The 118,891-nt window shown below is 44.7% G+C and overlaps 4 protein-coding genes across 6 annotated transcripts in view; all 4 read right to left on the bottom strand.

Moving 5' to 3' along the window:
* Positions 1 to 15,569: 15,569 nt before the first annotated feature.
* On the bottom strand, positions 15,570 to 59,946 carry LOC311102361 (LIM and SH3 domain protein 1-like). 2 transcript variants are annotated; one of them, XM_084143677.1, is made up of 8 exons: positions 59,684 to 59,931; positions 48,567 to 48,661; positions 39,576 to 39,660; positions 26,484 to 26,591; positions 23,061 to 23,139; positions 21,769 to 21,887; positions 21,284 to 21,370; positions 15,570 to 16,661 (listed from the first exon to the last, which is right to left on the bottom strand). In XM_084143677.1, the coding sequence occupies exons 1-8, from the start codon at positions 59,750 to 59,752 to the stop codon at positions 16,569 to 16,571; spliced, it is 735 nt and encodes a 244-aa protein (XP_083999803.1). In that variant the 5' UTR covers positions 59,753 to 59,931; the 3' UTR covers positions 15,570 to 16,568. The 2 variants fall into 2 exon arrangements, with proteins under 2 accessions (XP_083999803.1, XP_083999804.1); XM_084143678.1 differs by lacking the exon at positions 15,570 to 16,661 and having other exon boundaries at positions 17,633 to 21,370; positions 59,684 to 59,946.
* Positions 59,947 to 61,513: 1,567 nt separating this feature from the next.
* On the bottom strand, positions 61,514 to 85,028 carry LOC311146725 (plexin domain-containing protein 1-like; the record flags this gene model as incomplete). The annotated part of the gene is made up of 13 exons (XM_084183285.1): positions 84,949 to 85,028; positions 71,115 to 71,266; positions 65,651 to 65,794; positions 65,491 to 65,560; positions 65,185 to 65,307; positions 64,975 to 65,093; positions 64,750 to 64,849; positions 64,549 to 64,641; positions 64,302 to 64,383; positions 64,168 to 64,228; positions 63,923 to 64,049; positions 61,760 to 61,917; positions 61,514 to 61,633 (listed from the first exon to the last, which is right to left on the bottom strand). The coding sequence occupies exons 1-13, from the start codon at positions 85,022 to 85,024 to the stop codon at positions 61,514 to 61,516; spliced, it is 1,425 nt and encodes a 474-aa protein (XP_084039411.1). The 5' UTR covers positions 85,025 to 85,028.
* Positions 85,029 to 93,797: 8,769 nt separating this feature from the next.
* Positions 93,798 to 98,243, bottom strand: arl5c (ADP-ribosylation factor-like 5C). 2 transcript variants are annotated; one of them, XM_084184022.1, is made up of 6 exons: positions 97,832 to 98,243; positions 96,954 to 97,014; positions 96,709 to 96,856; positions 96,109 to 96,192; positions 94,918 to 95,069; positions 93,798 to 94,769 (listed from the first exon to the last, which is right to left on the bottom strand). In XM_084184022.1, exons 1-6 carry the CDS (start codon positions 97,875 to 97,877, stop codon positions 94,721 to 94,723), a joined length of 540 nt encoding a protein of 179 aa, XP_084040148.1. In that variant the 5' UTR covers positions 97,878 to 98,243; the 3' UTR covers positions 93,798 to 94,720. The 2 variants fall into 2 exon arrangements, with proteins under 2 accessions (XP_084040148.1, XP_084040149.1); XM_084184023.1 differs by having other exon boundaries at positions 98,112 to 98,170.
* Positions 98,244 to 101,969: 3,726 nt separating this feature from the next.
* The window catches only part of LOC311138200 (voltage-dependent L-type calcium channel subunit beta-1-like), a gene marked incomplete at both ends in the record, with an annotated part of 34,909 nt that continues 17,987 nt past the window's right edge, over positions 101,970 to 118,891 (bottom strand). Inside the window, 12 exons of the mRNA XM_084172876.1 lie at positions 101,970 to 102,533; positions 104,724 to 104,909; positions 105,116 to 105,211; positions 105,319 to 105,470; positions 109,382 to 109,491; positions 109,638 to 109,696; positions 109,805 to 109,885; positions 113,155 to 113,315; positions 114,860 to 114,927; positions 115,321 to 115,457; positions 115,793 to 115,915; positions 116,274 to 116,393. Coding sequence (XP_084029002.1) covers positions 101,970 to 102,533; positions 104,724 to 104,909; positions 105,116 to 105,211; positions 105,319 to 105,470; positions 109,382 to 109,491; positions 109,638 to 109,696; positions 109,805 to 109,885; positions 113,155 to 113,315; positions 114,860 to 114,927; positions 115,321 to 115,457; positions 115,793 to 115,915; positions 116,274 to 116,393 — 1,857 coding nt within the window. The remainder of the gene's footprint in view (positions 102,534 to 104,723; positions 104,910 to 105,115; positions 105,212 to 105,318; positions 105,471 to 109,381; positions 109,492 to 109,637; positions 109,697 to 109,804; positions 109,886 to 113,154; positions 113,316 to 114,859; positions 114,928 to 115,320; positions 115,458 to 115,792; positions 115,916 to 116,273; positions 116,394 to 118,891) is intronic.

A 118,891-nucleotide genomic window follows, 5' to 3' on the forward strand; every position in this document is an offset into this window, starting at 1 on the left:
TCCCTGCCGCTGAAAAACATCCCCACAACATGATAATCCCACCACCTGGCACAATCACTGTAGTGATCCTAATGAACAATCACTGTAGTGATTGTGCCAGGTTTCCTCCAGATGTGACGCTTGGCATTCAGGCCAAAGAGTTCAATCTTGGTTTCATCAGACCAGAAAATCTTGTTTCTCCTTTAGGTGCCTTTTGGCAAACTCCAAGGGGGCTGTCAAGTGCCTTTTACTGAGGAGTGGCTTCCGTCTGGCCACTCTACCACAAAGGCCTGCAGAGATGGTTGTCCTTCTGGAAGGTTCTCCCATCTCCACAGAGGAACTCTGGAGCTCTGTCAGAGTGACCATCAGGTTCTTGGTCACCTCCCTGACCATGGCACTTCTCCCCGATTGTTCAGTTTGGCCGGGTGGCCAGCTCTCGGAAGAGTCTTGGTGGTTACAAACTTCTTCCATTTAGGAATGATGGAGGCCACTGTGTTCTTGGGGACCTTCAATGCTGTAGAAATGTTTTGGTACCCTTCCCCAGATCTGTGGCTCGACAAAATCCTGTCTCGGCCCTCTACTGACAATTTCTTCGACCTCATGGCTTGGTTTTTGCTCTGACATGCACTGTCAACTGTGGGACCTTATATAGACAGGTGGGTGCCTTTCCAAATCATGTCCAATCAATTGAATTTACCACAGGTGGACTCCAATCAAGTTGTAGAAACATCTCAAGGATGATATCCTCTGTAGCTCAATTGGTAGAGCATGGCGCTTGTAACGCCAGGGTAGTGGGTTCGATCCCAGGGACCACCCATACGTAAAAATGTATGCACACATGATTGTAAGTCGCTTTGGATAAAGAAAAAGCGTCTGCTAAATGGCATATTATATTATATAAATGGAAACAGGATGCACCTGAGCTCAATTTCGAGTCTCATAGCGAAGGGTCTGAATACTTATGTAAATAAATTTACAAAAACCTGTTTTTTCGCTTTGTCATTATGGGGTATTGTGTGTAGAGTTATTAGGAAAAACATTTATTTAATCAATTTTAGAATAAGGCTGTAACGTAACAAAATGTGGAAAAAGTCAAGGGATCTGAATACTTTCCGAATGCACTGAACAAAAATATAAAACGCAACATGCAACAATTTCAACGATTTTACTGAGTTACAATTCATATAAGGAAATCAGTCAATTGAAATAAATTCATTAGGCCCTAATCTATGGATTTCACATGACTGTGAATACAGATTTGGTCACATATACCTTAAACAAAAGATAGAGGCGTTGATCCGAAAACCAGTCAATATCTGGTGTGACCACAATTTGCCTAATGCAGCGCAACACATCTCCTTCTCATAGAGTTGATCAGGCTGGTGATTGTGGCCTGTGGAATGTTGTCCCACTCCTCTTCAATGGCTGTGCGAAGTTGCTGGATATTGGCGGGAACTGGAACACGCTGTCGTACACGTCGATCCAGAGCATCCCAAACCTGCAAAATGGGTGACATGTCTGGTGAATATGCAGGCCATGGAAGAACTGGGACATTTTCAACTTCCAGGAATTGTGTACAGATCCTTGCGACATGGGGCTGTGCATTATCATGCTGAAACATGAGGTGATGGCGGCGGATGAATGGCACAACAATGGGCCTCAGGATCTTGTCACGGTATCTCTGTGCATTCAAATTGCCATCAATAAAATGCAATTGTGTTCGTTGTCCGTAGTTTATGCCTGCTCATACCATAACCCACTGCCACCATGGGGCACTCTGTTCACAACTTTGACATCAGCCAACCGCTCGCCCACATGACGCTATACACATAGTCTACGGTTGTGAGGCCGGTTGGACTTACTGCCAAATTCTCTAAATGACATGGAGGCGGCTTATGTACATTCAATTCTCTGGCAACAGCTCTGGTGGACATTCCTGCAGTCAGCATGCCAATTGCATGCTCCATCAAAACTTCGAGAAGTCTATGGCATTGTGTTTAGAGTGGCCTTTTATTGTCCCAAGCACAAGGTGCACCTGTGTAATGATCATGATGTTTAATAAGCTTCTTGATATGCCACAACTGTCAGGTGGATGGATTATCTTGGCAAAGGAGAAATGCTCACTAACAGGGATGTAAACAAATTTGTACACAACATCTGAGCGAAATACGCTTTTGTGCATATTAAAAATGTCTGGGATCTTTTATTTCAGCTCATGAAACATGGGACTAACACTTTACATTTTGCGTTTATATATTGCGGTTGCGATTGGATTTACATGAGCCAACCACAAGATGTCGCCAGCACCATAACTAACAGTTGCACTGCTTACGTGGCACGACCTGTCATCATTAACTGTGCAGCATCTCAGTAAACCCACAATGCCTGTTTGAAATACCAGGATAGGTGAGAACAAATTCCCATCCACTATGTTGATGCTACATATCCTGTGTTTTCAGATCAGTGCAAATGAAGGAGAAAAAACAAAGAGAGGAGGCCACTATTAGACTATTGGGATGTTGCCCACTCATTGAGCGATGATCCCTCATTCCCAGACCCTGGCCTATGGGGTCCGGAATACTGCTGGTTTTCTCTTCTACCTGATAATGAATTGCACCCATCTGGTGTCCCAGATCTAAACCAGTCCCTAACTGGAGGGGAAGAATGAAAAAAAAAGTAGTGGAACTGGCTTCAAGGTCCAAATTTGTCAAATTTGAATTTGAGGGCCGTATATCATCTATAGTATACTGCTATTATTTTTTACTTTTTTTATTTACTGTCTGTCTGTCTGTGAGAACCAGTTCTGATAAGCCTGGTGTGCCGATGCCATTATCACAGACAGTTGAGGGAGTGGGGGATGAGAGGGGGATAGGAGGGAGGGGAGAGGGGTATGATAAATGTGCTTATTGTTTGTTTAAAACGTTTAAACATTATGTTCTCCAAGAAAACTGGATAGCCTAAATAACATTAAAGGGATAGTTCACCCATATTACAAGCAGTCTTTGGACAAGGTATGACAGCAATCCATGCTTTGTCACCTATAAGTGACTTTGTTGAGTTACAGAATACATGTTTAGATACTGAGGCAAACAGCGGGGCAGGGGAGTGAACCCGGGTCGCTGGCAAACACCCTATGCATCACGCACTTTGTGGGAATTGTAACGTGGTTCATATAGCGAGGAGCACTACACTGCCCCTTCCGAACAGGAAGGCAAGTCCCCGTGCTTCAGCTCCTCAGACCCCTCACACGCCCGCCATCCCACTTCTGATGCCAACGTAGCAAACTGCACTTCTGACGCCAATGTAGCAAACTGCGGGGTAGGGAAGCAAACCTGGGTTGCTGGCGTGAAAGGCAAACATCATACGCATCGGACCAATAGGGTTAACCCACTTGGTCGGAATTGTAACGTCGCTCATATAGCGCGGATTGCTATAATACTTAAATACTTTAGGATGATTTGGACATGAAGCGCAAAATAAGCACTGAATCCTGGCTTAGGAAGGCCACCAAAAATTCTGAAATGTCCATCCCCAACTATAACATTTTCCGTCTAGATAGAACTGGCAGAGGGGGTGGAGTTGCAATCTACTGTAGAGATAGCCTGCAGAGCTCTATCATACTATCCAGGTCTGTGCCCAAACAGTTTGAGCTTCTACTTCTAAAAATCCACCTTTCCAGAAATAAGTCTCTCACTGTTGCCGCTTGCTACAGACCCCCCTCAGCCCCCAGCTGTGCCCTGAACACCATATGTGAATTGATTGCCCCCCATTTATCCTCAGAGTTCGTACTGCTTGGTGACCTAAATTGGGATACGCTTAACACCCCGGCCATCCTACAATCCAAACTAGATGCCCTCAATCTCACACAAATTATCAACGAACCTACCAGGTACAACCCTAAATCCGTAAACATGGGTACCCTCATAGAGATCATCCTGACTAACTTACCCTCTAAATACACCCTCCGCTGTCTTCAACCAGGATCTCAGCGATCACTGTAACGGGTCCGCGGTCAAACGACCATCCCTCATCACTGTCAAACGCTCCCTAAAACACTTTAGCGAGCAGGCCTTCCTAATTGACCTGGCCCAGGTATCCTGGATGGATATAGATCTTATTCCGTCAGTAGAGGATGCCTGGTTGTTCTTTAAAAGTAATTTCCTCTCAATCTTAAATAAACATGCCCCATTCAAAAAATACAGAACTAAGAACAGATATAGCCCCTGGTTCTCCTCAGACTTGACTGCCCTTGACCAGCACAAAAACATCCTGTGGCGTACTGCATTAGCATCAAATAGCCCCCGCGATATGCAACTTTTCAGGGAAGTTAGGAACCAATATACACAAGCAGTCAGGAAAGCAAAGGCTAACTTTTTCAAACAGAAATTTGCATCCTGTAGCACTAACTCCAAAAAGTTTTGGGACACTGTAAAGTCCATGGAGAATAAGAGCACTTCCTCCCATCTGCCCACTGCACTGAGGCTAGGAAACACTATCACCACCGATAAAATAATCGAGAATTTCAACAAGCATTTTGCTACGGCTGGCCATGCTTTCCACCTGGCTACCACTACCCCGGCCACCAACTCTGCACCCTCCGCTGCAACTTGCCCATGCCCCCCCCCCGCTTATCCTTCACACAAATTCAGACAGCTGATGTTCTGAAAGAGCTGCAAAATCTGGACCCCTACAAATCAGCTGGGCTAGACAATCTGGACCCTTTCTTTCTAAAACTAGCCGCCGAAATTGTCGCAACCCCTATTACTAACCTGTTCAACCTCTCTTTCGTAACGTCTGAGATCCCCAGAGATTGGAAAGCTGCCGCGGTCATCCCCCTCTTCAAAGGGGGTGACACTCTAGATCCAAACTGTTACAGACCTATATCCATCCTGCCCTGCCTTTCGAAAGTATTTGAAAGCCAAGTTAACAAACAGATCACTGACCATTTCGAATCCCACCGTACCTTCTCCGCTATGCAATCCGGTTTCCGAGCTGGTCATGGGTGCACTTCAGCCACGCTCAAGGTCCTAAACGATATTATAACCACGATCGATAATAGACAGTACTGTGCAGCCGTCTTCATCGACCTGGCCAAGGCTTTCGACTCTGTCAACCACCGCATTCTTATTGGCAGACTAAATAGCCTTGGTTTCTCAAATGACTGCCTCGCCTGGTTCACCAACTACTTCTCAGATAGAGTTCAATGTGTCAAATCGGAGGGCCTGTTGTCTGGACCTATGGCAGTCTCTATGGGGGTGCCACAGGGTTCAATTCTTGGGCCGACTCTTTTCTCCATGTATATCAATGATGTCGCTCTTGCTGCTGGTGACTCTCAGATCCACCTCTACGCAGACGACACCATTTTGTATACATCTGGCCCTTCATTGGACACTGTGTTAACAAACCTCCAAACGAGCTTCAATGCCATACAACACTCCTTCAATAGCCTCCAACTGCTCTTAAACACTAGTAAAACTAAATGCATGCTCTTCAATCGAACGCTGCTGGCACCCGCCCACCCGACTAGAATCACTACTCTCGACGGGTCTGACCTAGAGTATGTGAACAACTACAAATACCTAGGTGTCTGGTTAGACTGTAAACTCTCCTTCCAGACTCACATTAAGAATCTCCAATCCAAAGTTAAATTGAGAATCGGCTTCCTATTTCGCAACAAAGCCTCCTTCACTCATGCTGCCAAACATGCCCTCGTAAAACTGACTATCCTACCGATCCTTGACTTCGGCGATGTCATTTACAAAATAGCCTCCAACACTCTACTCAGCAAATTGGATGTAGTCTATCACAGTGCCATCCGTTTGTCTCCAAAGCCCCATACACTACCCACAACTGTGACCTGTACGCTCTTGTTGGCTGGTCCTCACTACATGTTCGTCGTCAAACCCACTGGCTCCAGGCCATCTATAAATCACTGCTAGGCAAATCCCCGCCTTATCTTAGCTCATTGGTCACCATAGCAGCACCCACCTGTAGTCTGCGCTCCAGCAGGTATATCTCACTGGTCATCCCCAAAGCCAACACCTCCTTTGGCCGCCATTCCTTCCAGTTCTCTGCTGCCAATGACTGGAACGAATTGCAAAAATCTCTGAAGCTGGAGACTCTTATCTCCCTCACTAACTTTAAGCATCAGTTGTCAGAGCACCTTACCGATCACTGCACCTGTACACAGCCCATCTGAAATTAGCCCACCCAACTACCTCATCCCTATATTGTTATTTATTTTGCTCTTTTGCACCCCAGTATCTCTATTTGCACATAATCTCTTGCACATCTACCATTCCAGTGTTAATACTAATTGTAATTATTTTGCACTATAGCCTATTTATTGCCTTACCTCCATAACTTGCTACATTTGCACACACTGTATATATATTTTCTGTTGTATTTTTTTATTTTTACTTTATGTTTTTTTACCCCATATGTAACTCTGTGTTGTTGTTTTTATCGCACTGCTTTGCTTTATCTTGGCCAGGTCGCAGTTGTAAATGAGAACTTGTTCTCAACTGGCTTACCTGGTTAAATAAAGGTTAAATAAATAAAATAAAAAATAAAAACTTGCATTGGATTTGTGCCACAAACGCTGAAAAGTTGTGATGGCTCAGGTCTACTACAGTGGACAGGTAAACAATATACCCAGATCTATATTGAGGGCCAGGCTGTTGAAATGCTCAGTTGATTATCTAGATAGTCTTGCAAAACTCTGGGTATTGATGGTCCTTTTGAAGGTGGGTCATTGATATGGATGCCCAGAGTGAAAGAGCTGTGAACTCACCTGTGATGGCTCAGGTCTACTACAACCTTTCCTATTGGGCGCGTTCCTCTGCCCAGGCGTTGCTGACGCCTACCAGATCTTATGAAGCCTGGATAGGTATTTTACGTATCAGATAACCACATCATATGTTATAGCAATCTGTCAGTCCAATAAACAGTCGATGACGTACCACGCAACCATTGGTTGATTCATGCAACTTCAGAGCAGGGGAATGCAACCATTGTGTTAGTAAGCGCCACAGCAAGCAGGTACCACAGCATTTTTGGCAGCACTTGTTAAAAATGTGATGATGCATACAGTACAATGGGATGGGGTGCAGCACGCCCAGGGGAAGACCAAGAGGTTGAACTCAAACGTCTATTCAGGGATGCATTAAGTACGAAAAAACGGTGTGCAACGTTCAATTAAACGGAAACGGTGCTCTTCTGAATGACCAGTTGAAAAGCGGGGGGTTGGGTTGTGCGTTGAACGTTTTGGGGAAACGTGTCGTTCAGTACAAACCGTCACTCAACGCAGCAAACGTTTAAACAAATTGAACGCACCCCTTGACTGGGATACTTGCCAGATTGACAGTGAGAGCAAACACCAGTGGATGCTGTTTAGGGGAGGACGACTAATAATGGCCGGAACGGCGCAAATGGAATGGCATAAAACTGTATTTGCTACCATTCAATTTATTCCGCTCCAGCCATTACCACGAGCCTCCTGTGGCAAACACTGTTATGCATAATCTCTCGTGAGCAGATTCTGCGTGTAATTTCGCGATAATGTACTTCTGGGTAACTGAGATTACTGTTTGCAGGAGAAGGGTGTATTCATTAGTCGGATTCCGTAGCAAAACATTTCGTCTGTTGCAAAACGTTTTACAACTGAACCCGTTTATCCAAACGGAAAACGTTTTGCAACGAAAACAAGAGTCTCTATTGGACAAATTCAGGTAGGTCCCTCCCGTTTCGTTCCGTTTGCTTCCTCGCGTAAACGGTTTCAGTTGCAAATCATTTTGCTACAGACCAAACGTTTTGCAACGGAATCCGATTAATGAATACACCCCTGGATCCAGAGATGGCATCAGTGAAGCTGGAAGACTGCAGTCCAACGCTCAGACTGAATGTCAACATTAAAGATGAAGAAGAGGAAGAGAAGACTGGGAAATCTGTTTATCGTGGTAAGAGCAGGTGGTTCTAACTAGATGGTTTATCATCATAAGTTATACATCCATAAGTGATGATGACCCAGTCTAGTACAGACCAAATCAGAATGTTTATAAACAAAGCCTTTCTGGTAGCTCGTGTTGTGAGAGTCGGAAATCCGAACTGGAGAACACATAGGAAACAAAGCAGACCACCGCCGTACTAGTTTATCTAATGAATATACTCCGTTCTTATAAAATCACGAACACCACTTTCTTGCTATAAATACTATTTTTCTAGGTTGGTAGCTAGCTAGATAGTTTGCTTCGTTCATGGAGGAAATGGAACGCTAGCTAGCATTGCAGCTGACCAGCTACCATATGCTAACGTTAGCTTCTTCTTCGGTGAGGTTTAACGCCGGTTGGCGTCCAATATGTGTTGCATTACCGCCACGTACTAGACTGGGGTATAAATCCCTTATACTTTACGGAATAAAACAATAATATATATTAAAACGACCCTGCCATCTAACCCTACACTCATTAATAACCCAATTCCACTATTTAACCCTATCTGGTCCTAGCCCAGGCCAACGGCCTGGGAGGACGAGACACCACCACTCAACACACCCTGTAACTCTTCTGAAGTCAAATCTCGTTCACCCAAATACTTCTCTGCAGCTGCCACCAAAACCTCTATTTTCTGCGATTTACATTCCATCCCTGCTGTACAGTTGATAATCATTGCTATAAACGCTAAGAAGCCAATCTTATATCACTTGTTGGCCCATCCCTCTGTGCTGGCACAGATCTTCCTCTACTTTCTTCACTGCCTCAGCATATGACACCCTCTGCACTACTCTAACCCTGGTAACCTCAACCTGCCTCTCTCGCACCGGACACTTCTGATCCCCACCACCATGGGCATCCCTAAAATTAACACACAGCGTTTCTTTCCACAATACTACGCATTCCTTTGTCTCATGCCCTTCTGCACACTTCTCACACCTAGGAACTTCCTACACACTGCTGCCACATGCCCATAAGATTGACACCTGTAACAACATAATGTATTTGGCACAATGTAAATGTAAATGTAAAAGCTCGTACGGGATAACTGAAATATCCTATCATCACTTTGTCGGGCAAAGACTCAACATCAAAACTCACGCCACCCTGTCTGCATCGCACCAAACGATGAGCATCACAAACACCGGGAATCTTCCCCTTCATCTGGTCCACCTTCACATTTACCGCTACCCCAGTAATCACTCCTTTCAATGGCGCCATGTTCTTGAGAGAAAAACAAGTCACCGCTCTTGTACCCATTCGTGTGGCACGGAGCGCCCGCTCCCTCTGACCGACAGAAACACAAACAATTATCACAAGCCCACCTCCGGTTACCTTCACCGACTCCACAGCAGCCTCCTCTATAAGACAGAGGAGGCTGCATGCATATACAACAAGTCACCATAATCAATTACAGAGAGAAAAGTGGCCTGAACAAGCTTCTTTCTAGCCATAAGCGGGAAGCAAGCTTTATTACGAAAATAAAAACCCAATTTCGCTTTAAGCTTCCTCACAAGATTATCCATATGAACTTTAAAGGACACCTTGTCATCCAACCATATACCTAGGTATTTGTCAGATTACACTTTTTCAATGGATAAGGCACCAGATGTGACAATGCTAACCTGTGGGAGCTCTGGTAAAGGTCATGGATTTAGTTTTTTGTACATTCAAGCCAAGTTTGAGACCATAAAGGGAGGCCGGCAGTGACTAAAAAGCTGTCTGGACCTCTTCAACAGCCTGAAACAGAGAAGGAGCACATTATTATATGACTGTAACATCTGCAAATAGATGCAACTTTGCTGGTTGCATCCCATTTCCTAAATCATTAATAAAAATTGAGAACAACACAGTAGCTAAAATGGAACCCTGGGGTACACCTCTATTAATCTCAAGAAAGCTAGACTTGTGATTGTCAGCATATACACATTGTGTTCTGTCAGATAGATAGTTCCTGAACCAACTTACTGCCCCTTCACTGAGACCAATGTTACTGAGTCTAGCTAGCAACAATTCATGGTCAACTGAATCAAATGCCTTTGATAAATCAACAAACAGAGCAGCACAATGTTGCTTTTTATCATTCACTTCCATTTCGCCTCCAGAACTGGATCCGGCGTACGGCTCACTCTGTTTGCACTTGCCACCAGCCTTCTTCGACCTACCATCTCCCTTTTTTCCAACATCTTCAACAGATGCACCCTCTGCCACCCTCACTCTCTTTCCCTCCATTCTTCCTCTGTATTCCAAGTATACGTCTCCTTGTGATAATATTTCACTTCTCCTAACATACATCTCGTTCTTTCCCACTGAAGGGACACCATTTCCTCCTCCTTTAATCAATGTCACTATGACCGGAACTCGCCGCTAATGTTAGCTAGCCAGGCCAGCTAGCTTTATTTGCAGTGTTGGATACAGGGGTGGATGGGACAAAAATTCAGTCCTGGCATTTTAGCCACATCAGCCCACATCACTGCACACGCAGACAGTAATATTCAAACCTGTCCAGTATTGCCAGCATTTCATTTGTTTTATTAACTGTGCTATCTAGAGTGCTCAAAGAATAGATTAAAGAAGTGAAGTAGACAAACTGCCAGTGTTTTGAAGTTCTATGAAATTAGTCTGTGTAGTTGCTAACCCTTGTGATAGTGAGTGGAGGATTATATGGCTGGTCATTTTCTTTGACTGTCACCCACTTTTAGAATAGTTTTATTCCACCTTTGTATTGTACAGCCTATGTATAAATCATATGTACACCGAGTGTACAAAACATTAGGAACACCTTCCTAATATTGAGTTGCACCCCCTTTTGCCCTCAGAACAGCCTCAATTCCTCGGGGCATGGACTTTACAAGGTGTCGAAAGGGTTCAACAGGGATGCTGGCCCATGTTTACTCCAATGCTTCTCACAGTTGTGTCAAGTTGGCTGGATGTCCTTTGGGTGGTGGACCATTCTTGATACACACGGGAAACTGTTGCGCGTCAAAAACCCAGCAGCGTTGCAGTTTTTGACACACTCAAACCGGTGCGCCTGGCACCTACTCCCATACCCCGTTCAAAGGCACTTCAATATTTTGTCATGCCCATTCACCCTCTGAATGGCACACATACACAATCCGTTTCAAGGCTTAAAAATCATTATTTAACCTGTCTCCTCCCCTTCATCTACACTGATTGAAGTGGATTTAACAGGTGTTATCAATAAGGGATCATAGCTTTCACCTGGATTCACCTGGTTAGTCTGTCATAACGTTCCTAATGTTTTGTACACTCAGTGTATATCACATCAACTGACTTGTTCTTTTGATGTTGTTCACACAGGAGACCGTGTTGAGACATTCTCTACATCCAGAGAGCAACAGCAGAAAGATCACAGAGCAACGAGGTCTCACAACTGCCCACATTGCAAGGAGATTTTCCCATTTCTATCAAAGCTAAAAATACACCTAAAAATACACACAGGAGAGAATCCGTATTATTGCACTGACTGTGGGAAGTGCTTCACAAAATCACAAGCTCTAACAGTTCATCAGAGAGTGCACACTGGAGAAAAGCCTTTCTCCTGTTCTGACTGTGGGGAGAGTTTCTCTCAACTGGGCAGCTTAAAAAACCACCAACGTATACACACAGGTGAGAAGCCCTACTCCTGCTCTGACTGTGGGATGAGTTTCTCCCGATTGGATACCTTAAAATATCACCAGCGAATACACACAGGAGAGAAGCCTTACACCTGCTCTGACTGTGGGAAATGCTTCATTAAATCATCTGCCTTAACCATTCATCAGAGAGTGCACACAGGAGAGAAGCCTTACTCCTGCTCTGACTGTGGGAAGAGTTTTTCCCAATTGAGCACCTTAAAAGCACACAAACGTATACATAAAGGAGAGAAGCCTCTTCAGTTCTTTCAGATGAGCTAAGATTAAAGTCACTCCATCACTTATTGTCATCTGATAAAATAAGTGGTAATAGTGAATTGAATCAAATGAAAAAAGCATAGCACACTGTCTTGTAATCCTATTGTTTCTCACTGTGCGAGAACTGTGCAGCCTGTCTTTACTTTACTGATCAGTATGTAGACCAGAGCCAGCTGTTATTGGACAGTTTCCCATTGAAGAAAATTGTCATGGTTCCGGTCTCTCACGTGACCATCTTTGAGCATGTATCACAGCTCATGCGAGAGAGGGAACGCCTACTTACACAGACAGGTACCTTGACCATTTTCTTTCAATGGGAAAAAAAAACATTTATGGGACATCTTCATTTATCCACCATCTTTGCTATACAGTGCATTCAGAAAGTATTCAGACCCCTTGACTTTTTCCACATTTTGTTATGTTACAACCTTATTCTAAAATGGATTACATTGTTTTTTCCCTTCATCAATCTACACACAATACCCCATAATGACAAACCAAAAACTGGTTTTTAGACATTTGTGCAAAAAATAAAATAAATAATGATATCACTTTTACATAAGTATTCAGACCCTTTACTCAGTACTTTGTTGAAGCACCTTTGGCAGCGATTACAGCATCGAGTCTTCTTGGGTATGACGCTACAAGCTTGGCACACCTGTATTTGGGGAGTTTCTCCCATTCTTCTCTGCATATCCTCTCAAGCTCTGTCAGGTTGGATGGGGAGCGTCTCTGCACAGCTATTTTCAGCTCTCTCCAGAGATGTTAGATCGGGTTCAAGTCCGGGCTCTGGCTGGGCCACTCAACGACATTCAGAGACTTGTCCCGAAGCCACTCCTGCGTTGTCTTGGCTGTGTGCTTAGGGTCGTTGTCCTGTTGGAAGGTGTACCTTCTCAGACTGGGGCGGTCTTGAGCACTTTGGAGCAGGTTTTCATCAAGGATCTCTGTACTTTGCTCCGTTCATCTTTCCCTCGATCCTGACTAGTCTCCCAATCCCTGCTGCTGAAAAACATCCCCACAGCATGGTGCTGCCACCAACATGCTTCACCGTAGGGATGGTGCCAGGTTTCCTCCAGACGTGACGCTTGGCATTCAGGCCAAAGAGTTCAATCTTGGTTTCATCAGACCAGATAATCTTGTTTCTCATGGTCTGAGAGTCCTTTAGGTGCCTTTTGGCAAACTCCAAGTGGGCTGTCATGTGCCTTTTACTGAGGAGTGGCTTCCGTCTGGCCACTCTACCATAAAGGCCTGATTGGTTGAGGGCTGCAGAGATGGTTGTCCTTCTGGAAGGTTTTCCCATCTCCACAGAGGAACTCTGGAGCTCTGTCAGAGTGACCATCGGGTTCTTGGTCACCTCCCTGTCCAAGGCCCTTCTCCCCCGGTTGCTCAGTTTGGCTGGGCGGCCAGCTCTAGAAGAGTTTGAGGCCACTGTGTTCTTGGGGACCTTCAATGCTGCAGAGATGTTTTGGTGCCCTTCCCCAGATCTGTGGCTCAACACAATCCTGTCTCAAAGTTCTATGGAGAATTCATTCAACCTCATGGCTTGGTTTTTTCTCTGTCATGCACTGTCAACTGTGGGACCTTATATAGAAAGGTGTGTGCCTTTCCAAATCATGTCCAATCAATTGAATTTACCACAGGTGGACTCCAATCAAGTTGTAGAAACATCTCAAGGATGATCAATGGAAACAGGATGCACCTGAGCTCAATTTCGAGTCTCATAGCAAAGGGTCTGAATACGTGTGTAAATAAGGTATTTATGTTTTTTTATTTTGAATACATTTGCAAAAAATTCAAAAAAACAATTTTCGCTTTGTCATTATGGAGTATTGTGTGTAGATTGATGAGGACAAATGTTAATTTAATCAATTTTAGAATAAGGCTGTAACGGAACAAAATAGGTAGGTAGGGCGGCAGGTAGCTTAGTGGGTAAGAGCGTTGTGCCAGTAACCGAAAGGTCGCTGGTTCTAATCCCCGAGCTGACTAGGTGAAAAATCTGCCGATGTGCCCTTAAGCAAGGCACTTAACCCTAATTGCTCCTGTAAGTCGCTCTGGATAAGAGCGTCTGCTAAATGACTAAAATGTAAATGTAAATATGTCAAGGGATCTGAATACTTTCCAAATGCACTGTAGCTTAAAGCTATTTACAAACCAAAGGCAACCCAATTTTAAGAAGAAGACAATGCTCTGATCATTGGCTGATTGCTCCCAAGTCCCAACCCACCCAGTTGACTACTTTAAAATGTTGGAATCCCCCAATGCCAATGTCCATGCTAAAGCGGGTTATATCCATCTAGATATCTCTATCTATCTCTATGGAATAAGCTAGTAGACACATCAGATAGAGATGGTGTGATGATTTGTTTTCAGCATTAGTTTGGATGGATAATTTTTTATACTAAACAACTATTTCTTTAACGATACACAGGCTTTAAAATTACTACATGTGTTTATTAAATCTTTTAAAACTCGATTTGTTATTTTAGTAATTGATAATGTGTTTGGATATGTGCATTCAACTTAATTGATTAGCCAATCAAAAATAAAGTTTGTACATTCATTTGTGCTGGTCAAACACTCCTTCTCTTTTGTATAATTAAATACAAAAACGATGTTTTAAGTGAAATCATTTGCATTTGTCTGAAGCAGAAAGAGACAGGGAATTCAAATGAGCATCACAAAGCTACATTTGACCTATGCACTAGCAAGGTTTTTCAGCATAGGCAGCTTTCACACCTGCTAGAGCAGGGTTTCCCAAACTCGGTCCTGGGGCCCCCCCTGGGTGCACGTTTCGTTTTTTGCCCTAGCGCTACACAGCTGAATCAAATAATCAAAGCTTAATTTCCTATAAATATCCTATTTTTTTTACTTATTTCCAAAAACATTATTTCCAATAACCCTAGAACCAAACAGACCTGGTTCAAATGCATGGGATTTAAGTGCCTTTGAACAGGGTATAGTAGTAGTTGCCAGGCACACCGGTTTGAGTGTGTCAAGAACTGCAACGCTGCTGGGTTTTTCACGCTCAACAGTTTCCCATGTGTGTCAAGAATTGTCCACCACCCAATGGAGATCCAGCCAACTCGACACAACTGTGGGAAGCATTGGAGTCAATAAGGGCCAGCATCCCTGTGGAACGCTTTCGACACCTTGTAGAGTCCATGCCCTGACGAATTGAGGCTGTTTGAGGGCAAATTGGGGCGCAACTCAATATTAGGTGTTCCTAATGTTTTTCCCACTGTATGTGCGCACACCTTACATTTACATTTTAGTCATTTAGCAGACGCTCTTATCCAGAGCGACTTACAGTTAGTTAGTGAGTGCATACATTATTTAATTTTTTCCATACTGGCCCCCCGTGGGAATCGAACCTACAACCCTGGCGTTGCAAACGCCATGCTCTACCAACTGAGCTACATCCCTGCCGGCCATTCCCTCCCCTACCCTGGACGACGCTGGGCCGATTGTGCGCCGCCCCATGGGTCTCCCGGTCACGGCCAGCCTCGACGACCTTCCCTCTCATGTCAACATGAAGCAATTGGCATGAGGTCCACCTGGCTTGCGATCTTGTTTCTTCTGTACTCAAACCTTCCAATGTAGGCACAAAAAAAATCCTAAAATGATTCACTACCTCTCGAATACCTATGCACAGTCATGCATTTTGAAGTGAAATAAAGTTAGCCAGTTTTCGTGCACAAATCTTTATTTCAATGACTTAACACAAAAATATCGCCATTTGCCTTGGTGCTGATAAATATAACACTAAAACTCCAGTGATGAATCTGAGTGATAAAAACATGCATTGTGTGTGGACGACTCGACTGTTATCAATACTGTTCAGATAAATCAGTCATTCATGTGTTCAATGATTAGTGACAACAGTGATGATATGTTACCTCCGGATCCTATCAATTTAATGCAATGATTATAGATGGAATACCTCTCTTCCAGGACAACAAACAGCTTCTGACAAACAGTTTAGCTCAGACCCAATACAATAATCTCTCTCCCCTAACATGATTGTTGTTAGTACTTTTAATGTCTTAATTTGTTAGTACCGACATGTCAATATAATCTCTGTCTGTGTGACTGTGGCTAATATCTATTGTATTAACACAACCCCCTGGTCTATAGGTTCACTGATTGTAAAGGGCAGAGAAGACATATTCCTGCTTCAACACTTATATAAAGTAGAGGTCAATCAAGAGCATCTCAGCCTGTTCATAGAAAACCCCTTTGACTAAGAAGATAATAGCTGTCCAAGGTCATTGATAGGATGGAGTCACTCCATCCTTTGACTTACTTATTTATAAAGCCTAACACAGTTTAGGATAGTAGCAAGTGTAGTGACTTCACAAAACCATGCACTTAACATGGAGATATTGCACATTGCACACTCAGAGTGTAATCAAATAGGCACTAACAAAACCACTGCAATACAACCTTACTCCTTATAGCTTTACATCCTTGCTAATTTTACTAACTCATATGCGTTTTACACACAGATAAATAATCATTTTAGTAGAGGAGTCAGAAGGGATGGAGCGTAGGGTACAGGGGTTGCCTATTGGAGCCTACTAGGGTACAAGAGACCCGATCTCCTGAAGGTCGTCATAGTAGGTTGGCTGAATCTACAGAGACCAACAGAGAGGGGAAGTGTCCACCAGCTGCCAGTCTATCTGTCCTACAAGGTCTTCCCCCTCTGATGGGCAATCTTCATTTCCCCCAGAGTGGCAGTAAAGCCCCCCTTCTCCTCCACGTAGAAGAGCACTCCTCCCTGGAACAGAGATGCAGCAGGATGAGCAGGATGCACAGATGTGTCACATTTATAAAGCTCCCCGTCTGTGTTATTATTTCCTTTTATTTATATCCTGAGGGACACAGGGTAAAGGGAGTGCACAGCACCTTAATCACCATTAATAAATGAAGGAAAATAAATACCGGTAGAAAGATTTATAATAGTATGAAAAAATATTCCCGTATCATAACGCTGCAGAAAAACTGGTTTCATATTATTCTGAAAAATATTCTTATATAGCCCATCAATGTTTTAGCACTCTGTTATATATACAAAAATGAAATAATTTTATCTTCGCAATTTTACACCGATAATTCAATAACTACAGAGCATAAGGGGCTGATTTATTGCAATACAGCTTTACAGAATTGTTAGTAAAAAACGTTTTAATCTGTGTGCGCTGTTTACCATTGTCAGCGATGGGTACCGCGGATGCAGCAGAGGCTTACCACGCATCTTTTTATTTCCCGGCCCGTCCACCCGCTGGGTCCAAAATCCGGACACACATCATAGCATGTAAATGATGTAGGATAGGAAAACGAGTCCCATGATGGCGAAAAACATCAAAACTAAAATGTCCAACATGATGAGAATGCCAGAAATGGAGGATGCAGATGTATCGCCAGAATACACGACGAAGAAATTGGTAGCCTCAACACCGGTACAGATCGGGGGAGATCGGAAATAGACCGAGCTATTAATGAAACCCCTCCCCGCCAGATGCGTTCTACAATATTTTACGCGTGGAGGCATGCCGGTAGACATTAAAACCAGGGTGGGAAGTAGCGTAAAAAAAAGGGACATATTTTTGCCAAGGGCCCAATCCCATATACATTCAATACATTCAATCTGCGTTGTCAGTGTATAGCAAACTCGTCGTTATATAGCCAAGGAATCACACCGAATGAAGACCCATTTACACTGAAGGAAGCAAATAATACTTGACGCTCCTGAGTAAAAATGACATTTTATTGAATCTGTAGAATCATTAAGTACAATTCGAAGTGCTGTAACAGGGCAACATGAGATGCTTTTATCAGGTCCTTAAATTCAACTGGAGTCTGATTTCTTTTTTTTAAAGAATGTCAATATATGCATGTTAAAAAATAGGAATAACAAAAATATCAAAACAAAATCATTTTTTGATGGAATGCACAACATTGGTCAGAATGCTAGGTCAGTGTTTGGTTGATGTGATTTATATCTGCACTTTCTATACCAGTATCATACAAGAGCAGGGAATCATTGATTAATCAGAAGCATATGACACAGGAGTCTTTAATTGGGGTTGAGGGTTGGAGGACTCTTGGCCATAGGACTGATAGGATCATATACATTGGGGGAGAACAAGGTGATGATATGATACAGCAGAGGTGTAAAAGGAGTGACACCAAAGCAGAGGAGCATATTGGTCTCCTGGCGAATTCCAAGTATTTGTCCTTGCCCCCCCCCTCCCAGGTTGGGGGTAGTATGTGTTAACAGCACCTCTCTCCTAGCCCCATCCAGCCCAATAGACTATAACATGGTACAGTAATAATGTCTATCCCTTGCCACTGTGGTCCATCACCACTCGTCACACAAAAACACCATTGGCTTGTCTTTGGCCACTTTGGATTTGTTTCCTTCCAATCAACTATAACCATCATTCACCTCCCTCCTAAATCCACCTAGCAACTAAAACAAATCCATCTCACTTCACTGCAAAGGAAAAACAGCTGTGGCAGTCAACGTGGGCTTGTTTTCCCCCCTATCTGTAAAACACACCAAAGCCAAGGCCTCCAAGTAGCCAAGGCATTGACTGCAGATATTGTACAAGGCAATCCAAATTCATAAAAACTCCAAGAACAACACTCCACTAACTTCAAGCCAAACCACCTCTTCTTCCTCTTCACTTTCTTCAGTTACTGCAGCAAAGCAATTAGACTTGAAATAGCTCGGCCCCAAAACGTCCCTTCATACAGTGTAGGAGTTAAAATGTCCAGTTGTCAAGTAAAGAGGTCATAGATGCTAAATGCAGGCCTAGACGTACCTTTTTATCTGCATGGCAATCTGATTATCTAGTCAGGTTGAGGTGTGTTCATTCCAATTCATTTAAACATAATTGCCATAACTCATCACATTACAAAGTTGAAGCCAAAATGATATGAACAGTCAACACCTACTTATTGTCCGACGTGTTCCACCACACTGGTATTAAAATGGGTACTGTTCACCCCTTACACTGCCCCTCACCTCATTACATCAAATTATTCCACACTACAGCTTTAGTCTGCAGGCAAAGCCCCTTCCCCCAGCACCATGACCTATAACCCCAAACTACTGTACAATATCGTCAACAAGCTACATGGTGAGAGTATTGTTGTTTTCTTTTTATAAAGCTGAACTTCCCCTCATCTGTGACAGTCACAGTGCATCACAGAGAAGAGAAAGAAACAGTAGGGTGGGAAAGATAAGGAAAGGGAGACGTAAGAGGTCAAGGAGGATGTAGAGTTCACCCTCTACTGAACCATGTCCCTCTCCAAGCCTTACTCTGTCCCTTAGAACATGGAATGTACCACGATCATCATCGCTGGAAGAATCTGCACATGATAGGACAGCCAGACAGATCTTGTAGCTACTACTTTGAAAGTTAAGTCATTGTTGTGTAACAATATCTCAGTTTTCTGTGCAACAACAATGTAACACAGGTTCCCCTATACTGGTAGGGAATGTCCTATGGAAATGTGTGACTATAGAATGTCAGAAATATCATAATGCAGGTGAGAGGGCGGGCCTAATGTTACTATGCGCCATGACGACTGCTCATTAATAAGCATGTGAATTCATGACCCAGTGGCACTCCAGAACATTGCTCTCCACTCCTGAGTTTCAAGGACAAGAGACAACTGGGCGAGATAGTCCAGTCATGAGTTGGCACAATAAAAACAGGCAAACTGGGTTGACGATTATCAGGCAAATACATGATAACCCAGGAGGTTGATGGTTGACTAACCCCATGGATCTAAATCTGTGGGATTGCTAACCCAGCATATGCACACGTCTAGACAAACTAGCGTGCCTTATTGGTTCATAAATCAAGTTGCCGTTTTATTTCTTAAATGTATTTGATACATTGACAGTTTTAAAATAAGCCTCTTACAATACCAACAAAATCAAAGGAAAAAACAACAATAACATTTACCACAGCCAGGATTTTTGACCTCAGTTCAACACACTTCTCATAACTAAGGATTGGAATGTTCAATCACAAAACCAATGGAATGACATAAAAAAAATTAAATAAATCACAATACAGAATTGTGTTTGGCCTTCGTGCTTACAATTGGTCAACTCGGATGTTGGTTCTCTTGGAATAGGGGCGGGGCTGGCCTGATCCCACCCCCTCTCCACCCCAACCATTTACATTACCACCATCACGTCACTCTTCTTTCTGTAAGACTGTCGGAAGGAATTTGAGGCTGCGAGCGGGAGACAGCCAAGAATGAGGAATATATTCACACCCACTGACTAAGGTGATGACATGGCGAGTGTGATTGTAACCACGTCTCCTAACTAACTCGTCCCTGATCCCTCCTGTACTTAAAATGCCTGAACTGGAGGTACAAGGCAAGGGCAGGAGGTGCTCTTCAGTTAAGATAGGATTCCAGTTTAGTTTCAGAACAATACCCACAATGCAGTGCAGGACAGGGTAAGACCGGTGAGGACACATAAGTGTAATATTGATAAATGCGTAGTTATAGAAATATATAAGACCTCTCCGGTAAGACTGGTACTGTAGAATGCTCACTGACTGGCTGATGCGACAACAATGGGGTATTGAGGGTTAATGGAATGTACACAAGTCAAATATTCAAGCTTTGTTCTAACTGCCCAGATACAGTAAGATTCTACACTGAGCTTCCAGTCAGGCCAATTTCAGCCTGTTGCAAAAATGGAAAAGAAAAAGGAAACAAAAAAACCTTCTGAAGATGCCACACCCACATTCCAAACTCATTTTCTCACGCACACATTGGCCGCAGTTCTCTGCTGTCATGGCAACTTGATTGACGAGGTGGGGGAAGGGTTCATATCGTTTTGCATCATAGTTTGCTGGAATATGAAGTGCTGTAGCTAGGATCGAGTTGTGATACATTGTATGACCCCTGACGTATATATATATAGCCTGTAAGATGGAGGTATGTTACTTCTGTAAGACTTAAATTCCACTTGTGACAGCACTTATAGTGGACCGACGAATTGGGACAGAGACAGGAAGACAAACAGACATTCAGACAGACGGCAGCACAGACAGAGAGACAGACAGAGGGAGTCTGTCGTTGGAGGAGAGCAGACCAGGGGGGGTTGGGAGGGGAGGGAGATTGGGGAGGAAGGGGGGTCTTACAGGTCAGATCAGAGAACAAGAGTGAAAGAAAGAGAAAGCGGCATTAAGAGGAGACGGCACTGGGCTTTTCATTCTCTTCTCGCCCTCCCTCCTTCTCTCTCTTCCCCCCTCCTCCCCACTTCTCTTTCTCAGATCAGATGGCCTCTACGTAGTTAGCAGGCAGCATGCCCTGCTGGCCAGTGCGCTCCACACGGCCGTACATCCAGCCCTCGTCGATCACCTGCACGTCTACGATCACGTCTCCCTCCAGGAAGCCCACCTCGTCCTCGTCGGCTGCAGCATAGTCATACACCGCCTGGTACCGCTTCTACACAGAAAGAGAAGGGGGGGTGGGGGGAGTGAGGGAGAGATGGAGGGAGAAGGGATGTAAAGGGAATCGGAGGAGAGGGAAGGGAGAAGGTATGGAGAAAGGGAATAAGATGAAGTTCCTATAACACCACCTTCAACAACAGAGACAGTCAGTCTCTGCTAACAAGACAAAGCTACAAGGGGGGGTCATGTGGATACTGCCAGACACAGTGGGTTCCACCTGGACCATGCAGAGAGAACAGTGTCTGTGTCCCAAATGGCATCCTATTCCCTATATAGTGCACTACTTTTGACCAGACCCCAATGGGCCCTGGTCAAAAGCAGTGCTTTAAATAGGGAATAGGGTGCAGTTTGGGACGGATCCTAACACAGTAGAGAGGAGGGTCTCTGTCTCACCCCGGAGCTGGGAGGGGGGGCGGCGGCCGCCTGGCGGACTGGTCCAGGAGCCGCTGCTGGCTCATAGTTGTAGTTCTTAGACGCAGCAGGGGGCTGGTAGGGCTGCTGCTGCTGGAACACTGGTGAGAGAGGGAAGGAGAGAGAGACGGAGGGGGGAAAAGGAGAGATTTTTAATATTTTTTATTTAACCTTTATTTAACCAGGTAAGCCAGTTGAGAACAGGTTCTCATTTACAACTGCGACCTGGCCAAGATAAAGCAAAGCAGTGCAATAAAAACAACAGAGTTACATATGGGGTAAAAAACATAAAGTCAAAAATACAACAGAAAATATATATACAGTGTGTGCAAATGTAGCAAGTTATGGAGGTAAGGCAATAAATAGGCTATAGTGCAAAATAATTACAATTAGTATTAACACTGGAATGGTAGATGTGCAAGAGATTATGTGCAAATAGAGATACTGGGGTGCAAAAGAGCAAAATAAATAACAATATAGGGATGAGGTAGTTGGGTGGGCTAATTTCAGATGGGCTGTGTACAGGTGCAGTGATCGGTAAGGTGCTCTGACAACTGATGCTTAAAGTTATTGAGGGAGATAAGAGTCTCCAGCTTCAGAGATTTTTGCAATTCGTTCCAGTCATTGGCAGCAGAGAACTGGAAGGATGGGGGGGGAGAGAGAGCGAGAGAGAGTTGGGGAGAGAGTAATGTTAGCGGGAGAGATTGAGTGATTGAATCAGAATGAAGGATAGACATTTCTGGCTACTTAGTCTGACAAACGGCTCCCCCAGTCCCCGGCACTCTGAACCCCCCCGTACCCGGCACTCTGAAACCCCCCCCCCCCCCCCCCCCCCTCTGTCTCTCCTCCTGCTGTATTCCCCCTCTATCCCTCCATCTAACTGGCATCGCATTCGTCAGCCCCAGGGCTCTGATACAGAGAACTCCACAACACGGCAAGTCAAAACATGCAGCCATCATTTAGCGCTTTTCAGTCAACTATTATAACAATGACTCTGTGATATTGAGAGGTGATAATATGTACATAGTGAATGCACAGGTTAACCACTAGCTCACAACCATTGTATTCATGTGTGCTAAAAACAGGAACTGTCCACAGAGAAGAAAGATCAAACACATTTAATGCCCAGGGATAATGTAACCATTTGTCTACTCTCACTGATGTTAACGCTGCAATATGTAACCAAATTTTAGCAACCAGGAAATGGCATAGTGCATCTTTAATAAATGTATTTTCATAGTGCGTATGTTTCGTGTATGTGACAGCATGTGTACCTGGATTGGGGCTGTTGGGCTGGGGAGATGGGATTTCTCCTCCCATCCTGTTCTTCTCAAACTCCTCGTGGTACTTAATCTGTACAGACAAAACACATACACACGTTACATTGTGACATTTGTCATTTAGCTCTTATACAGTGTGACTAGATATAACACCCAGACGTCATGTATGGTGCTGCTTAGTTTGATAAGAAAACCCTGATTGCATCCTGTTGACTTTCCCAGTCCAGCATATGGCTTTTTGGAGAAGGGAAATAAAGTGCAGTTCCTGTCGTGTCCAGCAGGTGTCTCCAGATCCCTCCCCCAGGCAGGCAGGCTGTGTGTATGTGTAATAGGTGGGGGCCTACACTGCTAGGCTACGTGCTGCTCTGTTTCTACAATAGGCCTGCTGACACAGAGGAAATTACATCGCAGCCGGAAGTTGGGTGACCTCAGCGCTGCCTAGCAACCCTTGCTGACACATGAGGAACAGTGAGAAAAAGTAGAGAGAGAGAGAGAGCGAGAGAGAGACAGGCCTAAAGCGAGGGTAAGACATTGAAAGAGAAACAGAGACCCAAAGGAGGAACACAGACAGATAGAAAGAGAATGGTGCAAAATATATCATGCCTAAACATCTAATATAAACAGTGGGTGAGAACATCTCCTTGTTTATTCAGGTAAATCAAAGCTGCATCACCACCAGCAGCACCAGTCCTAACATAATAACCCAGCCAACATCACAGAGAGAGACAGAGACAGCATTCATCTCAAAATGACCACCAGACCAATACACCTGAGAGGGACAGATCCTTTACTGCAGTAGAACAGCCCTACCCATATTCCCAGCCTGACTGACAACAGACAGACTTACACAGCCTAGATTCTGCCCTCTCCCTCCCTCCCTCCCTCCCTCCCTCCCCGGCTGGGTGAAAGAGGCCAGTGTGTTCAGGGTGTCCGAGACAAGTGTATTCACAGACTGACTGGATGAGATGAGTGTTAAGTGTCAGTGTGTGTGAGGACATTGCGTTCAGTGACTGTGAGAAGAAAATCGTTTTTTTAATGCGAGACAGAGCGAGCAATTTGTTCAATATGTGAGAGAGCGTGTGTCTGATATTACTTCTGTTTGTTTTTGAAGGCGAAGGTTGCACACAGATGGTGTGTGTGTGTGTGTGTGTGTGTGTGACTGTGAACAGGAAAAGCCCAGCCCTTGTCAGTCCCACTCCCGGACACAAAAGAGACCCCCCCCTCCTCTTAACCTTCACAACATGAATCAGGAGAAAGTGAAAGGTGAGAGGAAGGGAGAGAGAAATTGAGAAAACAACTGAATGTTCAGACAAGAAGGAGCGAGAGAGACAGACAGGGACTAGGTAGACAAGTCCAGACAGACAGCAGGGAATGAGAGGGGGCTGGAGTTGGACATCTGACATTTCAGAGAAGAGAGCTGAACAAGCTGACATGTCTGTCTCTCACTGGCCTAATGAGGGTGTGGAGGGAGAGAGTGGGGAAAGGAGGAAGGAGAGCAAGAAGGAGATCATCAGCTGCGCCCCTTGGCTTGGTCTGTCCACACACACACTGTTCACAGCTGGGACGTTGTTACGCACTTCTCAAAACACTTCATGATGAACGTGTGTTTCTCTTCTCTCCGTATTTGCCTGGGGTTGTTGAAGTGTTGATGTGTGGGGAGAGGGAGGGGGGGGGGGTTGTATAATCATCCTGTGTCTGTTTCCACCGTCTCAGACACACAGGATCTGTTCCTGTATGAAAGCAGTAATTAACCATCCCCCTCCATACTCATTAAGTTATTAGCAGGGACACTATGTGCTGCCATGTCAGGGTGTGTGTCCTTGGTCTGCCAGAGGAAGCAAGGCCCTAGGCAGCTGCCTTCTGCAACAGAGGATCACAGAGGGACATAGTAACATAACCCTGTGCCCAAGCTTCAGTCAGCCTAGATAGACACACATCACTTCTGGACTAACAGACAATCTGCACATCCATAGAGTGGTGAGGAGGTGCATGCATACATACACTACATGGCTAAAAGTATGTGGACACCCCTTGAAATGAGTGGATTTGGCTATTTCAGCCACACCCGTTGCTGACAGGTGTAAAAAAATAAATAAAAAGAGCACACAGTCATGCAATCTACATAGACAAACCTAGGCAGTAGAATGGCCCGTACCGAAGCGCTCAGTTACTTTCAACGTGGCCCCGGTCAACTGTAAGTGCTGTTATTGTGAAGTGGAAACGTCTAGGAGCAACAACAGCTCAGCCGTGAAGTGGTAGGCCACACAAGCTCACAGAACGAGACCGCCGAGTGCTGAAGCGCGTAGCGAGTAAAAATAGTCTGTCCTCGATTGCAACACTCACTACCGAGTTCCAAACTGCTATTGGAAGCAACGTCAGCACAATAACTGTTCATCAGGAGCTTCATGAAATGGGTTTCCATGGCCGAACAGCCGCACACACGCCTCAGATCACCATGCGCAATGCCAAGCGTCGGCTGGAGTGGTGTAAAGCTCACCGCCATTGGACACTGGAGCAGTGGAAACGTGTTCTCTGGAGTGATGAATCACGCTTCACCATCTGGCAGTCCGACGGGCGAATCTGGGTTTGGCGGATGCCAGGAGAACGCTACCTGCCCGAATGCATAGTGCCAACTGTAAAGTTTGGTGGAGAAGGAATAATGGTCTGGGGCTGTTTTTCATGGTTTGGGCTAGGCCCCTTAGTTCCAGTGAAGGGAAATGTTAACGCTACAGCATACAATAACATTCTAGATGATTCTGTGCTTCCAACTTTGTGGCAACAGTTTGGGGAAGGCCCTTTCCTGTTTCAGCATGACAATACCCCTGTACACAAAGCGAGGTCCATACTGAAATCGGTTTGGAAGAACTTGACTGAATTGGAACGCTGACTGCGAGCCAGGCCTAATCGCCCAACATCAGTGCCCGACCTCACTAATGCTCATGGCTGAATGGAAGCAAGTCCCTGCAGCAATGTTCCAACATCTAGAGGAAAGCCTTCACAGAAGAGTGGAGGCTGTTATAGCAGCAGAGGGGGGACCAACTCCATATTAATGCTCGTGATTTTTGAATGATGTTCGACAAGCAGGTGTCCACATACCTTTGGCCAGTGTATATATAAGAGCGAGAGTAGAGCGAGAGAGAGAGATGTCTTCAAGGAGCCAGTACTGCAGATAAGGGATAGAAAGACAGGCAGGCTGGGCACCTGGGATGATTGGCACCCACTCAGAATATGAAGTGGGTGGACAGTGTAGGGCTGAGGCCGCGTCCCAAAATGGCACCCGATTTCCTATAGTACACTACTTTTGACCAGGGTACCATTTGAGACAACCTGAGAGAGAGGAGAAGGGCGAGCGGTGGACTGGTTGTTGAGTCTGTCCTGTGATAGGTACTGTGTGTGAGTGTTGACAGATAGACGTACGTTGCTGATATGGTCCTGTGTTTTCTTGATTCTCTGCATCTCTGGCGTGTCGGCCACAGCACTGAAACCTTTCCCTTTGTTCTTCTCAAACTCCTCCTTGTACTGCACCTGGAACACACAATCCCACCTGGTCAGACCACACTGCATAGTCATAGTAAATCACAACACACGTCAAGAGTCAAACGTTTCATAGAGTCAAAAATAACACATTTTATTCAGCACATGCTTCGTAAACAACAAATCAAATGTATTTATAAAGCAATTTTTTCATCAGCAACAACAGGTGTAGACTAACAGTGAAATGCTTACGGGCCCTTCCCAACAATGCAGAGAAAATACAGAAATAATAGAAAAGTAATAACACGTATTAATAAAAGTAGTAATAATACACATTGAGTAACGATAACGTTGCTATATACACGGGGTACCAGTACAGAGTCGATGTGCAGGGGTACGAGGTAATTTAGGTAGCTATGTACATATAACTAGACACTAATTAAATGTAAATAAACATAGGCTATAGTTTTAATGATTTTTAGAGTGTGTGTGTGTGTGTGTGTGGCCCGCCCACAATCCCTCCTCTCTCAGTAGTGGTGGTGACAGTCACTTCCTGTTGCCAGGGCAGTGAGACCAAACACACAGGATGTGCTGACATAGCCTTATAAGGTCACACCAAGAGGTGTATGTGTATCCAACAGAGAGGGCACGTGTGTTTTAATGCGCATGGATGTACGGTGTATGCATAGCAGGGTTACTGTCAGGAAAATGTGGCGTCGGACATTTGACTGGCAGCATTTTAAATTTACCTGACATTTGAGAAATGTACTGGACCCATATGCATTGGTAGCGTAACCTGATTAGGGCGTCCACCCACAGTTCTCAGAATGCCAGAAATCACATTTAGATGACGGTAATTCATATTAACAGAAAATGCAAGTTGAGGATGCAACAATGTGCACTTTGAAGATGCTAGAATAACTGTCCACATTTAGTTTTCCTCAGCCAACAAGACGAGTAGGCCTAACGAACAGCAAAATCACTAGCCCATGTCGATCTACTATCCCCCATAGTAGAAATGTTTACCTATTCTATTGGTCAGTTTGTTGAGAAAGAAATAAGCTATTCCAAACAGACTCTAGGACAGTAGCTTAAAATGTTGATAAACTATTATTTCTTCACATTATAAATCACAGCAATGTGCACAAGGCAGCAGGTTACGCGCGAACATTCGTTTCATAATGCAATTAGCGGGAAAACACGTACCGCACATGGGCGCGGTTTCATGAGACGGATGAAAATATCCGTTAGACATTTAGAAAGAGGGGAGATCTAATATGCAACAACTAGCATAGGTTGATAATACGACTACAATTGTGCCTTTGGATACTGGAAAATGAAAGAAAGTTTATATGAAATAATTGCATGATTTTGGCTAGGCTACTTTGAAACAAGGTAAGACATGCCTCATATGTAGTAAAACGTTCAGGTTTCAAACAATTAAGTATATTTTTTCGAAATGCATACTGCCTCCAGGTCATTGCAAAGTGGTGTGTGATGCGCTGATGAAGCCTGACTTCCGTTGCCTAAATCCGATTTCAGTGTGTTCACGTCAACTAGGAACTCTGGGGGGGAAAAAACTAGCTCCGACTGGGAAAAATAGTTTTGAACGGTCATCTAACTCGGAATTCCAAGTCTGGAACTCGGGCCTCTTTCTAGAGCTCCGACTTTCCGACCTGAAGTCTTGAAAGCACCATATGGATTTGCTGTTTGAGATGCTTCAGCAGCAGCTCTCGTGCTGTCTGACATATTTTCCGCTCAAAGGCTCTGTATGTGGCAAATTAATTGGACTAAATTAAACAAATTAACCTATAGACCGATAAGCATGCCTAGTCAAATGTATTTACATTGACTGGTATTTCCACCAATTAATAGGCTAAAAAGCATTACTTCTCAATAGGATTATTTAGTCTCTCTGACAATTGGACGGCGCCTATTTTATTTATCGTCTTTATTTTTTTATTTTTTAAAATCGGCCAAAAGCTGGCTATTACCGGCTAACAGAAACCCTGATGCATAGGCCTTTGTGCTTGTGTGTGCTTACCCCTCCCTTCCCAGTGTGACCCTCAGTATGAGAGGAAGTGGCCCATGTAGAGTCATGTGGGTATCACTCTAATAACAATGAACAACATAGCAGCTCTCCCTCACACACTGCTGCCCTACTGTACCGCTGACATAACGCTTGTGGATTCATACACACACTACAGGAAACAAACACACTAATTAAGTACCAAGTCATACGCACATGGAAGTACATACATATTTAGGTTCCCTATGAAACACAACAGGCCCAGTGACATTTCAACAATGACAAATCACTTCTCTCTCTCTCTCTGGGCTAGACTGCACCAATAACTAATATCCACCTGCCTGCCCACCCAAGGAAGAGCCTGCTGCCGTAATCCATTACCAAGAAGCACTCCGAACAGTCTCACACTCATAGAAATACAATCTCTATTCTAATCTATATATTCTACTTCTATGACCACGCTCCTTTCCTCTTACAGCCAGCCAGACTGACTGTGTTGTTTTAAGGATTGGGGCAGTCCCACTCCCTGCGTATTTGATTGGTTTATTGGTAGACAGGCAAGTGGAGAGAAGACAGGGAAGTAGGTAGAGGTGTACTCTGGGCCAGATTGGAACCCATGCTGACTCATGCGGTTTGACTGACACAGCTCTACAGAGTGCTGACCTGTCCTCTCCCCCACACACCTTGTGAGGATAGGCAGGAGATGACTGGGCCAAAACAGAAATACCTTATTTACATAAGTATTCAGACCCTTTGCTATGAGTCCACCTGTAGCAAATTCAATTGATTGGACATGATTTGGAAAGGCACACACCTGTCCATATAAAGTCCCACAGTTGACATTGCATGTCAGAGCAAAAACCAAGCCATGAGGTCGAAGGAATTGTGTTGAGCCACAGATCTGGGGAAGGGACCAAAACATTTCTGCAGCATTGAAGGTCCCCAAGAACACACAGTGGCCTCCATCATTCTTAAATGGAAGAAGTTTGGAACAACCAAGACTCTTCCTAGAGCTGGCCGCCCGGACAAACTGAGCAATTGGGGGAGAAGGGCCTTGGCAGGGAGGTGACCAAGAACCCGATGGTCACTCTGACAGAGCTCCAGAGTTCCTCTGTGGAGATGGGAGAACCTTCCAGAGGGACAACCATCTCTGCAGCACTCCACCAATCAGGCCTTTATGGTAGAGTGGCCAGACGGAAGCCACTCCTCAGTAAAAGGCACATGACAGCCCACTTGGAGTTTACCTAAAGGACTCTCAGACCATGAGAAACAAGATTCTCTGGTCTGATGAAACCAAGATTGAACTCTTTGGCCTGAATGCCAAGCGTCACGTCTGGAGGAAACCAGGCACCATCCCTACGGTGAAGCATGGAGGTGGCAGCATCATGCTGTGGGGATGTTTTTCAGCGGCAGGGACTGGGAGACTAGTCAGGATCGAGGGAAAGATGAACAGATTAAGTACAGAGAGATCCTTAAGGAAAACCTGCTCCAGAACGCTCAGGACCTCAGACTGGGGCGAAGGTTCACCTTCCAACAGGACAACGACCCTAAGCACACAGCCAAGACAACGCAGGAGTCTCTAAATGTCCTTGAGTGGCCCAGCCAGAGCCCCGACTTGAACCCGATCAAACATCTCTGGAGAGACCTGAAAATAGCTGTGCAGCAACACTCCCCATCCAATCTGACAGAGCTTGAGAGGATCTGCAGAGAAGAATGGGAGAAACTCAAAGTACTGAGTAAAGGGTCTGAATACTTAAGTAAATGTAATATATACATATTTGTTTATATACATACACATTTGTAAACATTTCTAAAAACCTGTTTTTACTTTGTCATTATGGGGTATCGTGTGTAGATTGATGAGGGGAAAAAACAATGTAATCCATTTTAGAATAAGGCTCCAACATAACAAAATGTGGAATAAGTCAAGGGGTCTGAATACTTTCCGAATGCACTGTATGTGATCATAAGTCGGGAAACCAAATAGGGCACTGCTGACTGCCTTTCAGTAATTCACGTCAATCCCTGTACTGTAGTCTACTCCCTACATCCCCACTCTCCTGTTCTAGCAGTAGAACAAACCAATGCATTTTCCCCAGACAGTTTTCTTAGGGCCAACTGTCTCTCATATCCTTTCTCACCCCCAGTCTTCTCAACGCCCCCAAACACTCTCAAATACACCCCCCTCTCTCCAAACCACGTCCAGATCTCCCAGCAGCCCCCAGGCCTCAGACCCTGGCCAATAAAAATCAGCCTTCTACCACAGGAAGTACCAGAAAAACAGTCTATTTGGAGAGGGGGGAAAAAACTGACCAGAATACCCAAACTGGGTCACCTGTTATTGCTATAATAAAGATGAGATCGGAGATTTGCTGGTGTGTGTCCATTTTAGAGCTACTGCATGTTGTCATATGATGTAGGCTGTGTGTTGTTTACACGTAGCAGAGATGTGGAGCTGGTTGATCTTCTCTGTAGGTTGGTGCTGTAGATACCAGCTCCAGCATCTGTCAGTGGTCTCATTAGCCTCCTCTGTGTATGTGTGTGTGTGTGTGTGTGTGTGTGTGTGGCTGGTCTCTTATCTCTGTGTGGCCTCGGTCTGTTTGTTTACTGGTCTTCTGGGATCCTCCCAGTCCTCCTGGACCCCTGGGAGATGGTTGGCACTCTACATACACTGGGACTGTCAGTCAGTATGGCCGCTAATCCACAGCTAACCCCGACACACACTTACAAAGAGAGACACACAAACACACACCCCTCCCCTCTGCATGTAATCCGGATTGGCGGCTGCGCTATTAATCAGCATGAGTCTGGACTGTGACTGCAGTGGCCATTTCTCCAGATCTAGTCATCCTCTCACTTTATACAGAGAAAGAGCTGGAAGGAGAGAGATAGAGCGACAGTAGTGAGGGGGCATCAGGGCTGAGGCTGACTATAGTTACCAATCCACATGACTCTCGTGGCAAAGAGAGCGTGTGTGTGTGACACAGGGGGAGGAATCAGAGAGGAAGAGAGAGACAGGCACAGATGGTGTTTTTCTGCATGGGGTGTGTTAGTCTGTTCAACCCACAACAACTAATAACCAGTCATCCTAAATACAGTGCATTTGGAAAGTATTCAGACCCCTTGACTTTTTCCACATTTTGTTACGTTATAAAAAAAACTACAGAAATACCTTATTTACATAAGTATTCAGACCCTTTGCTATGATTATAAAATTGAGCTCAGGTGCATCCTGTTGCCATTGATCATCCTTTAGATGTTTCTACAACTTGATTAGAGTCCACATGTGGTAAATTCAATTGATTGGACATGATTTGGAAAGGCACACACCTGTCTATATAAGGTCCCACAGTTGACAGTGCATTTCAGAGCAAAAATGAGGTCAAAGGAATTGTCCGTAGAGGTTCGAGACAGGATTGTGTTGAGACACAGATCTGGGGAAGGGTACCAAAACATTTCTGCAGTATTGAAGGTCACCAGGAACACAGTGGCCTCCATCATTCCTAAATGGAAGAAGTTTGTAACCACCAAGACTCTCCCTAGAGCAAGCCGCCCGGCCAAACTGAGCAATCGGGGGAGAAGGACCTTGGCCTTGGTCAGACAACAATTCCTAAAAACCTGTCTTTGCTTTGTCATTATGGGGTATTGTGTGTAGTTTGATGAGGAAAAAAAACAATTGAATCCATTTTAGAATAAGGCTGTAACAAAATGTGAAAAAAGTCATGGGGTCTGAATACTTTCCGAATGCACTGCATGTATCATAATCACACATAGGAGAACATGCTTATTAATATAAACTAAAGGATTTATAAATGTAGCAATGTGCGACTGTGTGTGTGGCCATAGCACAGAGGCCCTGTCAGAGTATTAGAAGAGTAGACAGGAAATAGGCTCTGACTCAAAGTCCCTGTGTGTCTCGGAAACTGTGAACATGCAAGTGTGTGTGTCTGTGTGTAGCTAGCTACTGTACGTCCGTGTGTGTGTGTCCATGCTAGCTCATCGTGTGTGTGTGTGTGTTAGAGTGGCGAATGGAAGTTGAGGGTGGATGTGGGGAACTGGGGCCGTTTCTCCTCTATCCCCTCACCACTGCCTGCAGTGTTGCCACGGGAACCCTATTGCTATGGTAGCAGGTAGGGAGGTCTGTCACACCCCATTACAATACTTTACGAGAGGGGAGAGACGAGAGAAGGAGAGAAAGGAACAGACAGAAAGGCACTGATACAGGAGGAGGGAGGAGCTGTGGTCGAAGGAGGAAGAGATAAAAGTGAAATCTGAAGAAGGAAGGAAACAAGAGGAATGCAAATAGACAGAAGTGGGGAAAGAGAGAGCGAGAGAGAGGATCTTCGTCATAAAGAGGGGGCGCCGGGGGGAATTTCTGTCTCTTTTGGAGGAGGTAAAATATGAATGAACGAGAGGAGAAAAGAGAAGAGTGGGAGGAGAAAGCGGGGGAGGGGAGGAAAAGGAGAACCATGACTGGAGGAGAATCAGCGATGACACAGGCAGAGAACAGAGCAGGAAGACGGAGAGAAATGGAGGATGACTACACACTAACATGTGGGAGGAGAGAGAAAGAGCGATAGACAACATAAATCCTAGCAGTTTAAAGGAGTCTCCACAAATAGGCCTGAGCATCATAGATCATTACAGCATCATAGATCATTAGAGCCAGAGCATCATACAGTGAAGGAAAAAAGTATTTGATCCCCTGCTGATTTTGTATGTTTGCCCACTGACAAAGAAATGATCAGTCTATAATTTTAATGGTAGGTTTATTTGAACAGTGAGAGACAGAATAACAACAAGAAAATCCAGAAAAACGCATGTCAAAAATGTTATAAATTGATTTGCATTTTAATGAGGGAAGTAAGTATTTAACCCCCTCTCAATCAGAAAGATTTCTGGCTCCCCAGTGTCTTTTATACAGGTAACGAGCTGAGATTAGGAGCACACTCTTAAAGGGAGTGCTCCTAATCTCAGCTTGTTACCTGTATAAAAGTCACCTGTCCACAGAAGCAATCAATCAGATTCCAAACTCTCCACCATGGCCAAGACCAAAGAGCTCTCCAAGGATGTCAGGGACAAGATTGTAGACCTACACAAGGCTGGAATGGGCTACAAGACCATCGCCAAGCAGCTTGGTGAGAAGGTGACAACAGTTGGTGCGATTATTCGCAAATGGAAGAAACACAAAATAACTGCCAATCTCCCTCGGCCTGGGGCTCCATGCAAGATCTCACCTTGTGGAGTTGCAATGATCATGAGAACGGTGAGGAATCAGCCCAGAACTACACGGGAGGATCTTGTCAATGATCTCAAGGCAGCTGGGACCATAGTCACCAAGAAAACAATTGGTAACACACTACGCCGTGAAGGACTGAAATCCTGCAGCGCCCGCAAGGTCCCCCTGCTCAAGAAAGCACATATACAGGCCCGTCTGAAGTTTGCCAATGAACATCTGAATGATTCAGAGGAGAACTGGGTGAAAGTGTTGTGGTCAGATGAGACCAAAATGGAGCGCTTTGGCATCAACTCAACTCGCCGTGTTTGGAGGAGGAGGAATGCTGCCTATGACCCCAAGAACACCATCCCCACCGTCAAACATGGAGGTGGTTGCTGTTCCTGGTCGGGAGAGGTTGTGTTTTCTCTAGCAGGAGGTAAGCTTGGCTTCTTATATGGTGTTGAGTAAATCTTAAACCATGTATTTAGATTGTAGGTAGGTATTGTAGTTAGGTATTGTAGGTAGTTTACTTAGGTAGTTATTGTAGGTTATTGTAGGTAAGTATTGTATTCGGCGGAGCCCGGCGAAGCACGAGGCTAGCTAACCCACTACCTGGACCAACAAAGCTAGCTAGCTAGCGGGTAGCTACTGGTAACTTTTAGCAACTGTGGATAGTTGTTTCCAATGTTATTTCACGCTTAAGAGTACCTGTAATTAAGCCAGCTAGCTACCTACCATTCAGCTGTTTTTCTAACCTCATTATCCGAGGCATTAACGTTAGGTGGTTGGTAGCTGCTGTACTTAATTACAGCTACTGATTGCAGTCTGCCACCCAGACAGCTGGCGTCGGGTAAGTTTGGCTTTATACATAGCTTGGGCTTTGTCGAGTAAGGCTTAAACTATGTATTTAGATTGTAGTTAGGTATTATAGGTAGGCATCGTGGGCTGTATATTATTATGTATTATAGGTAGGCATCGTGGGCTGTTGTGGGTAGTTATTGTAGGTTAGCATTGTATTCGGCGGTGCCGGGTGTAGCACGAAGCTAGCTAGCTAGCTAACTCACCTCCTGGACTAGCTGGCGAGTAGCTATTAGCAACGGTAGCAACTAAATACAATATCCTTTTAGCCAGCTACATTTGTTCGCAGCGCCGCCGTTATTCAAACAAAGTCAACACAGCAGCCATCGCTAGCTAGCCAACACGACCAGCTAGCTGTACTGTAGCAGCTAAATACAATATAGTTGTGCTAGCTAGCCAACGTTTAATTATTGCTGCGTTATGAAAGGAACTAGACACAGACACGAATTATCTGTTTAGTGTGTTAACACACTATTGGTAGTTTGTTGTAACCAAGTATTGGTGCTAAACTGTGTGTTATTGGATGCTAGCATGCTAGTTAGCTATAGCGTCATAGTTAGCTAGCTGAATAAAGTAAGTTGAGTCTATTCCTTGAAACATTTAACCGCTGTAGTTCACAACAATTCTAATTTCTAAAGTGGAAGTTGGGAGAGTTTTATTCGGGTAGTTCAGTGAAACAATTATAGTTTCTGAGGTGAAGTTGGGAGAGTTATATTTGGGAGTTTTGGTTTTTACTCTCTCCTTTCCCAGATGTTTAGTTAATTTCATTCCGATCTCCTCTGCATTATTGTAGCCATTTGCTACAGCCTGTCAACTATGCCTCTGCCTATCCTTGTTCTCTCATCTCCGCACAGGCTACACAAACGCCTCACACCGCGTGGCTGCTGCCTCTCTAACCTGGTGGTCCCTGCTCGCACCCCACACCTGGAGTTCCAGGTCTCAGGCAGCCTCTGGAACTGCCGTTCTGCTGCCAACAAGGCTGACTTCATCCCAGCCTATGCTACCCTCCAGTCCCTCGACTTCCTGGCGCTGACGGAAACATGGATTACCACTGAAAACACTGCTACTCCTACTGCTCTCTCCTCGTCTGACCATGTGTTCTCGCATACCCCGAGAGCATCTGGTCAGAGGGGTGGTGGCACAGGAATCCTCATCTCTCCCAAGTGGACATTCTCAATTTTTCCCCTAACCCATCTGTCTATCTCCTCATTTGAATTCCATGCTGTCACAGTCACTAGCCCATTTAAGCTTAATATCCTAGTCATCTATCGCCCTCCAGGTTCCCTTGGAGAGTTCATCAATGAGCTTGACGCCTTGATAAGTTCCTTTCCTGAGGATGGCTCACCCCTCACAGTTTTGGGGGATTTCAACCTCCCTACGTCTACATTTGACTCATTTCTCTCTGCCTCCTTCTTTCCACTCCTCTCCTCTTTTGACCTCACCCTCTCACCGTCCCCCCCTACTCACAAGGCAGGCAATACGCTTGACCTCATCTTTACTAGATGCTGCTCTTCTACTAATCTCACTGCAACTCCCCTCCATGTCTCCGACCACTACTTTGTATCCTTTTCTCTCTCGCTCTCCTCCAACACTACTCACTCTGCCCCTACACAGATGGTAATGCGCCGCCGCAACCTTCGCTCTCTCTCTCCCACTACTCTCTCCTCTTCCATCCTATCATCTCTTCCCTCTGCTCAATCCTTCTCCCTCCAATCTCCTGATTCTGCCTCCTCAACCCTCCTCTCCTCCCTTTCTGCATCCTTTGACTCTCTGTGTCCCCTATCCTCCCGGCCGGCTCGGTCCTCCCCTCCAGCTCCGTGGCTTTATGACTCATTGCGAGCTCACAGAACAGAGCTCCGGGCAGCGGAGCGGAAATGGAAGAAAACTAAACTCCCTGCCGACCTGGCATCTTTTCACTCCCTCCTCTCTACATTTTCTTCATCTGTTTCTGCTGCTAAGGCCACTTTCTACCACTCTAAATTCCAAGCATCTGCCTCTAACCCTAGGAAGCTCTTTGCCACATTCTCCTCCCTGCTGAATCCTCCCCCCCCCTCCTCTCTCTCTGTGGATGACTTCGTCAACCACTTTGAAAAGAAGGTTGACGACATCCGATCCTCGTTTGTTAAGTCTAATGACACTGCTGGTCCTGCTCACACTGCCCTACCATATGCTTTGACTTCTTTCTCCCCTCTCTCTCCAGATAAAATCTTGCGACTTGTGACTGCAGGCCGCCCAACAACCTGCCCGCTTGACCCCATCCCCTCCTCTCTTCTCCAGACCATCTCCGGTGACCTTCTCCCCTACCTCACCTCGCTGATCAACTCATCCTTGACCGCTGGCTATGTCCCTTCCGTCTTCAAGAGAGCGAGAGTTGCACCCCTTCTCAAAAAACCAACACTCGATCCCACTGATGTCAACAACTACAGACCAGTATCCCTTCTTTCTTTTCTTTCCAAAACTATTGAGCGTGCCGTCTTTAGCCAACTCTCTTGCTATCTCTCTCAGAATGACCTTCTTGATCCAAACCAGTCAGGTTTCAGGACTGGTCATTCAACTGAGACTGCTCTTCTCTGTGTCACGGAGGCTCTCCGCACTGCTAAAGCTAACTCTCTCTCCTCTGCTCTTGTCCTTCTAGACCTGTCTGCTGCCTTTGATACTGTGAACCATCAGATCCTCCTCTCCACCCTCTCCGAGCTGGGCATCTCCGGCGCGGCTCACTCCTGGATCTCGTCCTACCTGACCGGTCGCTCCTACAAAGTGGCGTGGCGAGAAGCTGTCTCCGCACCACGTGCTCTCACCACTGGTGTCCCCCAGGGCTCAGTTCTAGGCCCTCTCCTATTCTCCCTATACACCAAGTCACTTGGCTCTGTCATATCCTCACATATCCTCACATCCTCACTCCTCTCCTATCATTGCTACGCTGACGATACACAACTAATCTTCTCCTTTCCCCCTTCTGATAACCAGGTGGCGAATCGCATCTCTGCATGTCTGGCAGACATATCAGTATGGATGACGGATCACCACCTCAAGCTGAACCTTGGCAAGACGGAGCTGCTCTTCCTCCCGGGGAAGGACTGCCCGTTCCATGATCTCGCCATCACGGTTGACAACTCCATTGTGTCCTCCTCCCAGAGTGCGAAGAGCCTTGGCGTGACCCTGGACAACACCCTGTCGTTCTCCGCTAACATCAAGGCGGTGACCCGATCCTGCAGGTTCATGCTCTACAACATTCGGAGAGTACGACCCTGCCTTACACAGGAAGCGGCACAGGTCCTAATCCAGGCACTTGTCATCTCCCGTCTGGATTACAGCAACTCGCTGTTGGCTGGGCTCCCTGCCTGTGCCATTAAACCCCTACAACTCATCCAGAATGCCGCAGCCCGTCTGGTGTTCAACCTTCCCAAGTTATCTCACGTCACCCCGCTCCTCCGCACACTCCACTGGCTTCCAGTTGAAGCTCACATCTGTTACAAGACCATGGTGCTTGCCTATGGAGCTGTGAGGGGATCGGCACCTCTGTACCTTCAGGCTCTGATCAGTCCCTACATCCAAACGAGGGCATTGCGTTCATCCACCTCTGGCCTGCTGGCTCCCCTTCCTCTGCGGAAGCATAGTTCCCGCTCAGCCCAGTCAAAACTGTTCGCTGCTCTGGCACCCCAATGGTGGAACAAGCTCCCTCACGACGCCAGGACAGCGGAGTCACTCACCACCTTCCGGAGACATTTGAAACCCCACCTCTTTAAGGAATACCTGGGATAGGATAAAGTAATCCTTCTACCCCCCCCCCCCCCCCCCCACTAAAAAAAAAAAAAAAAAAAAAAAAAAAAAAAAAAAAAGATTGTAAAGTGGTTATCCCACTGGCTATAGGGTGAATGCACCTATTTGTAAGTCGCTCTGGATAAGAGCGTCTGCTAAATGACGTAAATGTAAATGTAAAATGAAACATTATGCTTTGGGGGTGTTTTTCTGCTAAGGGGACAGGACAACTTCACCGCATCAAAGGGACGATGGACAGGGCCATGTACCGTCAAATCTTGGGTGAGAACCTCCTTCCCTCAGTCAGGGCATTGAAAATGGGTCGTGGATGGGTATTCCAGCATGACAATGACCCAAAACACACAGCCAAGGCAACAAAGGAGTGGCTCAAGAAGAAGCACATTAAGGTCCTGGAGTGGCCTAGCCAGTCTCCAGACCTTAATCCCATAGAAAATCTGTGGAGGGAGCTGAAGGTTCGAGTTGCCAAACGTCAGCCTCGAAACCTTATTGACTTGGAGAAGATCTGCAAAGAGGAGTGGGACAAAATCCCTCCTGAGATGTGTGCAAACCTGGTGGCCAACTACAAGAAACGTCTGACCTCTATGATTGCCAACAAGGGTTTTGCCACCAAGTACTAAGTCATGTTTTGCAGAGGGGTCAAATACTTATTTCCCTCATTAAAATGCAAATCAATTTATAACATTTTTGACATGCATTTTTCTGGATTTCTTTTTTGTTATTCTGTCTCTCACTGTTCAAATAAACCTACCATTAAAATTATAGACTGATCATGTCTTTGTCAGTGGGCAAACATACAAAATCAGCAGGGGATCAAAAACTTTTTTCCCCTCACTGTAGATCATTAGAGCCTGAGCATCAGAGACCATTAGAGCCTGAGCATCAGAGACCATTAGAGCCTGAGCATCAGAGACCATTAGAGCCTGAGCATCAGAGACCATTAGAGCCTGAGCATCAGAGACCATTAGAGTCTGAGCATCAGAGACCATTAGAGCCTGAGCATCAGAGATCATTTCAGTATGAGGATCAGTGATGAGGCCATATGAGCATCTTTAATTACTTCCACATTGACGGCCTTATAAGGCCTGTGGACCGGGATTATCAGAGTGTAAAATGGAATAGGAAGGGTGTGTTCTGGTGTGTAGGTAGATACCTGGCTCTGCATCTTGCTCTGCTGTTTGAGGCGGAGGTTCTCGGGAGTGTCGGCCACGCAGGTGAAGTTTGTCTTGGGGTAGTGTCTGTAAAACACAGGACAGGGAGGAGGAGGAAAACATTATGCACAATCGCAGAGCATTGCGCAAATGTAACCTGTAGTTACAGCCATAAAATGGTGAGGCATTTTCAAAACAAGATCAATCAAATGACATTTTATTTATTACATGCGCCGAATACAAAAGGTGTAGACTTTACGTAAGATACAGAAATAAACTGAGTTTTACGCCTGCATTGTGAACTGAAAGTCATTCATGTTAGCAGCCAATATCAACGAGGGATATCATGTCACTTCTCTGGAGTCCAGAGCAAGCAGGATCATATGGCCTTCCTGTATGCAGCGGGGGTAACAGGATTGGATGGAAAGCATGATCTGTCTGTAGCCTTTTTCCTCCTTACAAATATCGTAATTAATTTGCATCTTACATCTTCTTCCCATAAGTATTGAATGTAGTTCGATGTTACAGCTATCTTTAGACATATAACCAGTACCACCACTGAGGTACAGTATATAATTATTACCTACCCAAACTAGGCCTATCTGAAATATGAAAATGATCAATGGCAAAGATTCGACCGTAGCAGATTGCTAAACTGCATTTTATGTGGATAATATAAAACCTACTCTGTGCTATAAAAAGTGCTTTCTAGTCCCTAATCTGGAGATGCGCACCCACCTTTGCGTGCCAATGCTGATGACTGGTCAACAATCAAGAAGCACAACTTTTTGGTTCTGAAGCACAGATTAGATGTTTTTGAGAATCATTTGGTGCAATACCGTCGGCCTATGTTAGTAACCAGATCGAATAGGCAAAGGTATCAATATAAAATACAAAAGTAAGTCCCGTGTAGCTCAGTTGGTAGAGCATGGCGTTTGCAACGCCAGGGTTGTGGGTTCGATTCCCACGGGAGGCCAGTATGAAAAATGTTTTATGCACTCACTAACTGTAAGTCGCTCTGGATAAGAGCGTCTGCTAAATGACAAATGTAAATGCAGCCTATTAAAATATGATGAAAAATGTGTTAACAAGCACTTTTAAACCCGCACACAGCTCGGCTCAAACAGCAGAGAGGGAGTCTGAGGCCAGAGTATAGTGAGTGGGGTGTGCATCATTTGTTCCATTGAGATTCATACTCATGACTCCTCAAAACCTTTTCAGGACCCCTAGTTTGAGAACCACTGGTCTAGAACAAGGGTATTCAAATCTTACCCTGCCGGGTGTGGACTGCTGATTTTCTGTTATACCTGATAATTAATTGCACCCACTTGGTGTCCCAGGTCTAAAAATCAGTCCCTGATAAGAAGGGAATCATTTTTTTTTTTTTTTTTTAAAGCAATGGAACTGGCTTCGAGGTCCAGATTTGAATTTTAGGGGTCTAGAATGTCAAGAAAAGCAAGGCAGCTCAAATAAACCTCAGTCATTGTTAGAGGTTGTCTCCAGGTTGAATTAGGAGCCCCTGTAGACAGATGAACTCTAACAGAACACACACCGTCTGTTTCTATGGGTCTCCTGTCACCGTCAACAGGGGCCAACAAAGGTGACTGGCAGGAGGGTATGGGTCTCCTGTCACCGTCAACAGGGGCCAACAAAGGTGACTGGCAGGAGGGTATGGGTCTCCTGTCACCGTCAACAGGGGCCAACAAAGGTGACTGGCAGGAGGGTATGGGTCTCCTGTCACCGTCAACAGGGGCCAACAAAGGTGACTGGCAGGAGGGTATGGGTCTCCTGTCACCGTCAACAGGGGCCAACAAAGGTGACTGGCAGGAGGGTATGGGTCTCCTGTCACCGTCAACAGGGGCCAACAAAGGTGACTGGCAGGAGGGTTGGGTCTCCTGTCACCGTCAACAGGGGCCAACAAAGGTGACTGGCAGGAGGGTATGGGTCTCCTGTCACCGTCAACAGGGGCCAACAAAGGTGACTGGCAGGAGGGTATGGGTCTCCTGTCACCGTCAACAGGGGCCAACAAAGGTGACTGGCAGGAGGGTATGGGTCTCCTGTCACCGTCAACAGGGGCCAACAAAGGTGACTGGCAGGAGGGTATGGGTCTCCTGTCACCGTCAACAGGGGCCAACAAAGGTGACTGGCAGGAGGGTATGGGTCTCCTGTCACCGTCAACAGGGGCCAACAAAGGTGACTGGCAGGAGGGTATGGGTCTCCTGTCACCGTCAACAGGGGCCAACAAAGGTGACTGGCAGGAGGGTATGGGTCTCCTGTCACCGTCAACAGGGGCCAACAAAGATGACTGGCAGGAGGGTATGGGTCTCCTGTCACCGTCAACAGGGGCCAACAAAGGTGACTGGCAGGAGGGTATGGGTCTCCTGTCACCGTCAACAGGGGCCAACAAAGGTGACTGGCAGGAGGGTATGGGCTGTTTCTTTCAAGGTTACTAAATGCCTGGTTGAGTCATAGCAGTCATAGCAGGTGTGGGAAAACAGACTGCCTGTCCTGCAAAACGTGCACGTCGCACACAAGCACCCCCCCCCCCCCCCCCCCCCCCCCCATGGAGGACAACAGGAAGAGCAACAGCATGCAACACAGAAAGAGGAAGAGGGAAAGAGAGAGGATCAGCGAGAGACACAGAGTCACTGTGAACATTGTCATGGTGTTCTCCTCCACCAGAACAAAGCTCTTCTTGAATGGGTTTTGGGGGATTTCTGGTCTGGACAACCACACACACGGAACCAAGCCAGTCAGTCCCACCTCCCACTGCCCTTGAAAATGCTGCCCAATGGGCCCAATTCTAAACACCCTGCACTGCAGACTTGCTTATTGGTTCCTGATCTGTGATTTTATACACCAGAGCTTTTCCTGCTAAACTCAGCTGCACTCCTCCTTATCCTGCCTGCCAGTTCCCCCTTGTCCTGAAGGCAGCAAGGAGAAAAACAAGGTTCAGGTCTACATGGAGAGAAAAAAACTCAACTCAATCTAGCTGCTCATATGGACTCCACTACCCAGCATGCCCCAGGGGGTGGGACGACCTCAATCTCCACCCTCTCCCTGCCTCGGGGTATCCCAGTTAGGAAATATGTTTACTGTTTCCTTGACTACTTGGTAAACACATTGAATTTTCACTTAAACTGATGTAGAGAGATGGATGAGCTCAAAGCCTCAAATAATAATATAATAAATAATATGCCATTTAGCAGACGCTTTTATCCAAAGCGACTTACAGTCATGCGTGCATACATTTTTTGTTTTTTTTTGTGTATGGGTGGTCCCGGGGTTCGAACCCACTACCTTGGCGTTACAAGCGCCGTGCTCTACCAGCTGAGCTACAGAGGACCAAATAAATGAGGCCTTGATCTACTACCAGGAATGAGAAACTAATTAACAAGCACTTTTAAACCCGCACACAGCTCGGCTCAAACAGCAGAGAGGGAGTCTGAAGCCAGAGTATAGTGAGTGGGGTGTGCATCTTCTTGGCTGGCTGAACAGAGCACTTTACAGGCTCTGTGTGATATTAACATAAAGATGACTTAATTGTCAATTTGACTTAACCGAAATTTGACTTCTGCTTTTACCACAACCCCTCCGAAACACACACACATACAGGTTTTTGGAAAGGTGTGGGGGGTTGCCACACTGAGCGCCCAGGGAGCTGCTGTTGTGGGGGGGGTAAGTGCCTTGCTCAAGGGCACAACGGCAGGCAAAGGCATCTAGGATTTCATACCAGCAACCTTCTGGTTGCCAGCTCATTTCCTGGCTGATTTTTCCTGTCGGACCTGGGATTCAAACTGGAAACCCTCTGGTTGCTGGCTTGCCTCTCTAACCGCTACGCTACCTGCAACCCTCCTTGCACCCAAGCATGCAAGCACACACAGGCCCGTGCATGCTCAGACACACACGTTCCTGAAAAGTGCTGCTATCAGATCCCATTCAAATGTAGTGGTTGGCTGTGCTAGTGGCAGCTGAGGTCAGGGTGAGAGAGCTGAAGCCTCAGTTTGCCACATCATGTGTTACGCTTGGTAACAGTAACAGCATCCTGTTGTAACCCACTGTACTGTTCTATAGAGCTCTAGGAGTGTGACTGGCTGGCTTGGACAAACTGAGGTGCACTCCACTCACTGCATTCTAAAAGTCATAATATTTGTATGTTTTATTTGGGGATATGGGTGTGTGTGGTTGGTTTGTGGCGGTGGCCAGTGTGTGCTCTACAGAGCATCTTTGTGTTGCAGGCTGCTGCAGCACGGAACAGAGAGGAGTGTGCAGCTGGCACACAGATACTCGATACTCATTGTGCGTTTGAGTTTGTTTTGGTGTGTGTGTGTGTGTGTGTGTTTTGGTGTGTGTGTGTGTGTGTGTGTGTACGTGTTTAACTATTCTTGTCCCCACAAGACTAGTAAACAAACATTTGACCAACTGGGGACATTTTGTTAGTCCTCACAAGGTCAAATGCTATTTCTAGGGGGTTTAGGGTTAAGGTTAGAATTAGATTTAGGAGCTATGATTAGTTTTAGGGTTAGGAGCTAGGTTTAGAATTAAGGTTAGAGAAAATAGGATTTTGAATGGGACTGAATTGTGTGTCCCCACAATGTTAGTTATACAAGATTGTGTGTGTGTGTGTGAGACAGCTATGTAATGCCTGTACATGCATGAGTCTTGAGTCAGTAACCAAGAACACTCATCTGTCAGGCTGCAGTGTAACAAGGTTAGGAGTCACACACTGCCTCCCTCTGCTATCAATGACAGCCACAAACACACATTATTGCTCTGTAACAGTCAACATGATAGAACAGGAACTAACCCACTACTGTGGAGAGAGAGAGAGGGTTATTGGCATAGTAGAACTAGGAGCGGGTGGAAAACAACTTTCTGGAAGGCCACACCCATTCCTGTCTATAGGGGCACTCAAGGTCGAAGTAGCTGATCTAGGATCAGTTTACCCCCAACGCTAAATTAATTAGCCTACCCCTTAATGGGATGAGAATACCTGATGTGACCTTGGATCAGTGGTTAGGGAAAACGTCAATGGCAGCTACTCTGAGGTAGGCTGGGCCAGAGTACTATAGAGTAGATATGTGTAGTAGGCCTTTCTAGCTATGGCTATGAGACTGAGCAGGTGTAGATCACAGAATATAGAGAGCCAGAGCTAAGACCGAGCCGCTGTAAATTCTAGTCTGAATGACATCCACACAGGGAGACTGACAGAAGCCATTACACACAGAACATTTTTAAACATGTCTGGCTGAGATATTTGTCCAATCAGTTTCTATCAGGACCTAGCACTGAGCACCTGGGCAAACTGTGGAAAGTACCAGTTCTGCGACAACACTGGGGTTATGTAATTCTCTCAGTTATTCATTAACCGTACAGTTACACACAATTTGAAAGTAAAACTTGCCTACTGTGTTACTAAAGAACAGGGCTATTCAAATCTGAGCCCGGAGGTCCGGAGTACTGCTGGCTTTCTGTTCTACCTGTCCTGATAATTCATTGCACCCACCTGGTGTCCCAGTCACTGATAAGAGGGGAATATTGAGTCAAAGTACTACTGCTTATTGTCAATGTAACGATTTGTTAAAAAAATTATATAAACTAGGTAGGGTTAGCTAGTGCTACTCGGCTGTACCTGAGCCAAAACGCCGGCCATTTTCATCCAATAGCTTGTTCTCCATCTTCTTTTTAAATAGTCAGCACTTTTATTTCCATGACTGATCAAAACAAATGTTCTCATGCTCTCTGCAGCAGACAAAGTAATATTTTTGGAACATCAAATCGCAGTATTGAATCGCAATACATATAGAATTGTGAGAATCATGCATCGCAATACATATCGTATGGGCACCTAAGTATAGTGATAATATCGTATCGTGAGGTCCCTGGCAGTTCCCAACCCTAATCAGCAGTGGAACTGACTTGGAGATCCAGATTTGAATTAGCCTGCTATGGAACATGGTGGGACTGCCTCTATAAAACACTATTGATTAAATGAAAAGGTTGTTTGCAGCGTTTATGAATCCAGGGGTCATGAAAACAACAACATTATGACAGTAGCTTGCCCAAGGCTCTCGCTCTCTCAAACTCCTGTAAACAAATCATCAAGAAAAATGTCCAATCTGTCCGTCCTCCTAAATCTCCCACAATCCCCGTGAGCTGGCCGACTAATCAGGGAACAGGGATTCTCAGCCCAGCTGTGGGTGGGCAGCGTTCAGTGAAAAAAAACAGGCTTCTATCAGCTGCTGAGAGATATAAAACTGTGATTATAGCATAGTTTACCACAGTAAAACGACAACACAGTTATAGTAGAGTTAGAGCCAGCATTCCTTCCCTGGAGAGGGAGTCTCTTCCGCTGATGGGTTTTACTCTAACGGAAATGGAAACAATAGCAATAAACAGTCTGGATGGGCCTGCTTCCTGTGGCAGGCAGAAGGAGGGATAGTGAGAGTAGAGATTATCCTGCTAAAGGCAAAGCCACATGATCTGTCTGAAAGATCTGGATCTAAGAGCGACTGGAGAAGTAGGAAGTTCATGGGAAAATCCCTACTCTCCAGTATTCAAAATGAACGTGTGTGTGTGTTCCTGGGTGGATCCTGGGCAGAGAGACAGATGGACGAACATATTGAGAAGTGGAGGAGAAGGTTGCGAGGGTGTATCATTAGTAAAATAGGGTGCGTGTTTTCCTAGCCAGACATGTATAAATTAAGTGCATGCATGTACCAAGTGGTATGGTTGGTGATGTAAAACATACAGTTGAAGTCGGAAGTTTACATACACCTTAGCCAAACACATTTAAACTCAGTTTTTCACAATTCCTGACATTTAACCTAGTATAAATTCCCTGTTTTAGGTCAGTTAGGATCACCACTTTATTTTAAGAATGTGAAATGTCAGAATAATAGTAGAGAGAATGATTTATTTCAGCTTTTATTTATTTCTTTCATCACATTCCCAGTGGGTCAGAAGTTTACATACACTCAATTAGTATTTGGTAGCATTGCCTTTAAATGGTTTAACTTGGGTCAAGTAACTTGGGTCATAAGTTCAGTGAATTTTGGCCCATTCCTCCTGAGCTGGTGTAACTGAGTCAGGTTTGCAGGCCTCCTTGCTCGCACACGCTTTTTCAGTTCTGCCCACACATTTTCTATAGGATTGAGGTCAAGGCTTTGTGATGGCCACTCCAATACCTTGACTTTGTTGTCCTTAAACCATTTCGCGAAAACTTTGGAAGTATGCTTGGGGTCATTGTCCATTTGGAAGACCCATTTGCGACCAAGCTTTAACTTCCTGACGGATGTCTTGAGATGTTGCTTCAATATATCCACATAATTTTCGTTCCTCATGATGCCATCTATTTTGTGAAGTGCACCAGTCCCTCCTGCAGCAAAGCGGTTGCATCACGGTTGGGATGGTGTTCTTCGGCTTGCAAGGCACACTCTTTTTCCTCCAAACATAACGATGGTCATTATGGCCAAACAGTTCTATTTTTGTTTCATCAAACCAGAGGACATTTCTCCAAAAAGTATGATCTTTGTCCCCATGTGCAGTTGCAAACCGTAGTCTGGCTTTTTTATGGTGGTTTTGGAGCAGTGGCTTATTCCTTGCTGAGCGGCCTTTCAGGTTATGTCGATATAGGACTCGTTTTAATGTGGATATTGATACTTTTGTACCCGTTTCCTCCAGCATCTTCACAAGGTCCTTTGCTGTTGTTCTGGGATTGATTTGCACTTTTCGCACCAAAGTAAGTTCATCTCTAGGAGACAGAACGCATCTCCTTCCTGAGCGGTATGACGGCTGCGTGGTCCCATGGTGTTTATACTTGCGTACTATTGTTTGTACAGATGAACGTGGTACCTTCAGGCGTTTGGAAATTGCTCCCAAGAGATGAACCAGACTTGGAGGTCTACAATTTTTTTTCTGAGGTCTTGTCTTATTTCTTCTGATTTTCCCATGATGTCAAGCAAAGAGGCACTGAGTTTGAAGGTAGGCCTTGAAATACATCCACAGGTACACCTCCAATTGACTCAAATGATGTCAAGTAGCCTATCAGAAGCTTCTAAAGCCATGACATCATTTTCTGGAATTTTCCAAGCTGTTTAAAGGCACAGTCAACTTTGTGTATGTAAACTTCTGACCCACTGGCATTGTGATACAGTGAATTATAAGATAAATAATCTGTTTGTAAACAATTGTTGGAAAATGTACTTGTGTCATGCACAAAGTAGATGTAATAATAATAATAATAATAATAAGCCATTTAGCAGACGCTTTTATCCAAAGCGACTTACAGTCATGCGTGCATACATTTTTGTGAATGGGTGGTCCCGGGGATCGAACCCACTACCTTGGCGTTACAAGCGCCGTGCTCTACCAGCTGAGCTACAGAGGATGTCCTAACCGACTTGCCAAAACTATAGTTTTAACAAGAAATTTGTGGAGTGGTTGAAACACGAGTTTTAATGACTCCAACCAAAATGTATGTAAACTTCCGACTTCAACTGTAACCGTGTGTACATGAGGGAAGTGGGAAAGTGAACGCAGAAGCTCGTCAGAACACAAAGCCACGCCGCCTTTTCCCCAAACACACAGTGGGATGAGCTTGGGCTTGAGTGGAAGTGTGTGAAGCGTGAGTGGGCTGGTGTGTGTGTGTGTGTCACCACTGAGGAATTTATGGAATTTCCCTTGTTGACCCCCTGAGAAGGAGGGGGTGTGTTGGCATGCTCTTTCCCACACCACACACAGCTCTTGTCTTTGGTGAGCCAGAGACACGGAAATGGAGGAGAGGAAGGGACTGAGGAGCCACTACACTGCTCTGAAGTACACTCAGCTGGGTCTGGAACACTCCACCTTGGGTCAGTCTCTGGACCCGTCTTCTGCAATAGGCTAATCAGCCACTTCTGTCAGGGTAATGTGTTTGGTATGTGGGATGAACTCCTGAGCCTGTTGTGAATGCCTATTACATACACTCATACACACGTTTGGGGACTACTTACGCATTGCAGTATGGTCTCTTTTCAAAGCCTTTGTAATTCTTCATGTTTAGAGTCATTTTGCAGATCTCACAGCTGAAGCATCCTTTGTGCCAGTACTGTGTGAGAGAGAGAGAGAGAGAGAGAGCGAGAGAGAGATTAGACATTTGTTTCACTGTTCTCAATGCTCGCATGGAGGACCTAAACCACACAGCATAGTCACACTAGGAAGTGACAGATATTTGGATAAATAAGACCATCATCATCATCTTTTTAGCTGGAGGAAAGAGGGGGAATGGAGAAAGAGAGGTTTGTTTGTCCAGGCGCATAGGGGTTAAGGGTCACCAGACAACTTCCTCTTTCTCTGGACATCTCTAAACAGTGGTTATATAGAAGCCATGTCAGGGGATGGGCGGCTGTGTGAGAGAGAGGAGAGAGATCAATGCATGAAGCCCAGTGGCTGACTAGACACCATTTAGAACACAGAGCCACATCCACTTTTAGAGAGAACTGCAAACGTTCACCATGACACCCCACCCACCCATCTTCTGTAAAAGTAAACTCCCTCATAGAACAGAGCAGCATTGAGGATCCCTGAACAGTTTAACATGTTTTAGAGAGGAAACCTGCTGCTTTGAGCATCCTGTAGGAAAGTCCTTCTGTCATGGTGGATGGAGAGGTAGTTGTGTTTGTTTGGCAAGTCATTCCTACTGTCCCAGGCATCCAGCACACCTTCTTGGAATTCCATTAACACCACTGATAATGGTCAGCCACTCTCTAAAGAGGTTGCACAATGATGCGAACAGCTAAGGATAAACATGGTGTTTAAGAGCTAAATGTTCTGAAAGGTTGTTAACCTAGTTGGCTGCATAATCAGTGCTTCAAAGTCACGCCCCCTTGATATTCCAGGCCTGTGTGGACATCTAACGTTACTCTGAACAACACACACACCTAGTGACTGAAGCAGTTTCCCTGCCCTGACCCTATTCACCCAGACATACACAACACTGACAACAGTACACATTGACCTCTCCTGATGGGATGACTGACTGCTGGAAAAGACTCCAGTTCAGTTTGATTTGACCCTCTCTTTCTCTTCCTTTCTGTCCGTCTGTTCATCTCTGCAAGCCTGGGTCTGCTTCTCTCCCTCTATCCATATTCACAACAGCCCTATCCTTCTCAGTCTCCCCCCCCCCCCCCCTCTCTCGACAGCAGGCTGATCTGTGGCCTGAGGGTTCCGAGGGGGACCGAGGGAGGGAGCCTGGAGGGAAAGAGGAAGGAACATGAAAGGAGGGAGAGAGCGAGGGGAGGGAGGGAGTGGTGGATGAGCGCAACGCCAGGGAGTGAGGCAATGATCTGGCCGTTCCTGCTGTCAAGGGAAGGCAAGAGAGAGAGAGGGAGGGAGAAACAGTCCTTATTAACGTGGCTCTGGGGTATTCTCTATTCGGCCATTCCTTTCTCTCTCCCTCTCTTTCTATCACTAAACATTCTCCACTACTCGCCTACACACACAAAGCACATAAATAAGACAGCCTACTGAAGTAGATAAACAGCAAACATACAACCATCCAAAGACACACAGTGATACAGGCTGGGGGTATCTATCATGTCCCTGTGTGTTCTACAGTGATACAGGCTGGGGTATCTATCATGTCCCTGTGTGTTCTACAGTGATACAGGCTGGGGGTATCCATCATGTCCCTGTGTGTTCTACAGTGATACAGGCTGGGGGTATCCATCATGTCCCTGTGTGTTCTACAGTGATACAGGCTGGGGTATCCATCATGTCCCTGTGTGTTCTACAGTGATACAGGCTGGGGTATCCATCATGTCCCTGTGTGTTCTACAGTGATACAGGCTGGGGGTATCTATCATGTCCCTGTGTGTTCTACAGTGATACAGGCTGGGGTATCCATCATGTCCCTGTGTGTTCTACAGTGATACAGGCTGGGGTATCCATCATGTCCCTGTGTGTTCTACAGTGATACAGGCTGGGGTATCCATCATGTCCCTGTGTGTTCTACAGTGATACAGGCTGGGGGTATCTATCATGTCCCTGTGTGTTCTACAGTGATACAGGCTGGGGTATCTATCATGTCCCTGTGTGTTCTACAGTGATACAGGCTGGGGTATCCATCATGTCCCTGTGTGTTCTACAGTGATACAGGCTGGGGGTATCCATCATGTCCCTGTGTGTTCTACAGTGATACAGGCTGGGGGTATCCATCATGTCCCTGTGTGTTCTACAGTGATACAGGCTGGGGGTATCCATCATGTCCCTGTGTGTTCTACAGTGATACAGGCTGGGGTATCCATCATGTCCCTGTGTGTTCTACAGTGATACAGGCTGGGGTATCCATCATGTCCCTGTGTGTTCTACAGTGATACAGGCTGGGAGATAATAAAGCATGCAGCACACTCCTACTAATTATTATTATTATAATAATACTGATACAGCACGATATAAATCATCTCTTCTCTCCTCACTGTCCGGAGAGGGTCAGGCTAGCCACCATGACCGCCGCAGATACACATTAAAACACTATGGAATAGATGAGACAACTACAGTGACTAGGGGAGGATTGTAGAACAGGTAGTGTTTATGTTATGTAGAGGTTTCCAGAACATATAGCAGGGATTCCTGGAGGCAGTTTATCCACTACAGGACAAAAGCATTTTACTTAAATCCATGACCCCATTCGCTCTGACACCTTTTCAGAATTCTAGTCTGGTCTGGTGTGTTCTCACACTGGCCTTTACCGACGGACCACCCAGGGCTGTGTGTGTGTGTGTGTGTGTGTGTGTGTGTGTGTGTGTGTATGTATGTGTGAAGTTGCTGACCAGCAGAGCCGGGCTTAGGCAGACAAAGGAGTGGGCTCATTCTGGACCCAGGCCCTGGTCAATGGATCTCTGATCCAGAGCCAGCCAGCAACACTGGGCCAAACCTACACCCCAACCACACTACACAGGCCCAGTCAGAGAGACAGGACCCACTGATGGATGCATCGTCTTTGCCTCTCCCTCTCTGCGGCTCTGGCATGTCAAATCCCTGACAGTTCAAACGCCACCACTGTGTGGGCAGTTTCCATTGCTACTAAATCTAGGCCTCAGCTTTTTCCAGATGCGGTGGCCATTTTAAAAAGGCGTCTGTCCACCTGTCTAACTATTCATCCCAATCTGATGTCTTAACTCCGATGTTTCTCTCTGTTGCCGTACTCTCTACATACCCTCTGGGCATCTCCCCTAATCTGTAATCCTAATCTGTGTTATGCAGAAGCGATGGATAAACAAACAGAACAAAGGGAGAGCCAATAGAGGAGTGTGTGACCGTGGGTGCTAATGCCGCAAGCGGATGGGGTAAAGGTGAGCTGATCGGCAGCAGTGGACTTTGATCCTGTGTTTTTAGGGGTAAACTCAATATTGACCTTGGGTGAATTCCAGTTCCATAGAGAACAGGCTTAGACTGCAGCCGTGTCAAAAAATTATAACCGGCCTTCACCCAACCTGCTAACCCACATTCCACCAGGTCAGGACGACCCCCTCCCCCAGATCCCATGACCGTCTCTGGGGCCAACACACTACTGAGAGAGAGAAGGAGATATTCATTTAGAAGGAGAGAATGAGACTGTCAGTGATCAGACTCCAGAAAAACCCGGCTGGGGCCTGAGTGGGTGCAGAGGCTGAGAGGCTGGAGCAGGCAGTCAATAAGAGAACCAGGACACTGCAGAAACGGAGGCTGAGAGAAAAAAAAAACCTGTAAAAAGCGGGACTGTCTCCCTGCATCAGCGCAGCTCCGGGGCATGTGTGTCAGCAGGGGTCCAGGACAACATTTTGTGAACGTGCTCGGTCAGCCTAATGATCACTCAGACTGTGGCCGAGACCCCGGCCTGTATGGACAGAACCCAGGATATAGGAGGCACTCCAGACACGTTGTCTGTCTGTCTGCACACCCGATAGGGTCACTACTAGACTCACAAGGTTTTCAGTCACACACGGTGTGTGTTGCCCGAGTGAGCCCACATCTGGCTGCCACTAACTCAGGGTTCCCCAAACTCGGTCCTCGGGACCCCAAGGGATGCACGTTTTGGTTTTTGCCCTAGCACTACACAGCTGACTCAAATAATCAACCAAAACGTGCACCCCTTGGGGTCCCGAGGACCGAGTTTGGGAAACGCTGCACTAACTCATTAAAGCCCACTGTTAATTATTGACCTACCTGATGCATTTGTTTTTACCACACTCAACCTCTTATGTTGGCCAGTGGGAGAAGCACAGCGCTTGCTAAAGTATGCACTTAACACTCATCCACAGACCACCTGTGGTGTGTGTGTGTGTGTGTGTGTGTGTGTGTGTGTGTGTATCTGCTTACACAGACAGAGACGCCGCCTGCCCAGCACCAAACCATTCTGAAATACCTGACCGTGGAGAGCTGAGACAGACTCAGAACATTTTGGTAGAATGTTGACTCACTTGTTTCTGGACAGGAAACACACACCCAGTTTGAACTGTTAATTTACAGTTAGTCTGAACAGTCCCTTTTCCACGATCTTATCCTAAATCCTCCATCTCAAACACAGAACAGGAGAATCAAATATCTCTGTATTCCTATTAATAGACCCATAGTATTGAGAGCAATGGGTGTCCCAGTTCCAGAAACACATACAGAGCACAGAACTAACCACCATACCCAGTCACCTGAGCAGGGAAGCAGCACATTGAGTCACTACCTCAGGTGACTGACTCCACCATGGACTCTGCCTCTGATCTGAGTCACAAATGGAGGCGACTGGCTGGAAAAACCGCTCAGCCCACGGACAACATGAATCAGCTGTTAAATACACTGCTCAAAAAAATAAAGGGAACACTTAAACAACACAATGTAACTCCAAGTCAATCACACTTCTGTGAAATCAAACTGTCCACTTAGGAAGCAACACTGAATGACAATACATTTCACATGCTGTTGTGCAAATGGAATAGACAACAGGTGGAAATTATAGGCAATTAGCAAGACACCCCCAATAAAGGACTGGTTTTGCAGGTGGTGACCACAGACCACTTCTCAGTTCCTATGCTTCCTGGCTGATGTTTTGGTCACTTTTGAATGCTGGCGGTGCTTTCACTCTAGTGGTAGCATGAGACGGAGTCTACAACCCACACAAGTGGCTCAGATAGTGCAGCTCATCCAGGATGGCACATCAATGCGAGCTGTGGCAAGAAGGTTTGCTGTGTCTGTCAGCGTAGTGTCCAGAGCATGGAGGCGCTACCAGGAGACAGGCCAGTACATCAGGAGACGTGGAGGAGGCCGTAGGAGGGCAACAACCCAGCAGCAGGACTGCTACCTCCGCCTTTGTGCAAGGAGGAGCACTGCCAGAGCCCTGCAAAATGACCTCCAGCAGGCCACAAATGTGCATGTGTCTACTCAAACGGTCAGAAACAGACTCCATGAGGGTGGTATGAGGGCCCGACGTCCACAGGTGGGGGTTGTGCTTACAGCCCAACACCGTGCAGGACGTTTGGCATTTGCCAGAGAACACCAAGATTGGCAAATTCGCCACTGGCGCCCTGTGCTCTTCACAGATGAAAGCAGGTTCACACTGAGCACATGTGACAGACGTGACAGAGTCTGGAGACGCTGTGGAGAACGTTCTGCTACCTGCAACATCCTCCAGCATGACCGGTTTGGCGGTGGGTCAGTCATGGTGTGGGGTGTCATTTCTTTGGGGGGGCCGCACAGCCCTCCATGTGCTCGCCAGAGGTAGCCTGACTGCCATTAGGTACCGAGATGAGATCCTCAGACCCCTTGTGAGACCATATGCTGGTGCGGTTGGCCCTGGGTTCCTCCTAATGCAAGACAATGCTAGACCTCATGTGGCTGGAGTGTGTCAGCAGTTCCTGCAAGAGGAAGGCATTGATGCTATGGACTGGCCCGCCCGTTCCCCAGACCTGAATCCAATTGAGCACATCATGTCTCGCTCCATCCACCAACGCCACGTTGCACCACAGACTGTCCAGGAGTTGGTAGATGCTTTAGTCCAGGTCTGGGAGGAGATCCCTCAGGAAACCATCCGCCACCTCATCAGGAGCATGCCCAGGCGTTGTAGGGAGGTCATACAGGCACGTGGAGGCCACACACACACTACTGAGCCTCATTTTGACTTGTTTTAAGGACATTACATCAAAGTTGGATCAGCCTGTAGTGTGGTTTTCCACTTTAATTTTGAGGGTGACTCCAAATCCAGACCTCCATGGGTTGATAAATTTGATTTCCATTGATAATTTGTGTGTGATTTTGTTGTCAGCACATTCAACTATGTAAAGAAAAAAGTATTTAATAAGATTATTTCATTCATTCAGATCTAGGATGTGTTATTTTAGTGTTCCCTTTATTTTTTTGAGCAGTGTATATCCATTTACATTTTGCCAAACCTTTTAAATAGGCCTAACCTAATTTCAGTGGAAAAACATTTCTAGTCACTACCAGTGAATTGCATGACTTGCTTGTATGATCAGACCGTATCAGAAAGGCCTATTTGAATAAGACCAACTGACAGATCATCAGTGTTAGTCAATGATACTGTGTATTTGATGTGTATTTGAATGAGCCTGTTATAAACAGTGTTTGTAGAAAGGTCCAGTCAGTGCTGACATGCGGTAGGCAGACTAGAGTGCAGAGCGTTGGCACTGTTGATCCTGATGAGATAGCCAGGAGGGGGCTATTTGGGGAGAGAGGGGTTTTGCATATGTTTTATGCAGAGCAACATAGCATGATGAGGCTTGTGCCTGTAGGGGAGTGACTGCATCAGCCAAGATGATGAGCGGGGGAGTGGACATGATTGACCTCTCAGCTTTCCTTAAATGATGTTGGTGGTATCACTGTTGGTTCTTTGACCTAACTAATACTGTGTGCACTGTGTACCATGTAGGGTTGTTTCTGGATCAAAACGGGTTTATGGTGGTGGGTGTGGTAGATCGTTGCCACAGCTGATTTTTTTTGAACATTTTAGAGGTCCCCATCTTGGTGGCGTAGAACTTATTTTAGCATTGTAAGCCAATTTCCTGCAATTCTACACATTTCCCCATGGAGCTGAGAGAAAATGTTGCTGTTTTAAAGCCAATTCTCTGCAATGCTATGCATTTTGCCATTGCGGTGTACTTCTGCTAAAACATAACATCTACATTTTCAATTCTCCCTGACTGTCTAGCTTTAATTTTGATGATTGTTAGTTCTCAAAGATTCAATTATTTTAAAATATATAGATCCATAATCTTTTCTAGATACATTATATAGTTTTGTTTAGTCATTTCAGTTTACACTGAAAGCGTTTTTCTGTCCCAATTTAATTAAATGTTTTACACAGTTTGGACTTAGGTGACCTGAAAAAATGCTTAGGTGGCCCGCCCAAGGATTTCAACGGCAGAACAATCCCTGTCATGGATTAATACTATACATTGGCCATTATGGATAAGGTACTCCTCTCTGTTCCTGAAAGGTGATATCATCAGTGTTTGCTAGATAGAACACAGCGCATCAGAGAGCTGTACTGGAGCCACAATAAATCTTTAATCTTATCCTCCAGGGCTCTATTTGATAATATCTGGAATGTGATTACACCTAACCATAACGAATTTTAGAAAGTGGTAATAAAATGTTACATTATTTAAATTATTTCACTGATGAGGTGAGCCTTGCTTCGCCTGTTTATGCATTCCGTTTATATGGCTACATTTTGTCCAGTCTTGTTATTTTTAATCCTCTACCCTGCATTTCCTCAGAGCAAAATAAGCTATGGCTTGTATCTAGAAAGTCTGTAAAACTGAAAGTCGTAAATAAAAATCAAATTAGCTTTTCGACGCGTTCCGATGTTACCTTGCATGTTAATAGTTTTTGGAGCTGATATTTGAGCCGGAACAGGAGACAAGAGACTTTTTGTTTTGTTCTTCTTTAGGGCCTTCTGTGCTCGCTCCCCCACCCGAAGCCTGCCCTTCTTCCAGAGTTGAGGAAGATCACGGGTCCTCACTCCCATACTAATATGAGGGAGATCCAAGACGAGCTGCCCAGCAGGGGTTTATCTCTCCCCTACTCTCCACCTCTACCTGTGGGAGGGTTCTGCTTTTCAAAGAGGAGAGGAACTTATGTGAGCTTCTTCCCGCTGGGCAGAAACTGATAAGGCCTTCACCCTACTTGCTGGAACCATGCCTGAGCTGCTCTCACACAGGTACACGAGTTTGACGCCACAGAGCAGACGTATAGTGGTATGTATGTAACAATTAAATATTGATAAAGCGTGCAGAATAATGCAAGAGTCCTTGCAGAACGGGTTGCCCATAGGGCAAATGAAAAAATATAGGTACGAGTCACAGACACACGCAAAGGCACAGGGTAGACAGCACATACCTGTATACAGAATCTCCCACATGGGAAATCACTCCATCAATATAACAGACTCACAGAATAATGCAGAAACACACAGACATACACATTATCATCTGTCTTGTACTTGCACACAGTCAAACAAATTCAGTCTTTCAAATTGGCCTACATGCCCATGTTTCCAGGCTTGGTTAAACCAGGTTTGCATAGTGTTATGAATAACCTACTATAAGGCCCCAGGTCCTCAATAGCACTCATCTGTTCGATAGCTAGGAGGACTTACTAACAGGCAACGTCCACATATTGAAGCAAGCCAGATAAGTATGCCTACTCTCTTAAGTCTCACATAACATTCACTTCCCGTCTTTACACGTCATCCTCGGGTGCCCCCTCCTCTTGCAGACCCCAGCCCTGTCCCACTATAATGAAATGCAGGGCGGCAGACAAACAAGCGTCTGTGGCCCGGCTTCTCCACAGCACAGACCCATACATTACACCAGAAGACAGCTCGTCAGGTAAGCAAGTATTCAGCGGTCGCCGTGGGAACCGCACGCTGCAGCCTTGACTACCCTTGCGGCCTTTACCTGAACCAGAATGGAAAAACTGCTGCCCGTCACGGCCGGCCTCGTCTGGTTTAAACAAACAAGAAGGGCAGACTGTGCCCAGGAGGGGGATAGGGGAGGTTGTTTTCGTGTGTCTGAGGAGGAGAGTGCTGATGCGGAATAGCAGCTAAGACAGACAGACGCTCCCTGAGCTCAGAGTAGCAGGCCCTGCTCCTGTGTGTAGCTCAGAGGCGGAGACAGGCAGCACAGCAGGCCTCTGACAGAGCACATTTTTATGGGAGTGTCTGCCGGAATGTGCGCTGCTGCGGGCACTGTGGTCACGATTTTCCAGAGAACACGGTCGCGGTTCTGCTTATGTTCAGTTCACCTGAATGCTAGCCAGAACACCCAGAAACAGTTTACATGAATATGTAAGGAATCGTTTTATTTTGGGGTCTACATTTCATTCCAAGGCAAGGGTTGTCAATTTAATCTACATCCTGTTGGACAACCATAACAAGGGCCTTGTTCTCGCACAACAAGGAGTATGAGGAGTTCAAACCCATGGGCGCGCAGTGCACATACAAGTATCGGCATCTCTGATGTCTGGTAATGTTCTCCATCGTCTCTCACCAGACGCTCCATCTATCGACCCAAATAGATAACACCCACTTACAGCGATCGACTCCACAAGGCCTTCCAATGCCCATTAGACAAATTATAAACTCGCCCCCGGCATCACTAGGCTAGAGAGGGTAGGAAATGCCTATGCATGTTCTCTCACCACAAAAGGTGACCACGCCCACAACCTCCACTAGAGTAATGCAATGTGCACTCTGCTCAGTGCACTCTGGCAGCAAAAGTAACAGACCATCAAATGACAAGAAGAGGGACCACATGAGAATATGTGATTATTTTAGCCTTGGCCTATCCTGTGTGCAAAAAGAAGTGGGGACAGGGATTGGGTGGTTCAGCTTGATTGACAAGAGTGTACATGTGCCATAAAGCTAGTGTAATTTCCGTTGGCAGCATAAATAACATGAGACAACGACTGAACAACATGCTGCAGAACATGTGTTACTGCAATACTGAGTCACAAGAGACTAAACAGACAATACCACGATAGTACAGTCACTGTTTTCTATTACACTTGCTAGCATATGCGTGCACACACACAAAGCCCTCACAAATGGATGTTGTGATAGACATTGAGTGGACTTTTAAAAGCCTTGACAATTTGACTGAACATGTGAAGCATGGCTCTGTTCCCTTGGAGTTTTAAATCTTCCACACCCTGATAGATTACACTTCCTTATCCGGAGTAGCTTGTGTGAGCTGCTAGCAAACACTGGATTTTGACACTATTGCAACTGAACAACTCCAAATTATTGTTCCAACCAGAAAACAGCATCCCGAAAAAACAAGATGCTTAGCTTGACTTGAGTCAAATTGGCACTGATACAAATTACAAAAGGTAGTTTGGGCTTTGAAATTGGCGATGGTAACGTATCACTTGATTATTTCTGGATTTAGGGAGAACTGAAACTAACTAGTTAAACTTTGAAATCACTAACATACTCATTAATCTCGCTAGCTAGGTTCGTTAACGGAAATTAACAATTTGGGCTAACCTAGTAAAGTAGATTGTACAATGCAATGGAGTAAAAGTTCATCTTTATTGACCAGCAAACTAGTTAATCATAATTGATAGTTGTATGCCATAAATCACAATCTGATACTGACTGGTCTGATGTTTGGCTGATGGCAATGCTAACCACATTCCTGTCTTTGATAACGTTAACGTAGCTAGCCAGACGTTAACGCAGCGAGCTAAAACGGGCTTGTTTGTGGTGAAAACAGGAAACGATTCGTTCAAGCATTCAAATCTGTGAAAATCCAATGTGGCAAATGTGAAATTAAAATAAGATAATTTAAACGTCTAGTTAGTTAGTTAACATAGCTAGCTGGTAAACCTAATTAGTTAGCTAGCTAAACGGTTAACAAACTAATCAAAAAGCAAGTTAGCTAACGTTACTAGTCTTTCGCATCCACACAGACAGGTAACGTGCTATCTAGCTAATGTTAGTTAGCCTACCTGACCGGGCATCACAAATCATTAACAAACACGCTAAAGAAAATTGTATTGAAAATTGAATGTATAATACACAAACAGAAGCAGATGACTGCGAATTAAAATGCTTGGTTGCAAATATTTTTTCCCTTACCTTGTCCAGACAATTCACTTTTTCCGTGGGGTACACGATTGTGCCACATCTGCCACACGACGGATTCATGTTTGAGGAATGCTGGATAAATTAGACGATAAAAAAAAATATCTGTCGAGTAAAAGTGTTCTTCCCAAACAATACGGGTCGAGTTTGATGGCTGGATTGATCAAATCCCGGAGATTGTTGTCGTTATAATCGCACAGCTGGCTGTCAGTACACGAACCAGACACGTAAAGCGCGGGCACGGCGCTTCTCTTTCCAATGCCGCGCTCCCGATGAGAAAGGAAAGAGGGCGGTCCCACGGGGAGACGCTTCATTTCAGAGGCGACGTTGATAATTGGAAAGATCTATGGAGATCCATCAGCGTATACTATATTTGATATTTGTATTATTTTAAATTATACTGAAATCCAACGCAAATAGCAATACTCAATGCTTTTTAGTTGGTTGATTCCATGGAATGCGGAACTAGATTTATCACACCAGTCACTTGTCGTCACTAGTTACCACATCCACAAAGTCATAAACCCCGCCTATTTCTACAATGTATCTTCCTAAATGTTGATTTTAAACCTAACCCCAACCTTAACCCTAAACGTAACCCCACTGCTAACCTTATGTCTAACCCTAATCTTGAATTAAGACCAAAAAGCTAATTTGTGTTTTCATTAACTTTTTCGATATAGCCAATTTTTACTTTGTGGCTGTGCTATCTAGTGGAAACCACCATCACGGTGGACAAGCGCACGACAAAATCGTCAACATGACATATGGAAAAAGTATCTAGAATACACTCCAACGCTTTTTATTCCACATGATGATCATGACATCTGCCACAATCTGTATGTAGGCTACTGTGTAGGACTACATGGACGAAAGTTGCAAATACATTTGGTTTGGGTGACATCTGCTGTCGCAAATCAGAATTGGTTTCACTGGTCAGGATGCACAAATTATACACTTTGAGTTTCTCCTTTTCTGATTGACATTACAATTAAACATTATTCATTAAAATGCCTTTATTCTGTCAAAGTACTATATTTCAAAACATTATCCTCAATCTGACTTTAATTACATTTGGAAGGTCAAGGTCATGTATGAAGAGCACTCTGCTGTTTTGAAGTCATTGAATTGCCTCTGGTCAATTTATGAAATACATTCTTGGCATATATAAAAAGCTATACAGGTACAAAACATTCAAACATGAACTGTACAATAAAAAAGAAGTTGCAGAGATGATCATTGAAAAACATCCACTACTGCTCTTCGTTCTTGTCATGGAAGTGCAGGGATACAGAGTCCTTTATAGTGTTTTTTCCATGGATGTTGACAGTCATAATGTATCACAGTTTATTCCAGTTACATGTCCCATGGAGGTGTGTGGTAAATGGTGAGATAGCAATCCGTACCTGCTGAGAAACTTGGAACTCATCCACACCCATAATGAACAAAGACATTAATAATAATAATAATATATAATAATGATAATAATAATAATATGCCATTTAGCAGACGCTTTTATCCAAAGCGACTTACATTCTAGCAAAGCCTAAAAGTGGCCTCTTCTCCCTTGTCCCTTTCCCTAATACCTGAGGATGTGTAAGAGAAGAGTTCGAGACTTTGTCCACCAAAAATTATGAAAAATGCCACCCACTTTTTAGCCAACAAAGACGGGGACGATATTGAGGTGAATATAAAAAAATTAATGAACAAAAAAACATTATTTGTTTAATGGAGTAAGGGATGTGTGTGTAACTCTAAACTCCCTCCTTCCTCTCCTACAAACTCATTTTAATCTCCTCATCATCCAGTTGCTCCTCAGTCCGGTCAGCACTGGCCAGCTTCCATGATGCCCTCCTTCTCTTGACCTTCAACCTCCACCTCTGCGTAGCTGGAGTGGAATCCCTGCTTCCTGAACTTCATGGATGGCCAGTAGCTGTTGCGTCGCTATTGAAATAAGATCATACAGGTCATTGTTTTAAAAGGTTAAAGAGAATGGGAGGAGAAGTCTATATTTAGCAGGACATAGACTGACAGAGCTGGCTGAATGTGAGCCCTGATAGTGTTACTAACCTGTAGGAAGTAGAGGGGTGAGGCAGCAGAAGGATGAGAGTTGATGTAAAGAGCCAGCAGTGTCACAGCCAGGAGTAGCACCAATGCAGCTACTACACCTGCTATAACTCCTGTGTGAGCTGACCCGTCGTGTTGTCTCTGGGGGCCTGTCTTCACATCTAACCAGGAAAGAGAGACAATCCTGTATCATGGCTCCATATACAGTGAGCGAAAAAAGTATTTGATCCCCTGCTGATTTTGTACGTTTGCCCACTGACAAAGACATGATCAGTCTATCATTTTGATGGTAGGTTTATTTGAACAGTGAGAGACAGAATAACAACAAAAAAATCCAGAAAAACTCATTTCAAAAATGTTATGAATTGATTTGCATTTTAATGAGGGAAATAAGTATTTGACCCTTCTGCAAAACATGACATAGTACTTGGTGGCAAAACCCTTGTTGGCAATCACAGAGGTCAGACGTTTCTTGTAGTTGGCCACCAGGTTTGCACACATCTCAGGAGGGATTTTGTTCCACTCCTCTTTGCAGATCTTCTCCAAGTCATTAAGGTTTCGAGGCTGATGTTTAGCAATTCGAACCTTCAACTCCCTCCACAGATTTTCTATGGGATTAAGGTCTGGAGACTGGCTAGGCCACTCTAGCACCTTAATGTGCTTCTTCTTGAGCCACTCCTTTGTTGCCTTGGCCATGTGTTTTGGGTCATTGTCATGCTGGAATTCTCATCCACGACCCATTTTCAATGCCCTGGCTGAGGGAAGGAGGTTCTTACCCAAGATTTGACGGTACATGGCCCCGTCCATCATCCCTGTGATGCGGTGAAGTTGTCCTGTCCCCTTAGCAGAAAAACACCCCCAAAGCATAATGTACCCACCTCCATGTTTGACGGTGGGGATGGTGTTCTTGGGGTCATAGGCAGCATTCCTCCTCCTCCAAACACGGCGAGTTGAGTTGATGCCAAAGAGCTCGATTTTGGTCTCATCTGACCACAACACTTTCACCCAGTTCTCCTCTGAATCATTCAGATGTTCATTGGCAAACTTCAGACGGGCATGTATATGTGCTTTCTTGAGCAGGGGGACCTTGCGGGCGCTGCAGGATTTCAGTCCTTCACGGCGTAGTGTGTTACCAATTGTTTTCTTGGTGACTATGGTCCCAGCTGCCTTGAGATCATTGACAAGATCCTCCCGTGTAGTTCTGGGCTGATTCCTCACCGTTCTCATGATCATTGCAACTCCACGGGGTGAGATCTTGCATGGAGCCCCAGGCCGAGGGAGATTGACAGTTATTTTGTGTTTCTTCCATTTGCGAATAATCGCACCAACTGTTGTCACCTTCTCACCAAGCTGCTTGGCGATGGTCTTGTAGCCCATTCCAGCCTTGTGTAGCTCTACAATCTTGTCCCTGACATCCTTGGAGAGCTCTTTGGTCTTGGCCATGGTGGAGAGTTTGGAATCTGATTGATTGATTGCTTCTGTGGACAGGTGTCTTTTATACAGGTAACAAGCTGAGATTAGGAGCACTCCCATTAAGAGTGTGCTCCTAATCTCAGCTCGTTACCTGTATAAAAGACACCTGGGAGCAAGAAATCTTTCTGATTGAGAGGGGGTCAAATTTCCCTCATTAATTTCCCTCATTAAAATGCAAATCAATTTATAACATTTTTGACATGCGTTTTTCTGGATTTTTTTGTTGTTATTCTGTCTCTCACTGTTCAAATAAACCTAACATTAAAATTATAGACTGATAATTTCTTTGTCAGTGGGCAAACTTACAAAATCAGCAGGGGATCAAATACTTTTTTCCCTCACTGTACACAATTCAAAGTGAATAAAGATCCACCCACCTTTACCATTGTATAGAATCACATGTTTGGTGTCATCTGCAGGAAGATCAAATGTAGGAGCCATTTGAATATTGAGCAGTTAGGACTCAAACTGCTTCCATTGTTATTTTCCTGAACTCAATTTCTGTGCAATTTCTTTGCATGTTCCAAGAACACTCAGATTACTGTAGGCACTGGCTAAAGAGAGACACTGAGCACTAGAGGATTACTATGGCATCATTGTTCTTGCTCTGTTTAACACTGCTGCATGCACAGTTGAACTCTGATACTCCGATATAAACCCGCCCAGGCACACTCATTTACACCCTTGACTTACTCTCCGTGGCAGGGCCTTCTAGTAGGGACCCCAGGGGAGTGGTGACCTCAGAGTCTGAGGGAACTGAAGGGTCAATGGAGCTGTCTGGTCCCCCCCTGGAATAATCCTCACAGGTGACATCTTCGGCCTGTCCATATAATGGATGAGAATTGTGGTTTTAACAGAGGAAGCTTAGACTGTGATTTACATTTGATGTACAGTACATGTAAAGTATGTGAACGTTCATTGACATTGTCCAATTGTACCTCTTCTGAACAGGCGTAGTCCAGCCACTCCTGCCTGTGTCTGTCCATTCCATCTGAGCACCTGAAACAGATACAGATGTCAAACACAAAGAAACAAGGACTCCTTTATTCAGATACACTCCTCTCCTGCTCACCTCTGGAGGACATTGCACCAGGTACAGCCAGAGGTTAGGTTGGACAAGAGGCAGAGTTCACAGCTGTCATGCTGCAGACAGGCTGGACAGAGGGAGGGAGAGACAGATTGACCTGGGTTTTGATTCTGTAGCGACATGATTGGCATTGGCATTAACATTATAAAGATCTCTAAGCTGTGCCTGTGACTGGTTATTGAGGATGAAATATCTGAGAGGCCTGTATGAGGGATAGATTTTAGCTGCTTACTAGGCAATGCAGTGAACTCAAAGGCAGAGTTGTTGGTGATCTTAGTTGTATCGATGTCCACCCGATGGTACTCGTAGAGCCGACGTTGGGCATCTATGTGAGACATATCGTTTCAGGTAATTTTAGCAAAAGTCTTTGACATCAAAGACTTGCCTACCTGGATAACTGTTGGTTAGGGTTAGGGAACCCCTTGCTGCTAACCTGAGGATTGAGTGGAAGGCAGGTTCACCATGAATGCATCTGATAACCCTGTCTTCACTTGGTGCTCAGCAGAACTTATCACCTCCACTGGCAAAGGTATCTGAAAGAGTGAGAGAGACAGGTAGAGAAAAATGGGCAGAGAAACAGAAAAGTGTGACTGTGTTTAGATGGAATACATTAAAATCAGAGACGTTCATAAGTGTGCATGTTGTAAGTCTCGCTCACATCTCTGTAGCTGAAGGTGATGGTCCCTGTGAGGTGCAGGGCAGCCTGGAAGGTGTATGCCCCCTCTGCCTCCCTCCCATGGAGTCTCACCCGCTCCCACTGCACCACAAACACCTCACCTGGGGTCAGTACAGGACAGGTCACACAGAGGTCAACCAAGGGTCAAAAGTCAAATAACAAGAGCTGTCTGAATGTTACTCTATGGCTCACCATTGTCCAGGTACTGCACAGTAGACTCCTTGGAAAAGCTGGGGTCAAAGTTGGCCATGAGGGGGGCGATGTACTGTGTTGCTGTCAGCATGCGGTGTGTGACCTCTCCCATGAAAATAAACCCTGGGGAAGGTCAGAGGTCAGGGTTCTATGGAGATGCATGGCAAGTGGCAACTGGTAGTTACATTTAATTCCTTCTAGGCTTAATGTAAGTAACAAGCAGGGAGTATAAAGGAAGAAATATGATAAGTGGCTCCATCTGAGTTTGAACAACTTGCCATGTGTCGGAAGAATAATGAAATGTACCTCCTGTTGCTATGGTAATCTGCCTCAAGTAATGTCCGTAGAAGGGGAAGTCAAACGAGAGGGCAACCTTCTGGAAAACGAGGAAGAGAGATAGGGAGGGAAATTAAATGTGCGTGCGTGCGCGCGCGCGTGTGTGTGTGTATCTGTGTGTATAACTCACCGCAGCCTGTCTGTGTGTATTGGACAAAATTCCATGCATTCTGACTTGGCCATGCTCTAGGTCGTTTAGATCTACCCAGAGTTCATCTGTGCGCTGGTCATCAGGGCCAAAACTACGCCATGTGTAATACCTACCAGCGTCCTCCTGTTATAGAAACAGTAGAGGTGAGGGCAAGAGGAGAAGTTGAGGGATGGGATGGGAGAAATAAAATAATGGTGTGAGAGGAGGTGGAGATGAGATGTTATAATGAACAACAGGGTTAACAATGAAAGCAACATTTGAATGCAAGCCCATAATAAACAAACAAACACACGCTCTACATTGAGTTCCAGTCTCCAGTATATTACATAGTAGTTTACCAAGAGAGGGGTACTAAATATTGTGTCAATGTGCAGGGGTAGGACGGAGTCAGGCGCAGGACACAGAACTGAGTAAACAACGTACTTACTCGTAAATAAACAACACTAATTTCCACGCATGGAAAACACACCAGCTCACATAAGTCTTAGACACAAAACAAAGAACAAACACGCACAAAACCATGTGGGAACCAGAGGGTTGAATAGGGAAATAATATAATGTAATGGGAACCAGGTGTGTACAATCAAGACAAAACAAATGGAAGAAGAAACGTAGATCAGTGGCAGCTAGAAAGCCGGTGACAACGACCGCCGAACGCCACCCGAACAAGGAGAGGCACCAACTTCGGCGGAAGTCGTAACAGTACCCCGCCACTTGACGCGCGGCTCCAGCAGCGCGCCGACACCGGCCTCGGGGACGACCCGGAGGACGAGGCGCAGGACGATCCGACTGTTAAATTCCTGCAGTAAGCAAGGGTCCAGGAAGTCCTCCACCGGCACCCAGCATCTCTCCTCTCTCAGACTGCTGGAGCGGACCTGCCACCACCGGCCTGAGGAGAGACACATGGAACGAGGGGTTAATACGGTAATCAGGGGGGAGCTGTAACCTATAGCATACCTCGTTCAGTCTCCTCAGGACTTTAAATGGCCCCACAAACCGCGGACCCAGCTTCCGGCAGGGCAGGCGAAGGGGCAGGTTTCAGGTCGAGAGCCAGACCCGGTCCCCCGGTGCATACACTGGGGCCTTACTGTGGTGGCGGTCGGCGCTCGCCTTCTGTCGCCTGATGGCCCGTTGCAGGCGCACATGGGCAGCGTCCCATGTCTCCTCCGAGCGCCGAAACCATTCATCCACCGCAGGTGCCTCGATCTGGCTCTGATGCCATGGTGCCAGGACCGGCTGATAACCTAGTACACACTGAAATGGAGACAAGTTAGTGGAGGAGTGGCAGAGGGAGTTTTGGGCCATCTCTGCCCAGGGGATGAAAGCCGCCCACTCCCCCGGCCGGTCCTGGCAATAGGACCGCATAAACCTACCCACATCCTGGTTAACTCTCTCCACCTGCCCATTACTCTCGGGGTGAAAACCTGAGGTCAGGCTGACCGAGACCCCCAGACGTTCCATGAATGCCCTCCAGACCCTCGATGTGAACTGGGGACCCCGATCAGACACTATATCCTCAGGCACCCCGTAGTGCCGGAAGACATGGGTAAACAGGGCCTCCGCAGTCTGTAGGGCATTAGGGAGACCGGGAAAAGGAAGGAGACGGCAGGACATAGAAAACCGATCCACAACGACCAGGATCGTGGTGTTACCTTGTGACGGAGGAAGATCCGTCACGAAGTCCACCGATAGGTGTGACCACGGCCGTTGTGGAACGGGTAGGGGTTGTAATTTCCCTCTGGGCAGGTGTCTAGGTGCCTTGCACTGGGCACACACCGAGCAGGAGGAAACATAAACCCTCACGACCTTAGCTAAAGTGGGCCACCAGTACTTCCCACTAAGACAGCGCACTGTCCAACCGATGCCAGGATGACCAGAGGAGGGTGACGTGTGGGCCCAACAGATCAATCGATCACGGATATCAGATGGAACGTACAGACGCCCAACTGGACACTGGGTGGGAGTGGGCTCCGTACGTAATGCCCGCTCGATGTCCGCATCAACCTCCCATACCACCGGTTCCACCAGGCAAGAAGCCGGAAGTATGGGAGTGGGATCCATGGACCGCTCCTCCGGGACAGTGCGTCTGCCTTAGCGTTCTGGGAACCTGGTCTGTAGGATAGGGTGAAAACAAAACGGGTGAAAAACATGGCCCACCTTGCCTGGCGAGGGTTCAGTCTCCTCGCCGCCCGGATGTACTCCAGATTGCGGTGGTCAGTTCAAATGAGGAAAGGATGTTTAGCCCCCTCAAGCCAATGCCTCCACGCCTTCAGAGCCCTGATAACAGCTAACAGCTCCCGGTCCTCCACATCATAGTTTTGCTCCGCCGGGCTGAGCTTCTTCGAAAAGAAAGCACAGGGGCGGAGCTTTGGTGGCGTACCCGAGCGCTGAGACAGCACAGCTCCTATCCCAGCCTCGGACGCGTCCACCTCTACTATGAATGCCAAGGAGGGATCAGGATGAGCCAGCACGGGAGCCGAGGTAAACAGAGCCTTCAGGTGACCAAAAGCCCTGTCCGCCCCAGCTGACCACTGCAGTCGCACCGGTCCCCCCTTTAGCAAGGAGGTAATGGGAGCCGCTACCTGACCAAACCCCTGGAAAAACCTCTGGTAGTAGTTGGCAAACCCTAAGAACCGCTGCACCTCATTTACCGTGGTTGGAGTCGGCCAATTACGCACGGCTGAAATGTGGTCATTCTCCATCTCCACCCCTGACGCGGACAGGCGGTACCCTAGGAAGGAGACGGACTATTGGAAGAACAGACATTTCTCAGCCTTGACGTACAAGTCATGCTCCAACAGTCGACCAAGCACCTTGTGCACCAGGGAAACATGCTCGGCGCGTGTAGCGGAGTATATTAGAATGTCATCTATATACACCACTACACCCTGCCCGTCCAGGTCCCTGAAAATCTCGTCTACCAGAGGTGGTACTAAATGCCGTCTTCCACTCATCCCCCTCCCGAATACGCACCAGGTTGTAAGCGCTCCTGAGATCCAATTTGGTGAAGAAGTGCGCCCCGTGCAATGACTCTGTCACACTGGCGATGAGAGGCAGTGGGAAACTGTACTTCACAGTGATCTGATTTAGACCTCGATAGTCAATGCACGGGCGTAAACCTCCATCCTTCTTCTTCACAAAAAAGAAACTCGAGGAGGCAGGTGAAGTGGAAGGCCGAATGTATCCCTGTCCCAGAGATTCGGAGACATACGTTTCCATAGCTGCCGTCTCCTCCTGAGACGTGACACGTGACTCCTGGGAAGTGCTGTGCCTACCTGGAGATTTATCGCACAATCCCCCTGTCGATGGGGTGGTAGTTGAGTCACCTTCTTTTTACAGAAGGCGACAGCCAAATCGGCATATTCGGGGGGAATGTGCATAGTGGAGACCTGGTTTGGACTCTCCACCGTAGTTGCACCTATGTAAACACATACACACCTCCCTGAGCACTGATGTGACCATCCCTTGAGAGCCCTCTGTTGCCACGAAATAGTGGGGTCATGAGAGGCCAACCAGGGAAGCCCCAACACCACAGGAAACGCAGGAGAATCGATCAGGAAGAGACTAATTCTCTCCTCATGACTCTCCTGCGTTTTCATACATAGTGGAGCTGTGACCTCCCTAATCAGGCCCAACCCTAAAGGACGACTATCTAAGGCATGTACAGGGAAGACAGGAACAATAGGGATCCCTAATCTACGTGCAAATGAACGGTCAATAAAGTTCCCAGCTGCGCCTGAATCTACTAGCGCCTTATGCTGGGAAGACGGGGAAAACTCAGGAAATTCTATGCATACACACATGTGCGCAACAGAGAGCTCTGGGTGAGTCGGGTGCCTACTCACCTGGGATGATCCACCAGTGCCCTGCCTGCTGCCTCAACTCTCTGGGGAACCTCCCCAGCACCGACCAGCAGTGTGCCCTCTGCAGCCACAGTTGGTGCAGGAAACGGCCCCCCCTCCGGTCACCCTAGGAGCAGCACCTCCGAGCTCCATAGGTGTATGGTCGGGGGTGCTGGGGAATGGAATGGACGGACCCTGACCCGGACGTCCGCGGGTGGCCAACAGGTTATCCAGCCGTATAGATAAATCCACCAGCTGGTCGAGGGTAAGGGTGGTGTCCCTGCATGCCAGCTCCCGACGAACGTCCTCACGTAGACTACACCGGTAATGGTCGATCAGGGCCCTCTCATTCCATCCCGCGCTGGCAGCCAAGGTCCTGAAGTCCAGTGCGAAGTCCTGTGCGCTCCTCTTCCCCTGTCTGAGATGGAGCAAGCGTTCCCCCGCCGCTCTCCCCTCAGGTGGATGATCGAAAACCTCCCAGAAGCGGCGGTGAAATCCTCATACCGAACCAAAGCTGCGTCTATTCCTCCCCATTTGGCGTTGGCCCACTCAAGCGCTCTCCCCGACAGACAGGAGATGAGGTTGGACACGCTCTCGTATCCCGAGGGAGCCGGGTGGATAGTCACCAGGTAGAGCTCCACCTGGAGCAGGAACCCCTGGCACCCGGCAGCCGTCCCATCATATGCCCTCGAGAGCGAGAGCCAAATCCCACTGGGTCCAGGTGACAGAGGGGTGGACATCGGTGTGGGTTGATCTGAAGTTGATGGGGTTGTGGGAAAACCCCCTCTCTCCCATCGCTCCATGGTCTGCAACACGCGATCCATGGCTGTGCCAAGATTCTGGAGCATTGTCGTGTGCGGCTGGACGCGCTCCTCCACTGGTACCGGAGGACTGGATGCACCTGCTGACTCCATATGTGGTGCGTGTTTCTGTCAAGTGTCAATGTGCAGCGGTAGGACGGAGTCAGGCGCAGGACACAGAACTGAGTAAACGACGTACTTACTCGAAAAATAAACAACGCTAATTTCCACGCAGGAAAAACACACCAGCTCACATAAGTTTTTGACACAAAACAAAGAACAAACACACACAAAACCATGTGGGAACCAGAGGGTTAAATATGGAAATAATATAATGTAATGGGAACCAGGTGTGTACAATCAAGACAAAACAAATGGAGAAAAAAACGTAGATCGGTGGCAGCTAGAAAGCCGGTGACAACGACCGCCGAACGCCGCCCGAACAAGGAGAGGCACCAACTTCGGCGGAAGTCGTGACAAATATAAAGAATGCAGGGTGCATACTAAATAAGTTAAGGGGATACGCTTTTAGAAACCTTAGGATATCCTTGAATGTCTTGGACTGCAAATTTCAGCAGCAAGGTTGAAATTATTCATTGCAATTTGATTTGGTCTACATTGTTCAACTCATTTTCAATATACCCTCTGCAGTCTAATGCAGTTCAACATTGATTTGTTTTGTATAAGGCCAGCAGGGATCAGTATTCTACCACCACAACTGGAACAAGCGAATCTCCCATTGACATACTGTATATACACATCACTAGTGTGTTGTTGGACCACTGCCCCAGCGCCACTCACCACTAAGTGTGTCATGTTGTCTGGTAGGGTGTCGATGGTCAGTCCTCCTCCCAGTACCTCCCTAGCCACCCTGGCATAACCCAGCCTCGGCTCTCTGGGGGTCCTGTGTGATGGCTTCTCATGCCGCTGTCCATTCACATGATACCGCATCTCTGTCCAAAACACAGTGAGTCAGTGACACAGATCAAGTCAGTGTCAGTCAGAAGATCCATGTTTGAACCCCCTCTGTCAATTATAAACAAGCTACTCTGAAGATATGTAACCAAGCTACCAATTACTTCTCACTGGACGAAGTTAAGCTACACTAAAGCTACCCTTATGAAAAATATAGTTTACTTAACTAAAGTTACTTTGAAAACATACAGTGGGAAAAAAAAGTATTTAGTCAGCCACCAATTGTGCAAGTTCTCCCACTTAAAAAGATGAGAGAGGCCTGTAATTTTCATCATAGGTACACGTCAACTATGACAGACAAAATGAGCATTTTATTTCCAGAAAATCACATTGTAGGATTTTTAATGAATTTATTTGCAAATTATGGTGGAAAATAAGTATTTGGTCAATAACAAAAGTTTCTCAATACTTTGTTATATACCCTTTGTTGGCAATGACACAGGTCAAACGTTTTCTGTAAGTCTTCACAAGGTTTTCACACACTGTTGCTGGTATTTTGGCCCATTCCTCCATGCAGATCTCCTCTAGAGCAGTGATGTTTTGGGGCTGTCGCTGGGCAACACGGACTTTCAACTCCCTCCAAAGATTTTCTATGGGGTTGAGATCTGGAGACTGGCTAGGCCACTCCAGGACCTTGAAATGCTTCTTACGAAGCCACTCCTTCGTTTCCCGGGCGGTGTGTTTGGGATCATTGTCATGCTGAAAGACCCAGCCACGTTTCATCTTCAATGCCCTTGCTGATGGAAGGAGGTTTTCACTCAAAATCTCACGATACATGGCCCCATTCATTCTTTCCTTTACAGAGATCAGTCGTCCTGGTCCCTTTGCAGAAAAACAGCCCCAAAGCATGATGTTTCCACCCCCATGTTTTACAGTAGGTATGGTGTTCTTTGGATGCAACTCAGCATTCTTTGTCCTCCAAACACGACGAGTTGAGTTTTTACCAAAAAGTTCTATTTTGGTTTCATCTGACCATATGACATTCTCCCAATCCTCTTCTGGATCATCCAAATGCACTCTAGCAAACTTCAGACGGGCCTGGACATGTACTGGCTTAAGCAGGGGGACACGTCTGGCACTGCAGGATTTGAGTCCCTGGCGGCGTAGTGTGTTACTGATGGTAGGCTTTGTTACTTTGGTCCCAGCTCTCTGCAGGTCATTCACTAGGTCCCCCTGTGTGGTTCTGGGATTTTTGCTCACCGTTCTTGTGATCATTTTGACCCCACGGGGTGAGATCTTGCGTGGAGCCCCAGATCGAGGGAGATTATCAGTGGTCTTGTATGTCTTCCATTTCCTAATAATTGCTCCCACAGTTGATTTCTTCAAACCAAGCTGCTTACCTATTGCAGATTCAGTCTTCCCAGCCTGGTGCAGGTCTACAATTTTGTTTCTGGTGTCCTTTGACAGCTCTTTGGTCTTGGCCATAGTGGAGTTTGGAGTGTGACTGTTTGTGGTTGTGGACAGGTGTATTTTATACTGATAACAAGTTCAAACAGGTGCCATTAATACAGGTAACGAGTGGAGGACAGAGGAGCCTCTTAAAGAAGAAGTTACAGGTCTGTGAGAGCCAGAAATCTTGCTTGTTTGTAGGTGACCAAATACTTATTTTCCACCATAATTTGCAAATAAATTCATTAAAAATCCTACAATGTGATTTTCTGGAGAAGAAATATCTCAATTCGTCTGTCATAGTTGACGTGTACCTATGATGAAAATTACAGGCCTCTCTCATCTTTTTAAGTGGGAGAACTTGCACAATTGGTGGCTGACTAAATACTTTTTCCCCCACTGTAGTTCACTAAATCCAAACTACTTTGTGATAAATGATCACATCTAAATCTGAAATGTCATGGACTACAAATTGCAAGAACTGATCACTCTGTAGTCAGATGTCAACAGAATGTTTAATTTAGCCCATTAAACACAAAAACAGTTTCAAGTGAGAATTAGGCAGGTCTGATGCTGAAAAATAAAGGAAATTCTTGCCTACCCATATTTTCTATTTGCATCTATGGAAAACACCACCTAGATTAGAATGTAGTTCAACTACCACCAAGCTATTGCAAAATGTATTTAACTACTGAAAACACCACCTAGATTAGAATGTATTTCAACTACCGCCAAGCTACTGCTAAATGTAATTAACTACTGAAAACACCACCTGGATTAGAATATAGTTCAACTACCACCAAGCTACTGCAAAATGTAATTAACTACTGAAAACACCACCTGGATTAGAATGTAGTTCAACTACCACCAAGCTACTGCAAAATGTAATTAACTACTGAAAACACCACCTAGATTATATGCTGTATTGTAGAATGTAGTTCAACTACCACCAAGCTACTGCAAAATGTAATTAAATTACTAGTTGAACTACATGTAGTTTACTACTCCCCAACACTGGCTATAGGTTACTGCATAGCCCTGAACTGAGTGTGTACTACTCAATGCAATGGTTTGGATATTGTGGGCTGAAAGTGAACAAAGCATGAACATATCTCTGGCCATGAGTGAATGCTGGCATGCATTTCAACTTTTGAACTCCTTTTTTCAGAGTTCCTACACCTGCACATGCAAGCACGCACCCACCCATGCACCCGCACACACGCATGCACACACACATAATAATCACAATACAACAAACTAGACTGGCACTTTGCTTTTCTCTCCTCCTCCTATCATTGTCTTGCATATCCCATGGGCTGCAATGTTCTGTCTCTTGGATCCAAAGTTGTGAGCAGTTCCCAAAGCTACTTACAATACAGCATATGTTCCACAACATTCTGCTAAACATTATCCAAACAAATAACTCAATGTGAATTTGAGATCATGTGGGATTAGGAGGGACAAATCTCTGAGGACCTCTGGTTCTCAGATAACACATGTCCCCACATCACTCTGCTTGAGGCCACAATACATCTGGTTATTCTGCCTTTCAGGCCGCAGCCGCATAGAGATTTTGTGTCAGGAAATTACCGATTCAACAAGAACGCATATACGATTTCATCTGTTTTTATTTGTCTATTTGTGGCGGTAGCTTCATTCTGATTTTGTATGCACATTGTGATGTAGTGCCCCCAACTGGACATTTTGTTTAGTTGCGTCTGGTTGGTTTTCTTCTAAAGTACTTTGAGCAGAGGGCGGGAAGCAGGGAGTGTTTTGTTGGGTTCGGGACATTTCTCAGTGCAGTCTGGTCATGATCTGTTGCTGTCATTTTTTATGTGGTTTGGTTAGCCTGGCCCTGCATTGCTTGTGAGTTATTGAGATGGTTAGTTGGCAGTTCATCTAGCTATGTCAGGAGGTGTTTGACATGAGTGGTGCTGGAGATGTTGTTGTCTATGCTAGCTACATTCCATTGCTAGTTCTGCTGGCCTTTCGCCATCCAGTGTCATACAGATGCTGGCTAGGATTGTTTGCAACATCTAAGCCTTCTCGTTTTATGTCAGCAGTGTTGTGTTTTATGTGCACAGAACATTGTACATGCATTCAATATTTTAATGTGCATTTCTGTATAGAATACAGTTGCGAGATAAACTTGTCTATCAAGCTTTATCTTGAAAACTTGACTGCTGACATGCACTTTTTGGGGGGATTGTATTAATTGCACTAATGATCAAAATACTAAAATATAAGTTTTGAGTGAACCATCCTTTTAAAGCTAGACTCCTAGTTGCTACATATATATATTTTTTTATCAGAAGATAAATCATGTGGTAAGGTCAACTTTGAATACTATTTTTTTTGTTAACTACATGAGACTATTTTGTCTATTATCATCATACAGTATATCTCAGTTATTATCAACGTCATCATTACACTATGAGATTTTTTCTGGTGAATTTGCCTGCTCGATCCAGACAGCTTCAATGTTGCGCAACTTTTAGGAATATTTCGTCCGACTCTGAAAGAGGGGGTGTGTTCATGACGTCACAGTTACTATATAAATGTTACCGCACACGCTTCTTTTTTTTACGGAGTGTCTCTTCTAACCCTAAATGTGGGCGCCTTCCTGTACTATATACGTTTACTGTTTTGTCTCTTGCTTTCAATAGACGACAGGAAGTGTTCGAATATCGGTAGGCATATGGCAAACAAAAAAGCATAGAGATTCACTCTGTGATGCTCACTCTTCCCGGTGGAATCACCATGAACATGCCGTGGTCAGCATGGCTGCCACGAAGAGTTCGTCTCTGCTGCTCTGGTGATTTTCTCTGGAAAAAACTGTTGTTGAGCAGAACAAACTGAGCTGGGTAACTGGCGGATCTAAACTATGATCCTGGTCGAAAGCCCGCGCTCAAACATTTTCAATTATCTTTTACCGGTAATATAGTTTGCAGTCTGGTCACGTTTGAATTTGTGTGCTAGATTAGAGAGAGAGGGATGTTCGTTATTCTCTGATGACGTGTGATAGAACTCCGACTCAGAACACAGCCGTTTTTGTTAGCAGATTTTTTTTTTTTGCACTAACTTGGTGGAATCAACCCTGGCTGGCACAGGCATGCATTGTATATCACTAGTGCCCTTTTTGGAATCAAATCACTTCATTCATTTAAACTCTTCAGAACGTTTAGGTATAGTTAACCGTAAATGAATAATCTGGTGCTAGTCTAACACTAGCCAGCAGTTTCTGTCCTTGTGGCTTGACTCTGTGACAAACCTAAAAAGAAGCCAGAGGTTAGCATATAAACCAAACACTGAAATAACCTGCAAGCGGAATGTGTGTTGGCAATGATCTGATTTATGGTGGCCTCAAGCGTTTTGTGTGGGTGGATGGACTACATAAAGTAGGTGTTGGTGATACAATTTATTGGTTAAATTGGCATACCTCACACCCTAAAATTAGTAGAATAAGGGACTGAGGGAAAACACAGGCCAGCTGCTCAAGCCATGAAAGTGCATTCATTCACAACACTCCAAAATGTGGTTCTAGTGATCACTTCACCAGCGATGAGTGATATTCTAATCCAAAACCCTCATCAAACCACGGCCACAGACAAGTATTACTAGCAATGTGTTGACCGAACTGGCACCACCCATAACTGTTGAACACATCAGGACTAATTTTGTCCTACATTTGCACACATTCCGAATATGATATTTCTCATTGATGTGCTATCTTTTTTTTCATTACAGCATCAATGAAATATGACTGCTGAATATGGAGATTGGCTTTGGAAAACAGACTGCATAAAAGACAAGGTGGTCGTTGTTATAAGGTGCTCAAGGCCTCTTATGTTATGTAAAACATAGCAGCAGATAGAAATGCATTGGTCCTCTGTAGCTCAATTGGTAGAGCATCCTGTAAATCACTGTTTAAGTGAAATTCCTGTGCATTCTATAGCCTGGTCCCTGATCTGTTTGTGCTTTTGCCTACTCCATTGTCAAGACAAACGTATGTTTGGCATGACAATTCCATAAGGCGTTACATTTACATAATTTAGTAGACACTCTTATCCAGTGCCACTTACAGAAGAAAATGAGGGTCTATGTGCCTTGCTCATGGGCACATCGGCAGATATTTCACCTAGTCAGCTTGGGTATTTGAACCAGCGACCTTTCAGTTACTGGCCCAACACTCTTAACCGCTAGGCTACCTACTGCCTGCTTGGCAAGCGAGCAGAAACAAACAGACTGGCACCAAGGCTAGTAATTATATGCCATAACCCTTCAGACTGTTATACCCAGAGCAGGGGGAGACCAATTAAATACATCAAGAGGCTTCAAGTTGAGATAAGGAGTATATAGAGGGCTGTGAAGGGGGAAATGGAGGGGACAAAAGGGCAATTCAAATTCTAAAAGAGTGCGAGAGGCCTGTGATAGTGGGTAGTTTCACGAGGGAGATTTGGTCCTAGATTTGTTTTGTAGCCTTGCGCTTCTTTTTGAGGAAAAGTACAGGACCGTCTTGCAAAATAAAATATAAAAAGTCTAATTGGTTCTTTGGTGTCACGTTTTCCCCATAGACATGTGCGTTTGCCAGCACTGCAGCATGTTTCTGGGGAAGTGAGGTGTGGTATGGTTGGTGATGTAAAACATACATCTGTAGCTCAATTGGGAGAGCATGGCGCTTGTAACGCCAGGGTAGTGGGTTCGATCCCCGGGACCACCCATACATAAAAATGTATGCACACATGACTGTAAGTCGCTTTGGATAAAAGCATCTGCTAAATGGCATATTAGTATTATAAGTCAGAAGTTTACATACACTTTAGCCAAATACATTTAAACTCAGTTTTTCACAATTCCTGACATTTAATCAGAGTAAAAATTCCCTGTCTTAGGTCATTTAGGATCACCACTTTATTTTAAGAATGTGAAAAAGAATAATAGTAGAGAGAATTATTTCAGCTTTTATTTCTTTCATCACATTCCCAGTGGGTCAGAACTTTACATACACTCAATTAGTATTTGGTACCATTGCCTTTAAATTGTTTAACTTGGGTCAAACATTTCAGGTAGCCTTCCACAAGCTTCCCACAATAAGTTCGGTGAATTTTGGCCTATTCCTCCTGACAGAGCTGGTGTAACTGAGTCAGGTTTGTAGGCCTCCTTGCTCGCACACGCTTTTTCAGTTCTGCCGACACATTTTCTATAGGATTGAGGTCAGGGCTTTGTGATGGCCACTCCAATACCTTGACTTTGTTGTCCTTAAGACATTTTGCCACAACTTTGGAAGCATGCTTGGGGTCATTGTCCATTTGGAAGACCCATTTGCGACCAAGCTTTAACTTCCTGACTGATGTCTTGAGATATTGCTTCAATATATCCACATAATTTTCCTTCCTCATGATGCCATCTATTTTGTGAAGTGCACCAGTCCCTCTTGCAGCAAAGCACCCCCACAGCACGATGCTGCCACCCCCGTTCTAAACGGTTGGGATGGTGTTCTTCGGCTTGCAAGCTTTCCCCTTTTTCCTCCAAACATAACAATGGTCATTATGGCCAAACAGTTCTATTTTTGTTTCATCAGACCAGAGGACATTTCTCCAAAAAGTACGATCTTTGTCCCCATGTGCAGTTGAAAACCGTAGTCTGTCTTTTTTATGGTGGTTTTGGAGCAGCGGCTTCTTCCTTGCTGAGTGGCCTTTCAGGTTATGTCGATATAGGACTCGTTTTACTGTGGATATAGATACTTTTGTACCTGTTTCCTCCAGCATCTTCACAAGGTCCTTTGCTGTTGTTCTGGGATTGATTTGCACTTTTCGCACCAAAGTAAGTTCATCTCTAGGAGACAGAACGCGTCTCCTTCCTGAGCGGTATGACGGCTGCGTGGTCCCATGGTGTTTATACTTGCGTACTATTGTTTGTACAGATGAATGTGGTACCTTCAGTCGTTTGGAAATTGCTCCCAAGGATGAACCAGATTTGTGGAGGTCTCAATGTTTTTTCTGAGGTCTTGGCTGATTTCTTTTGATTTTCCCATGATGTCAAGCAAAGATGCACTGAGTTTGAAGGTAGGCCTTGAAATACATCCACAGGTACACCTCCAATTGACTCAAATTATGTCAATTAGCCTATCAGAAGCTTCTAAAGCCATGACATCATTTTCTGGAATTTTCCAAGCTGTTTAAAGGCACAGTCAACTTAGTGTATGTAAACTTCTGACCCACTGGAATTGTGAAACAGTGAATTATAAGTGAAATAATCTGTCTGTAAACAATTGTTGGAAAAATTACTTGTGTCATGCACAAAGTAGATGTCCTAACCGACTTGCCAAAACTATAGTTTGTTAACAAGACATTTGTGGAGTGGTTGAAAAACAAGTTTTAATGACTCCAACCTAAGTGTATGTAAAATTCCGACTTCAACTGTAAGTGACCATTCTATTTCTATGGCTACAATATTCAATTCTCTTGTGAACTCAGTTTCAGCACAGTACTCCAATCCAGGGTCATCTCCCCAGGTGGGAGAGAGAGAACATACAGAACCAGTTCGAAGAATCAGGCATGTGTGACTATAGTGTTCGAGAATGTCTGTTTTTAAAATCAGCAAGCAGGGGTGATATATAATTTATTGCAGTGGCTCCTAAACTTTTTTACTCGGGGCCCCCCTTCCATCATTGGCGAACATCCTGTAGTGTGTTCATGTGATATCTGAGTAACTCAAACATTACAACAAAATCAATGGGTAAAAAATCGACCTAAAATGTTTTAGCTGACATGGGCTAGTTGATCTGGACACTTCTGAAAAGTTATAAATATCTCTCTAAGGTCTGCAATGAGTGACATGACAAGAGGAAAACTGCAGATGCACTACCAAAATTGGTGCATTGTACTATTTCAACTGTTAAGAGTAAGTTGAAAGCCCAACTGACCCCCCCCCCCCCCCCCCCCCCAGCCCCACAGTCTGGGAACCACTGATGTACTGGAATGCCTGATGACAGAGGAGAAATAGGATATGACAAGTGAGAATACCATTATAACATAAACACCTCTTCTGTTAGAATATAAGGCCCACACTGAGTGTCTGGCCAGCTTAAACACAGGCAACTGTCGCCTAGTCACATACCTCAGGCTTTCATTTACTTTCATTTGATTTTAATTGTCTAAAACAGAGGTCAGGTATGCAGAAAAACTATGCCCCACCCTCTCTCAGGCATAAACAACATGGTAAAGTTTAAACTACAGCTCATAGGCTGATAGACAGTCAGTCTTCTGGCCTGAGCACTAAAGTAACCCTAATGCTATGAAACCACTCAGCCCATATTTCCAGGCCTGTTTCTGTGAGTGGTCAGACCGACCGGGGGCGAGAGGGCACACCCTTTCCTGCATGGGAGAGGCTGCTAGGGCTGGCTCAGGATCAGCCAGATGGCACATTACTTCCACAGTTCAACTCAATGTGGCCAATCATATGAATATGAATACCTTCTTTTTTATTTTTGCACTGACTCTATGCACACTCACAGGACTCTACACACTGACACACACACACTCACACTGACATTCCAGCACACACACTTAATTTGCTCACAGACACATACAAAACAAGAAAATGCCCTCCCTCTGGCTAGAAACAAGATTTTGAAATTCACTGTTTTATTTTGTTAATTTAATCCTACACCGTGATGTCACAGATAACCATATTTTAGGACCTTTCTTATCTTTTTAACCACATATAGAAACGTGACGTTAACACGTATGTAGACGCTGATATGGCGCTGGAGATAATAAATATAAGGTTGAAAAGTGGCAGAATTGCCCTTTAGGAATTTAGGTTCTTTGTCTCCCTCCCTGCCTCACTATCCCTACTTCACAGATCCTTCTGTTCTCTTGAAACTTGCCAGACGTGTCTGTATAGATGTCACAATGGCCCTTGCAGTTGCTGTTGCAGATCAAAATATCCACGACAGTGAAATCACATCTATGGATGTCAGTCATACAAATATTTAGTATATCCAGATTCAACCTTTCATTTTTTTTCTGTTCAGGCTTGGCCCCAGTATGGCTGGACCAGACACAAGTCATTTGTTATGTGAAATTCTCAACAGGACAAAGAACAGAGAGCCAAGCTCTGAGGTCAGCAGCCTCACAATTCATTTTCATCCCTCAAACTGTGTTTTCATAATCTGCTTTAGATGCTGCAGATACAGTGGGGGAGAAAAGTATTTAGTCAGCCACCAATTGTGCAAGTTCTCCCACTTAAAAAGATGAGAGAGGCCTGTAACTTTCATCATAGGTACACATCAACTATGACAGACAAATTGAGGGAAAACAATCCAGAAAATCACATTGTAGGATTTTTAATGAATTTATTTCCAAATTATGGTGGAAAATAAGTATTTGGTCACCTACAAACAAGCAAGATTTCTGGCTCTCACAGACCTGTAACTTCTTCCTTAAGAGGCTCCTCTGTCCTCCACTCGTTACCTGTATTAATGGCACCTGTTTGAACTTGTTATCAGTATAAAAGACACCTGTCCACAACCTCAAACAGTCACACTCCAAACTCCACTATGGCCAAGACCAAAGAGCTGTCAAAGGACACCAGAAACAAAATTGTAGACCTGCACCAGGCTGGGAAGACTGAATCTGCAATAGGTAAGCAGCTTGGTTTGAAGAAATCAACTGTGGGAGCAATTATTAGGAAATGGAAGACATACAAGACCACTGATAATCTCCCTCGATCTGGGGCTCCACGCAAGATCTCACTCCGTGGGGTCAAAATGATCACAAGAACGGTGAGCAAAAATCCCAGAACCACACGGGGGGACCTAGTGAATGACCTGCAGAGAGCTGGGACCAAAGTAACAAAGCCTACCATCAGTAACACACTACGCCGCCAGGGACTCAAATCCTGCAGTGCCAGACGTGTCCCCCTGCTTAAGCCAGTACATGTCCAGGCCCATCTGAAGTTTGCTAGAGTGCATTTGGATGATCCAGAAGAGGATTGGGAGAATGTCATATGGTCAGATGAAACCAAAATAGAACTTTTTGGTAAAAATTCAACTCATCGTGTTTGGAGGACAAAGAATGCTGAGTTGCATCCAAAGAACACCATACCTACTGTGAAGCATGGGGGTGGAAACATCATGCTTTGGGGCTGTTTTTCTGCAAAGGGACCAGGACGACTGATCCGTGTAAAGGAAAGAATGAATGGGGCCATGTATCGTGAGATTTTGAGTGAAACCCTCCTTCCATCAGCAAGGGCATTGAAGATGAAACGTGGCTGGGTCTTTCAGCATGACAATGATCCCAAACACACCGCCCGGGCAACGAAGGAGTGGCTTCGTAAGAAGCATTTCAAGGTCCTGGAGTGGCCTAGCCAGTCTCCAGATCTCAACCCCATAGAAAATCTTTGGAGGGAGTTGAAAGTCCGTGTTGCCCAGCGACAGCCCCAAAACATCACTGCTCTAGAGGAGATCTGCATGGAGGAATGGGCCAAAATAGCAGCAACAGTGTGTGAAAACCTTGTGAAGACTTACAGAAAACGTTTGACCTGTGTCATTGCCAACAAAGGGTATATAACAAAGTATTGAGAAACTTTTGTTATTGACCAAATACTTATTTTCCACCATGATTTGCAAATAAATTCATTAAAAATCCTACAATGTGATTTTCTGGATATTTTTTTCTCATTTTGTCTGTCATAGTTGACGTATACCTATGATGAAAATTACAGGCCTCTCTCATCTTTTTAAGTGGGAGAACTTGCACAAATGGTGGCTGACTAAATACTTTTTTCCCCCACTGTAGCTCTCGAGGGGTAGCTCCACTTGATCCTATTTCATACAGCTTTTTTACACTGCATGTAAAAAAGAAGAAAAAAAAGAATCTAATTTTATGCTGTGTAAGATGAACACGAAAAGCAATTAATTTAGCTCAGTGAAGAGCTGTTGTTGTTTTGAATGTGGTAGATAGTATCAGGGAATGAGAATGGGATGCATCTGGCTTGTGGTTCTGAAGTTCATTTCCTGCAATTCTGCACATTTTTCCTTGGGGCGTAGAGATGATTTTGCAATTTTATAACTCATTTCATGCAATTCTACTCATTTTTCCATGGGGCGGAGAGAAACGTTTGCAGTTTTACACCTTGTGTATTCTATTATAGTAACTCTCAACAGTAAATTGAGACCCCGACTGAGTTCCACGGGCCTACAAAAAGGGGGCCCGCAGGCAGCCAGTTGCCCATCCCTGCTTTACACTGACACATACTGCATGCACACCCAGTCAGTACAGCTGCAGTGGTAATTGTAGGGTCAGACCCACAAGAGGAACAACCACCATCCAGACTGCCAACAGAAAGCGACTGTGAAGAGTCTGAAAACCTTGCATGCAGCTAATCAAGCAAATTGTCCTCACATTATAACTTGGACACATTACTAATATCAGTCAAATAAGACTTGGTGGGTGGCATAAAGCACAAAAACGTACATGATAAAGCTGATAAGGTAGCAGGCGTTATGCTGAAACAAGAGATTTTATATTCTGAAAAAACACCAAGATCTCTTCTATGAAAACAAGAGAGCAGTGATGACCTCAATCTTCCTCTGTTATGGTGAAACCCAATCTCTTAGTGGATGAGGTAAAGGAATTAATTCTGGTTTTCATTGTATGATAAGACAAAGCCCATACCGAACTGTCAGGCATCTCAATGAAGATCAGGGCTGAATCCTGTCTTATTCCCCAATGCCAACATCACAAACTCATCATCCAGAAAATCACTTTAACTCTGCCAAATAATCATTAAAGGGCAATTTCAACCTCATTTTCATTATTTCCAGCACAATACCGTTGTCTACATATGTGAAAATGGTGCATTTCTACGCTTTGTAGAAGAAAAATATAAAGTTAAAAAGTTCTAGCCGATGACATCATCAAAAGTTTAAACATGTTAAAAACTGTGATTTTCAAACACTATGAGGTTTCACAGTGACATGGGGAGCAAGAAAATACCCTCCCTCTGGCTACAAACAAGGTTTTTAAATTCACTGTTTTATTTTGTTTAATTTAATCCTACACCGTGATGTCACAGATAACCATATTTTAGGACCTTTCTTATCTTTTTAACCACATATAGAAACGTGATGTTAACACGTATGTAGACGCTGATATGGCGCTGGAGATAATAAATATAAGGTTGAAAAGTGGCAGAATTGCCCTTTAGGAGTGCGGTGGTGGGACAGTGGTGGAGACAAATTGAATTTCTCAATCTCTAATAAAAGGCTTTATTACACCCCAAACACACACAATTCATCACTTTCAAGCTACCACCTTTTGGCCTGCATTCCTCAACAGTTTTCTCTCTATCGGTTCCCCTCTCCTTTCCCACCCTGGACTGCCTGACTTTTAGGCTAGCAGAGAGGCAGGGATAAACATGTCCAAATCTGCTGTTTTGTGGGTTGTTATTCTGAGTCATTTGCGCGTTTCTGGAATATGGTGTTTTTTATGGTTACACTTTCATTGCAAACTAGGTCACTAACTTTTCTGCACAAACAACAAGTTTAAGGGTATGCCCATTTCCAAACACAATCGTGAACCTGCACGGTTTTCCATGTATAAGTACATGAGGAAAAACAGTGTCTTCAAAGACATCTGTACGTAGGTCATTGAAGCCATGAGATATCAACAACAAAAAAGAATGCCATAACACACAGCTTTTTTATGTTAAATACAAAAGTTGTTATTATTCCAGGTGATCATAAATTGCTGTCACATCTTAGGATGGAAGTGTGAGAGCCATAAAAGGGAGAGAGAGAGAGAGAGGTGGACAGATGTAAATGGCATATATTATGTAAATAAAGGATGATTCTGGGATGAAAAAGGGAGAGAAGAGCCTGGATGAGGTGATATTGTATGGCAGAAAGTACAACACCTGAGTGACCTGAAGAGAGGCTGTGCGAAGCAATGGAGGCTGCTGAGGGGAGGACGGCTCATAATATTGGCTGGAACGGAGCATATGGAATGGCATCAAACACATGGAAACAATGTGTTTGATTTATTTATTTGATACCATTCCACTAATTCCACTCCAGCCATTACCACAAGCCCATCCTCCCCAATTAAGATGCCACCAACCTCCTGTGGTGTGAAGAGAGTGATGCATGGGGAAAAGACAAGTGAAGGAGGGAGGAGACAACCGGTGAATAAAGGTGATGAAGTACAGTGAGAAAAGAGAATCAGGATGGAAAACACAGGAGAGGTAGGGGAGAAGGAAAGCTTACCTGTTTGTTGCTGAGCCCAAACTCTCCCCAACTCTGTCTGGGAGAGGCAGATGAGTAGCAGTGCACTGAGACACATGTTGTTCAGCAACAACAAAAACACACAGCTCTTTCACTCTCTCTTCCTCCCTTCTTCTCCCTCTCTTCTCTTTCAACAACAGGGTTTCTCCTGGTCCCAGTCACCCTGTAGCTCCCTGTCCCTCCCTCCCTCACATGCTCTCTCCACTTACACACTCTCTCTCTCTCTCTACAACACACTCTCAATGCTGTTCTTCTGTTGCCGTGGTGATTACAGACAGAGGGATGATAAGGCGTAGCAGCTGAGGAGATGAAAGTGTTCTCTCTCTCTCCATGTCCTGCCTCTCTCGTGTTTTCTATCAATATTCTTTGCTTTGCTGTGCCCCACTCTCTGTCTCTTTTGACTGGGATTGTGGTGAAATCATCTGGAATCACAGTGGAGCCCTCTCTCTGAGGGAACTCAATAGTAGAAGGGAATATGCATGCCATGGCATCTCCTAGCCTTGGACAATGATATAGTGCCTCTCTATGTTCAGACATGGCTGCTGCAGAGAATAAAATGAATGCAGTAAAAACAGTCCATTCTCTTCACGGAATCTGTCTATTGACCTTCTGGTTATAAACTGCTGTGAAGAACGAACAGTTAACAATACTTCTAACCATACCAGATAATTACCACAATTACATTTACAGGTACTGTCCATAAGCAATTCAGTTTTGGTATTCCATGCCCACTGCTATGCATGTTTATTTGGTCAATAAAAAGCAAACATATTGTCTGAGCATTGAGCATACATTTTGTGGGTCATATGAAAAAGGGCATATAAAAGTCTTGTTTTGTTTGGCTATGGTTTAATTTCCAGGCACATGCAATAACTGTTTTGTCTGTTATACTTCTCAAATAAGCCTTGCTTTATAAGCACTGTGAGGTTGTCTCCACCATCACTCAGCTTCTCTCTCAGCTGTTTTCATTACATTTAGCTCCACTTCAAAGAATCAGGCTAGAGAACTCTGGTGAGGAAATGACAGTTGCGACTTTACTAGATTCACTGCTGTAAAATGTAGCCTAGGTCTAGGGATATATTTAGTAGGGCATGAAACTTCGAATGTCATTGAACATAGAAATGTTATAATAGAACAAACTATTCTCCTGCACTATGAAAAGATCAATGTTGGTTTTACTGTAAACAGATTTCTATGAGCATGTTCTGAATAAGCTCCCACAATTTCATTTGCTTACACTGGTCTCTACTGGTCATCTGGGGAATGACAACATTAATAGAGGGAGAGACTGTTGAATTGTAAATAACCAGTGGCAACCCATCATTGCGCCCCACCTGTTTAGCAAAAAAAAGTATATATATATTTATTTTGTCTGTTTTTCATGTTATTTTGGCATTAATACGTGTCATATATCAGTTTGCAAACAATGTAAAAAATAATAATCCTTGAGTTAATAAAGCTGCATACAAACATGGTCTCTTTTTTGCATGCTTTAGGAAAATGCAGGTGTTTCAGCCTAGCTCAATGTTTTCTGTGGTGGTGGGGCAGCCAGTGGAAAATACAGAGCGTAGGGATTGGTAATGTTCTCTAGTTGTGCCGTGATTGTCTAAGTGTTCTGTCACTCATGGAGACACTACATCACCGCAATATCTACAGGGAGAGCTAAAAAATGCAAGCCCCTTGGGTGCTGCCATAGATTTACATTAGAAGTGCCCATCCAAGAAGGCTCAAGGTCATTGGCCACAGATAAAATGACTCAAATCACGTTATATCTACCATAGCTTTGATTGGACTGATCATGTCAACATCATACTTTCAAAATCTTAGCTAGCAAACTAGACAAGCAGTCATCATCATGAATCAAGTCGACAATCTACTGGCAAATCCTTTTCAATCCTTGTCATATGAAGAGAAATTATGGATAAAACGTATCAGTGCCCATCGGCCATTGGACATAAACATTACACAACAAGTTGGAAATCGCAAATTCAACAATGAGTAGTTTGGAAGGAACTGCAAGCATTGCAAAGCCATCACTAGCCTGCTATTCAGCGGAGAGGGTGTGTCAGTCAGATTCAAAGAGGTCAATAACATATGGGAAATGGTGGATCTAGATGTAAAAATACAAACATCTGAAGAATGTTCTGCTGTTCCAGTGTCATTCATTTCCACCCACACTATTTTTCATCTTCAGCTCCTCTCCTGTATTACAAACACCCACTCAGTTCTGTACTCTTTCCCTCTCATTTAACACAGCTCTCTCTCTCTCCATCTTCCTCATTCCCTCTTCTTTTAATTGCCTTTTTACCCCCCTCCTCTCTCCATGTCACCCTGTCTCCCTCTCTCCATTTTCCTGTTTCCATCTTTCATTCATCCGTCCATCTGATCCTCCTGTGCAGTGCAGCCAGCTGGGTAAATACTGGCTCTGTGTTCTGGATGCGGTGTGTGTTAAAGACTTTTACCTCACCTCTCACTGCCATAGCGTTTCATTTCAACACAGTGATCACTGTTGCCAGCCTTACTAATAAACCCAGCGCATTAGTCAGAGACCACTATGATGACACACCAAATGTGTTTGATGGATCAGTTTTCTCTTCTTCTAATGCCTCTTAAGGGGAAAGTAATCAGATTACATTAAAACATTTGGGTAATCCAAAAGTTACGTTACTGATTACAATTTTGGAGAGGTAACTAATAACGAACAGATTACATTTAGAAAGTAACCTACCCAACCCTGCATACACACGTGCACGCACACACACACACACACACACACACACACACACACACACACATTCACACACACACACAAACAAAGAAGATAAATGGCACTCCAGATCCAGGGAGGTGGAGCAACATTCATGTAATGCTGACCTATAAAACACACTAGAAGACTTCTGTTGATTACTATTCTCAACAGGGGGTATAGCTCAGTGGTAGAGCATTTGACTGCAGATCAAGAGGTCCCTGGTTCAAATCCGGGTGCCCCCTCATTTTCTTTCAAATGTATCGATCACCTGTCTGATAGTTGTTATCAATGGTGGGTTGGTGAATAGTGAACGGTGACTAACTGGGTAGGTAGGGCCAACATACAAAGAAGCCAGCAATGTCACAACATTAAACTAAACATGGGCCCGACTTCAATGCGCATAAATGAAGCTTAATTCCCTTTCTATGCACTTTTCTCTCTACGTGTATTCTGACCTTGAACTTAAGCACGAGAATAGTGTGCTATTCACCTGCTATTTGTTTAGGGTGGGGATCGAATAAATGAAGGTGTGGCGGAGGTGTGTGTACATATATGCGGATTCTGACTTTGACTTCATTCCCTAATAATTCCACCACCTTTAGGTGGGAGGAAACCATGAATAAAGTCTAGAGAACCTACCGGTTCCAAGTGGAAAAAGCATCTACTTTATCTGATAGATATACAGTAACACTATTCTTCATGCACTGTAATTTACAACTTGATAAGAGCTATTGATAAGAGCTAGGTAAATGAGTAATCTGTTTGGATAAGGGAAATGACACTTGTTTTAGATATATTTTACCTTATTATCGCTAGAGACAAATGTGGAACCAGTCATATGGCAGCAAACTGAAGCATATCAACATATCAACTTTCCTACAGTAAAGTTTATGAAATGCTGTGCCATTATGCAGATTCTCTGGTCTGATGAAACCAAGATTGAACTCTTTGGCCTGAATGCCAAGCGTCACGTCTGGAGGAAACCTGGCACTATCCCTACGGTGAAGGATGGTGGTGGCAGCATCATGCTGTGGGGATGTTTTTCAGCGGCAGGGAATGAGAGACTAGTCAGGATCGAGGGAAAGATGAACTGAGCAAAGTACAGAGAGATCCTTGATGAAAACCTGCTCCAGAGCGCTCAGGACCTCAGACTGGGGCGAAGGTTCACCTTCCAACAGGACAATGACCCTAAGCCGCAGCCAAGAAAACGCAGGAGTGGCTTGGGACAAGTCTCTGAATGTCCTTGAGTGGCCCAGCCAGAGCACCGACTTGAACCCGATCAAACATCTCTGGAGAGAACTGAAAATAGCTGTGCAGCAACGCTCCCCATCCAATCTGACAGAGCTTGAGAGGATCTGCAGAGAAGAATGGGAGAAACTCCCCAAAACAGCTGTGCCAAGCTTGTAGCGTCATACCCAAGAAGACTCAATGCTGTAATCGCTGCCAAAGGTGCTTCGACAAAGTACTGAGTAAAGGGTCTGAATACTTATATAAATGTGATATTTCAGTTTTTTATTTTTAATACATTTGCAACAATTTCTAAAAACCTGTTTTTGCTTTGTCATTATGGGGTATTGTGTGTAGATTAATCCATTTTAGAATAAGGCTGTGACATAACAAAATGTGGAAATATTGAAGGGGTCTGAATACTTTCCCGAATGCACTGTACAAAGTGGGTAAAACAGTATGTAAACATTATTAAAGTGACCAGTGTTCAATGACTCTATGTACATAGTGCAGCAGTCTCTAAGGTGAAGGGTAGAGTACCGGTTGGTAGCCGGCTAGTGACAGTGTCTAAAGTTCAGGGAAGGGTACTAGGCGGAGGCTGGCTAGTGAGAACTGTTTAACAGTCTGATGGCCTGGAGATAGAAGCTGTCTCTCTGTCCCAGCTTTGATGCAACTGTACTGTCTCCGCCTTCTAGATGGTAGCGGCGTGAACAGGCCGTGGCTCGTGTGGCTAAGGTCCTTGATGAACTTCTTGCCCTTCCTGTGACACTGGGTGCTGTAGATGTCCTGGAGGGCAGGAAGTGTGCCCCCGATGATGCGTTGGGCTGACCGCACTACCATCTGGAGAGCCCTGCGGTTGCGGGCGGGGCAGTTTCTGTACCAGGCGGCGATACAGCCTGACAGAATGCTCTCTCAATGGTGCATATGTAGAAGTTTGTGAGGGTCTTAGGGTGCCAAGACACATTTCTTGACCACTCTGTCAGTGTGAAGGGACCATTTCAGGTCCTATGTGATGCGCACGCCGAGGAACTTTTGAAGGCCCTCAGATCAATCCCCCCTCCCAAAAATATACAAAATATTTGTTTTCTTTTTTTTGGAACTCAGTCGGGGTCTCAATTTACTGTTGCGAGTTAGAATAGTAGAATAGACAAGGTGCTATTTTGACATTTGGTTGTGCATCAGCAGTATTTCTCTTGTTATGTTAGCCCATGTCAGCTAACATATTTTAGATTGTTAAGTTAGTTTAGCTGCCAGCTATTTAACTTGTTATCATGGTTGAACGACTGGGGGGCCCCCATTGATTTTGTTATTCAGTCTCACTCAGATATCAAACATTTCTCTCCACCCTATGGCAAAATGTGTAGAATTGCATGAAATGAGTTCTAAAATTGCTCAATCTTCTCTCCGCTCCATGGCTAAATGTGTAGATTTGCAGCAAGGTTTGGCAGCAATGGTAGTAGCTACAGACAATGACAGACACATTTTTTGTTTGTTTCATAATAGTACAGTTCCATTTCCATAATAAACAACCCTGGACAGGTTCATCACCCTTGTCTAATTTACCCCTAATATATACAACAATCAATCCCTAATATATACAACAATCAATCCCTAATATATACAAGGCAATCCAAATATGATACACAATAGGCACCAAAAGTCATCCCATATACTATCCCGAGGCATTTTCTTCTCATCCACATACTGTAGTCTTAGACTGCAGACATGCTACTATTTAGCCATTTTATGTGTGAGAACTTGAAAATGATCATGGAGGTTATGAATTTCAAGTTCTTTGGAAGACTATTCCAAAGAATGTCAGAAAACAAATTAGTCCAAAACGGTTTCTTTCCCCATACCACTCTTAAATCTGAAAGGAACAATGTTGGTTTCACTCCTTCTAGTGGAATAGTTATGGTTATCCCTGACTAAGTTAAAGTAGTTACATAGGTACTTGTGGACCATACAGTGGACAATCTTATGTACAAGACACAATTTAAAAGACAATAGCAATGGGCACTCATAATATCAGCTGGCAGTCTAAAACTTGTTACCTGATCATAACTGTTACAGTAAAATGGTTAAGTTTATTACTGTCAGACATTGTTGCCATCATACTATTAGGCCTATATTTATTGTACATGGTATAACCCATCGGATTATCTTTCATTTAGGACAAACTAGCTGTTAAAATGGTACCCATTCCTTCAAATCCCTTGTGTAGGAAGTGTAGGAGACATGCCTGATGGAAGGTAATTCATTGTATTGCAGGCCTATTGTATTCCTGCAGTCAGAGTCATTCTCTAGTCATTCACACGTTTCTATCACCACCAGATTTACTTTTGAAATTCTGAGGCACGCAATCTCCTTGTTGTGATGCAAATTAACCTAAATGTCATTTCAAGTGGCTGGGGTGTGGTAAGGCCTGCAGAGGTGTTTTTTTGCAGTCTTCCGAACAGACCCTTTCGCACGTTTTTTGGTTTCCGAGGTCACGCTTTTAACAACATTCTCCACCCTTAATTGTGTCATCACCAAGGCCCCACCATAAACGGCTCATGTAAATGGATTAACCTGCTCGAAATGTGTAATGTGAGTGGTTATTGTTGTTGTTATATAGCAAATGCACGAATGAAATTCACGACAGGACTAGTTTTACTATCTGAGGTTTACCACTGTGACCAAACCCATCTTTTTATCTAATGTGTTTAGGGTGCACGCATGTTCATAACATATATATTTATATATTGATAGTCTATATAAAATACTGTGTGTACTGTACTGAAAGCACCCAGGAAACGCTTGTATTTGTCGCCTCTTAGTGGAGGAAACGAATGCACGGTTTGCGCTCTCCAAACAGACGAACATGTCTTGAAAAACGTCGATAAACCATGAAATACATTTTTTTTTTTTACCGAAAATAACAACTGTACGGCATAAAATAATGTTTTCCTAATTTATGAACACAATTTACGATATCCTTAGAATAATGAGCTTTTATATTCCATTCGTGGTACAGCGGGGGTATAGCTCAGTGGTAGAGCATTTGACTGCAGATCAAGAGGTCTCCGGTTCAAATCCGGATGCCCCCTATTTTGAACCCGCTAACGCGCGAGCTGTGGAGAGGCTGGTGTAAGCAAGACTAGGAAAGTGTAGTGTAGCTGCTAAAAACAATTCGGTAAAAAGACCTTGGATTGCTGATGCTATGTATTTAAGCAATGAGGTATATGGCCAATATACCATGGCATAGGGCTGTTCTTAGGCACACTGCAATGCAAACCCCCGAGGTGTCTTACATTTACATTTAAGTCATTTAGCAGATGCTCTTATCCAGAGCGATTTACAATTAGTGCATACATTATATATATTTTTTTTTCATACTGGCCCAATGAGCATTCAGGGCTCGAACTACCCAGTTTATAACATACCTTATACCACTGGTATAACAAAACATTTATTTTTACTGCTCTAATTACGTTGGTAACAATAAGGCACCTCGGCAACCCCACAAAATTCACATAGAAATGTGAGTTATAGATCTGTCATTCTCATTGAAAGCAAGTCTAAGAAGTGGTAGATCTGCACTATTTCTATGCTTCCAGTTCTTAAGTTTAGTTTTTTTAGTCTTTTACGTTCGGTTTTGTACACCAGCTTCAACCAGCTGAAAATACAATATAAAAAATGGTACAGTGATTCTCTACACATTGCTTGTTTAAGCAAACTGGAAACGGCGGAGCGATTTCTGCATAGCACACCTTATAGGAAAATATTTTTATATATTTTTCCATTTTTATGTTTAGCTCAATAATTATGCATTAAGGTGTATGTAATAACATAAACCTGGCAAAAACAAATGTAGACATTAATAAATCAATTTATATAGCTTCCAAAATATTTTTTACAATGGTTGGGGAGTGCCGAGATGGAGTTGAGGTGGCTTCAAAACAGCACACCTGTCAGTCATCTAGTGCAGTGGTTCCCAACCAGGGGTACTAGGACCCCTGGGGGTACTTGGCCTATCCATGGAGGATACTTGAGAAGACTCATTAAACCATAGACCTACAGGTAAAATTCACGGGGTATTCCGGGCAGAGCAAAGTTCAGTTGGTGGTACAGTAACCAAAAAAGGTTGGGAACCATTGATCTAGTGTATATACAGGACCAGTCAAAGGTTTGGACACACCTACTCATTCAAAGGTTTTTCTTTATTTTTTACATTGTAGAATAATAGTGAAGACATCAAAACTATGAAATAACACATACGGAATCATGTAGTAACCAAAAAAAGTGTTAAACTAAAATATATTTTTTTACCTCATGAAGCTGGTTGAGAGAATGCCAAGAGTGTGCAAAGCTGTCATCAAGGCAAAGGGTGGCTATTTGAAGAATCTCAAATAAAATATATATTTTGATTTGTTTAACACTTGTTTGGTTACTACATGATTCTATATGTGTTATTTCATAGTTTTGATGTCTTCACAATTATTCTACAATGTAAAAAATAGTAAAAATGAAGAAAAACCCTTGAATGAGTAGGTGTGTCCAAACCTTTGACTGGTACTGTATATACTGAACAAAAATAAAAACATGTAACGTGCATTTTTTCATGAGCTGAAATAAAAGATGAGGAGTATTCTGTAGATGAGGAGTCTGTAAAAAGCCCTTTTGTGGGGAAAAACTCATTATGATTGGCTGGGCCTGGCTCCCCAGTGTGTTGACCTGGCTTCCAAGTGGGTGGGCCTATGCCCTCCCATGGCTGCACCCCTGCCCAGTCATGTGAAATCCATAGACTAGGACCTAATATATTTATTTCAATTGACTGATTTCCTTCTATGAAGTGTAACTCAGTAAAACCTTTGAAATTGTTGCATGTTGCGTTTATATTTTTTTGCAGTACATAAATCATTGGTTCAGACATTCCCAAATTGTTCCATCTGTAATTCCCCTACTACAAAGGCAGCAGCCCAGTCAACAGTTTATCAATAACATTTATTTGAAAACAAATATTTTGTATACTGTAAAATACATAGCGACTGTATATGTATAAAAAATACATGATTAACCTGTTTTAAAACCAGACAATACTTGTTTGTTATCTTACTTTTATAACAGCAAGCATGCTACTATTTTTCACTGTCAAGCAACTCCCTTTTCCTTCTTTGATATAAATACTTCAAGTAATTTGTGCATTGATAGGTTAGAAGGCTGAGCACCAGTGTGATCAGCATTAGGTCTGGCCTCTTTTAACCAGTTGTACTGTGGTCAGAAGTACAAATCTGTATGTTAAAGAAATCAGATGCAACCTCCCATTCTATCTCTGTTGAGTTCATGAGGACAAGAGGCTTCAATACTGTGATAAGTCACTAGTCAGCTTATGTGGGACATACTGTGTCACCCTTATAGAATCAGGTCTGACAGGTAGGGATTCTTATGTAAACATGGTGGACCTCTAGAACGGAGTCTCACACACACAGATGCTAACGCACATGCACACTGGCATGCCTAGTTGAGGTTCTGCCAAGTTCCTCCAGGCCTCCTCTATCCCGAGGCAGACCTGGACCCTGGTCAGCCCTTGCAGACACACTAAGGGCTGGGTAAGGCATGAGGGTGACAGGGCAGGTCTGGGGCCAGCTCTGGGGCTCAGAGGGGCAGTGTCACTACAGATAGTGGAAGTCCTAATCTGGGCACTGTGGCTTCGGCTGCGACGTCTGAGAGGTTGTGTTTGTTGGGTCAAAGGATAGCTGTCCTGGTTCCAATTGGGATGAGCCAACGGAAGGAGTTCTAACTGGCCAGTACACGAGACCTCATCCAGTCCAGACTGGCAGGTAGTCTGGAGGTTAGGAGAAAGAGATGGAAATAGTTTTGAAAATGTAATTGTGTTTGAGTGACTTAAGGTTATTTATGATGGGAATGTTATAACAGACAGACACACAGAGAGAGGAGGCCCAGGTGTGTCTGTAGTTACACAGTGTACTCACCCCTCCCCTGTGAGGGCGCAGCAGGCCTGTACATGCCAGGAGTGGGCTGTGATGGAGCTGAGGGTGAGGCACTGGGAGATCTCTGCAACCGTCATAGAGTCCTTCATGTCCTGCTTGTTGGCCAGAACTAGAATCGCAGCATTCTGTAGGTCCTACACACCAGTCAGGCAGGACAGGAGAGATAAGCAGGGTTACATTCTGTAGGTACAACACACACCAGTCAGACAGGACAGGAGAGATAAGCAGGGTTACATTCTGTAGGTACAACACACACCAGTCAGACAGGAGAGATAAGCAGGGTTACATTCTGTAGGTACAACACACACCAGTCAGACAGGACAGGAGAGAAGCGAGATAGGCACGGTTCTCGTTTTTATATTCAACATATTTACACATCTGAGAGCTTCCTGTGGAAATCTACAGAATTTCACCGCTGTGACGTCTCAGATAATAGAAAAGAGCAGTGTCAGCGGAACGGAAACTGAACAGCTCAGCTGTCAATGCACTGATTCACACAGGGAAAATGGTGAAACAACCCATCATGGTTTTGTAATCAGTTTGTTTGTTAGTGGTGATATGAGTCATCTTGAGAGCATGAACAGAGCTCACGCGTCAATATTAAAGCTGCAATGTTAAAGCTGCAATATGTAACTTTTTGGGCGACCCGACCAAATTCACATAGAAATGTGAGTTATAGATATGTCATTCTCATTGAAAGCAAGCGGTTTTATACACCAACTTCAAACAGCTGAAAAAACAATATTTCTGGTTATAAAAATATTTTTCACAACGATTTTCTACACTATATTTGCTTGTTTTGTCACATAAACTGAAATTAGGTGAACAATTATAATTTTTTCAAACAGGAAATGGCGGAGCGATTTCTGCATATTGCACCTTCAAAAAGCTACATAAGGTGAGTGACAATGGAACATGTAAACAACCTAGAAAACGAAGTGCCCTTGTTTTAAAAAGTAATCCTCACTCATTCACCTGTTGATACAATAAGGAAATACCAATCGGCTAATATTTCCAGTGCATCATTTACAGGAAAAAGGAAGTTAAGAATGAATAGGGTGCATTCTTGTATTTGAAACTGGTATTCAGAAAAAAAATCTAAACAGTGAGGTTGAACTGAACCCCCTCTCCCCACTTCCCCTGATCCCCCCCAAAAAAACAGGTGGTTGTTACCTCATGTGCAAGCATGCGGTGAAGTTCATCTTTGTTCAGAGTTAGGCGCTCACGGTCTGTGCTGTCCACAACCAGAATCACAATCTGAAGAGAGACAAAACAATCAAGCCAACTGAATACACTTGCCAAAGGGGACCAACTTACTCACTTAACTGTACCTCTGGCTCTGAGTGCTCTCATCTCATAACTGTTGAATATGATTTCAGTAACAGTCTGAGTATGAGTGTTAGAGGGATACTCAGGACAGCAGACTGACATGGTTGGTTCTGTAACAGATGATGTAATAGTCTTCCCATGCTTTATCAATGACAACAACAATCATCTGCTGGTTAATGTGTAATAACTCAGTGTTGGCCTGATCGCTGGACAGCTGAAAAACATATTGTCGCCAGCTGTAGCTATTCAGAGAGTCTTGGAGGGAAAGGGAAGTTCAAGCAAAAAGTGTTTAGGCATCAACACCTTCATCAGGGTTCTATTTCTACTCTAGCTGTAACTGGCCAGAAACCAACACACAAGTGCACACTTTGTTACGTAAACGAAAACACACATGCTGTACCTCGACAAAGACTTTCTGCTGAACACACACCAACAGATCCGTACCTCTGTGTTGCAGTAGTAGGAGTTCCAGCTGGCTCTCAGGCTTTCCTGGCCTCCGATGTCCCACACCAGGAAGCGGGTCTTGCGTACAGAGATCTCCTCTACGTTACTGCCAATGGTGGGGGAGGTGTGGACCGCCTCTTTGGTAAGGCTGAGGGGACAGAGTGATTGATATGACTAAGTGATTATAAATATAATTTGCATAAATCTGATCATGAACTATACAAATCTATTTTGATATCACTCACAATTGGTAGAGGATAGTGGTCTTCCCAGCATTGTCCAGGCCCACTATAATCACTTTGTGTTCTATGAGAGAACAAAAGAGAAAAGTAGTTTACACACTTCTACATAACAAACACACGGATTGCCATTCACATATCTGTGACCCCAAAGCTAATCAATCATCACTATGATAACACATCTAACTGATGGACTCTCTTTGAAGAGTCTAGTCATGCATTAAAATACCAGATCTGAAAAACATGTGCAGACGTTCTTTATTATCCAAAGGGACAATACCTCTCTGTGTTTGTTTGCAGTGTTACTATTAGGTAAAACAAGGACCATTTGACCCCGATAGTCAACCCCAGCGATCTATACCCTGCCATCATCTCATCAACGAGGTAAACAGTACTGCTTGACAAAATGTTATTGGTTGCATAATATTACTGCAATTCACCATCACTAACGCTACATAGAAAACAGATAATTACACGGGACACGTGTGCAGAACGTTGACACAGTGAACATAACATCCAGTATGGACTAGCTCGTGTCTGACAGAAATTAACCAGTTATTGGAAGGTGCCCGGTGTGGTTAGAAACTTAGCTAACTAGGCTTATTGAAGCACAATGAGTTTGCCGAAATTGACCATTATTGAAGCTGTCACTAACGTTATTGAAAATCAGCAACCAAATGTTGAAACAAAAACAACTTGTGTCTAACAGCTTTTCTTGCGTTTTCTCCGAATTTAAATCCAGTCCATAACAATACTGTGCTACAAAGCAGCTAACGTTAGCAAACCAATCAAGCAGAAATGATCAGGCACTGAGTGGAGATTACTTAAGAGCAACAATAATAGCAGTAAATTAGCTAAATGTATCCAGGCACACAAATGATTACCTCTGTCTCCGAAGACAGTCATCAGCTTGGTAAAAAGTAGTCCCATATCCACCGGTGATGAGAATGAAGACAACTCAGTGTCAAAATATTTCAAACACAGCAAATCAGATAGCTGTTAACCGTAGTTGGTTAGCTAACACAATAGGCACCCCACACTTCGAGCAAAGATAGCTAGCTAAATTACTGTACTGATAACTAACCCTGTGCTGTGATTCGAGGCTATTAAGCCAGCTACCTTGAAAAAATTAGGTAGCACAGCCTAGAAAGGTATTTTTCTTACGTTCGTCGACACAAACAAAACTAGATGTGTCCATGCGTTGTCTATCGATACCAAATTGATTCTGCGATCAAAATAGGCAATGCATTCGTTTACTTAGCTAGCTAGATTTTTGGGGGATGATTGGAGCGAGTCACGGAAAAAGGCGGGGCAAATGAATTCCTCAGTTTAAAAGAGGGCGTGGCCACGCTTCTGTAGCAAAACGTGACGAATGAAATGAGAACTCTGACGAATGGGAGGGGAACGCAAAACGCATCAACCCATATATGGACGCGGAAGGACATAATAGTTCCTCAAGCCTCATTTCAACAGGTGAATTCTACATATTTATCAGGTGGTGTAAAGTACTTAAGTAAAAATACTTTAAAGTACTACTTAAGTAGTTTGTTTGGGTATCTGTACTTTACTTTACTATTTATATTTTTGACAACTTTTACTTCACTACATTCCTAATGAAAATAATGTACTTTTTACTCCATACATTTTCCCTGACACCCAAAAGTACTCGTCACATTTGTAATGCTTAGCAGGACAGGAAAAGGATTCAATTCACGCGTTTATCAAGAGAACATCCCTGGTCATCCCTACTGCCTCTGATCTGGCAGAGTCACTAAACACACATGCTTTGTTTGTCAATTATGTCTGAGTGCTGGAGTGTTCCCTCTGGCCTTCCGTAAAAAAAATGAAAATGGGGCCATCTGTTTGCTTAATATAAGGAATTTGAAATTATTTGTACTTTTACTTTTACTTTTGATACTTAAGTATATTTGAGCAATTACATGTACTTTTGATACTTAAGTATATTTAAAACCAAATACTTTTAGACTTTCACTTTTACTTGAGTCATTTTCTATTAAGGTATGTTTACTTTTACTCAAGTATGACAATTGGGTACTTTTTCCACCACTGATGTTTATTAATAGGAACCAAAAGTGAAACAATGACCGTGACATTCCACTGGAATGTCCTTTTTATTCCTGTGATTGAGATTGTGTTTATCATAAACTTCAGGGCATGACTTTTCCAATTTGAAGTGCGATAGTCTCACAACCTCAGGCGCTAAGAAATCTGGATCTTTATTTCACAACAGTGCAGTGGGTAATGTTCTTGCGTGTAACCTCACCCATGGGCACACACTGGTCATTTCTTGAACTGCATTGTTGGTTAAGGGCTTGTAAGTAAGCATTTCACGGCAAGTCCTACACCTCTTGTATTTGGCGCATGTGACAAATAAAAATGGATTTGATTCGATTTAAATTAAATTAAATTAAACCAACTTGGAATAGACGTTGAATTGACATCTGTGGCCAGTGGGCAGGGTCACTAGCTGATCCTCTTCAATCACATGAATATCCATAAATTGTTTTAAAAACGGCACACTCATATCTTAGTTGCCCAGTAAAGTAAGTCCCGTGTACTTTGCTCAAGCCTCATTTCAGGGGAATTCTACAGGTGAGATTTATTGATAGCAACAGAAAGTAAAACAATGACTGTGACATTCCCCTGGAATTCCCTTTCTATTCCTGTGTATGAGAATGTTTTTGAATAAACTTCAGGGCTTGACTTACCCAAGTTAAAATGTCCTCTGGTGGTAGAAGTGACACAACATCAGACCTCTGCTTAGAAGTCTGGATCTTTATGGCACTGCAGGGAGTAATGTGTTTGCCATGTAACTTCAGGATCTCTAGCTGTTACACTTCACATTCATATATTTAAAAAACTGTACTATAACACTCATATCTTAGTTGCCCCGTGAAGTGTATGCCCCATTGCCCCTACTGAATATCATAGCCGGATCCCACCTGAATATTGCCAACACTGACATTCACCCTAAACAGAACACTAATCAGGCCTCTATTTATTTACATGGGATTCACTCAATAATAGTGTAATGGTAGGACTCAGTCAGGGATCACTCTCTGGGTCATGGTGTGGGCATTGAGGAAAGCCTGAAAAACTATGCAACATATGATCGCAGATTCAGGAAGAGGGACCACCACACCCAAACTTCAAGATATTTACTTAACTACTTCCTCCTATAGAACATTATATGGTTCTTCCTTCCTTTTAAAATGTATTTAAAAAAAAAACGTTTCCTGATAATAATCAGTGATCTCATTTCAACAATGAAAGCAGTGACACAATGAAATTCCCAAGCATCTTTTTTTTCTGATTAAAATTTTAATTAAAATACGAATTCATCCACAGATTAAAAATGAAATGCAGAAAAAGCAAGATGTAGCTACAATCAGGCACCAATGATACATGTTCTTTCATATTTTTAACAATTGCGAGAACGCAACAATAAACATTATTTACGAATCATTATTTAATATTTATTTATTTGACTGATGAAATCAGTGGGCAGAAGGAGCCCACCAAAGACATTCATGGGTCCTCCATTTAGTTAACTGAGTTAAAGACCATGTTTTGTACCTATCCCCCCCCCCCCTTCCCATTCTCACTAGCGCTAAAGAACTGAGGATTTTATCAAATGCAAATGTACACAGGAAAAACAACACTAAAGTCAGTCAGAAATCAAGAAGAGAAGTGCATGGCATCTGACATTCAGATAAGCTAGCTGTTTGGGTGAACGTTTGGGGTGATTTACCATGCAAAACAACTCTTATATAACTGTTAGTGTACCCTGTAACACGTAGACTACACAAAGCTGGTGCAGAGAAAACAAGATGGCGGTGGACATCGTGCTGGAGGCTGGAGCGACAGGGTGGGCTACAGTGCAGGATAGTAGCCAAGAAGACACATACAGTAGAGACACACAGATATGAAAACAGTGAGTGTGACAAGAGTTAAGACATCCCACCATGACAATGGTGGACGTGGCTTGGCGAAACATTCCGGCACTTGTGATTTCTTGAAGTAAAGTCTGAGGGTGTGAGAGACTATTAGGTAGGACATTTCATTCAAACGACTACTACTGTAGTGCTGCTTATGAACTGTACCACATTCGAAAATACAGTGTATACTACAGGAGCAAAGCTATCACCCACAGACAGACCCCTAAATTAGCAGGAAACAGATGGGACAACCAGACCAGACAAATACAGTTCTATTTAAATGCTATGGCTGAAGCCAGTCAGTGAAGAAGAAGTAGTGTCTTTGGGGTGTTTTATTCTTAACATTAAGGTACACATCAAAAGGAATAAACCAATTATCTCAATAAACAATTCTAAAGAAATGATGGCAACTTTTCCACCAGATAGCTTTTAAGGTCTGGGTGATGAGGAATCGGAGGAGAGGGACTCAAAAAGCTTCGGATCCATCCTGAAAGTGGATGAATCGTGAAGCTAAGCCTGAAGCTGTGGGGATAGAGACCCTGATGCTCTGTACTGTACATGGGACATACAACCCTGTTTAAGACTGAAGAGGACAGACATGACAGACTACAGCTCTATCAGCCTTCACATTCTACACTACAGAGATTGAGCCATACAGATCACACAATCATAAATTCACAATCATAATGATAACTGTCCTCGTGCTGTCAGTTCAGTAGGATTCCATGGTATTCATGCAGTAGTACTAACAAAATAAACAAAAAAAGAGAGTTTTTTCTCAAAACATAAATAAATTGAATATAGCTAAAATAACTGAATGAGGTGGATGGCATCTGGCAGTTGTTTTTTTCTTTATGGTGTACTCTACGATGAAAGAAGTACCTCTTTAATAGGGTTGTAAACAGATTAATTCATGAGCCTCTGATTGGCATGGCCCCCAAACCCCTCCTCTCCCCGCTAATCCCAAGCCTGAACCGTGAACCCCCTCCCTCCCACCCTTCCTTCCTCCCACAGTCTGTCCTCCATCAGCCTCCTAGCCCATGCGTTGTGATGTGATGTGTGTTTAGCGGATGTAGACGTCCCTCCCCCAGTCCTCCTGATTCTTGTTGCGGCCCATGTTGGCGCCGGTGTCCCCAGGTTCCTGGCAGTACCTCTCCCTTAGCTTGGCCCGGCCGTGTTGCCCAGGCTGGGTGTGGGAGGGCATGGGAGGGTGGTTGAGGTTCTCCTGGTCCGGCTCAGCCCCCTCGTCTTCCCAAGAGGCCTGGCGGTCGTGGTGCTGGGCCAGGTGGAGGCGGCTGCCCCCGCCACCTACCCCACGGTACATCTCAGACTCCTCGTAGGGGTCGGTCTCAATGTCCATGCAAGAGTCCCCTGCTTCAGTGTAGGCTGAGTCCCGACTGCCCTGCGTCTCTGAGTCGAAGGTGTCCTGCCGGGACAGGCCCCTCCCACCCCCTCCCCGTAGCTGGCCCCGTGAGGAGCGCAGGTAGGTCTGCTGCTGCTGCTGTTGGTGCTGCTGCTGTTGCTGCTTCCCTCCCTGGTCACTCTGGTAGTCATGGAGACTGCCGCTGCCACCGCACTCCGACAGAGGCCCTTCCCGCTTCTGTTCTCCGTGGACCAGGTACGGCCCCTGCAGCGAGCCACACCAACACCACACCACACGCCATGCAGAGACACAGTGAGACAGACAGAACAAGGCCCAGGCAGTGGGTTAGTCAACAGGGTTAGGACAGGTTAGGGTGCAGTTAGATAAAGCAGGATATCAGTAATGTCAGTCAGTCAGTTCACAATGCAACACAAATAGAGGTTTACAGTATAACAATTCAAATATTTATGCAGTACTTAAAACACACCGTTATTGCATTGTTATTGCATTGAAATCATTACTTGGTCAAAGTGACATTATTTTTTGTATGTAATACATGCACACAGGCGCACACAATATTTTCCATAGGCTACAGAAATGTGTTAATTCACCTGTAAGAGAAGCAGTCATTAGGCAAGCAAAACACAATGTTCAGCTCCTGGCTGCAAAACCAACACTGCCCTCTTCTGTCTGATTTTTCACAGAAGCTAAAATGATGTTTCAACTAATTGTGATATCTCTTTTTCATTCAGGCATGTTCCTAATCCTAAGTAGTAAGTATTACATTCTGTTTAACTCAGCACAATTAACAATACACTTTAGAGTTGGGTCAAGCCATCATTTGGCTGATTCTTGCTAATGACTTTGAATAGGCAGAGCTTAGTCACACGCATTGACAGTAAAATAATAACTTAACAAAATCTCCTCCATCTGAACGAATTCTAATGAATCCGTGCAGCCGCCATTGTCATGTCAGATTGTGTTACTCCTAAGCGACGCTCGGCCCTCAACCGAGACAGATCAGTGCAGGCGGAATTGACGCGGTATCTGACGTAAGACAATGTACATCCAGCCGCAACATATAAAATATGACCTATTGTATCAGAGAAAGCACTGTTCATAATAGTGCATTTATGTCTAACTGAACATGATTAAATCAATTATGTGGGTATAACTCATTGATATACGGTAACAGCTTGGACACTTTTACAAGGTCTTGAACTATGACAGTCATGAGTCATGCCATATGTATTTGGCTGAAGCTAGTGGCTGATTGGAGATGAGACCCAGATGATCATCTTTCTGCTGGTTAGAGTTTGCTGTGTGAATTAATGAAATAGGACATTCCTATTAGTCATGGCCCACTTTACACACACACACGCGCGCGCATATGCATGCACGGTCACACACACACAAACACAGCCCATCCCTGCCACGCCACACAAATCAGAAAACTAGAAATGATGCCACAACAACAAGACACACATTGACCAAGCGGCCGAGATGACTCGCTCCTTTTCAGGGACGGTGCCATGGCAACACGGAGGAGGGAAGCAAACTGGACACCGTTTCCCAGACGATAAAGGAGTGCTGAAGAAAGGAGGCCAGGCAGGGAGCCCTGAGGTTGGGTAAGGGGCACACAACTCAATTTTCTCTCCCAATTATAGTCAACAGGGAATAGGCAGCAGACCAGAAACAGAGGTACCTCACTGACTGATGGATGGATGATGGAGGATTTTCACTTCTTCCAATAACTGCCCCCGTCAATTCATTTCACAACATCAATGTGATTGTGTGCGTGTTATTCTCACTGAAAACCCTTCCCAGTGCTGGTTTGGTCTAGATCCAGTGTCCTGCCCACAGTAGCTCTCCTTTTCTAATTTTCTGGTGTGTGTTGCTCTAAGATACTGTGTCATTTGCAGAGAGGTTTTCTTGAAGAGGACGAAGCTCTCTGTTTGTCCTCTCTGTGTTTGTGTGTAGGAGTTTTCTAACACAGAAGGCTTTTACAGTAATGTGTGGGACCTATATTGTTCTGAGTACTCTGATGTGTGTGTGAATATGAATGTCTGTGTAAGTGTGTGTGTTATTGAGTTGGATCCAATGTGATGAACCCAGTATACACTCTACAGTAAACAGCTCCCTCCCTCTCTCCATGTATGTGGTGTTTCTCTATACAGTATTATGAATGAGGACATAGTCTAAACATAATGCGATTAGGTTCTTTCCTTCTTTCAGGACAAGGGGAGGTATGGAGAGAGGGAGGATGGGGTGGAGTATATCTGGAGAGCAGGCAGCCGGGTTTGGGTTAGGAAGGGGGTGTCTCTCCCCCTGAGCTGTCCCCCCCACAGCTGGCCTTTAGAGGGCGTGCTCGGCCACCTTCCTATCCTCGGCCCCGGGGCCCTCCAGGCCGGGCCAGAACTCCAGGTTGCGGCGCAGGGAGGTGAGCACCTGTACCTGCAGGTTGGAGACGGGCTCTGGGGAGGCGGCCAGGGCGGCCGTGGCCATGGTGCGGTTGAGCAGGGGGTTCGGGGGGTTGCTGCTGGGGGGGTGCGTGGCCTTCCAGTATGCCTCCAGGTAGTCAGCCAGGTGCTCACAGGCGTCCTCCAGCTGGTTCTCATCCAGGATGATGTCAAACAGCTCCTACATACAACATGGAGGGACATTATGTTAGTGTCTCACCTTTCAACTTCTAAGATTCAGCCAACTACCTAAAAGGGCATCATTTCCATGTTAAGCCAATGCCTTTGTTCAGACTGGTCATTGTGAATTCATTTGTTCAGGGCAAACAGCATGTAAGAACATGCGCCTTTCGGCCACAGAATCCAGGGTCACATACAGACACTCACAGGGGGGCACTGGGCCAGTTTGTCTGCTGCCACCATCTGCACGTTCAGGTGTTTGGCCTGGGACTTCCCCCGGGATTTAATGAGCCTCTGGAGGACCTGAAGGGAGACAGGCAACAACACACTGCTGGTCACTGTGCATACCATTTCAGTAGATGTGATGGAGGAAGTCAATCTATCACAAAGTAATTCATCTCAGAGGGTACCTTAGGTGAGGCTATTTTGATGTAGACGATGATGGGAGCCAGGGAAGTCTTGGCCAGCTGAGAGGGGTGGTTGATGGTGTCTGCGTCTAGGGCAACCAGCTGCAGGGTGCGGGCCAGCTCAAAGATACGCTCAATCTCACTCTGCACCTCCGCTATGTGGCAGAGAACAACATGGGAATGCAATAAGTAACGGGGTATAGTAGGTGTCTGAATACACATACTGTATACAAATTGAATTGGTTGTCAAATCTCAATTCTGTCCACAATTAAGTCCCTTCTGGAGTATACATGAGATCAGTGTGACTATTGCCACTTTGCTAACTCATATTTCAAACACTTACCATTACAAAATAACAGGATACACACATGCAAATGTGGAATGTTAATACTGTATCATGCATGTCAACATTTTGGCAAAAGGTTCTGTGCATATGAAACAGAACCCATCGCATTAGACGTTCCATTTACACATGGCTAAATGGAACATTGAGACATTTTCATTCTGTTGCCACATTCCAATGAGTAGTAACTGATGTTTTGCATTGGTAAATATGATCTCTAACATAAGTTTTTATATCGACTTAAACTCGGGAAGGAAGGAGGCTTATAAGAATGAGATGCCTGTGATGGCACTTGATATACTCTTCTGAACATGTCAATTAATAAAATAATCTGAAACTGATTAAGTGTAATAACATTCGCTGTTAGAGCTATCAGACATTGCAAACGTATTAGTCTGTTTGGATGTTTCAGCTTTGTAGACTCTCATTCTCCTTCAGCGAAACCCTAGAAGAGCCTGTATGGTTTTAACAGCTTGGCTGTCCCCCTTTATCATACGCTCAGATGTGTGGACATGTTTGGAGGGGGGGGGGGCATAACAGGGGACAGGTAATCTACAGAGGGGCTGCGGGCTGCAGACGGGCTGAGGTAGAAAGGGAATTAAACCTGCAGGCGGAAGGCAGCGACTCAGGGACCAGAGGCTCCACAGAGAGATAAGAGAAATGAACTTCACCTAAACTTCACCTAAAATTATGAAAACCTAACAAACTGTCCTAGCTTTTATTAACCTGCACATTTCCCCCATATACACTGCATCTACAGTGAGGGAAAAAAGTATTTGATCCCCTGCTGATTTCGTACGTTTGCCCACTGACAAAGAAATGATCAGTCTATAATTTTAATGGTAGGTTTATTTGAACAGTGAGAGACAGAATAACAACAAAATGCATGTCAAAAATGTTATGAATTGATTTGCATTTTAATGAGGGAAATAAGTATTTGACCCCCTCTCAATCAGAAAGATTTCTGGCTCCCAGGTGTCTTTTATACAGGTAACGAGCTGAGATTAGGAGCACACTCTTAAAGGGAGTGCTCCTAATCTCAGCTTGTTACCTGTATAAAAAACACCTGTACACAGAAGCAATCAATCAATCAGATTCCAAACTCTCCACCATGGCCAAGACCAAAGAGCTCTCCAAGGATGTCAGGGACAAGATTGTAGACCTACACAAGGCTGGAATGGGCTACAAGACCATTGCCAAGCAGCTTGGTGAGAAGGTGACAACAGTTGGTGCGATTATTCGCAAATGGAAGAAACACAAAAGAACTGTCAATCTCCCTCGGCCTGGGGCTCCATGCAAGATCTCACCTCGTGGAGTTGCAATGATCATGAGAACGGTGAGGAATCAGCCCAGAACTACACGGGAGGATCTTGTCAATGATCTCAAGGCAGCTGGGACCATAGTCACCAAGTAAACAATTGGTAACACACTACGCCGTGAAGGACTGAAATTCTGCAGCGCCCGCAAGGTCCCCCTGCTCAAGAAAGCACACATACAGGCCCGTCTGAAGTTTGCCAATGAACATCTGAATGATTCAGAGGAGAACTGGGTGAAAGTGTTGTGGTCAGATGAGACCAAAATCGAGCTCTTTGGCATCAACTCAACTCGCCGTGTTTGGAGGAGGAGGAATGGGTCGTGGATGGGTATTCCAGCATGACAATGACCCAAAACACACGGCCAAGGCAACAAAGGAGTGGCTCAAGAAGAAGCACATTAAGGTCCTGGAGTGGCCTAGCCAGTCTCCAGACCTTAATCCCATAGAAAATCTGTGGAGGGAGCTGAAGGTTCGAGTTGCCAAACGTCAGACTCAAAACCTTAATGACTTGGAGAAGATCTGCAAAGAGAAGTGGAACAAAATCCCTCCTGAGATGTGTGCAAACCTGGTGGCCAACTACAAGAAACATCTGACCTCTGTGATTGCCAACAAGGGTTTTGCCACCAAGTACTAAGTCATGTTTTGCAGAGGGGTCAAATACTTATTTCCCTCATTAAAATGCAAATCAACTTATAACATTTTTGACATGCGTTTTTCTGGATTGTATTGTTGTTATTCTGTCTCTCACTGTTCAAATAAACCTACCATTAAAATTATAGACTGATCATGTATTTGTCAGTGGGCAAACGTACAAAATCAGCAGGGGATCAAATACTTTTTTCTCTCACTGTATGTGAAGAATATGTTCCCTGTATCAGATTGGTAGTAACCAATGATGTACGGTATATAAACATGAATATATGAACGTCTATGGTCGTAATACAATCAAATTGTGTTTGAGTTTCAGTATGCATACAGGCTCCTTGTAGGTAAAGTGTTATTACATGTTGCTTTACAGTAATAATAATAATAATAATAATAATAATATGCCATTTAGCAGACGCTTTTATCCAAAGCGACTTACAGTCATGCGTGCATACATTTTTACGTATGGGTGGTCCCGGGGATCGAACCCACTACCCTGGCGTTACAAGCGCCATGCTCTACCAATTGAGCTACAGAGGACCACCAGTAGGTCCAACAGTAGGGTCCCTGATTCTGGGTCACAGGGTGGTAGGCAATGGGGGATGGAGGGGGAGTATCAGCTTCCCCTGTACGCTCATCCCTGACCACAGTTGGCCCCCCAGGCCCCCTATCACATTTCCCCTGAACCACAGACAGACAGACAGACAGCAGGCAGACGCTCAGCTGAGCAGCCTAGAGCCACCAGAGCCACCCAGCACTCATACTGCTGTGTAATTAGTGTACTCTTTCCAAGCCTTAGTTCAAGTTGATTTATTACTGCAAGCAACAGGCTCTCACAAGCGTGTGAGGAACAGAGAAAAGGACAGACAGACGGACAGACAGGCAGACGCATGAGGTATGAGTGTATGAGGAGAGTAGTGAACGATAGACAGGGGAGGAGAACAGAGAAAAAAAAGCTCTTGGTTGTTTTCCTCGTGGGGTTGAGAGCATACGTACCCAGTACGTCTGAGAGACGTAGAGAGAGTGGAGGGAAGGAGAGTGGTGGAAGAGAGGGACGGGTGGGTGGAGGGTAGGAAAAGACAGGATGGAGAAAGAGAAGAGGCCAGATCAGACTCAGACAGTGAGTAATAAAGGTAGAAGGCAGGTTCCTGTGGACAGGCTACACCGCCCCTCTCTGCTCAGCTAGCCTCTCCTCTAGAGGGGCCTTGTTGTTCTGTGTTTAGCCCTACTCACTGATATTGCAGACTATCTATCCCAAATGGAGTGGATTGATGACCTTCTAAGTAAAAACATTTGTGTAATCCAATTTAGGTCAATGGTTGAATGGGCGACTATGAGGCTCCCTACTGTATGTCGTCAATAGATGCTAACATCCAATCAACCAATATTCCCTGACCTTTTGCTGAACAGGTAGCTATTACCAACAGAAACAATACTTTTAAATATCTTTCTCCCAATACTCAGAGACAGGTAAACACCAGTCATTGTCCAAGTACAAACTGGTTTTTCATTTAGAGTCAGGCAGGTCATCCGCAGGATCAAACACATACACAAGCTAAGGTTGATATATGAAAACACAGATAGTGAAAGGTAACAACACAATAGCCCAATGGATGATAAGAAACATTAACTAACAAAGCTTTTTGAAATGTATCACGTGGGAGTGTGTTGGAAAGGCACAGAGCCAGTCCTGGCGCTTATTGTGATCAATGGTTTTGTTTTAGGTACAAGAAAGGCACAAAGGTGTCTTGCCCTGTCTTACCCAGGCTGGAGCGGGTGCTGGAGCGCTCGATGATGGTGTGTTTACTGGGGTTGTTGAGGACCGAGCGCTTGGCCAGGGAGATGTCTGCTGTCACCCGAGTGATGGATATCCTGGAAGAAACATGATCAACCAATCAGAGCTGAGAACTGGAAACGTCTAAAAGCAGGTTAACTAAATACTAAGTTGAAGATATTTTCAACCTATACTAAAAATGGGAAATATTTCAGTCATGTTCTCTGGCTGGCCTGAAACTCACCTGCCCTCAAACTTGTGTTTGAGAAAGTCAAAGAGAGCCTTTTGCATCATGTCAGTCACCTGGTGGGAGATGAGGAGAAGACAAACTGAGGTATGGAATATGACAGATATAATAAAACATAAAGAATGTTGTTTTAATGGGGAGATTGAGACATACAGTAGCCTTACCTCGTAGCCCTTGAGTGACGGCCCCACTAGAATTATGGGTCTCATGGAGGGGACCACGTCGTAAGGGGGAACATGCTCCATCTAAGCCAGGGAGGAGAGCACCAAGAGTGGGGTGAGACACTATAACCACTGTGTCTGAACACAGACATACACACACGAACAGAGCTCACACATACTTTGAGACGCACAATCTACAGCCACTTTGTACGCACATGTACGGAGCTACACAATCTACTGCCACAGAAACACACACACACACATAAATCAACATTATGTCAACACCAACTCTCCCTCTCTCTGTACAGTGGACTACAGTCAGAATGATATATAATGCATTTCAGACAGAGGCCATTTATTATCTTGGAGAGGATAAAAGCTCCAAAACCAAGCGCACATGTTTTCACAGAAAGCACTCATTTCCATTTCTCAGTCTGCTCTCCCAGTCAGAGCAAATGAAACCATAATTATACTGGATCAGAATGAGCTATGGAGAGTGGTAAGGGCCATTATTGATACATTAAAAAAATCTCAGGAGCTTTCGTGCAGCCATTGGGCTTATTAACTTTGTCAATTCCACTCCTCTTTCTCTCTCCTACTCTCTCTTAGTATGTACAGTGGGGAGAACAAGTATTTTATACACTGCCAATTTTGCAGGTTTTCCTACTTACAAAGCATGTAGAGGTCTGTAATTTTTATCATATGTACACTTCAACTGTGAGACGGAATCTAAAACAAAAATCCAGAAAATCACATTGTATGATTTTTATGTAATTAATTTGCATTTTATTGCATGACATAAGTATTTGATACATCAGAAAAGCAGAACTTAATATTTGGTACAGAAACCTTTGTTTGCAATTACAGAGATCATACATTTCCTGTAGGTCTTGACCAGGTTTGCACACACTGCAGCAGGGATTTTGGCCCACTCCTCCATACAGACCTTCTCCAGATCCTTCAGGTTTCGGGGCTGTCGCTGGCCAATACGGACTTTCAGCTCCCTCCAAAGATTTTCTATTGGGTTCAGGTCTGGAGACTGGCTAATTACTTAAAAATCATACAATGTGATTTTCTGGATTTTTGTTTTAGATTCCGTCTCTCACAGTTGAAGTGTAGCTATGATAAAAATGACAGACCTCTACATGCTTTGTAAGTAGGAAAACCTGCAAAATCGGCAGTGTATCAAATACTTGTTCTCCCCACTGTATGTGTGTGTGGTAGACTCCTCTTGCTTTATAGCAAGAAGCCAGATAGACACCAAGCCAAATGGGATTTTAGGCCCAGAGAAAACGGACAACCAGCACACACTAAACCTACAAGAATATACCCCTCATTTTGAACCAACATACAGAGAATGTATTTCAGGAACTTACTTAAAACACTCATATCACATTGAAAATGGAAACATACACAGATGCATGCACTCTTACGCAAAACACCCACACACTGTCAATCAATATTCTGACAAGTAAAACAAATGCATACATTAACACTCCATCAATATGAATCATGAGGAGCATGACACTGCATCTATAAGCATCTGTTCTGTTATAGAAAGTGTCCTGTTTTGGAGTGACAGGTGAGAGGAGAACACTAACTGGAGAACAGGTCCCATGGTCTATCCACTAACAGATAGGCAGGCATCGGGAGAATACAGATGTAGGATCTTCATTTGACCTATATTGTCACAGCAAAATAATCCTGCAGCAACCGGTTTTGAACGTTTAGTCCATAATGTTGCTTGATCGAAAGTAGTGTACATGAAAAGTGCAAAACTGTTAATATAACGGTGTGTTAGTGTGGGTTTTCAGTGAAGTTATGTAAATCACGAAGCTCATTTGCATTTCCTGCAGGAAAATTCTCACCAACAAAAAGTGATCAAATTAAGATCCTACACCTGTAGGGTGCTAGTGTGTATTTGGTGTCAGCTCTCTGTATTCTCTGCACGCCTTCTCCTCTGTATTCCAGGCAGCACTTTAGTGCACTGAGAGCAGTAGAAGAGAGGCTTGGAGGGCTCTCCTCCACTAAGGTACATTACGTTACATAAAGCCACACCTCATTACGATTCACTACATCTAAAAATACACTGTTAAGAACTTTTCCAAATGGTGCTCATCTCTAGATGAGTGCTGGGAGAAGTGTACTGTGTATCACCATTAATCTCTCGTTTTCAGAAAAACATTTTACTTTCACGTAATCTATAGAAAGCGTTTGTGCTATTGGAGGACAAAGCGTGCCTCTGTCTCCACAGTCTCCTGTATCTATGGGATCAAAGCTGTGTTGACAGCTCTGAGATAGCGAGGGAAAGTGAGGCGGGCTGACGATAGGTTACTGGCTGTCACTCAAAGCAGCCGTCCAGAATGGGAATGAAAACACATCAGGGAGCATTAGCGTTCACAAGAAATGTGTGTGTGACAGGTGCCGTGACACGCCTGCACCTGCATACTGACAGCCTGTGTTTACCCAATCAGCTCTGACTGCATACTGACAGCCCGTATTTACCCAATCCGCTCTATTATTTATTTTGGAACACAATATCCCTGGGGACAACTGCAACACGGAAATCTTCTTGGGGAATAAGTGAAAACCTTGACAAAAATGAGGAGATGTTCAAATCCAGTCACCTCCCACTCTCTCTAGCATCAGCTGACATGAGAGCAGACTGAGGAACATGGAGAGACAATAGAGATGAAGAGGAGGAGGACGAGACAGAATAGAAGGTACCGACTCACCGACTTCTGTTTCTGTTTAGCTGGGCCACCTACAGTATCATTCCGCACACAACCCCATGAGAAGAAAGACCAAAAGGGACAAAAAGCAAAAAAGACAGAGGACGTGTTGTTATTGACAGGTTAGGGTTAGTTGGGAATTGGGAGTGGAGCTGTTCAATAGTACAGCGGAGACCACACCCATTGTAGTCTGATCGATAATGATAATTATTGTTTAGAGTTGCACCATCAACGAATATTCATACATTGATTTTACATCTGTGAATGTATGAACATGTTCAGGTTCATCTTTAGACTGTAGCTCAGCTCTACCCCTCCCCCAGTTGACCAGCGCAGAAACACACAGGCAAACATATCGCAGCGTTACCATGGTGACCAGTGACTGAGGGGCCAATCGGGATTAGGGAGTCAGACAGGCGCTAGCTAGCGGCGGGAACGGAACAGTGGGTCAGTTTAGGGCAGTAAGTCAGAGACGAGGGGGGTGGAGAGGGGCTAGTGGGGACAGACAGAGGTTATTATAGCCTAGGACTGGGCCATAGCTGCGTGCAGTAGGCGGGTTTGGTTGAAGGGAGGTGAGGAGGAGAAGAGGCCGTGGTGCCTGGGGCCCCTGGAGGGCTTTACCTTCTTAAAGAAGGGCAGGCGGTGGATTTGGCCCTGGGGAGAGGTGACGCTGCCTGCGCTGCCCTTGGGGGAGCGAGGGTCACCCTGGGACTCAGGGGGCTCCTCGGCATCCAGGTCCAGGGGGTCAAGGTCATAAGCCATCGTGGACATGTCCACATGAGCTGGGGGGGGCGGGGCGGGGCGGGGTAGAGAGAGAGAGAGAAAGAATATCGAGCAGTAGTGAAAGAGGAAGAAAAATTGGAGATGTATACAGAGAAATGAGGAAAGAGAAAAAAGGAGGACAAGAAAGGGCATGATAAGAAATCAATAAAAGACAAGAAGGCAATCCAAAGCAGAGAGAAGGACAGACTCAGATCTGAGATCTAGAAATGGGAGAAATGACAGAGTTCTGAACCAGAAATAACAGTGCTGAAAAAACATTTAAGAGATAGAAGTCAATAGGTGACTAAGTAAAGAATAAATGCTTTTGGTCACGACGAAGTTAGTGTATGAGCAGGTCAGAAAAACTGCGATCGAAACAGAACAGTGAGTAATAGAGAGATGCGGAGAGAAAGGAGGTGGAAGAGAGAGAGAGAGAGAGAGAGAGAGAGAGAGAGAGAGAGAGAGAGAGAGAGAGAGAGAGAGAGAGAGAGAGAGAGAGAGAGAGAGAGAGAGAGAGAGAGAGAGAGAGAGAGAGAGAGAGAGAGAGAGAGAGAGAGAAGAGAGCAGAGAAGAAGAGGTGCTAGGAGTCGGAGGCCGAAAAAGGTGTGTAGCTGCCCTGAGGAGGGTGTGCTATGTGCTGGGACTGGTTAAGGTGGTGAGGGCTCTGTGTTTTGAGTATGGGTAGGGGTGATTTAAACCGACACAGCCAGGCAGGAAGAGGGGTTTGGTATATCAGTTCAGGTATAACAAATATGGTTGATAAAGAGAACCATACTATAACTGTCATGTATTAACGTTACACATCCATTATTAATAGGTCATCCATCATTGGGGAAACAATGCCAGTTACAATCTACTTGTCTGATCTAGTCTGTCTGTCTTCAATTCAATTATTCAATTCAATGAATTCACTCCCAGTCAGTTCTTATCTAATAAAAACATGTATATATTTCTGTAATTCCACCATCAATCTTTCCTTCTGTCTCTATGTCAGTCTATTCATTTCCCTCAGTCGCAGTGAACTGTACTGTCTATCCAGCAGCATGACTGAACTGAACTATCATGTTGCTGCTCAGTGCTAACACATAAGGTATGGGCTGCGTCTCAAATCGGACCCTATTCCCTTTAAAGTGCATTCCCTTTGACCAGGGCTCATAGGGCTTTGGTCAAACCTAGTGCACTATGTAGGGAATAGGGTGCCATTTGGGACACAGCCCTGGTCTGGCCAAGCGTAGTGATCAGATTTAATGAGAGGAGCACTATATCCTCAGCTCTATTTCAGGCTGGTCCTGTTAGCCATGCTAATGACAGACCCGCTAGGACCCCTCTCTTTCCCCCTCTCTGTCTCTCTCACTCCAGCAGCAGCACACCCACTGAAACGCTCCACTCCACACTGCAGATATCTGATTCATCATCGATCACTAACTATCCAATTCAAATCTACATGGAATATTAGCGACAGGCCGCGACAGAGGGCTATATCTGTCGTCACACACACAGTGTTGTAGTGTGTGTCTCTTCTAGCCAGCCGAGTGTGAAGATGACCCCCAACTCCTGACCTTACCTGTGCCAGGAGGGGTGGGCCTGCGTGTTCCCGTGGCAACGTCCAGGCTGGAGCTGCCACCAGATTTACTGTAAGAGGGAGGAGGAGAGAACAATGAGTGGATGGTGACTGGTAGGTGAAAAGTGAGGTGGACTGAAAATAAATTGTCATTGAAAATAAACAGAACTTTTCCCATTTTGAATTGTGAAGTAGTGACGGTTGTGAACTGGTGATTGGGTGAGCATTGTACTGTATTATGGTGCATGTATTGTGGATACTAATTGGATAACAGGGTTGGGCTCAAATTGAATTTCAGGCAGTCAATTCAGGAAGTAAACTAAAATTACAATTCAATAATCGAAAAAAGGGTATTTATTTCAATGACTCAATAAACTGAATAGTAGACGCTACTTATTTCAAAGGTTTTACAAAGTGACTGGGTGATGGGTGCCAGGGGACGTGGGTGTGGGCAGCAGCAGTACCTGGAGCTGAGGCGGTTCTGTCTCATCTTCTGCTCCTGCAGTAGCCGGGTGTTCTCCAGTTTGACTGGGCTGGGGATGAACCCCACCTCACAGCCCTCCTTCACCAGACGCCCAATCCACCAGTCATTATTGTACTTCTGCACAGAGCACACAGACAGACAGACAGACACGTCAATACTACCCAATAATACACACACCAGTCTTCTCCTCCCTCGCTCACAGAGCCCCTGCTGTTGTTGCCAAGGCAACCACCGCCTCCATCTTAGCTTGCTTATCGACACATCACCAGACATAAATATAGAACCGGATGTTCATATTTAAACTGAACAACAAAATGCCATTTCACCATATCCCCCTGTCATTATATAAAATGTCAAATCATAGCTCCAGGGGATGGGGACTAAGTCATCTTCAGAAACGATCTAACAATATGAAATCAGAAGGCCCAGTGTTGTTTGGGCAGCTCTGGTACCTCTTTGATGTGTAGGAAGTCTTTAGCTTCAAAGGAGATGGCCATGCCCTGCACTGGGACGTCATCGTTGGGCCCAGAGTTGTAGCCCACATTCGTCCGCACAGCGAAGGCCACTGGTTTGGTCTGGAGAGGTGGAAGCAAAAGAAAAAGGAGAACAAAGAATGTGAATAGAGGATAAGATGAGTGACATGAGGGCAATAGATCGGACAAGACCGGATGAAATATTACTCAACTTGTCATGTCGCTCAATGTTTATAATGTCACAAAGACTGTTATTGAATGTTAATTGAATATAAATAAATGTTATAATATGTGTCAACCATGTACCTACAACTTTGAGGGGACACTGTTAGCGAGAATAGTCAGGTGTATAGTTAGGGTCAGGGTGAATGGTTAAAGACTGTGCTGTTCTGTGTGGCTGTATAGGGTACTGTATAACAGAGGGACAGGGTCACAGGGAAGGGCCATGGTGACCTCTGACCTTGGCTTTCTCGAGGGTGGCGAGGGCCTGTAGGTCTGCCTCCTTCCTCAGCGCCTCTGGGTCCTCCTCCAGGGACACATCTGAGTCTGACGGCCGGCTGGTGTAGGAGTCGGCAGAGCCCTGCAACACACACACAGGGACAGAGTAAGGAAGTGAGAGAGTGAGTTTGTGTTTGTGTGTGAGAGAGAGAAAGACAGAGGGGCAGAGCGAGAGGAGGTATAGAGTGAAGGAAAGAAGGAGAATGTGGGAGATGGTGGCATGGTCATTTTTTTCTAGTGTGCTGTATGTTTGTTTGAGCATGTACACAAGCTTATTCTATGGCATGAGCACACATCCTTGAATAAAACCCCTGTGCCAGTAAGGGCAATAAAGACAGCAATAGTACTACTGGAACCACACACACACACACACACACACACACACGCACACGCACACACACCTCCTTATAACAACACCAACAGACAGACAGGGGGGAGAGAAATGAGTGGACTGTAGAGATGTGTGTGGAATAACACAATCAAGGCCTTGTGCCCAACGTGATAATACGTTTTTTCCTCCCCTGGGATCTCTCTCTCTCCCTCTCCTTCACTCTGTCCCTCTCAGTCTCTTCTCTCAATATGCTCTTTACCACTGCCTGTCTTTTCCCATCTCCCTACGCCTTGATCCATCTCTATTTAGACCATAATATGTACTGTAGTGTGTTCTGTATTACTGCCTGGTGCATACCTCATTCTGAATGGCTCGAGGCAAATATCCAAAATAATCACCTATAATTGTCATCAGGTCCACCTCTCGGTGGTATTTATTTTGTTTCACCCTTTATTTATAACCTGGAGGCACAAAGGGAACCTGCCTGCCTGCCTGGCTGCCTGCCTGACTGGCTGCCTGTATTCAAGCCTACTCATCAAATACACACACATTACGGTCTGGCACATTACACTCGGCTGGTGTAATATGAGTGTGAGTGGATGCATCAAAACACATATGCAAACCTGATTCACAACTGATCAGGCGCTTTGATGTGTTTAACACCCAGGGCCTACAGATTCAGTGAGTGTGGGTGTGTCAGAGAGAGAGAGAGAGAGAGAGAGAGGGAGAGGGAGAGGGAGAGGGAGAGGGAGAGAGGGAGAGAGGGAGAGAGAGAGAGAGAGAGAGAGAGAGAGAGAGAGAGAGAGAGAGATGGAAAAAGAGAGATAAAATGGCCTAAGGCCCAGATTTAATATTAGCACTGATATAAATTACTCATGAAGTGGCTATAGTTTCGTCCACTTCCACCACCAGTGATGCTTGGTAACCTGAGCCTCTCTGGCTGACCCTAATCCACCCATACCACACAATAAAAACCCTGGCCTGGCCTCCTCTCTCTCCTGGGGGGCTCTGCTCAGAGCGGAGCGCTCCCTGCCTGGCATACTGTACACTACAGCCCAGCACTGGGAGTACAGTCTGACTCACTTGTCAAGTGTTTTGAGTGTTCTCTTTATGTAACTATCCCACTTGTTCTGTTTTTCCAGGTGTCAGAGTCTCTCTCTCGCTTGCTGCATTCACCCGTGGGAGGTGCAGACAAGAATGCGGACAGCTGAATGTGCGAGGCAGAAGAAGTGAGTCATTAGGTGTGGGGTTTTAAAATAGAGGTGAGAATGTGGTGAGAATTGACATCCACCATATGTAAAGACTTGAAATAATTCCCAGATGAGAAAATGGGGAGTTCAAATACATAGGTATTTAGTAATTAGCACATAAGTATGTGCTTCAACAAAAGCGCTTAAAGAAAAAATGGTGACTCGGACTCCCTATTGGTCTCTCGGTCTCTGCCTGTTATAACAGCAACTACAGGTACTGTTGCTACTTATAGAGCAGTGTGAAAGAGAAGAAGAGATGAAAAGAAGGTTTGAGTCCCAGAATGCCCCAGAAGATAAACACTTAGCACGGGTCAGGGGTCGGAGGTGAAGGTTCAGCGGCTTCAGCCCCCATCTCTGCTCCAGAGGAATAGAGACCAGACAGGACTTGAAGGGCTAAATATACACTAGGGCAACCTGCCACTGACAGAAAGAAATACTGTATGTGTGTGAGAGCTAGGTATTTTGATATTTATTGTGTCACTTCATATGGTTTGAATTAATAACAAACAGAACGTTGATTCTAGTGCAGCCACCTGTCGCATCAAAATCATCGGCAGCTTAGCAATGCCACGCCCGGTAACCAAGGCAACGGTTAGACACTTCCAGGGGGGCCACCCCTGACCATCCCTACTTCCTGTTTCATTAACACAAACACACACACTTGCCCGTCTCCCCGACACAAGAGTGATGTTTCTTTGACAGACATGCAGCGTTTAATAATGATGATAATAGCCGTTGCAACTTACCGGCTCTGAGTCATCCTCTAACCCATACAGGTGCATCCCAACATGGAGAGCTGATTATTATAGAAAGGTTAATTAAGCTAGATGAGAAACCAAGAGGACTGTGTCTGTCTAAGAGAGAGAATAGAGAGGAGAGAATAGCTTACTGCCTCCTCAGAATAACTCTCACAGAACAGCAACTCCCTGACTGCTGCAACAGGTCTGTGATGCAGCGAAAGCAGCAGAGAGGGAGCAAGAGGGTGTGTGTGTGTGTGTG

The sequence above is a fragment of the Coregonus lavaretus genome (assembly GCF_964263955.1).
Source record: "Coregonus lavaretus genome assembly, chromosome: 2".
Lineage (NCBI taxonomy): Eukaryota > Metazoa > Chordata > Actinopteri > Salmoniformes > Salmonidae > Coregonus > Coregonus lavaretus.

What these genes read in the sequence shown, in the direction of transcription:
- LOC311102361 (XM_084143677.1), bottom strand. Translation starts at nt 59,752, where the DNA reads ATGAATCCGTCGTGTGGCAGATGTGGCACAATCGTGTACCCCACGGAA. An exon ending in AAGTGAATTGTCTGGACAAG is followed by an intron (nt 48,662 to 59,683) that starts GTAAGGGAAAAA and finishes TCTCTCACACAG; the next exon opens with TACTGGCACAAAGGATGCTT. An exon ending in CCCCCCCTCCCAGCTCCGGG is followed by an intron (nt 21,371 to 21,768) that starts GTGAGACAGAGA and finishes CTTTCTGTGTAG; the next exon opens with AAGCGGTACCAGGCGGTGTA.
- arl5c (XM_084184022.1), bottom strand. Translation starts at nt 97,877, where the DNA reads ATGGGACTACTTTTTACCAAGCTGATGACTGTCTTCGGAGACAGAG. An exon ending in ACCACTATCCTCTACCAATT is followed by an intron (nt 96,857 to 96,953) that starts GTGAGTGATATC and finishes CTGTCCCCTCAG; the next exon opens with CCTTACCAAAGAGGCGGTCC. An exon ending in ACCGCATGCTTGCACATGAG is followed by an intron (nt 95,070 to 96,108) that starts GTAACAACCACC and finishes ACTGGTGTGTAG; the next exon opens with GACCTACAGAATGCTGCGAT.